Source organism: Lithobates pipiens, unplaced genomic scaffold (assembly GCF_037356315.1).
Source record: "Lithobates pipiens isolate NorthernLeopardFrog02 unplaced genomic scaffold, aLitPip1_a1.2 Scaffold_19, whole genome shotgun sequence".
Taxonomy (NCBI): Eukaryota; Metazoa; Chordata; class Amphibia; order Anura; family Ranidae; genus Lithobates; species Lithobates pipiens.
In genome coordinates, this window is record NW_027507764.1 from 366,789,934 (window position 1) to 366,934,112 (window position 144,179).

The 144,179-nt window shown below is 41.4% G+C and overlaps 1 protein-coding gene across 9 annotated transcripts; it reads right to left on the reverse strand.

Moving 5' to 3' along the window:
• Positions 1-15,080: 15,080 nt before the first annotated feature.
• On the reverse strand, positions 15,081-112,168 carry LOC143996942 (uncharacterized). Of its 9 annotated transcripts, XR_013277623.1 has the most exons (11): positions 109,645-112,168; positions 109,126-109,244; positions 90,193-90,242; positions 83,785-83,913; positions 65,445-65,588; positions 60,239-60,506; positions 43,039-43,095; positions 37,374-37,443; positions 31,801-31,892; positions 20,821-20,960; positions 15,081-18,157 (listed from the first exon to the last, which is right to left on the reverse strand). XR_013277623.1 is itself a non-coding variant. In XM_077492266.1 (4 exons), exons 1-4 carry the CDS (start codon positions 109,740-109,742, stop codon positions 69,829-69,831), a joined length of 312 nt encoding a protein of 103 aa, XP_077348392.1. In that variant the 5' UTR covers positions 109,743-112,167; the 3' UTR covers positions 69,721-69,828. The 9 variants fall into 9 exon arrangements, 1 of the variants encoding a protein (XP_077348392.1); XR_013277620.1 differs by lacking the exons at positions 65,445-65,588; positions 109,126-109,244 and having other exon boundaries at positions 15,081-15,763; positions 17,981-18,157; positions 109,645-112,060; XR_013277619.1 differs by lacking the exons at positions 65,445-65,588; positions 109,126-109,244 and having other exon boundaries at positions 15,081-15,763; positions 109,645-112,060.
• Between the last annotated feature and the right edge of the window lie 32,011 nt (positions 112,169-144,179).

Genomic DNA, 144,179 nt, shown 5'->3' on the forward strand with positions numbered 1-144,179 from the left:
GTAAGTAATCAGCCAGTGTATGGGGTGTGGACATCCATACCAAATCAGCAACATCTGCTTGAAATATATGTGGTTGGGTTGAAAAACTATAATATGACTGAATCTATCCATGATAAATCTGTAGTGTACAAACAGAGGTAGTAGCCATAGCAACAGCTGCAGGGACCATCCTTGGATGTGATTCAAGAATACATGTTTTCTCTCGTTGTCACGTGAAGATATATTTGTTATTCAGAAGAGGCATTTATATTCACCAATTACATGTGTCAAAGTTACTTTCTACCCTCTATTACAATTAGGACTATAAATCCTCCTAAACTAGCCCATGACGCTCAATGGAATCTACAAACAGAACTGGTTTACAGTGATTTCAACTTAATCACACATGTCTGTCCTCCAGATCCCATCCATCACTATTTTAGGCAATTGTTAGCCTAATCTGTGACAATACCTGGAACACCAGCAAACACAGGCGTGCCCACAGGGCATGCAGGGTGTGCCTGGGCACATTAACATTATCGCTCTCTCTCTCTGTGCAGGCGGGGAGATGGGAAAGATCTCCCTCTTACCGGCTCTGCCATATGAGAAGTGCTTATATATACTTCTCTTTCACTGTGTCGGCAGGGAGATCAATGTGCCGGGGCCATATACAGTACTTTGAAAAAATATTCATACCCCTTGAAATTTTCCACATTTTGTCATGATACAACAAATACATAAATGTATTTATTGGGATTTTATGTGATAGACCAACACAAAGTGGGACATAATTGTGAAGTGGAAGAAAAATTATAAATGGTTTTCCAATATATTTCACCTCCTTTATCCTGATACTCCTAACTAAAATCTAGTGGACCCAATTGCCTTCAGAAGTTACCTAATTAGTAAATAGAGTCCACCTGTGTGTAATGACATAGTTAAAAAGGAATGTTCTGTGAGTAGATTTAACAGAATTTTAGATATAAAGAAAACACTTTGTTTACTTTTTATGTTTTTGCAAAATGTGCATCCAAATATCAAAAGTATATAAGATGTTAACTAAAAATCTAATTCTACTTAAAGTAGTATTGCAGCTTCAGCGAGTGTGAAGAAAGTGTGTTTGGTGGGTTTGGCGGGTGGCGTTATTTTTTTATTTTTTGGTAGGTACACGATACTCATTCACATTATTCACTTTTTAAAGGGGACTTCCAAATTCATTCACTCAAGCTACTCCCCGCACCCCTACAACCTCCGGGGCAGGGTTGTGGGGAAGAGACCCTTGTCCTCATCAACATGAAGATAAGGTGTTTTGCCAAGGGGTCCTCCCTGGCAAAATCCCCTTCCATGTTGAAGGCATGTGGTCTGGTATGGTTCAGGAAGGGGGGGCACTAGCTTGCCCCCCCCTTTCCAGGCCTGCTGGGCTTCGTGCTTGGATAAGGGTCTGGTATGGATTTTCAGGGGACCCCATGCATTTGTTTTTTGGGTTGGTGTTCCCTTCTAAATCCATACTGGACCCAAAGGCTGCAAATACTGTAGCTGCTGACTTTTAACCACTTAAGCCCCTGGAGGATTTTCCCCCTTCCCAACCAGGCCATTTTTTGCGATACGGCACTTTAACTGACATTTGCGCGGTCGTGCAACGTGGTACCCAAAGAATGTCCTTTTTTTACCCACAAATAGAGCTTTCTTTTAGTGGTATGTATCTACAAAATAGGGGATAGATTTATGGCATTTTTATTATGACAGTATGACATGTTGGAAGCAGTGAGCAGGGGCACCATAGTGTTTAAAATCTTTTAAAAATCAAAAAGATGTCTTGAAATTACTCACAACCTTTATTGTTTATATAACAACTTTATTAGATTCTAGGTGAATATAGTATAGCAGTAATTCAACTGGAAGGCACAGGCAAACATACATTTGTAAAGTATGAGTTGCAGAATATAAAGCTTGATTGCAGTAAATGAAAATGTATATTCCTCAGTGCCAATATAACATTTTCCCACAATAGTAAATAATTGTAAAAATTAACAAGAAAATCCACAGCTTTCAGCATCCCTGCTCATTCCCAGACTGAGTTTTCAGGAACATGAGAAAGGCAAGAGTAGTTGAAATGTTTGCTTTTTTGCTACTTTGGGAGTGCTTATTTCAACTCCTGTCCTCAGGACCCACTAACAGGCAAGATTTTAAATATTACCTTGGGGAGATGCAGACTAGAATACAGGTACTCCTCACTTACCGACCAGGTTCCGTTCCAATGACCAGTTTAAGGCTTGTTTTTGTTTTTTTACTGCAATCACTGAGTAGAAAATTATATCACCTGTGATGTATTTCAGTTATCTTGCAAACCTGACTTGTTGGGTTCTGAGGACAGGAGTTGAGAACCACTGGCGTATTTGCTTATAAGGAACTTTCTGTATTACTTCTGTAGCACTACCCCCCGTAGGAGTTGCGGAAGTCAGAATTCCTCCCTGCTACACAGCCAGTCACACAGCATTTCCTTCTTTCATCTACATACAGAAAGCAGTCATTTGGCTTGTTTTTGTTGTTTTATTAGGGGATAATAACTTGGAATGGGGTAAGGGATTATGGGATGCCCAAATTAAAAATATCAGACAAACAGAACTAGAGACAACTTCCTCCTTCCTATTTATAGATTCCTCTTCTTCCTTCTGCACAAACGTGGTTCCCTATTTAAACAGCTTCTGCTTGATCACTCCTGGAGGAACTAATTGTCTCTTGTAAGCTTAGCTACAGCCCATTACAGGCTAGGAACTCACAGTCTCTTTGTGAAGTAGCACTTGTAGAGTGAACAGCATCTCACACCACCTTCTGCTTCTCCATGGACACTGATCCCAGTTCTTCTGCACAGCTGGCTGCTTTCTCCTCCCAGTCCTCCTGACTGACATACACATGGACACTCCCCAGGACAAGGTTGGATGAAGACTTGACATACCACTGTCTTCAAGAGATACCTGCTACAGCTGGCAGTCTCTCCCCTTGTCTGTCCCTGCACCATGCTGATCTACTCACTCTGTCTTGCCTTGCTCCTGCTGCCTCTCTGGTTAGGGTCCCTCCAACTGCCTCATGTGGTGGGACACATGGACTGGAACTTCTGTTTGACCTTGCTGTGTGACATGTGCTCATACAAAAGGAATAAAACAAATAGTGCTCTCCTTACGATGTAAAACAATTTAATTAGGGATTGATTAATCATAAAATTTTTTGATCGATCAAATTTTTTTTGATCGATCAAAATTCTTTTGACTGGTACTCGCCTCTCTACTGACTTCCCGGGTCTTCAGGGAGTTCACCGGACTCCTCCCCCCTTCCCCAAGTGCCTCCATCTGCTAACGAAGGGAAGGGGGGAGGAGTCTGGTGACGTTGAAGTTTCTGATTGAACGTAACGTGTACGGGGGAGGAGCTACACATGATGCCCCCCGCTGCTGCCCTATGGAACGAATACGATTGTCGGCTTTACATGTTGTGTTTTTATCATCCTTTATGTGAGTAGTTTGTGTTTGAACACAAAAATATAATCTTATTCTTAAGCGGTGAGCACTTTGATCTTTTTTTTCTACCCACGACCTGAGATTGTGAGAGAAGTTTATGGTCCGTGTTAACCCTTTTGATACCCGCATGCATGACCACCTGTTTGCACAGGGGTCCATGCCATAAGGTGAGAGTGATTCGTTAGACCGGAGGTGGAGGGATTGTCACGCTACTGTGGAAAAAAAAAATTACTTACGTCAGTGCTACAGTTTGAATTTAAAACTTGGTGTGAACTGTGAAGTTAAGTGGTGATTATATATAGTGTATACCACATTTACCATTGACTTATGCAGAGTTGCAATGCAAGGAGATCAGCTAAAAGTAGTTGGATCTGTATGTGCGTTATAATTAATCCAAATTAGTCGATTAATCGATTAAAAAAAATATCGATTAATCAAACACAAAATTTTTGATCAGTAACATCCCTAAATTTAATAAAATCTAAACTGGGACACTCGCAAACAAATGCACTCTCAGTGCCATGTTCTGGGCATATTATATATGTAAACTGCCTTTTCATTGTAGGGTCTCCACATCGCCCAGTGGTGACATCAAATATACTGACTTGACTCCTTTCCTATACGTGTTACACATCTCAAGGCTTCCTCAGTAGGACCAGGGCAGGCCAGAACAACCTCCTTATATGGCTGGCTGGGAAGGGGTTAAACATCCAAGTCGATTAAAGGGTTAACTGCATACCTAGCCAGTGTTTGTGTACTGTATGTGCTGCCTTTACTAGGGGAAGAGATGGATTATATTACCTGCTTTCCAGGCACACAGAATCCATCCCTTCCCTCCTGTCAGAATGGCAGATCCCTGTTCTGTGTTGTTTGCCCATGATCGGCGGGTGCCGGAAGGATATCAGGTGTCCGGCTCCCGCAGATCGGCTTCTGCTGTGAATAATTACAACAGATCCATGCTGCTGGCAGTGTGTGCACGCCCCCTGCAGGCGGAAATGCAGAATCATGTATACAGTATATATGTGATCCTGTGCAGAGCTGCCACCCTGTAGCAACAAAGCTGCTATGGGGCAGTAAGCAAGTGGCTAAGCTATTGTTTATTTGGCTTCTGTATATTTGGTTAATATACTGCCGTCTTGTGGTTATTTTGGGTATTGCACCAACCTTTTCTGTGTTCCCTCCTATTTTTGTGATGTATTTCCTCTTCCTTCACACTGTCTTGTTGGGATAAAGATGGGCACTTATGTCTAGGCCTCAGATTACCATGTTTTGACCTGCAAATAAACTTTTTTTTTTCAATTATCTGTCACATCGTGTTGTCTGCTGTACCTGTGGCATTCAATAAAGATCTTGGTGGATATGAAAAGCTATTTGATAAAGACTGTCCGCGTTGATTGTATCTGCTTATACAGGCCAGACATAGAGGTCTCAGCAAGGGATAAGTCACTAATACAACAGTTGCAGTCAGAATACTGTCTTATGCTGCGTACACACGATCAAATTATCTGGCGGACCTGTGTGTGGGCTCCGGCTGACTTTTTCTTCCCAAAAGTCCGGCAGACATAGAAAGAAGTTTTGACTCAAAATTGTCCGCTGGACTGCCCGTCTGTGTGCTAGTCCGCCAGACGTTTGAAATGAACAGACTTGCCCCCACACGGGGAAAAGTCTGTTCATTTTGAACGTGGCTCCAGGTAGATGGAACTAGCGCAGGAAGTGAATGTTGCCGCCTCCATCGGCGAGATTGACACCTCGCTAGCCCCGTCACCTGGTATGGATTTTAAGGGGAAGCCCTACGCCAAAAAAACGGAGTGGGGGTCCCCCCAGAGTGCATTCCAGACCCTTATCCGAGCACACAGCCCAGTTAGTCAAGAAAGGGGGTGGGGACGAGCGAGCGACCCCTCCCTGAGCCGTACCAGGCCATGTGCCCTCAACATGGGGGGTGCTTTGGGGGAGCAGGGCCCCCCCACCCCAAAGCACCTTGTCCCCATGTTGATGAGGACAAGGGCCACTTCCAGACAACCCTGGCTGTTGATTGTCGGGGTCTGCGGGCGGGGGGCTTATCAGAATCCCATGTGACATCACCCGGTGACCCTGCCTCGTGTCCCTATATAAGTCGCTGCACAACGTGTCCCTGCCATTACGGCCAGAGAGAGCATTGTGTCAACATCAGAAGAAGGAAGAAAAAGAAGCAGAAGGCAGGGGCAGCGGCGGCGACAGAAGACCGGGCCAACGCTAGTAAAAGAGCTGGAAGAAGAAAGCAAAGGCCCGTCAAGAAGAACCGAAAAGCGGGACAAGACCCCCGAAGTCAGAAGAAGATGTCGGCGGTGACGAAGGAGAAAGCCGGGCTCATCCGATGTAAAAGAGCTAGCAAAAGAGCAGAAGATAGTGGAGGAGTCCGGCGAGAAGACCCCCGAAGACGGAAGAAGAGAAGACCACCAGAGCTGTCTAATAAAGTATTTTAAAAAACTGTGTTGTGTTTTTTCTGTACACTTTTTTTTCACCAGGTGAATGGGTAGGGGTATAAACCCCCCGCCCGCAGACCCCGACAACCAACGACCAGGGTTGTTGGGAAGAGGCCCTTGTCCTCATCAACATGGGGACAAGGTGCTTTGGGGTGGGGGGCCGCAGGGCCCCCCTTCTCCAAAGCACTCCCCATGTTGAGGGCACGCGGCCTGGTACTGGCTCAGGAGGGGGGGGGCGCTCGCTCGTTCCCACCCCCTTTCCTGATCGGCCGGGCTGCGTGCTTGTAAAAGGGTCTGCTATGGACTTTGGATGGGACCCCCACGCAGTTTTTCCGGCATAGGGCTTCCCCTTTAAATCCATACCAGGTGACGGGGCTTACAAGGTGTCAATCTCGCCGATGGAGGTGGCGACATTGACTTCCTGCGCTAGTCCCTAAAGTCCGACTCCTGCCATAGTCCGGTGGGTATTTCCGCCGGACCTAGGCTGCCGGAAAAAAGTCTGGTCCTGTGTGGGCAGGTCCGCTCGTTCGGAAAGTCCAGTGGACCTCCGCTGCACAGTGAGGCAGGTCTTCCGCCGGATAGTGCGATCGTGTGTACGCGGCATAACTGTTTCTGTTTTATCTGTCCTATGTGAATCTTGTTGTCTGTTACTGCTTCTCTGGCTGCTCCGTTTCCTGTAGCCCTCTTTGTTTTTTTTTTTTAATACTCAGACACCATTCCTGGGCAGGAGGAAAGAAAGGTGAATATATGTTGCTGGGAAGGATGAAGTTGAGTGATTCTTAGCCCACGTACACACGGTCGGAGATTTTGGCAACCAAATCCGTCGGATTTTGCCCGTCGGATTTAGTTTGACGGATTGTGTCCGAAACTGTTGCATACACACGGTCGGGCCAAGTTGGTGAAAAGTCCGATCTTTCAGAACATGATGACGTAATTTCGTTACGATGGGACTACATTCAGGTTAGTAGCCAATAGCTTTGATTTAGGAATTTGATCTGAGCATGCGTGGCACTTGGTCCGATGAAAATGCTCTACACATGATCGGATTAAGTCCGTCCGGCCCAGTTGGTCGGGAAATATTTCCAACATGTTGGAAAATTGGGTCGGACGGAGATTCGGACAGAATCAGTCCGATGTATACCACACACAGTTGGATTATCCGACGACATGGTCCGATAGGACACATACCAACGGATTCTCCGACCGTGTGTACAAGGCTTAACAGTTGTCTGATCTTGACACTGATTACTCTTACTTTTACACGTACTACTTCAACACCAAGGCTGGCCATACATGGGTCAAATTTCTAAATAATTTTCTTTAGAAAATCTTAACTAAGAATTTTTGAGCAAATTTCACACAATTTTGTGAATTTGGGCTGCCATCAAATTTAAGAGATCGGTCACTTTGGACATTTTTTGAAAAACAAACAATTTTCTAATCAATGATGAGAGAATTGTGCAAGAAATATAATTGAAAAAGAAATGCGCATGAAAATTTCCAGAAACAAAAGAAGATTCCCAGCCATGAAAATTATTTTCTGTAGCAACATGAGGTGAAATTGAAGGCCTGTGGTTGGTCGAATTTAAAAATCAATGGCACCATCGGATCATAAAACGCACAAAATGTTTGATTTCCGAAAGAAAATTTGTTCGGAATTTGACCCAAGAATTACAGCCAATAAACTTTTTCAGAATTAGATTAGAAAGTGATGCTTCTTCCTAAGAACATTGTTTTCTAATATAAAAAAAAAAAACTTTTTTAGGCTCATTGTAATTTAGATTAGACGTTTTCTGTAGTGCTGATAAAAGGTGTAGTACAAAAAAAAAATAAGACCTTGAAAAAAATAAACATCATAAATTTAGCCAGCATTACTATACATTTATTTCTCTTTAAAACAACTATAATTATCGCTGAACAAAATCCACATCTGTCACAGAGAAACATGGCACAATGTAGCCTTTTTGTTTTTTCTTTTTTTAGTCTAATGATGCTGGCTACATATAAATGTATTGGCAAAGAAGCTTTACTTTTCCATGAGTGTTCACATTTGCCAGTGCATCTGGCTGGTTTTCTACCACTACCCATCAATCTTGTTTGAATGCAGACATATGCAACAAGTTTATGTAAAAAAAGAAAGCTTTATTAAGGCTGAATTTTTGACTCCTGGAGCACAATGTACTCTATTAAATATACATATCATGTTTAATGTATTAAGATGCCAGAATTCATAATAAGACCAAAAAGTAATGAAACTTTAATGCTACATTTCCAATAAGTATATAATACTGTTAAATAATATAAAAACTGTCTTAAGGCGTACACGCTTTCATATACTAAAATGGCTACAATTGCCTTTATGTACTGCACTGTGTGTGACTTCTTGTTTGTTTTTTTCAACTAAAGTGCCAGTTCATTTTTAAAGGAAAAGATTTTATATAAGTATTATGATTTCAAAACCAATCCACCAGCAATAAGGATTAATAAGGAGTTAAAGAGATTTAACTATATATATATATATATATATAAAAAAAAAGTTTGCACTTGTTAGATTGCTTTAACTATGTTCAAATAGTATAAATACGGTGTAACAATAGTATTATTACAGTGTATTTATGAACAAAGCCTGTATGTCATGCAGACTGTGTTCCTGCAGCACATGCAATGACAGATAACTCCTACAATTTCTGATATAGAAATAGTACAAGGTACAAGGTCCAGAACGGGTTGAAGGTCCCCAACAGATGGGAACAAAAGCAAAGGTGAAGCAACAGCAAGCCTGAGCAGAGGACTATTTAAAAACAAATAACTGAATGGTTAACTTATATGAATTCTGAACCTGAGCTCCACGATGATATACAAATGGAAACCAAACAAATGGACAAAAAATGATTGCTCCTTTGGAGTCGGTAGAGTTTGGGGAATGTATAGTTCTGTGCGTTTTATATAGGTCAGTGAAATTTTGTTTTTTAATCTGCGTCGTCATTTACCTACCACTGATTGCTTCATAATTAAGAAGCATATTTATAGAAGGGGGCATCAAGAGAACACCGAAGTAGAAATAATCAAATCTGAACAAGTAAATACTTCTTCTCGTTGGTCTAAAACCCTAATTTGACAGATAAACAAAACATTCCTTCATACCAATCACTTCTGAAAAAGAAAAAAAAACATAGCTACCAGAATGATGAAAATGAACTGTCACTGGTGAATTTTCGCCATATTCGCTAAACTAAGGAAAAATTAGATTGTAAAGTGAAAAGCCTATTTACTATTCAACCCCTGCGTCATTATTTGTTTTTACTGAATATAAACTTGTTTAGCAAAAAAAAGGATTTTGCAATCCTGATCGAGATATACAACAGTAACAGTAATAGGTTGTTTATTACATTGTACAAATAGTACCTATTTTTTGTTTAATTATGGTATATTTATTTATGTGACCCATTGTGAATGTGCACAAGCTGTGTCTTTATTCAAACACCTGCAAGTACTTGTTATGTATGACTCGTTTCTATGGAAGTTTTTTATTACTAGAGCTTCTTTTCTAAGGTCTTTTGACCTTCATAATACATTTTTTTAATTGCTTACATTTTGTTTGAGACTTATAACATGTGTGGAGTCTCATTTTCTGGTGTAAAAAAATGACATATTCATTTTGTGCTGGTTTATAAGTGTTTATGAATACATCTAATCACTAGAATGTCACAATCACCGTAAAGCTTGTTTTAGTGTTTGTGTTTCACTTAAATTATTGTTAATTCTGAGTTCTAATATATGTTAAATGCTAGAATATAAAGAAATGTAAATATTATAATATAAAGAAACAATAGCTCTAAGGCCAATGTTAAGGGTAGCACCCCTCTGGACATCCTATATAAGTGAACTCTTTAGACTCCGGGGCTGATTTACCATGACTAATGAAAAAAAAAACAAAAAAAACAGAAGAAATTGGAACAATTATCCAGAGCAGTTTTCTTTCGTTATAAATTTGGGTATGAAGTGAACTGCAGTCAGCTTGGGGTCTAATTTAGTCTAGAGGTATAAAAATGGGAATAATTACCTAATTTACCACTCTCACAGGCTTCCTCCCCTCCCTACTCTATTCATGTCCCATCCCACAAAGCTACTACTCTCCTATGGTCATGCAGCCACTCCTTTGCCAATGTAATCATAGATGTCAAAAGCCTTTTAGGGCTGAAGCAGGAGTAGGAGCAGGGAACAGCTCTTGAGGCTACTGGAGGATGGTGAATAAAGCAAATATGCTTCCCTGCTATATAAGACCCATTATACCCTTAGTAGCTAGGGGCATGGGGGGGAGACACTAAATGTGAGCTTTAGATCAGAAAGGTGTTCATTGTAAGCATACAGGAACAGAATTGTACAACACAATAATACATTTCCAGGACATACAATATGCAAATATACAAATATACAAATTACAGCATATCATGTATGGGAAAGTTGAAAAAGCATCAACACTAAATATACAACAGCCAAAAGATCCAAGGCAGAAATTCAGTTCAATTCTGCCTTGGCAGGAAAAGCCTATCATATGGGTAATATGTACTCACTCATGCCCCCCCCCACCAATCAGCTTAAACTGGCTTAAACCTGACTGACTAGAAAAGTCTTGAGTAGTCTTGAGTAACTTAATATATTCATATTCAAAGCATATCACCTGTAGGCTTGGTAAGTGGGTACGTTTCCAGATTTCCAGTGAACTCGGATTTATCTATGCGCCTGAAACAATATCCATGCTATAGCTTCCTCTGAGAATGTCTGCAATTGCAGACTATCTAGGATGCCCAAGATGCACTGTTTAAGATCAGGCTGGAAGGACACCTAAAATATGGAATTAAACAGGCAAATGACCTCCCACCAGTACGGGGGTGTGGGGGGGGCAAGGGAGAGGTGTTTATGAGAGAGAGGGGTGTGTGAGAGAGGGGTTGAGAGAGAGAGGGGGAGAGAGAGGGGGGAATGAGAGATAGAGAAAGAGAGAGAGAGGGGGAGATAGAGAGAGGGGGAGAGAGAAAGAGGGGGAATGAGAGAGAGAGAGAGAGGGAAGGAAGGGAGGAAGAGAGGAAGGAGTGAAAGAGGGGGTGAGAGAGGGGGGGTTTTAATATGCCTGCTACTCACAATCATGGCCCCAGGCTGGTCTCCCCTGGGCTCAGGCAGCCAGGATCTACAGCTGTTGTGTCTACATTTAAATCTGCCACCTTTTTTAAAAGCCCTTTCTTAGCAGCGTGTGCAAGTCAGGGGGTGGAGTGTTGGGCGGGGCAGACTTAGCAGGAATAGGATGGAAGGCGGAGCAGATTCAGCCTCCTCCTGTTTGTACACACTGTACTGGGCACTGGTGCACAGTGCACCTTTCCCCCTTCCGGTTGGCAAGGGAGATGATACAGTGGATCCAGTACTGAAGATAAATACAATAGATTACTTGGGGTGGGTATAGTGGGGTACAGTCTCCCTTCCCTCATGCCCATGTGCCCCCACATTTCTGTACACAGGAGGATGCACTGGATGGCTCTAGTGCAAAGGGTGATTAGCATGTGCCCAGGCACACCTGGCACCCCCCCATGCGCCTATGCACAAGCCTCTAATTCACATTAAGGGAGCAATCATGAACAGTTGGCAATGCTTACACCCCTGGCTACTGCCTTTCCAGCTAAAGGCTGGTTTCACATGGGCTGTCCCATAGCACCATCTCCATGGAGCGGCAGATGTCAGCGGACATGTGTCCACTGACACCTGCTGGCATCCGATACTGTTCGCCAAAAAAAGATGGATGGGGATCCCCATCCACCCGGCAGATCAGATCAGATGGAAACGGACAGGTGGGCCACTTGCATCTGACAGCCCCATAGAGAACAGCGGGGCTGTTCCACTGCTGAGCAGGTGCATGTGCATTACGGAGACCACCTGTGTCAAACCAGCAAAAGGGGAGTGGTTGAAAGGCAGTAAAAATGTGGCTCAACCACATGGTGTATCTGCCCCCTAACCAATATTGTAAATGAGCCCTAAAACATCTTCAGAAAGCAAGTGTTGGTTACAGACATATCCTTTCAATTTGCTAGATAACTGCCGAATCCTAATTTCTTGTTTAAAAGGGAACTTGCTGGCAGAAATATGTAGGTTGTCATTACTGACCCTCATATGAAAACTATAGTGGCCTGGATTTAATACTTTTTCTGATCTTTGTGCTTTATGAGCTCAAAACCAATATATTCCAAGTGAAGTGGCAGCAAAGTCAGAAATCCTTGTCTCCATACTATTCCTTGGTCAGCAACTCAGAAGTATTAAGTTAGAGACTTAGTATGTCAGCCAGGCATCTAGCATTCTTTGGAGGGAAGTAAACAACTTACATATTTCTTTCATTACAATTTTTATTTTTTATATATAATTCTGTTTCATTACACATTTACTGTATGAATACAGCCAGGACTACAAAATCTTAGTCAAAAGATAATTTAAAGGGTAGACTTTTTTTGCACAATGTCCAAATCTCCTCTACTCTGCCTTAGCAGTCATTTTCCCACAGCATGCCACACCATTATTGTATGCATTGCCTACCCACTGTCATATGCATTTTGCTTCTGCAGATTTCTAACCATAGTTGTTGCATGCATCAGGATGATGTATAAATACTAGAGTAGAGTAGAGTATAATTGCAGTACCCATCTGCACCTTGATGGATGGACAGATGAACTATTTTTCTCAATGAAGGTTTTATCACCCTGGCTGGTACATTGATAGTGCAATGGGAATTTTACAGATATTGAATAGTATGGTTTCTGGTGGTCAGTTCCAAAGGTGAAAGATTAATTTTAGAAACATCATTGGTATGGCAAGCTATTTTTATAGTATTATAGTACTGTTGAGAATGGGTTTGTGTATTTTCTTTTCTTTTTTCTGTTTTCCTTGTTAAGAGGTTTGTGTATTTTCTACAAATAAATGCCTATGTAGTTTTAAGTAAACCAATACTCGAGTGTTGTTTAGTTTGTGCTATAAGGTGCATTAAAGGAAATGTCTTCAAAGCACTACTATGCACCATTAAATAAAAGTTGTCAAGGGCTTTGGAAGAGAAAACCTGCCCCTTCTCCACCCATCAAACAGCACTTGGTGTGTTAGTTATCTATCACTGAGTTCAAGCATTGTTTCAAAGGGTAACTTCCTCCTGGCACAGAATCAGCAGATAAGTAGAAATGTCTATGATAGAAGAGATACACACAGTTTTTTCTTTTGAAAAAGCCCACACTCTTTAGCAAACAGACTTCACTTCCACATTAAGGGCTTTTGGCAAACTGATTAAAGCTTTTCAAATGCTTGATAAATATCTGCTCTGGGCTAGATCTTACATGCTATGATTGAAAATACCAATGTGTACCGAATCTAAAAATTATCTTCCAATTTAGGAATGCTCAATACTGAGGGAACTACCCATGCTGTAAATGTCAGTGAAACTGTGACCCCAAACCATCACGCAGCCAGTACAACCCAGAAAAATTCAGGCAGGCTATAGATGGTGCAAATTTCTTTCCTACAACCATGGATTGCAGGAAAGCAATCAGACAATGCTGACAGGGGAATCCCTCCTGCCAAGACCTTGTATTCTACCAGTGGGGAGGGGGGAAGCCACCCCTGGCGGAAGCAGCTATAACAGCCGCTAGCGATAATCACAAGTAAATCTGGCAGGCTGATTGTACCCAAGTTGATGGATTGATCAACTTGGTACATTCAGCCTGCCTATACATGGTTTGAATCTCAGCCGGTACCCGGTCTATGGCCAGCTTTAGTTATGCCAATTAATGGTATTGTTGGCTATACAATAAGCCAGCTTTAACATTTAACTTGCTGAAGCCTGCTAATTATTTCTTTACTAACAGGGTCTTTCATAGTTTCATAGTTAGCAAGGTTGAATAAAGACACCAGTCCATCCAGTTCAACCTGAGTGAGTGTCTACAATTGTCCCTATCCCTGTACATTGCACACTCACATCGGTCCCTACCCTCAAGAAGCCCACAATCCAAGGTCCCCATTCTTATACTAGGGTCAATTTTGGACAGAAGCCAATTAACCTACCTGCATGTCTTTGGAGTGTGAGAGGAAACCGGAGTACCCAGAGGAAACCCCCGCAGGCACAGGGAGAACACGCAAACTCCAGGCAGGTAGTGTCGTGGTTGGGATTTGAACCAGCGACCCTTCTTACTGCTAGGTGAGAGTGCTAACCACTACACCACTGTGCTGCCTTAAAGTGGTGGTAGTTAGGAGTCTGTCACCTGTGTTTGTAATGTTATTGAAACTGGTACAAAGGCTTGCCTAAATTAGGCACAGGTACTGCTAAAAGAAACTACTACCAGAAGAGTGGCGTTTAGACTTGAATTCCCTGCATGTTATTTAAGGCAGTGGTTCCAAATTAACCATTCAATCATCCAACTTACTCTTAAATTATGAGAGTATGGAAGTTAAGATTCATCAAAGTGAAAGACTAAACCAGGAAGAAAAGCAATCTGTTAATTTTAGTACAAAACATTGATAAAGGAATATATTATCAACCTTCAGAAAAATGGAAAACTGCTTGGGCAGCGTGGCTTGTCCTTTTTGGATTTTGACAATTCGTTTTTTTTCACCAGGGATGGCTATAATTTATGTTGTTTGATGCAATTGTTTTCTGGCAAACCTATCGACTGGGTGAAGAGAACAATGAAGGGCTTTGGGGTCCTGAATGCCCTTGAAGCTGTTCTCAGGTGATTCCTGAAACAGGTTGAAGGGGTATGGGATGATCCCCAACACTTGGCCTAGGTACCCCTATAAAGTCTTTATACCCCCAATAAAAATCTACTTAAAAACCTACTCAAATGTATTAAAGTCCATATCTTTTGCAAATACTTATATTTATAAAAACTTGCTGTAAAGCCACAGTTAGACATATCTGGGAACCTTCTGTGTAAATATATATATATATATATATATATATATATATATATATATACATATATATATATATTTTTTTTATCAACCTCCTCACACCTCTGCTCTATTATTATTTATATTACTATATGCATTATTATGGTAGTGGATAGAGAAATCTTGCTGGTGATATTCCTGTTAAAAGGAAACAAAGAAGAATAATAAGAAAATTTATTTGTACATCTCTACAAGAATTTTTTACAGCATAAATAATACATGACTTATTTTGCTTTCACAGTATTAATTTAAACAAACTACACAAGCAAATGGAATAAATGCTAACTACACAGTCCTCAACTATGATTTACAAAAACCTACAGTAATAATTAAGTAATACTAATGTACTAAGCTGTTATCACATAGCACATAATGTGATATCAGACATTCACAAGGAATGAATTCATTATAAATATCATGCAATAAATTGCTTCTCTTTGAAAAATGTTTGTTACACACACAGAAAAAAATGTGTCAGCTATGAATGCAATGATCTCATTCTCTCTGTCTAGCACACTTTCAATAGTCTCAATCAAATTAATTCTGCAGGCAGCTGATAACAAATGCTACAGCAATAGAAGAGATATATGTGCAGAAATCAAAAGGAAATGAGGCAGTGCACACACAATATGAGAAATAAATGTTTAGCTACTGAATACCTTTTTTTCTTTATTATTTAAAGGTGATGAATTCAAAACAGCAACAAACTGAATACAACATTAGCAGTTCAGCACGGTGCTTATTTTTTGCTATATAACAGGGCTTAAAAATGTCCCAGCCACTTGATACATTTACAGCAATTGTACCAGTTGCCACAATATCCAGGACATCTGCTTAGTTGACCTATGAAATTAGAAAACATATATTAAAAAATATAAATTAGAAAATATTCCTTCTCCGCTCTAACCCCTGTACATAACCTTCACAAATATTATTCCTAGGAAGAGACAGTAGGATCAATGAATGCTGTCAAAGTACCAACAACTTAAAAATTGTATGGATTATTTATTTAAACCACTGTTGCGGCAAGGGGATGTTTGGGATCTTTTAGTACTTGGGATTAATGGTCTGTGGATTAACAGAGGTGCAAGGAAAGAGGATCTTTATGATTACCAATATAATTCTTTAAGGTTCTTAAACGTTGACGAGGATTAGCAATGTAGTTGTGACAAATAGTCAACAGAAGCTTTCATCCAAAAGTTAATCATTACATACGCAGAGGACCATTCTGATTGTATAATATTGATATTTGGCCTGCATCGCTGTAAATCAAGTCACCTTTCTGATAATCTTTGCTTGCAATAGTGACCAGTGGTTAGAAATCACTGCTTGCTAAGTTAAAATAAATGTTAAAATATATCTAAAATTATAATTATTTTTTTTTTTGATAGAGTAGGCATGGTTAAAATTAACATTATCAGCCGGCGATCCCCTTTCTGCTAAAAGCAATCAGGGCGGCTAATTAGCTGCTGGACCATTTTTAGAAGCGGGAGGGATCGTTCTCCGTGTGGCTTTCCTGTTTCCCGGGCTCACCCATTTTCCCGGGGAGCCTGGGATCTGATCCATCGGTTAGGGCCCATTGCCATAGAAGCGATTAAGGACTGGAATGTCATTGATCATCTCTATGGTCTAGAAGACCAGAAGTGACAAACATTTTATCACTTCTGGTTAGGAAAAATGCAAGCAAGGACATTTTTTTTGTGGAAAGCATGAGATAATTATTATTTTTTTGATCTCATGCTTTCAAAGGTAGAGGTGAGGTAACACGGCAAATGTTTTAGCAAGCATGACATTTTAGGTATCTATTTACTCTGCAGTGTAAATCAATAACATTATATTTTAGATTTTACTAAAAAATTGGGTTACATATAGTGGTTTATTTACTGAAGGCAAATCCACTTTGCACTGAAAGTGCACTTGGAAGTGCAGTCGCTGTAGATCTGAGGGGGACATGCAAGGAAAATAAAAAACAGCATTTTAGCTTGCACATGATTGGATGATAAAATAGCAGAGCTTCCCCTCATTTCAGATCTACCTCTTAGCCCTTGTACACGCGGTCGGGCATTCCGACAACAAAATCTGTCGGATTTTGTCTGAAACTTGTGTTGCATACACACCCTCGGACAAAGTTGTCGGAAAATCCGATCGTTCAGAACGTGGTGACGTTATTTCGTTATGACGGGATTACGTTCAGGCTAGTAGCCAATAGCTTTGGTCTAGGAATTTGATCTGAGCATGCGTGGCACTTTGTCCGATCAGAATTCTCTACAAACGATAGGACAAAGTCCCATCGGTCCATGTTGTCTGTAAATTTTATAGCCCAGCTCTAAGATATTCCGACGGAAACAGTCCGATGGAGCCCACACAAGGTCAGATTATCCGACAACACGGTCCGATCAGACATTTCCCATCGGAATGTCCGACCGTGTGTACAAGGGCTTAGTCATTACAGTGACTGAACTTCCAAGTGCACTTGCAGTGCAAAGTGGATTTACCTTTCGTAAATAACCCCCATTGTGTTTTTTGCATTAAAATTCATTAAAGTGCATTCAAATTCATTAAAGTATATTATCTCAAAAAAAAGAAAATGGCGTTTGAAAAACTGCTGTGCAAATGCTGTGCTGCATAGACTATTGTAAAGACCACAATTTTATTCTCTAGGGCCTTTGCTAAATTAAATATAATATTTGGGGGGTTAAATTAATACAGATTTTTAAATGTAAACAAAAAGTGTCAGAATTGGCCTGGTCTTCAAGTGGTTTAAAAAAAAAAAAATTGGCTTTAAATATAAAAAATGTAAATATATATATATATTAAAAAAAACACATGTTAAATTGCCCATGTTAGGCCTGAAGATTATTTAAAATCCCCAAAACATTATACATTTTCTGAAAGCAAAGCCCCTGAAGAATAAAATAATGTTTTTTTATGTCACACAATATTAGTACGACATCTCTTAAAATGAATACAACCTGTCACAGTAAGAAAATTAGACATTTTAGTCATGCCAACATCATCAACAACATTTTTCATTAAAAATCCACATCATTTATTGTTCACCTTAAAATATTCTGTTACAAAATTGCTGGCTGGTACATATTTATGTAATATCCATATGCTTTACTAACATTTCATAACACAATTAGCGATAGAACTGTTACAACAAAAGCTTTCTAAATTCATATGTGGCCATATGCATTTCAAAATATTTTTTTCATCAGGGCTTGGGTGTAAGTTCTGTAAGGAAAAAAAAACAGATAATATACAGTTACCAATATCTCCACATGTCTGCTTATTCAATATTGTGAAAATTAAAACCACAATCCTAGGGGTACAACCACCATGAACAGTGGCCAGACATGCAGGGCCCCCTATAAGGACCCCAAAAGCATACAAAGATAGATGGGCAACTGTAATGGTAAAGAATATAAACAAACTATTATGCCTGTAGCTTCATGTATTTGCCCAAAACAAACAGCTAATATATATTCTCAATATAATTAGAGATGTTTAATGTGGTTCAACAGGCTGAACAATTTTTACCTTCATGCATTCTATGCATGAAGGTAAACATCTTCAGTGTGTAGCTGTCTAATCACGATCCAGTGATGTGCACAAGAGCCAAAGCTCTCCTGAGTCTCTCCCTGCTCATTGGCTGAGATGCAGCAGTGGGACGGGGCTAAGCCTCGCTCTCTGTGTTGATAAAAAACAGAGTGGGGCTGGGGAGTGAGCATGCTTGAATGCACCCATACCAGGTGACTTGCTATGGGGGCACTTGGGAGGAGGATCGGGCTGCTCTGCGCAAAACCATTGTGCATAGCAGGTAAGTATGACATTTTTGTTATTTAAACATTTTTTATTTGAGGCAAACTCCTAATATCCATTAGTAGGAGATTAAATACATTAACTGGCAGCATATGCAGTTGATATTCTTTTCTTTGTGCAACATCCCAAAACCACACAGTATGTACTACTGGAAATTTCACATGTTAAAATAAACTTGAATATATTAAATTTTTGAACTTTTATATTTCACCTAAAGAGGTCACCTCTGGCCATCCTATCCTTACAGGTGTTTGGGTTTTGTGAGTACCTGAGACCTTGCTTGTAAAGTTATATAGTTCCTTTTCTATCATGTTTGTCCTGTGGTTCATTATCTACATTCTCATTCTGAGTTAATTAACACCTCAACTAACTTGTAGTAAGGTCTTACTGTAATTGCTTTGCAGTAACCTTGAGAGTGATTCTCTGCTGGAGAAACAAGCCTAGTGAAAGTGTGGGTGGAGATCTAATTAAGATCCATTGAATGAATTCATTTTTACACAGGGATTTTTATTAAAACTGATATAAAAATCTAAGAATCAGATATAAAAAAATGAATTTTTTTCCTTCTTCTAGTACTTGTGTCCCTTTAACCGCTTAAGCCCCAGACCATTTGGCTGGCCAAAGACCAGACCACTTTTTGCGATTCGGCACTGTGCCACTTTAACTGACAATTGTGCGATCGTGCGATGTGGCTCCTAAACAAAATTGATGTCCTTTTTTTCCCACAAATAGAGCTTTCCTTTGGTGGTATTTGATCACCTCTGCATTCTTTTTGCGCTATAAACAAAAAAAGAGTGACAAGTTTGGAAAAAAAACGCATTATTTTAAATTTTTTGCTATAATAAATATCCCCCCAAAATATATAAAAAAACTTTTTTTTTCCTCAGTTTAGGCTGATATGTATTCTTCTACATATTTTTGGTACAAAAATAGGGGATAGTTTTATGGCATTTTTAATAATAATTTTTTTTTGCTAGTAATGGTGGAGATCGGTGATTTTTATCGTGACTGCGACATTATGGCGGACACGTCGGACAATTTTGACCCATTTTTGGGACCATTGGCATTAATACAGCGATCAGTGCAATTAAAATTGCATTGATTACTGTAAAAATGTCACTGGCAGTGAAGGGGTTAACACTAGGGGGCAGTGAAGGGGTTAATATGTATCCTATATGGGACTGTGCAGGGAAACTCTGTATGAACAGACGATCTGTCAGTTCACTGCTCAGAGAACTGGAAACTGTGTGTTTACACACACAGCTCCCGGGTCTCTGTGTGCCCCGATCGCTGGGGCCCAGAGGTGATTGTAACCGCCGAGCACTCGCATCGGCTCGGGGAACGAGTGGGGGACGCGTGCCTTTGGTGGTGGACAAGCGCCCCCCAGTGGCTGTTTCTGCTACTGATGTAGCATAACGGCGATTCGCGCAGCCGAGTCATGCTGCCGCAGTACAACTCCGCCGGCTGGTCTGCTAGCGGTTAAACCAAAGGTAAACTTTTCCACAATCTATAACATATATGTTATATGAATAACAAAGGGTATTTCCAAGTGTAAAATTTTTACTGAATTAGCTAAATGTTGTCCTGATTATGAAAAACATTAGATGTGGCAAAAAAATTGTGCAGCATTTTAATGGCATATTTATAATTATTGTGTGCAATGTCTGCTTTCTCTCCTCCTTGGTTTTGTAAAACGGCACATGATATGATTAATCAAGATTATTTTAGGTACTATATAGCACATTACCTACATTATATAGTAAATGCAGGGCTGTATTTAGTTATCATGCTACCTTAGGCATATCAATCTTTTGTAAAAACCCCACCTCACCTCTACAAACCCCAATTCAAGCCACAATTCAAGAGAAAGGCAAAGATGGGTTTACATTGCTTGGAACTATAACAAAACTTTTGACTCCTAATAATATTCTTTTGTCCTCAGTCATTCTCTTGATGAACCTAAAGTTCAGCTCCAGGAATAAAGCAAAAATTACTTGTGCAGCGAGGCTCCCCCACACTGCAAGTGTTAAATGCTTTTTACATATAGGGGTAGAGAAATAGGCTGTGATACTTACTCTATTCTGCGGTTTAGAAGGCTCTCTTCATCTGTGTGACCGATCCCCCACAACCTTCTCTCTAAGGTGTTCTGGCCTGTGATTGCACTATTACCTTACAGTGATTTGTGTTGGATGACACTGAGGGAAGGTCCACAGTTCTAAACATCAGGAAGAAAAGGAGTAACTTAGCCTTTGAAATTGGAAATATAAGTAACAAATCTTCTTCCTCTACCTTCCTAGAGCAGCCTTTTTCAACCAGGGTGCCTTGAGGTTTCTTCAGGGGTGCCTTGGCAAAATGCCTAAAAATTGCCCCAACATTGTATAAAATTGTGGATAGATGCATGTGGGTAAATTAAACCTGCCTTTTAGTTACACAAAGCCACAGGTTTTCATTGTACATGATTACAACCTTCTAGCGCCCAACATTCTAATGGCCAATGACATCATCAGTTGAGAAGGAGGATGTCAGTTGCCTGCGTATCATCCTTGTTTGACCCTCCCTCTTTGGCAAGTGATGGAGAAAAACTGAGGGAGATGAGAAACACTGGAATACTAGTCAGTAGGGATGGGGCGTACACCCTTCAGTTTGGTTATACCAGAACACCTCGAACAGGCAAAAAGTTCTAGCGAACTTGCAAACCCTATTAAAGTCTACAAGACACGAACATGAAAAATCAAAAGTCCTAATTTTAAAGGCTTATATGCAAGTTATTGCCTTAAAAAGTGTATGGGGATGTGGGTACTATCCTGGGGGGACATGGATCAATACATTAAAAAGTTTTTGAAATGATAATTTTTAAAGGAGCAGTGATTTTAATTATGCTTAAAGTGAAACAATAAAAATGATATTGTGCCTGGGGGGTCCCCTTAGTCTGCCTGTAAAGTGGCATCTGTGCGATGTGTAGAACAAGTCACAGCAATAATTACATTTCTAAAGGAAAAAAATTAATTCAAACTTGCTTGTGGCTGTACTGTATTGCTAGCTCCCAGCAATATAGATGAAAAGAAAAAAAAAACAAAAAAAAAAAACGCAGTGGCCCCCCCTCCCCCCCAAGTCCATACCAGGCACTTCAGGTCTAGTATGGATTTTAAGGGGAACTCCATGCCAAAATTAAAAAAAAAATAGGCATGGAGTCCCCCCAAAATCCATACCAGACCCTTATCCAAGCATGTAGCCTGGCAGGTCAGGATAGGGGGGCGAGTAATCACCCCCCTCCTGAACAGTACCAGGCTACATGGGGGGTGGGCGCTTTGGGGCTCTGCGCCCCTTACCCCAAAGTACCTTGTCCCCATGTTGATGGGGACAAGGGCCTCTTATCGACAACCCTAGGCTGTGGTTTTTTTTTTGTTTTTTTTTGTTTTTTCTTTATTTATATCCAATTTTTTTTTTCATAACAAAATAAATACATGTATGAAAAGGAGAGGGAACATATTCATACATATACAATATATACAACACCAGAAGAAAAAAAGATTATTAGTTTAAACCTACTCCATTGTAAACTTAAAATACCTCTCTACTCTCCCCCTCACACCCCCCCCCCCTGCCCACCCCGCCCTTCCCTTGTAGAATCGCTAGTGGGTTACCTCTTAGTGACCGTATTTCTAACCGGGTAATATTTTCTTCTGAAGTTTATTGTGTAATTTCCTCCACATATCTCCAAGACAATTTAAATTCTTCCCACGATGCCCATTTATTTGGGCCTCCCTCTTCTGCTAATAAGTCAACATCCCCTTCGTTAAAATTTTCTATTTTTTGTATTTCATTTATACGGAAAATCCAGTCCGATATTTTAGGGCTCTCATTTTCTCTCCATTTTTTTGGGATTAAATTTTTGGCGGTGTCTAACAGGATTGGAATTAATGAGGTTTTATATTGCTTTATGGGTTCATCTGTCCCATGGAATAGGACAATCCACGGATCTTCTCTTATTTCCTTTTTTGTTACAACTTTAATTATCTCTAAGATTTTTCTCCAGTAAGTTTTAATAATGGGGCAGTCCCACCAAATGTGGGCCATAGTCCCAGTTTTTTTACACCCACGCCAGCAATCCGCAGATTGCTCTAGTCCCATTTTGGCCATTTTATCGGGTGTCGCATACCACCTTGCAAGGCACTTGTAGTTCGTTTCTATCAATTTATTATCTACTATCCCCAAGTGAATTAGTTTAAAAATCTTATTACGAGTTTGTGTGCTACATTGTGACCCCAGCTCTAATTCCCACTTTTGGAAGTATGGTGGGTCCTCCAATTCGTCCCCCTCAGAAAGAATCTTATATAAAAGCGTAATTTTTTTTTTTGATTTTTCTCTCAGACATAGACGCTCCAGGGGTCTCAGTTCCTCTTCACTACGGATTGGCTGAGGTAAATTTGAAATGAAGTGGCTAAGTTGGAGGAACCGCCACCCGTCCATTTTCATGAGGTCTGTGTCCAGACTAAGTGCTTGGAGTGAGGCTATTTTACCATTAACTAATATATCTTTTAATTGTGCGGTGTCTTTCCTAATCCAATTACCCCCCACCTCCTGTTTGCCCGGAGTGAAAAAATCATTATCTTTGAGAAAAATCAAAGGTGAATTGTACCCCCACTTGTTTTGTGAATGTGTTCGGTCCCAAATCTTTAAGGCTAAACGTGTTATCTCGTGAGCGTGAGGTCCAATGGACCTAAACTGTGGAGGGTTCCATATCGTGCGACCTAAAAGTGCTTGACTCATTGTGTTCTCTACACTCACCCACCTCTTTTTATTTGCCTCTTTCGCCCATTCAACTACTCGAGACAGAACCACTGCATTGTAGTATCTTTTTAGATCCGGGACAGACAGTCCCCCTTGCCTTTTTCCCCTGCATAACACCCCCATGGCAATTCTCGGTTTTTTATGTTGCCAAATATACTTCGAAATTAAATTTTTAATTAATCTAAAATAAGCCGAAGAGAGCGGAATGGGAAGCATTTGAAACTTGTATATAATCTTCGGGATTAGTATCATTTTAACTGCATTGATACGCCCTAACCAAGAGAGGGAGCATGTTGAAATTTTTTTTATTTCTCTTTTGATTTCATCGAGTAAGGGGATATAATTCTTCGTGAATATTTTCCTAATGGTGTTCGACAGATAGATTCCCAAGTATTTGATCTCCTTGCGCCATGGGAAACGGAATTCTGTCCGAAGGTTCTCCTCTTCCTGGGTACTGATGTTAACATTCATAACTTCGGACTTGCTGAGGTTTATTTTCAAATTCGATTTTTTGCCGAATTTTTCCAACACTCTCAGCAAGTTCGGAATCGTGATCCTAGGTTTAGTAATGAAAAATAACACGTCATCCGCATAAGCGGCTAATTTATGTTCATCCCCTCCCAACTTGATCCCCGTTATATCCTGATTTTTTCGGATATAGGTCAATAACGGCTCCAGAGATAATGCAAATAGGAGTGGAGACAGTGGGCACCCCTGTCTGGTGCCGTTACTCATTTGAAATTGAGAGGAGGATTCTCCATTAATTTTGACAGAGGCCTGCGGGTGGTTATAGAGGACCTGGATCCATTGGATCATTCTCGGGCCTATACCCATAACTTCCAACGTTTCTATCATAAGTCCCCAGTCTACCCTGTCAAATGCTTTTTCTGCATCTATAGACAGGAATAGAGCTGGGGACCCACTATTTTTTAGGGCCTGGAGGAGGAGTAAAGCCCTCACCCCATTGTCCCTTCCTTCTCTCTCGGGAATAAATCCGACCTGATCTGGGTGCACTAGATCACTCATCTTGTTCTTCAGCCTGGCTGCCAGTATTTTGGCGAATAATTTTGTGTCCGCATTCAATAATGCTATTGGCCTATAGCTTGAGCAAAGTAAGTGATCCTTCCCTTCCTTCGGAATTACCGTAATTGAGGCCCGTAAAGCTTCAGTGTTCATGTCGTATTGTGTACCGAGCCCGTTCATATAATGACATAGTCTTGGGACTAAGATTTCCTTAAATTTTTTATAGTAAATAATCGTGAACCCGTCAGGCCCAGGACTTTTGCCCAATTCCGTCTCCTTTAATGCTCTAAAGATTTCCTCCTCAGTGATAGGTCTATCTATACTGTTTCTTTCACTCTCATGTAATTGGGGTAAGTTAGTATCATGCAAAAATTCTTTAGTGATTTCCTTATCCCCTTTACCACACCTCCCTTTTTGGCCAACATTATATAGGGCACTGTAGTATTGTCTAAATACCTCCGCGATTTCCTTAGTGGTATGAACCATCTTCCCGTTCTTATCCTGGATTTTATCGATAAAATTGATCTCCCTCCTCCCTTTTAGTTGTCTCGCTAAGTATTTGCCAGTTTTATTTTTCCCATAGTGTCTCTCTCTAATTCTCCCTTCAAGTGACCTCCTTGCTTCCTGATCCAAAAGGTCTTTAAGTTCCTCCCTTTTATTAAACAAAAGGTGAAGAAGTTCCGGCTGTTGGACCTTTTGTTTTTTGTGCTCTTGTTCTAATCTATGGACTTCTTTAATCAGGTACTCCCTTCTCTGAATTTTAGCTTTTTTTTTATTTGTGCCAATGGAGATGAGGATACCCCTAAATATATGCTTTATGTCCTTCCCATAGGGAGGCACCCGAGATATCCCCTGTATCGTTCGTCGAGAAGTAGAATTCTAATTCTTTCCGGATTATCTCGATGGTATCGTTGTCCTGAACAAGATTTTCATTTAATCGCCAAGTAAAGGGTTGTCTGTATAGCCCTGGTATCCTCAACTTCATTGTCACAGGAGAGTGATCAGAGAGGGAGGCTATTCCTATCCCTGTCTCTATGACGTCCTCTAACAGCCTGTGGTCCACCAATATGTAATCCAATCTGGAGTACGTCCCGTGCACTGGGGAATAGAAAGAGAAATCCTTCGTTTTCTCATGTTGTGTCCGCCAAGCGTCCACCATTTGATGTTGTTTCAGGCGATGTTTCAATATTTTCAGGGTCCTCTCATTCGTCCCCCTTGCGCGGGACGTACTGTCCATGGCGGAATCCATACAAAAATTAAAATCCCCTGCTAGGATTACATCACCAGATTTAAATTCTGCTAATCTTCGCAGGATCCGTTTCATATATCCTAAGGGATTATTATTTGGACAATATACGTTAGCAAGAGTAAACACCCTGTTTCCTAGCTCACCCTTAAGGAACAGGTATCGGCCCTCAGGGTCAGTCAATCTATCGGTCAGAGTAAATCGTGTATGTTTCTCGAATCCAATTGCCACCCCCTTAGCCCTCCTAATTGGGGAGTCACCATAGAACCAGGTCGGGAAGCTGTCTGAATATAACTTAACATTCGAATCCAGGGAGAGATGGGTCTCCTGCAAGAATACTACTTCAGCTCTGCATTGATGTAATTCCATTAAGAGTTTGTATCTTTTGTTTAGGGCGTTTAATCCTCTTACATTGTAGGATATAAAATTTACCTCAGTCATCCTGTACTGACTACTGGCATACTTAATCTATATTTATTTATCCAACCCAAGATTTTCATGACTCTTTCGGTCCCCCACACTACAAGGCGATTCTCCTCCCTCTCCTCCCCCCGCCCCCCCCCCCATCCCTTCACCCACCCCCCTCCCCCACCCCTGTCCCCCCCCCATCCCTTCCCCCACCCCCCTCCCCCACCCCTGGCCCTGTCCTGGCCTATACTTGACAATGGGTAGCACTGCCCCCCTCTGCAAGTAATACCTTCCAGGGTGTGGCTCCAACTGCGGGCTTCCACTTCAACCCCCCCTGTCCCCCCACCCCTAGGGGGAGAGATACTCTGTCTCCAGACAGGGAGTGGTGGAGCCCGGATCCGCCTCACCTATCCATCTTCCCTTCCAACCCAACCCCGCACCCCTCCCCCGGGTCCCCCCCCCCGCCCCCACCCCAAAAAAAACCCACTCAGAGTAAGAAAAGAAAACAAAAACGACCTGAAACAGACAGAGAAACCAAAGGGCCCGCGCGATAAGCGCTGAAAACCCCCTCTTCCCCTCCTAATAAGCCCATTAATTTTCACGAGAGTCTCGGGGGAGCTTAAGGGGTGGAATTCCCAAGTTATTACAAAAGACCTCGATTTCTTCTAGGAACTTTAACTTGAAAGTCCTTCCCTCTTTCTGAACAATCAGAGCTGTCGGAAAACCCCAGCTGTATCTTATATTGGCACTTCTCAGTTGTCCCAGTAAGGGTTTGAGTTGTCTTCTCCGAGCTAAGGTCCCTGCGGAAAGATCTGCAAAAATTTGTAGGGTTGTCCCTTCATATTGTAATGAGGGCAATCCTCTTAGTTTACTCCAAATCTTGGTTTTGTCCTCGTAGAGATGAAATTTTACGATCACGTCTCGGGGTACCTCTACCCTCAGTCCTGGAGGTTTCCTTACTCTATGTACACGATCTATTTTTAATTCTTCACCTTCCACTCTTCCTAGTAAAGGGTTAAATAGCTTCGTCATCTTTGCACCGAGGTCTTCTCCTTGTTGTTCAGGTAAAGCTCTAATCCTCAGGTTCTGTCGTCTGCTCTGGTTTTCCTGTTCCTCCAGTCTGTATAAAATGTCCCTGTGAGCCTCTTGCATTTTTCTAGACAGCGCTTTTAAGTCTAGTAATTCCTGAGCCTGTTTGCCCATTAGATCCTCCGTTTCTTCAATTCTCCTTAACAGGTGACCCATATCCGCCCTAACGGTTAGGATCTCTGACTTAATTAAATTTTCCAGTTTCAAAAACATTTCTTGTATTTCGCCTTTGGTAGGTATTTGGGAGATATCTGTCTGTTCTCTATTTTTACCATCCAGGTCTGACTCTGTTTCTTCACCAGAGGAGTCGCCTTGGATCCCAGTTGCTTTTCCAGCCTCCTTCCTCCTCTCTCGCTTGCCCGCTTGTTTTTTATCCAGGCCTGGACTTTTTTGGCTTGTCTCTTTAAGATATTTCTGGATCGAGCTTGTATTTAGGCTCTCTTTAGGGGCTTTAGAGTCATTGACTTTTGGGTTTCTACCCTTCATGTTGTCCCTCTTTGGCTTTCTCCTCCCCAGAGTTCCCTTTCGCTTGGAGAAACCTTAGAAAAAGGCTGTGGGATTGCAAATAGCAAGCAAAAGACCGGGGTGCAGGTAATAGTAAAACTAAAATAGTCAAGTCCTTTCCTCTGCGCTAGCTATTGGCCTGTCTATGAGACAGCGGGCTCTTCCCAGGAAATCAGTCCATGAAGCTCTCGGGTCACGGTAAGCAAAGGGGAGATCTACTGCGCCCCTACTTAGGCAAGAGTATAGACCAAGGTATCTCCTTTAACTGTCCATATCTTTGAGCGGTAGAGGCCAAAAGGAGAACCAAAGAGGAGGACAATGCCAAAACGGGCCACAAGGGGTCCCCTATTCTCCCTTTACACACAGGTGTATTCTCCCCCAAAAAAATAAGATTGAAAGTGTAATTTTCTAGTTCTGGGGGATTACCAGATGCTATATTTGGGGTCTTTGGTCCCTCCTGCGATAGGGGAATCCTCTTGCGACTCTCAGACTTAGTCGTCCCCGGTTTCTCCACTCACTCAAAGCGGGGGCATATGGTCTTGCCCATGACTGCCTTACAAGCAGACATGGGTCCTTAAACTGGGCTACCTTTAATTTAAATCAACTCGAGCCGGAGCAGCAAAAAAAAAAAAAAAATGCCCCACCAATCAAAATTGTATCAGAGATCAATACTGAACTTTTCCAGGCTTAAATTACATGTAAAAATTGCTATATATCATCAGTGTCCTGGGCAGTACTTTTCAGGGCATAGAGTAGCATGTGAATCTTAATATGTGTATTCAAAGTGCTGCTATTCAATAAGTTGCATTTGAATCCATCAGTTTGCTCCTTAGTTGCTCCTGCTCAGTACTTAACTGGAAGATATGTAACAGTCCAGGAAAAAAAAAGCAAAGCAGTTTGGAAGGGTCTGACCTGTTAGTAGTCTTCTACGTGTATTGGATCTTCAGCTCACAGGGACTGTTCTCCCTCAGCAGCATCTGGTGGAAGAGTATGGGGGGGGGGGGGTAGAGCCGAGGGCTCTGCTCGCTCCAGCGCGGTCCTCCGTGCCGTCTACCGGTGTCCCTCCGGTTCACGCTGTGAGTGCTCTCTGGTCCGGGCAAGCGGGCGTTCGAGTGCGGGTGCTGGGGCCGGAGCGGGAATCATTTAGGAGCGCCGCGCTCTCTCCCTGCGCTTAGCTCCGGATGGTGCGGCGAATCCTCCTCCATCCCGTCGCGTGGAAGCCGCCGCTAGGCCCCTCCCCTCTCACGTACGCCGCATGACGTAGGCTGTGGTTGTCGGGGTCTGTGGGCAGGGGGCTTATCGGAATCTGACAGAGACAGTTTTTGACAATTCCGTTATTAAAAAAAGATCCTGCCCCCCTCTGACATCAAATGACGTCACACATTGGGGTGTGTCACTCGGTTACGTCACCGGGTGGCCCCGCCTTTGCCTATATAACAGCTGTCAAAGCGAATAGACAGAAGTCGCCGGGAGGCCTCTCATGGGGGCAGAGCTTTTTTTACTTATTTCCATTTTCAGGTCTGTCAGGTGGCAAGATTGACGATTGATGTACTTTCCGGGACACTTTTAAAAAAAAATGTAATAGAGGAATTGCTGAAAACGATGTCTTGTGGTTTTAAATTTTTGACACTTTTTTGGGGGGAGGGGGTCTGCTCCAGATTCCAATAAGCCCCCTACCCACAGACCCTGACAACCACCTGCCAGGGTTGTCGGGAAGAGGCCCTTGTCTCCATGTTGAGGGCAAGCAGCCTGGTATGGTTCAGGAGGGGAGCTCGCTCATCTCCTCCCTTTCCTGGCCTGCCAGGCTGCATGCTCGGAAAAGGGTCTGGTATGGATTTTGGGGGGCCCACACCATTTTCTTTTTACTTTTTTGGAATGGAGTTCCCCTTCAAATCTATACTAGACCCAAAGGGCCTGGTATGAATTTTGAGGGGACCCCATGCTGTTTAAAAAAAAAAAAAAAAAATCTGTCATAGGGTTCCCCTTAACCACTTCAATACACTGTACTACACTGACTGCACTATATACTTTGCAATGTATTATATATACTACACCTATGTCACTATATACTCTCCACTGTATTATATATACTACACTATACACTCTGAACTGTATTATATATATTACACTGACTGCACTATATACTCTGAACTGTAATATATATATATATATATATATATATATATATATATATATTACACTGACTGCATTATATACGCACTCTGCCTTTGGCCAACCATGGCTCTCACAGCACATTGTAATCTGATTTTCCAAAGCATACAGGTCAGTGCACTCTCGATCTCGCAGTGCATTATGCGCGGGCGAACTTCCCACGAGTGCCCAGTATGTTTGTTTGTTCTACGAACACCCGGCCCATCAGGGGTTCAGCTCGAACATTGGGCGCATCCCTACTAGTTAGTACCAGTTTGCAAAAGTGCGTTTGCTTTGGAAGAATAAATCACCTTTAATAGTGGGTGTCCTATGTGTATTGATGTTGCTGCATTATGTAAAACTATCAGAATAGTTTTTACATTTTAGAATGGGGTGCCTCAAGACTGCCCACAATTTTGGAAGGTACCTTGAGATTGCCCATCATTTTAAAGGGTGCCTTGACTGAAAAAAGGTTGAGCAACACTGTGCTAGAGTTAACAAGCATTTAATCCTTGCAGTCCCAATGCAAAGGCTTTTTGTTTTCATCCTGGACTTGGGCTTTAATAGTATTATCCCGAGGTGACAAGATATGAATATATTTTGACAGGTTTAACTGCCTTCTCTAATTTTGCTGCCCTTGGCACTGGCCTTCCAGTGCCTTAGAGCAAATGCATTCCTGATTACAACAGCACTGTTATTAAGAAGTTTCGAGTGGCGATAGAGATAACAATGTTTGTCAGGGATAATATAATAATGGAGATAAATCATCTCATAAAAAAAAAAAAAAGATAAAAGATGTGAATATTAGGGTGAATTATTACACAGCATCATATGTAGTATAAAATGATAAAAAGTCACACTGTATTTCTTTGACTTTTACAAAAGTCACCCTCAATAATTTAAATAAGAGATTCCCAACAAATAAATAAATAAATAAATTGCCATGAGCCCTGATGCTGATTATGGTCCAGGCCCCCAAATGCATCCTCCAATCAGCACAACACCTGCATCACCCTCCACCTGAATTTCCCCTACAACTCCTCTTCTTCCCAGCAAGTGGGGTAACAAAAATCCATGAAGGCCAACATGAAAAGAAATGAGTCAAGAGAGAAATATATGGGCTGTCATTTCTGACTTCCTACTTAAAACTTGTTGTTTGCCTGACTGTCATGTCAATTTTGCTGATGCCAGTACTTTTTGGGTCACTGACTTAGGACAAGTATGCAGCAAGTAAAGTCAGAGCATGAAACATGTATATTTGTTCACAGTCAGAGTTTTTGAAATTACTGAGGCCAGAGGACCAGCATGATCTAATTTTTTTAGAAAGTAGACAGCAGTGACAGTCCACACATTTTCCTCCACTTTCTATCTCTTTCTCTCATCAATGGGTCCTATGCCACTGAGCTGACATAACTATAGAGGTACATATGTATTTTATGGTGTCTGTTTGCATTAAAATACAAGTATTACAAAACTTGACACCTTAACCGACAAGGCAGCACATTTATCACAGGCCTGAAAACAACATTGTAATTTTTAAATGAATGTATTAAAGTGTGATTTATATCCATATGACTGTTTATCATTCTGTAAAGGCAGCAATGTTACCATAACTTCATAGCTAACAATATGACCTCATCTAATGCACATTTACAGAGTCATGACATTTGCAAATCCTAGTGTTGTAATAGCATTACCGGTAACGTTATTTACTTACAGTTATCAATCTAGCACATAATACCTTCTATCTGACAATTTATTTAAGGGATGCACTCACACTGATGGTTTTCTATGCAGCTGTGCTATTCAGTTACAATAAAGTCCCCCAAGGCTTCTTCCTTACCATCAATAAAGCTGATCATGTCCATACAGACTTTCACCAGTCACCTTCTCTGTTTCATCAGTGAATTTTTATTCCTCCATTATTTATTTGAACTGAAACAAAATATTACAGTTGAATAAGAACATTACTGTATCACATATTATTTTAAACTTTAAAAGAGACTCAGGACACTTAAAGCCTATTTTGAAAAGGCCTAAAAAATGTTATCCACAGCAGCCAATCAAACTTTAAATAAGGTTTAAACAAGGATTCTGACTGGTTAACCACTTGCCGACCGCCGCACGCCGATGTACGTCATCAGAATGGCACGGGCAGGCATAAGCACATACATGTACGTCCTTTGCCTCCCGCGGGTCGGGGGCCCGATCGGGCCCCCGCCCGGTGCCTGCGGCGGTCGGTTTTCGTTCGGGAGCGATCCCGGACGAGGGGACGGCCATTCATTCATGGCCACCCCCTCGCGATCGCTCCCGACGAATGGAAATCCCCGGTGACATCACTTCCTCTCCTGTAATGTAAACACAGGAGAGGAAGTGATGTATTCTCTCCTCCGTGTCGGTATTTTTCGTTCCGACACGGAGGAGAGCGGATCAGTGAGTTGCACCAACACATCCCACACACAGTAGAACATGCCAGGCACACTCACACCCCCCCTTTACCCCCCGATCACCCCCCCAATTACCCCTGCCCCCCAGTCACAGTGACACCAATGTCATTTTTTTTTTTTTTTTTTTGCATTGGTGTCATTTGTGACTGTAATAACTGTTAGGGCAGTTAGGGTTAGCCCCCTTTAGTTCTAATGTACCCCCCTAACCCCCCCAATAAAGGTTTAACCCCGTGATCACCCCCCGTCGCCAGTGTCACTAAGGCTGGGTTCACATTGCAGCGGTTTATGAGAACGAATGTGATTCGCACCGCACTGCAGTGCAAATCACATCCGATCTCTGTGCGATTCGAGTTCAGCCATTCGCCGCACCCGCCGCACCCGCCACACCCGCCGCACCCGCCGCAAATTCGCACGGGACCCTTTTTTTGGCCCGCAGCAGAATCGGATCGCATGGGTGTTCACACCATGCGATCCGAGTTTGCAGATCGCACTGCGATATGCGAACTGATCTGGGGGTGTCAGTAACATTTCACTGACACTCCCAGCAGTTCGCATAGGGCAGTGTGAACTGCCGCCGGGAGGCATGCGATGCGGGAACCCGCCGCGGATTCGCGGCGTTTCCGCATCGCTCCAGTGTGAACCCAGCCTAATAAGCGATCATTTTTCTGATCGCCGTATTAGTGTCACAGGTGACGCTAGTTAGGCAGGTAGGTATTTAGGTTCGCCGCAGCTTTTTATAGCGCTAGGGACCCCCATATACTACCGCATAAAGCCCCCTGATTGCCCCCTAGTTAACCCTTTCACCAGTGATCACCATATAACTGTTACAGGTGACGCTGGTTGGTTAGTTATTTTTTTATAGTTTCAGGGCACCCGCCATTTATTACCTAATAAAGGTTTAACCCCCTGATCACCCGGCAGGTGTCATTTGTGACTAATAACTGTTAGGGCAGTTAGGGTTAGCCCCCTTTAGTTCTAAGGTACCCCCCTAACCCCCCCAATAAAGGTTTAACCCCGTGATCACCCCCCGTCGCCAGTGTCACTAAGGCTGGGTTCACATTGCAGCGGTTTATGAGAACGGATGTGATTCGCACCGCACTGCAGTGCAAATCACATCCGATCTCTGTGCGATTCGAGTTCAGCTATACAGATAGTATGGCTGAATTCGTGTCGCACCCGCCGCAAACTCGCATACCGCATAAAGCCCCCTGATTGCCCCCTAGTTAACCCTTTCACCAGTGATCACCATATAACTGTTACAGGTGACGCTGGTTGGTTAGTTATTTTTTTATAGTTTCAGGGCACCCGCCATTTATTACCTAGTCTCACTAGTGTACCCCTAAATTTAGGGGTGTCTACTTTCTAAAATGGGGTCATTTGGGGGGGGGGGGTTTGTGCCATCTTGGCATTTTATGGCCTTCAAAACTGTAACGCCCTTAGAAAGCCTGAAGGCGGTGCTTGGTTTTTGGGGCCCCGTACGCGGCTAGGCTCCCAAAAAGTCCCACATATGTGGTATCCCCGTACTCAGGAGAAGCAGCAGAATTTATTTTGGGGTGTCATTTCACATATGCCCATGGCATGCGTGAGCAATATATCATTTAGTGACAACTTTGTGAAAAAAAAAAAAAGTTTGTAATTTTCCCGCAACTTGTGGCAAAATATAAAATATTCCATGGACTCAACATGCCTCTCAGCAAATAGCTTGGGGTGTCTACTTTCTAAAATGGGGTCATTTGTGGGGGTTTTGTGCCATCTTGGCATTTTATGGCCTTCAAAACTGTAATAGGTAGTGAGAAGTGAACTCAAAAAATTACGCCCTTAGAAAGCCTGAAGGCGGTGCTTGGTTTTCGGGGCCCCGTACGCGGCTAGGCTCCCAAAAAGTCCCACATATGTGGTATCCCCGTACTCAGGAGAAGCAGCAGAATTTATTTTGGGGTGTCATTTCACATATGCCCATGGCATGCATGAGCAATATATCATTTAGTGACAACTTTGTGAAAAAAAAAAAAAAAAAAAAAAAGTTTGTAATTTTCCCGCAACTTGTGGCAAAATATAAAATATTCCATGGACTCAACATGCCTCTCAGCAAATAGCTTGGGGTGTCTACTTTCTAAAATGGGGTCATTTGTGGGGGTTTTGTGCCATCTTGGCATTTTATGGCCTTCAAAACTGTAATAGGTAGTGAGGCGTGAAATCAAAAATTGACGCCCTTAGAAAGCCTGAAGGCGGTGCTTGGTTTTCGGGGCCCTGTACGCGGCTAGGCTCCCAAAAAGTCCCACATATGTGGTATCCCCGTACTCAGGAGAAGCAGCAGAATTTATTTTGGGGTGTCATTTCACATACGCCCATAGCATGTGTGAGCAATATATCATTTAGTGACAACTTTGTGTAAAAAAAAAAAAAAAATTTTTTTTTTGTCATTATTCAATCGCTTGAGGCAAAAAAATAAAATATTCAATGGGCTCAACATGCCTCTTATCAATTTCCTTAGGGGGTCTACTTTCCAAAATGGGGTCATTTGGGGGGGTTTTGTACTGCCCTGTCATTTTAGCACCTCAAGAAATGAGATAGGCAGTCGTAAACTAAAAGCTGCGTAAATTCCAGAAAACGTACCTTAGTTTGTAGATGTGACAACTTTTGCGCAAACCAATAAATATACAATTATTGACTTTTTTTTTACCAAAGACATGTGGCTGAATACATTTTGGCCTAAATGTATGACTAAAATTGAGTTTATTGGATTTTTCTAATAACAAAAAGTAGAAAATATCATTTTTTTTCAAAATTTGCGGTCTTTTTACGTTTATATCGCAAAAAATAAAAATCGCAGAGGCAATCAAATACCATCAAAAGAAAGCTCTATTTGTGGGAAGAAAAGGACGCAAATTTTGTTTGGGTACAACATTGCATGACCGCGCAATTACCAGTTAAAGCAGCGCAGTGCCAAAGTGTAAAAAGACCTCTGGTCATTTACCAGCAAAATGGTCCGGTCTGAAAGTGGTTAATATTGGCAATAGGAAAAGGTTCTTCTCATAGCAGCCATACATTTACTTCTGATGCAGCATTTACACGTAATAAGTCAACACTCCCATCCTGTGCTGGGAGTGATAAGTGAATCTGGAATATTCCTATGCTGGGATTCCCATGGTGATTTGTAATTATGGCGAAGAGCATTTCAGCATTGAAATGTTTTCTCGCTATGACAAATGGCTCTAGAGGTAAGATAGTACTAAAGAGAAAGATCTGTAGGGTGGAGCATCTTTCTATTTTGACACAACTTTCTTTCTAGCACTTGTAAACCCTAAGCCCTTGTACACACGGTCGGACATTCCGACAACCAAATCCGTCGGATTTTATCCGATGGATTTTGTCCAACGGATTTTGTCTGAAACTGTTGCATACACACAGTCGGACAAAGTTGTCAGAAAATCCGATCGTACTTAACGTGTAAACGTTATTTTGTTAGGACAGGACTACGTTCAGGCTAGTAGCCAATAGCTTTGGTCTAGGAATTTGATCTGAGCATGCGTGGCACTTTGTCCAATCGGAATTCTTTACACATGATCGGACAAAGTCTGATCAGATCATGTTGTCAGAAAATGTTATAGCCCAGCTGGAAAACTTGGTCCGTCGGATACTCCGACAGAAACAGTCTGATGGAGCCCACACACTGTCGGATTATCAGACAACACGGTCCTATCGGACATTGTCCATCGGAAAGTCCGGCTGTATGTACAAGGGCTTAATGGAGAATGTTAATGGGCCAACTGAATAAGGCAAAGCAGTAATCTTTTATTCTACTGGCAGTTCAGTAAAAAGTGAATTCTAGTTGCTATGGATTACTGTGCTGTTTGCAAGTGACCCTTGATATTCTTTTTACTATTCCATCTAACAGTACCTGTATATAGACACATTTGTAAGCTCGTATTACTCCACCTATGTTACAGCTTTTTAAATATGAATCTCTATAGCGTATCACTATCCCTCTTTCCTTATTGGCTAGAATTTTTTTTTTTTTATTGATTAACAGCTCACTGGTGTAGCATAACATGTTGAGCTGTCTGCCATTAGAAAAACATTTCAGACAATTGGGAAAGGAGGGATGTAATCCCTGTATATAACATATGAAAAATGTATCTGGTGTTTGCCAACATCCCTGAAATGACTAAGAAAAGGAAACCCTTATATATGGGACTTTCAACGGCAATAAGGAATGTGAATGAAACATTTTTTGTTAAATTTTGCCTTGAGACATACGTTATTTTTCTACTCGATATTGCCATTGAAAGTCCCATATATAAGGGTTTTCACAGTTGCAATCTAGGTATTGCAAGAGAGAGCTGGGATATAAGAAAGGACAGTAAAGATCTTAGAACAACCTCTATGCTTTGCCAGGTACCCCCCATAAACAGTGTCTTCCACCCCGCCCCAACTTTAATATGGATGCAATATTTATTGTAAAAAAGTCTAAATGGCCCATTTAACTTAATTACATTTGTGGTCATGTGACACACCAGGTTTTCTAGATCACAAAGTGCCCCCAAAGTGCACTTCGTCATTTTAAAGAAGAATTTAATCCATGTGCATTTAGCCACCTGAATGCGAAGAGGGCTTACTATATAATATAAAGTAGTAGTTATTCAGAGGGGCCTCTGTGTGGTGTCCTCCGTTTCTGGGAATTTTCTAATACCCAAGATATTTAGCTAAAGTAATTCAATTTATGCTGACTGTTATGTTTCCATTGAGTTAAAAGCAAATATGGATCTTCCTATTAGATTTTCACCCTCTCCAAACTCCCTCTGACCTCTTAAAAAAAAATTCTTTGTACTACATCATAATTTCCACAGTCCAGGACTCTGAGTGCCTTCTTCCGTCCATCAGTGCCTACTATCCACATATCATAGTTAGATTTTCATTCATTCATTCATTCATTCATTCATGCATATGGAAATTCTGGAAAATTGCTTACCAGAACATTCTTTCTTGTCATCAAGTCAGCTAATTTCATTTGAAAGCCCCTAAAATGCCATCCAGAACTGCTATTTGAATGAAATAACAGATGTTTTAAACAGGTCTCATTACAATATGTACAATTTTTCCAAGCAAAAAAACACATTCACAGTAAGAATTTCATTCATTTAAGAACAATTTTCCATCCTGCTTCTCTAAATTTTCTCATCACTACTGTTGAAATTAAACATAAATTTTACCCCATTAACTATTAGGAAACCAAACAAATGTTCCAAAATTGGACATTTTGAAATGATATTCTACTGGTGTATGACCAACTGAATTCCATTGAAGGAGAATTCTTTAACTCTCCATGACATTATTCTCTGGGCTTTTTCATACAATCTGAATGCCTTTGTACACATTATAATTGGAGTCACGCCTCCGCACATTTTAGCATGTCAAGGGTTTAAAGTGCACCACATTTGTAAAGTTTTTTCTTTTTTTGTTCTGGATAGAGTAGAGTAGGTTAGCTCATCATGTTTGTTTTTGTCTCTGTCTGTGCCTCTGCTGGAAACACACACTTTCTGTTTGTCCGAAATACCTTTTTTACCAGGACTGACAGAAAAATCCAAAATTGTATTATTCACTGGAAAAGGAATATAGGGGAATGCGTCCAATGGGGACACCTGATTAGGTGACAACTGTCTGACAGGTTTCTTTGGGGAAAAGTTTTACAGCTTCCTGTTGTGATTTGACACAGAAAGTGAGGAAAGATTTCCCCAAATTGACACAGTAAAAAAGTGTGGATCACTTGTAACCTAATGTCTTGATCCAAACAAAACCCCTTATGGGGAGGTTGTAATTGTGGTTTAGAATTTGCTGTAGGACTATTCCCTGATTGTGGACCCTGGAGGTTGAAACTGGAGTTGGACTTTAAGAATTATAACTCTTTTTTAATAAAGTTGTTAGTGCATTTCAATTCCATAGTACCACCTCCCAGATAGCAAGCAATTGAGCTGCAAGCTTGAAAATGACTTGTTAAGCTATTGCTAGACTTGCCAGGCTTCACAAGTTTGTTGCACAATTGCAGCAAGTTCACATTGTATGACTCCAGATCAACTTTTTTGCAAACATTCTGCAAGTCTGCTGCAAGTTCAATACTTTCAATACTTCAATGTGTTCAGTACTTTTTCCCTGTGTCATTCTATTTTATTACACATAACTTAATTCCTGAACGTATTTGTTTTGGTTTCTTTGTATGTATGGATTGTATGGGTTGTTACTGACACGTGGCGAAAATTTTATGTCCATAGCACCTTTAGAATTATATTTGCCTAGAAAAATTGTGACATGTCCAATACTTATTTTACCTGTATATATATATATATATATATATATATATATATATATATATATATACTGTATATATACACACACACACACATTTAATATATGTTATTGAGTTATATACAGTACCTAACATTTCAATTCACCTGCATTCAGAATTAAATTATTAAGTAAACGATTGGCGCCAACAAGTTCTTCACAAGCATGACCTTTGCAATCATTATCCACTTTACTCATTCATTGCAAGCTGGGTGTAAAATGAGAGGTAGAACTCAAACATTAGCACTACATTATTTTTTGTTAAAGGTGCTATATACCTGAACAGCTTAAAGAGGAGGTCCGGCCATTTTTTTTGTTTGTTTTTTAAATCAGCAACTACAAACACTGTAGCTGCTGACTTTTAATAAGGACACTTACCTGTCCAGTGAGCTTGTGATGTCACCCCCCCAGGCCGATCCGTCCATCGGATCGGGTGCTGGCACTGCCATCCTAACTAAGGGAAACAGGCAGTGGAGCCTTGCGGCTTCACTGCCCATTTCCTACTGCGCATGCGCGAGTCTCGCAGCACTTTGTGAATGGCCCTATTGTTTTCTGGGACACACACATGTCCCAGAAGGCAACAGGGCCGCTCGCCGAAGAGGAGGAACTGAAGAAACAGCACTGTGGAATAGGAAGGGGCAGGTTAGGAAGACTGCCTAGCGACAGGGGTTTCTGGTAAGTAATTTGTTATTTTTCCGTTTTTTTTTTTTTTTTTTTTATGGAATTTTCTCTTTTAGGGTGGCCCTCCGCTTTAAGCACGCTCTGCCACGTTAAGTTGTATCTTTTCAGATCATGTTAAAACATTTATAGAACTTACTCTTCGGAACAATGTAGGTCAACATGATCTGTGTGACTTCTGGCAACCCATTTTTTCTTCTATTGTGTAAACAGAGAATTATAAACACTGACACAGTAATTGCCTAAAATTAATGCAGTTCTGTATGCTTCACCCAAAAAATGAATACAATAGACCATGATATTGCAAACAGTATTTTTCTGACATTGTGCACTGGGAGCAACAGGAGCTTTAATCCTAATAGAGTGTCTGCAATGTGAAAGTTAAGTAGCCAATGGGTTGCCTTAAATTTATTAGGCTGAAGCCGCGTACACACGGGCGGACTGTCTGGCCTACTTAGTCCGCCGAAACACATTTCAGCGGACAGTCCGCTCGTGTGTGGGCTTCAGCGGACTTTTTCAGCGTGCAGTCTGGCGGACTAAGTATTTCGGAATGTTGGAAATACGGTCCCCCCCAAGTCCACAACAGACCCTTGTCCGAGCACGCTACCCGGCCGGCCAGGAAAGGGGGGCGAGCGAGCGCCCCCCCCTCTTGAGCCGTACCAGGACGCGTGCCCTGAACATGGGGGGGTGCCTTGGGGAAGGGGGCGCCGCGTGCCCCCCCCACCCCAAAGCACCTTGTCCCCATGTTGATGAGGACAAGGGCCTCTTCCCGACAACCCTGGCCGTTGGTTGTCGGGGTCTGCGGGCGGGGGGCTTATCGGAATCCAGGAGCCCCCTTTAATAAGGGGGCCCCCGGATACCGGCCCCCCACCCTATGTGAATGAGTATGGGGTACAATGTACCCCTACCCATTCACCTGTGAAAAAAAGTACAAAAAAAACACAACACAGGGTTAAAATATTTTATTGCACAGCTCCGGGGGTCTTCCGTCTTCGGGGGTCTTCTCGCCGGACTCCTCCGCTATCTTCTTGTAGCTCTTTTGCTAGCGGAGGAGTCCGGCTTTCTTCCTCGCCGCCGGCCTCTTCTCCCGACTTCGGGGGTCTTGTCCCCCTCTTCGGTTCTTCTGCCGGGCCACCGCGCCTTCTTATAGCTCTTTTACAGGCGGTGGCCCGGTCTTCTGTCGCCGCCGTCGCCGCCGCCGCCTTCTGTTCTTCTTCTTCTTCTTCTTCTTCTCCAGGAGATGTTGCCTCGACGATCTCTCCGGCCGGAATGCCAGGGACGCACTGCGCGGCCACTTATATAGGGACAATGGGGCGGTGTCACATGGCTTTATGTCACATGGGTTGGTCACATGGGTTGATGTCACATGGGGACTATGACATCGTAAGGGGGCGGGGTCACCATGTGACCTACCCATGTGACATAAAGCCATGTGACACCGCCCCATTGTCCCTATATAAGTGGCAGCGGAGCGCGTCCCTGGCATTCCGGCCGGAGAGAGCGTCGAGGCAACATCTCCTGGAGAAGAAGAAGAAGAAGAAGAAGAAGAACGGAAGGCGGCGGCGACAGAAGACCGGGCCACCGCCTGTAAAAGAGCTATAAGAAGGCGTGGTGGCCCGGCAGAAGAACCGAAGACGGGGAAAAGACCCCCGAAGTCGGGAGAAGAGGCTGGCGGCGAGGAAGAAAGCCGGACTCCTCTGCTAGCAAAAGAGCTACAAGAAGATAGCGGAGGAGTCCGGCGAGAAGACCCCCGAAGACGGAAGACCCCCGGAGCTGTGCAATAAAATATTTTAACCCTGTGTTGTGTTATTTTTGTACTTTTTTTCACAGGTGAATGGGTAGGGGTACATTGTACCCCATACTCATTCACATAGGGTGGGGGGCCGGTATCCGGGGGCCCCCTTATTAAAGGGGGCTCCCGGATTCCGATAAGCCCCCCGCCCGCAGACCCCGACAACCAACGGCCAGGGTTGTCGGGAAGAGGCCCTTGTCCTCATCAACATGGGGACAAGGTGCTTTGGGGTGGGGGGGCCGCGCGGCCCCCCCTTCCCCAAGGCACCCCCCATGTTGAGGGCATGCGGCCTGGTACGGCTCAGGAGGGGGGGCGCTCGCTTGCCCCCATTTCCTGGCCGGCCGGGTAGCGTGCTCGGACAAGGGTCTGTTGTGGACTTGGGGGGGGCCCCCACGCCGATTTTTTTCGGCGTTGGGGTTCCCCTTTAAGTCCATACCAGGCGGCGGGGTCAGCGACGTCTCCTTCGCGGGCCCCGCCTACCTGGAGACGCGCTCGAAATGAGCGGACTTTCCTCCGCGTGTGTGGGTGAGTCCGTTCATTTCAAAAGTAGGGCGGATAGTATGGTGGACTTAGTCCTCTCAAAAAGTGCCGTGTGTGGGCAAGTCCGTTCATTCGAAAGTATGACGGACTGTCCGTCGGATTGTCTGACGGACTAAGTTGGCCAGACAGTCCGCCACGTGTGTACGCGGCTTTAATATTAAAGATAAACAAAGCAAACAATGTCTCCTCTCCTTTTGATGCATGAATCAGATGCTGAATACATTTTACTGGTGAACAAACACCCACACAAACACAACAAATCAGAAAGTCACTAAAATATATGCTTGGGAGTGGGGTCACAGGCTTCTTATTGATTTTTCAATGTTCTACACATTTTCTTCAGCTAAAATGTGATTAAAACAATGGGAGGTAACATGAAAATATTGCATTTGTGAGATATGTTTTGCCCAATTGCAAGTTTTGGCAAAACCTTGGACAGATATATTACATAGGGCTTTTTTAGATGAAAAGAAAAATTACACCGGAGCAATGATTAAAGTAAGAGCGGGTGATAACAGTGAGTGCAAAATCAGAATTTTGTGTGTTCACTTAAGCCAAAATTGCAATGCAGATTGATTATTATAACTCTTCCAAACAGCCTTCAGGTTCAAAAGCAACTCAGACAGCTAGATTCTGTGTTGTGTTACATTTGACTTGCTTTTGTGTTATTAAGATAAGATATGTTAAGATTAAGTAGATTTAAATTGCTTTGAGCTGCTTATTGACAGGAAGAAAATCCATCAAGATGCAGCAACATGCCTGTACATACAAGTCCTTATATTGACAGGATAATAGAAAAAAACTATAAGATGGTCCTTAATCTATCCTTACAGCTAACCGTCCTCTTAACTGAATCCTAAAAACTGTAGAAAACCATTACCCTCAACCCTCAATCCCCAAAAAGCAGGCCTTGGCATATAATCTTACATTTACCTCAGATATTTTACATTCTTAATCCCCATCCCAAATTTAAACATTGGTGTTAACCTCTGACCTTATCACTAACATAACCCCTTGAAATCTATACTAACCCTGTCATTGTCTAAACTGAGATCATCATTAAAATTACATAGTCCTTGCTCCTAAAAGAAAAAGCATCAAGATGGCAGGGTTAAAAATAAATGAAATAGATGATAAAATCTAGGGTGACAACTAAAGATGTGCAGGCATCTCTTGCATATTTTAACATTTCTATCTACAAGTCAGTCTTAAGAAAAATACAGGAAATTAAGTGCTTTGCTGAGTTTAACATGAAAATAACAGCTTTAAAAATAAACATTTTTACCTATCTCAGTTCTGGTAACCACCCCTGGATCTTCCCTAGCTCTAATGGTGAAGCAAACTGAAGGAAGATAAAACAAAAGTTGAACTTTTCTTTAGGAAACCAAACATTGTATACATTGTAAACATTGTATACTAAAAACAAATTCCAACTGTAAAGCCCATTAAAGGAATAATGATAGTGTGGAGCTGGGTTTGCTGTGTGCGGTGGCTGTGTCTCCGCTCGATTCATCACAGAGCCAGGCTGCGAGCGTTGCGACGCACGGGGACAGAACACGGTGCCAAATTAAAAAATTAAAACACACACTATACATACAGTACACTGTAATCTTACAGATTACAGTACTGTATCAAATAATTTTATATCCCTTTTGTCCCTAGTAGTTTCTCCAGTGCCCTGCATGCTGTTTTATATTATATATACTGTTCTTTCTGCCTGGAAACTGGAGATTGTCCATGACAACCAAAACCGTCCCTTTACATTAAAAGCAGTTTTAGACCAGCTAGAAAACAGCAATAATAAATTAGAATCACTCGCAGAATTGAATGATAGTGAATTGTGGGGAAATCCGTCATCAAACACTGAAAGTAATGACAGCGACAATTCTGCAACTGAGCAAATTTCAGTGTTTTTGATTTGATTACATTATTGAATAATTTTTATTATTATTTGTTATAAATATTTATAGTTATTTATTATATTATAATTTATGATTTTGTGTTTCAAACTTTATCATACCCAGGATGTCTACTAGACTCTTGTTTGGACAGATTTAAGTGAGATATTCCTAAGAATTACAGGCCTACAATATAAAACGCCAAATTTCCATGTAAAAGAATTGTACTGCTTTGAGCATCAAAAATCTGAAATAATCATACCGCTAGGGAGGTTAATAATGATTTATTATTTGCATAAAAGTGTACATACTCCAGGCTGAAAAGCACCAATATAATCCAACCTGCATTTTTATAGCACTGATCAATGTAATAAAATCACTGGTCCCCAAAAAGTGTAATTTGAGATCAGATTTGTCTGCTGCAATGTCAAAGTCCCGCTAAAAATTGCAGATCACCGCCATTACCAGTAAAAACAATAAAAAATAAATAAAAGTCAGTAAATCTAACCATAGTTGGTAGACGCAATAATTTTTCTGCAAACCAATCAATGTATGCCTATTGCGATTTTTTTTAACCAAAACTATGTAGAAGAATATATTGGCCTAAACTGATGAATAAATTTGTTTTTTTATATTTTTTTGCATATGTATTATAGCAGAAAGTAAAAAAAAATATTTTTTTTCAAAATTGCCACTCTTTTTTTGTTTATAGCGCAAAAGGTGATCAAATACCACCAAAAGAAAGCTCTATTTGCAAGAAAAAAAGGACATTAATTTTGCTTGGGGACAACGTTGCACGACCATTCAATTGTCAGTTAAAGCGACGCAGTGTCGTATCGCACAAAATGGCCTGGTCATTAAGAGGGCAAATCCTTCCAGGGCTGAAGTGGTTAATATATTCTTTTTTTTAACATTCAACTTTTATTGAAAAAATAAGGAAAGGTTGCACAATACACAAGACGCAGATACAACTGCATATGTTTGTTAGATACAGCTTAAGGTGTCACGACGAGTATTATAAACATATTATTATAAACATAATCTGCAAGCATTATAGGCTCATCAAAACCAATTTTAAAGAATTTGGTTTAATTGCTATCGTAGTAAGTAAATAGTATAAGGAACTTTGTTATGCTTAATCTGGATTTTTTCTTGTTGCTCTATGCTATCACTATTATGTAGTTAAGAAAAGTGTAGTAGGAAAAGTGTAAGTAGTATAATGTAGGTACGTTAATAGCTCTTAGTTGCATTTGATCGGTTAGGATCTCACATACAGATATAGAGGGTTATTTATGAAGGCAAATCCACTTGAAAGTGCACTGGCTATAAATCTGAGGGGTAGATCTGAAATGAGTGGAATCTCTGCTGATTTTATCATCTAATCATGTGCAAGCTAAAATGCATTTTTTTTATTTTCCTTGCATGTCCCCCTCGGATCTACAGCGTCTTTACTTCCAAGTGTACTTTCAGTGCACTTTCAAGTGATTTTCCTTTAGTAAATAACCCCCATAGTCTAGTATGATCTTGTTTTGTTAGGACATTATAAAGCTGGTGAGGTCATGGCATCCACAAAGGACTAGAAGTACTGAAAGCCAAACCAGGGCTTCCGTGTTTTGTGGAATCTCTCTACCATTCCTGAGTCTTATGCAAGGGTATCTTCTATATCACAGATGTCCTTGACCCTATTTAGCCAATCTGAGATGGATGGAACATGTGTTGTGATCCAGTGTAGGGGAATTAGTGATTTGGCCACATTTAGGAGGTGTTTAGTTAAAGAATGCTTGTATCTTTTAAATGAGAAGTTGTCACGGGCAATAAGCAGCAGGCCGCATTTAAGTTTAGTTTGCTCTCTGTGATTTTCCTGATCAGTTCCCTAACTCCATCCCAGTAGACCGAAATTGAAGGGCAACTCCACCAAACATAGGTCATTGTACCTATTTCTTTCTGACATCTCCAGCAGGAGTCTCGTTTTTGTGGATCCGGTCTATGCAGCTTATCCAGAGTGTAGTACCTCTGTGTTAGTAACTTGTAATTGTTTCTTGCATTTTTGTGCTTATGGAACATTTATGTGCTAATATGCAGGCCTACCGCCATTGTTTGTCTGTAATTTCCTCCTGTAATTTCCTCCTGTAATTCCTCCGACCACTTCCTCCTGTGTCCGTCTGCCTCGGCCATCTCAGGGTACTATATCCATGAATAAGCAATTGAAGTGGCCCTCGCAAGTGGCATAAACCCATGGCAAACCGACTCTAAGTCAGTTAGGGGTCTGTGGAATTCCTGTCCAAGTAACTTTGTAGTTGGAGGTAGGACCAGTGGCGCATATGGGGCAGGTTATTTTCTAGCCAGAGAGTGTTCCATTCTTTGATTTTACCTCCTGAGTAACAGTTGCCCGCCAGTAGTGGGCTGTCTTGTTGTGTTGGTTGAAAGAGTGTGTTCTGTGTACTATGGGGTGTCATCGTAGGCTTACTGGGAAAATGGACCAAGGAATACAGGGTGAGTATTTTAGCGGTATCGGGTTCATGTCTGCTTCTAGTGAGATCCAATCTTTCATGTGGCCATGGCAATGCCAGTCAATTACCCTCGCCAGGTGTGAAGCTTGGTAGTAATTTTTAAAGTCTGGAAGGCCTATTCCGCCTAGTTCCTTGGGTTTAGTTAGCCACTTTAATCTAATTCTAGGTTTCTGCTGGTTCCATAAGAACTTTAAGCCCGTGATTGCAGAGTTCAATTTAATCAATCTAATAAAAGGTTACAAGGATTAAATGAATAGAATGGGTGACAAAGGGCATTCCTGTCTAGTACCATTCTTTATGTGTACCTTTTCAGACAGTATGCTGTTAATTTTTAGTTTTGCTAAGGGATTTTGGTATAATAATGTGGGCCTATCCCCACGTGTCTGCACACTGCCATCATGAAATCCCAAGCAACAAGATCGAAGACTTTCTCTGTAGAAAGGAGAAAGCCCTCGATGTTCCGCGTCTTTGTTGCATGAATTAATAGTAAGGCTTTAGTCACATTTTGCTTCTCTGCCAGGCATGAAGCCTACTTGTTTCAGCCCTATTAGTTCCAGGAGGAGTGGGACTAATCGTAGGGTGAGAATCTTTGAGAATAATTTAATGTCCAGGTTTAACAGGGAAATGGGACAGTAACTGGTACAATCCGTGGGGTCGTTACGTGGTCGTTACGTGGCTTTGGTAGCACTGTAATGTGTGCTGACAGAAAGTCTGGGGTTAGATCTCTAGGATTGGACATGGAATTCATAGCTGCAATGAGGTCTGTGAGGATGTTCATGAAGGTTTTATAATAGATGGAGCAATATCCATCTGGTCCTGGGCTCTTCTCCGACTTCAGCTGTTTGATAGCTTGCCTGACTTCTGTAGTCGAAATTGGCGTTTCTAGCAATGAGATGTCTTGTAGGGTCGGAAGTCCACTTTTATTTAGGTAGTTTTGAATAATTTGTGTCCTATCTCCCTCCATGTCTTGTTGTCTGTGTTGTGGTGGTAGGTTGTATAATTTTAAGTAATACTCATGGAAGTATGCAGCTATCGGCTCAGACGCTACATCAATTTTGCCTTCCTCTCTTTTGAGTCCAGAAATATTATTGGTGTGGGTTTGTTCTTTCAAAGCCCTGGTTAAGAATCTGCCCGTTTTGTTCCCTGACTCATAATAGTTTTTTTTAGAAAAATAGCATTCGTTTGGCTTTAGCCTTAAGTATATGCTGTCATTTCTTTCTAGCGTCTAGTAATTTTTTTGCTGATTGCACTGAGAGTGACTGTTTATGGAGGGATTCTAGTATACTAATTTGTGTTGTCAAGCTTCGGATTTTATCTTCCCTTTCCTTTTAGCATTTAGTGCCTATCCTAATCAGTTCCCCTCTGATTGTGCATTGATGTGCCTCCCAGACTATTAGTGGGTCTGCGCCTGGTGGGTTGTTATGTTTGAAAAATTCCGTCAGGGCCAAAGTGATTGTGGGAAAGAGCGTAGGGTCCGTCAGTAGTCAGGTGTTAAGTCTCCATGTCGGTTGCTTATGTGGGGAATTCTTTATGTCTAATGTTATGGAGATGGGTGAGTGGTCCAAGAATGATTGGATGCCTATATGTGCTTCTACTAAAGCTGGGATATCTCTTTGTGCAATAAACAGGTAGTCTAAGCATGCATATCCAGAGTGTGAAGTGGAAAAATGTGTAAAATCCTTTTCCTCGGGATGATGGAAGTGCTATGTGTCTATGAGTTGCAGAGATTGCAACAGGCATATGATTTATTTTTAGAATCCTATATGTGATACAGGACTTTTCGTTGGAAGTGTCAGTCAATGGGTTAAGCGTTGAAATCCCCTCCCATTATCAAGCAGACTTGCTGACAAAACATTACATTAACCCTGTTGGGGAAGCAGACATTCACCAGGGTCACTGTCATACCCACGAGTGTCCCCTTCAGGAATAGAAATCCCCCCCCCCCCCCCGGGTCACTTAGTTGCTCTGTCAGTTCAAATGGTGCCTCTCTACTCAGCAGTATTGAGACTTTTGGACTTGGAGTCATTGTTAATAGCGTGGAAGGCCTTAGTGAAGTAAGAATTTGTAAGTCTTGGTATATGGTGCGTCCTAAAGTGTGTTTCCTGAAGGAACACAAAGTGAGGCCTACCCTTTTTAAGCTCCCTCAGAAGGGTCGAGTGCCATTCAGGTCTGTTTAGGCCTCTGGCATTATGGGAAATCACAAAGGGGCTGTGCACCAGAGAGGAATAGGCCATCTGGAGGATTCGAGGATGTGTTCCGTGGAGCTATATGTAAAACAAAGCTGATAACCGTAGATCAGTAACTGTACCAATATTAAAAATTAAACTCACAATATTTTCTACTTTACACTGTTGTGAGAGTAGAGATTATTAGTAATCCTCCTCCCGAGGTAATAAACATCCACCCCCGAAGGAGATAATCACTGAGTTTTGTTAGGATGCCCTGTATCCATACAGTGGAGTACTGGGCAACTTTGAGGGAAAGAAGGGAGGCTACAGATGACAGGGTGGCAACTTGCCTCCGACTACTGTTAGAAGAGGTCTTAACAATTAAACCTGAGTGGGTAACCGAACTGTTGCACACACAGCAGTAAGGGCAACAACTGGTTATTTCTAACTGTTAAATATACTACCATAGTAGGTAACATAAACCTAAACAGCCACGTTTTGATCTTTTTGATTGCCTTTTATCTGGGGTGGAAAACTGTGATCTACGGGGGTTCCTTTCTGGGGGTGTCAGTAGGAAATCAGAATACCATTCCGCATTGAATATGTTGTTGAGCATTATGCGAAACTGAGAGGGCATGGAAATCGCTATGTATATTTCAGCTCCCTCTTCCTTAGCTTCTCCAGCAGGGGGTGAAATGCTTGCCGGTTCTTGAGGGTAATCCGGGATAGATCTTAAAATAACATTATGGTTTCCCCATTGAATATAATGTGGTCATTCCTCCATGCTTTACGCATGATTTTCTCCTTGAGGAAAAAGCTTTGCAAGCACCATATTATGTCTCTCAGTGGTCCTGTTTCAGGCCCCCTAGGCTGCAAGGCCTTGTGGTCTCTCACAAAGTCAATGACCATGTCCTCCTGTCTGTCTAGCAAGCTGTTAAAGACCCGCTGTAGTGCTGGGATAATCTGACTCGTTTCCACTGTTTCTGGGATCCCCCTCACTCTTATGTTGTATCTTCTGCCCCTGTTGTTCAAATCCTCAAGGTGCCTATTAATTTCTATGAAATGTTGAGATTGGGTGACAGAAATTTTTTCCAGTCTATGTATGGCCTTGTCTCTATGCTTCCCTGCAGCCTCTGCAGACGATATTTTCCTCCGTCAGTACCAGCAAGTTGTTTTTTAAGTCAGTGATCGCTGCAGAGACAGTAGACTTAATATTCGCAGTGATAGACATAACTGAGTAGGGGAGGGGGTATTCTGTTCTGGTTTTGCCCCTACCTGAGTCCTCTGGAGCTGACTGCGAATCTTCGCTGTACTCCCTCCTCCTCGTGGTACGTCAGCGCCATCTTTGGTCCAGACACACTGCTATGGGTTTATTTTTAAAAATATCTGTGATGTTCCGTGCTAGGCAAGTTGTTGACTCACAGTGTGGACAAGAGTGCGGGTTGGAGTATAGTCCTTTCCCCGGCATCAGAGGGCTGTTGGTCAAATGTTAGGCCGAAAACGGCTGGGTGTGCAGAGGAGCTCCCTCAGTGCCATCCTCGTTGCGCACCAAGCCACGTCCTCCAGTTAATATATTTTGACTATATGGCTCTGAGATATTGTATGTACTTGTAATCTGGCTGAACATGTTATCCTTTACATTGACAAAACAATATGTCAACACATCAAATTCATTGTTTGAAGAATTCTATGAAGTAAATAGTTCACTTTGTTTTATACTTTTTAAGCATGAAAAAAGTAATTTTCAAACAATCTCAAGAAAGTATAACTGACAAACCAAAAACAAATTAAAAGATAAAAGTGTTGAACAGTGAACATCTGTCATTACTGTTCAAAGAAAGAAGTTCATGTGGCTTCAAATAAGATAACCAACCAAAACAAGGCCACATTTAATCATAGGAGTACAGTTTTTGCATTTACATTTTATACTGTCTGTAGTCTTATTCAGACCTTTAGTGGCTTAAATCATCTTGCCATCTGTTTCATGACATTCATGTCACAGTCAATTAAGATCCCCTATTTTCAAGCTGTCTTCATTGTTTAATGTGCAACTTCTATCTAGTTACTTTGCAAGCACCACACGGGAGAAGCTTGCTATCCCTGCTGGAGACCAGCACATATGAGACAGAAGAGAATAATGACAGCGAGCTTTGCTAAGAGTTCTAGCATGACAAACGCACGCAGTTACTGATTCCAATTATGAAAGTGGATGGAGAAAAAAGGTGCTGCCTTTGGGAGGCTCCTGTCAAATTGACAAGCTAAAGAAGTCACTCATCTCTCTTTAGCAGTGTTAACACTGCTTGAAAGTCTATTTCTAAGGAAACAATATGTTCTAACAAGCATTTCTCGGCTGTGGAAGATGTAATGTGTACATTCTGGCTATTCATGTTAGTATAAAATTTACTAATGGAAAAAAAATGACCGGGAAAGGCAACAAATATGTCTGTTACATGTATTGTTAGCAATGACAGATCTTGATTTTTAACATGTAGACATTTTAATAATAGCCTTTACCAGAGTCTTTTTTAACAAAGGTCAGGCCTAAGGTGAGTAGAGAATGTGAAATGTGTATATGATATTTACTGTGCATAGATATTGGATTACTACTATTGTAAAAATACGGTACCAGCTTCTGATTGTATTAAAGAATTGGACCAGACATCAAAGCAAAGGCAAATACTAACAATACACAGTATATATATATATATATATATTTTTTTTTTTTTGCTGCCTGTCTGTGCAGGAGCAAAGCAGGCCAATGGATCTCAGATAAGCCAGCAATATCTAAGAGAAAAAGAGAGAACAGCGCAATCCCTAATATTTAAATTAGGATATGAGCCACCCCAAAAAGATGTGCTTCTTATGGCTTTAAAAATTCAAAAACCAAATCTAATAACTAAATGTGACATGAAATAATACCTACAACTTGTAAAGTAAACATATATAGTGACCCTCGTTTACCATAAACCCTGAAATAAGTAATGCTGGGTCTGTGGTACCAAGAATTCAAAAAAGAAAACATGTGAAGTTGAGTCCAAAAAGACTATACATTGTGAAAAAGTGAAACAATATAAATGTGACAAATATTATAAAGTCCTTTTATGAGTCCAACTGAAAACACCACGTGTTGAATGAAGATGATCCAATCCAAAAACCCTTAAGGATTAACGTGAACCGAAACCAGGTATACCTCCACCAAACAGATAGCCCTAGCCCCTTACCAGATGCCCCAGTAAGGAGCGCTTTCTCACAAATTAGGTCAGAAGATAGGTCAATCTTGAACCATCCCAATGGAACTTTCTATCGTAAACCAGGTTAAGGGATACGCCAGCCTTGAACCATCCAAACCAGGGGAAAACACTTTATGGAGCAGGACTCATATGTATTTCATTGGAGAATCAAAAAGGTCCGCCATAAAAAGGAAAAGATACTCCAAATAGTGTAAAAACGTTTAATAAAAATATAAAAATAAAAGGAAATACACTTACAAACATAAGGAAACACAGGGCATATCATCAAAATGGGCAAGCGTCGGCCGATCGCGAACTCCAAACGATATCCCTTCCGGTACCAGTTCAATTGGGGCAAAAAAGCGTGTCACACCACCCAACGCGTTTCGTGAAAGAGTCACGTCGTCTGGGGCAATATCTAAGCCCTTGTACACACGGTCGGAGATTCCGACGGAATGTGTCCTATTGGACCGTTTTGTCGGATATTCCGACTGTGTGTGGTCTCCATCGGACTGTTTCCGTCGGAATATCCGACGGACCAACTTTTCCAACTTGCCGGTAAAATTTTCCGACAAAATCCTCCGATCCTACATACTTCGATCATGTGTAGCCTACTCCGACAGACAAAGTGCCACGCATGCTCAGATCAAATTCCTAGACCAAAGCTATTGGCTACTAGCCTGAACGTAGTCCCGTCGTAACGAAATAACGTCATCACGTTATGTACAATTGGATTTTCCGACAACTTTGTCCGTTCGTGTGTATGCAACAGTTTCGGACAAAATCCGTTGGACGAAATCCAACGGATTTGGTTGTCAGAATGTCCGACCGTGTGTACAAGGGCTTAGAACACCTAAATCTGGTCTCCAGGAAGATATAAAAGCACACATGAATTGCAGCTCTCTATTCATTATTGCACTATTAAAGCTGATGTTCAGTTAAAAATTGTATTGTAGATAACAGGGACATAATTTACCTCTAATGAAGTGTATCCCATGTGCTGCTGGCTGCTTACCATCCTATCTTCCATCCACTGATACCGGATACTTCCACAGCGGTGATCTTCTGATGCTGCAAGAGTTAAGATCAGCACTTGTGACTGTGCAGCATTGGCACTGCCCACGTTCCCCTACCTCCTCCCTCACCAATTCACAAGAACTCATAGTATGCTTTACTAAAATGCAAAGTGTTCTGTGAATGGAGGAGGAGAAGATAAATACAGGAATCCACTTCCTCCAATCACAGAGCACTTTTCATTTTGGGAACATATACTACCAGTTCTTGGGTGGGCAAGAGAAGGGAAAGGGGAGGTGGTTAAGTGGCACTGATGGTTCAAATATGGTAACCCCTGCAGTGCTGGAAGATCACCACTGTGGAAAATATCCTGCATCAGAGTAGGGAAGATTTCTACAGTAGGCAGCAGACAACAGGGTCGTGTATTTCACCATTTGCCTGGAGTTCCGCTTCATTTCTGCTTCTGTCAAAATGTACCCATGATAAGGAAATTCCACATATGCACAGAGACACCTGCATTGGTCTTCCATGAAGGGAATTACACCATTTCTATTTTGCAAAGACCCAGCCAGGCTGGAAAAACCCCCAGAACTAGTGGGTTTGAGAGGAGTTTTTGAGCTACGATCTAAGGCTGATAAACGTGTCAAAACATGGCTAACCGTAATTTTTAGTGTTTTTGATCCCATAGCTTGTGGGTTTTTTTCCACTAAAAACACTAACACTAAAAAACGCAGCAAAGCGCTTTAAGAAAAAACGTGGAAAAAACACAGAATAACACAGTTTTTAATGTGGCAATGCTACTGGCTATGTTATAACATTGAGTGTGCACGATGCCTACAAGTCAAATTTACATTCCTATACTAGTTGCATTTTAAAAAACATTTAATGATTATGTACTGAGCACTAGACAAAATTATTATTATTATTATTATTTTTTTTTATCTTCCTAAAGTGTAGATGTAATTCTTATGTCCCTGTAAAGCAAGTCAAAAGCAGACTGGATCGGAGATAGTTTTTATAACTGAGATTGGCCAATTTATTGCTTAAGCAAGTTAAGGAAATCTATAAATGGGCAGATGTCTCATCAGCAACAATAGACAATGAGAGATCTGTCTATCCTCAGAACCGCCATCGTGATTTGGTGAATAAATATGAAAAGGGAAGGACCGGCAGTTGTAGCGTACCCTTTTTCTACTTGGAAAATGTTTATCTACAGTAACGAGGCCACAAGTTTATCATTGCATCAAGAGAAGCCCAAAATGATGCAATCTTTACTCAATTATCAAGTTTGGATTTTAATGTATATGACCAGTCTTAGCCCTTGTACACACGGTCGGAGAATCCGTCAGAATGTGTCCTATCGGACCGTGTTGTCGTATAATCCGACTGTGTGTGGTATGCATCGGACTGATTCCGTCTGACCCAATTTTCCAACATGTTGGAAATATTTTCCAACCAACTGGTCCGATCAGACATACTCCGATCATGTGTAGAGAATTCAGATCGAACCAAGTGCCACGTATGCTCAGATTAAATTCCTAGACCAAAGCTATTGGCTACTAGCCTGAACGTAGTCCCATCGTAACGAAATAACGTCATCATGTTCTGAATGATCGAATTTTCCGACAACTTGGTCCGACTGTGTGTATGCAACAGTTTCGGACACAATCCGTCGGACACAATCCGTCGGACAAAATTCGACAGATTTGGTTGGCAGAATGTCCGACAGTGTGTACAGGGGCTTAGGCATCCCATAGATGAGTAATTTTATTTTGTTCAACCAGTGGGCTGAACGAAAAAAAAAAAAATGAATTGATTTCCACATCTACACATTCGATATGGATAGGGGAATCCTCCCTGCTGAGCTAGTACATTCTGACAGCAGGGAGACATCTCAGCCATCAGAATACACTGATCAGTGCTGCCAGTTATAGTTCACATAGTCGGCTATTATCAGTAGATTGACTTCTGTACAACCATCCTGCTCATACATGGATCGAAAGTCAGCTGCTCCCTGCTGAACCATCCACATTTCTATCCATGTACGGTTTTATGTATATACTAATATAGCAGTTGATGTCAACCAGCAACTGTTTTAAAACAAAGGTATCAGCAAGCTTTACCTGCACTGAATATTTAGTGTATGTCACATCACAGCTTAATAAAAAATGTATGTAAAAACAATTTTAAAAAATTAACGCATTTTTAAAGATACATATCTAACTCCAAAAGTTTTCATATAAAATATATATTTCTAAAATATATAAAATATATAAAGATATCAAATATATCAAATATATAAAAATAGATATTTTTCTAAAATGCATCTCAAATGGTCTAAGAATATGCTTTATCTGTTCATATTCCTAAAGCACACTTTTTATACTATTGTCCTGGGGTCTGCAAACTGTATTTATAATCACAGTAAAAAGAAAAGTCACTCTGCAGGTTCTTTTTTTTGAATACCTACATAATTTAGTGCACACACCTCTTATATCGAGAGGTGGATTTGCTTAGTGTTACTTGACAAGCTGATCCTCTCTCGATAAACCAGTGCACTAATTAGTGGGTCTCACTGTTACATAACAAGGCTTGGCACTGAGGAAACTCACTGTGGGCCAGCTTAACACTGCATATATTAAAGGGTCCAATTTATTTTATTTTTTTTATAGAAGGATGATAGTGTTACAAATACTGTTTCTTTTCTCAGTCCATACATATATTTCTGTTGGTGCAGGGCTAAGAATTAAATCAAAACCTGCCCTGAACTTTACTAAATATTACTGCTGGCATCAGAGATAGTGCTATCCTGTCAGGCATCTGCTGTATGTCAAACCTCTAGTGTTACCGAAGACCCCTTGATGGTGGTGGTGATATTAATGCTACTACTGTATATTAAAGTTTCACTGCACCTCAAGGAAAGTCCCACATCAGCAGCAGGTTCATGATTAATAAGCTGAAATGTCCTTTGTTATACCTTTTAGAAGAACTCGTGATGAATTTATTTATTACAGATACTTATATACCGATGTCAATTTACGTAGAGCTTTACATACAGTATATATTGAACATTCACATCAGTCCCTGCCCTCAAAGAGCTTATAATCTAAGTTATTTGAGACAAAATCTATCTGTTTGCACTCTCAGTCTAGTCTACCTATTTAATTTCTTATTAAAGCTTTTGGCAAAAAATATACCTGCCTACCTGGGGTAGGAACACCTTTCCTCCATTGATGAATTTATCAAGGAATCACCTTAAAAAGTGTTATCTGTCAAACGACATGCATAGAAAATGCTTCTTACAAGGTTCAGCAGACAAGGCTACAATATAGATAAGGGACATTCTATAGCGCAGGGATCTCCAAACTACGGCCCTCCAGCTGTTGCGGATTTACATGTCCCATGAGGCATTGTAAAACTCTGACATTCACAGATATGACTGGACATAATGGGAATTGTAGTTCTTGAACAACTGGAGGGCCAAGTGTAGAGACCCCTGCTCTATTGCATCAACATAAAACAAATAAGACTGATGCCGCGTACACACGGTCGGAAATTCCGGCCAGAAAAAGACCGATGAGAGCTTTTCATCGGAAAATGAGACCGTGTGTATGCTCCATCGGAATTTAGCTGTCCGAATTTTCGACGGAAAAACTTTCTATCGGTAATTCCGATCGTGTGTATGCAATTCCGATACTCCATAATATCACGTATGCTCAGATTCAACTATGAGACAGAAGCTATTGGCTACTGGCTATTGAACTTCCTTTTTCTAGTTCCGTCGTACGTGTTGTACGTCACCGTGTTCTAAACTATCGGAATTTGGTGTGTCCGTGTGTAGGCAAGACAGCTTGAGCGGAATTCCGTCGGGAAAACCATCAGAGCTTCTTCCGACGAGAATTCCGATTGTGTGTACGCGGCATGAGGGTATCAGTTGCAAGAGAGTAGGGTCACCAAAGACAGGTTTCTCATTACCAATTTGTCTGCCAAATAGACATGGCTGCAGGGCTGGCCATTCAAGGAAAAGGAGGCCCCTAAAATGGATTCAAGACATCTATCAACAGAATCCTTATCAGAAGGAACATCCTCAATGGGAACCCTAGGATGTTTACTGAGAAGTGAAATGGCAGGTTTCACTACTGTAATTTTTTTTTAATGCTGAAGAGACATGCTTTGTGTCTTCTGCATTAAACGTATTTATCGGCCTGTCCGCCCCGTACAGTGAACTCTGCACACTGTGAGCTGCTCCATGCCTCTTATCAGTTTGGTTGCCCTTCTCTGGACTTTCTCCAGTACCCTAATATCCTTTTTGTGAACTGGTGATCAAAACCGAACTGCAGATTCCAGATGAGGTCTTACTAATTCTTTGTACAGAGGCAAAATAATATCTCTCTCTCTGGAGTCCATACCTCTCTTAATACAATAGAATAGAAGCAAGTAGATCCTTATACTGTAGTTCCTGAGGTACAATTTCTTCAGCTGCAATGAGAACATTGAGCAGCACAATAGTGGCCTTACCAGATCTCACTCCATATCTCCTATGACTTGTAGTAGGAGGTAGCAGAACCTTAAATGACTTCAAACTGCACATATATAGCTATGAGGCTAAAGAAGAGGCATGGGTAGGCACAATCACAGGTTTGAAAGGGGACTTACCTAACATTTGCCTAAAAGGTACATTTTTCAGGGTACTGCTTAGGGACAGTTAAAAATTCTAGATAAGATATATAGTATAAGATGGCAAATTTTCACTTTTCGAGTTTTTATCCACTTTAACATATTTAAAAGTATTTAAGGCTTGCCATATCATCACATGTTTGCTTTATTATTTAGGATCACATTGCAGGCTCACGATGACAGAGGCTTATAAATTACTTAAAAAAAAAAAAAAAAATGTATGCCTTTAGGCTGAAGAAGAGTTTTCAAACTATACCTGCCCTTTTTTAATTTTTTTACACTTTTAAAGGATAAATTCACCTTTTTTTTATAAATTCCAGCTCTCCTATGTACCAATATACCATTAATGTATCTGTTACAGAAAAATAAAAGCTCTCTTTGATTTTTAGAAGAAGGCCTTATCTTAGCCCTTGCTGTATTTCTTAGAAAGCTTTAGAGGCTTCCTGGTATATAGATTTAGGACAGAGAAACCAGCAAGTCACAGGAAGGAGTTTTCCAGCTGACCTCATTATCATCACCCATCATCTATGTTTGCACAACATCCCCGGAATGCCTCCATGTGTGAATTTGCCTGGCTTGTCAATGTAGGTTGTAGCAGCTTCTATGTTTGCTATGTCCGCATACTAAACTCTCTGGGGCCCCGGGTTGGACACCCCTGATGTAGTGCAAGGGCCAGCATGATTGGATACAGAATGATTGGCTAGATGGTGTGTCCTCCTATTATATAGTTTTGCTAAATCTAAAGGAGATTGTACAATCAGATTGTATAGTCTATGACCACCGTTATACACCTAAAATTAACTAGTTGCACTTACAGTGCCATTAATTGTTAATGGCACAGCAAACACATATTTTGCCACATGAAAACATGGGTGACAAATGCAGCAAAACGCACAGTAAAAAATGTGCATCTCCCACTATGCTAAAATGTCCCATGTGTAGGGCAGCCCATTGAACTCAATGGGCTGCCCTATGTGTGTCTCTGGAAAAACAAGCCAAAAAGCGTGCTGTCCCACTATGCTAGATGTGAATGGGGCCTGAAATTGTTGTTTTTCCACAAGAATAATGAGACTCCATTCACATCTGCATGTTTCCAAACGCATGGCAAACCGCAGAGAAAATGCTCACTTTGCTGTGCGTTTCAGAAAGTACACCAGGCTCCACTCTAAAAGAAACAATTCTGGAGCTTATTTGGGGTGATAGTTGAGCATAGAGTAGCACAGTCAAGTGAATGGGTGGGATGTGTGACAAGTGGAAATGTTTCAAAAGGCCCCCCAAAAAAACATGTGCGGGAACATGAGTTCCCACTATGTGAAGATGTGAATGGAGCCTGACAGCTGAGTGCCTCCATCCACTCCCTTCTATGTCCCTGTATAAAGCTGGCTATACGCTATGCAATCAGATTATACAATCTCTGTACAATTTCCTTTAGGTTTACTAGAACTCTGGAACAACAGGACCCACCAGAACAATTTATCAATTTCTATCAAATCAGGCAGGTACTTGCACCACATAGCTGATGGGAGATTTAAAGGAGATTGTACAATCAGACTGTAATCTGTATGGTCACCTTAAGGGAAGAAGTAGGTGGTGGTGGTATTGTAATGAGGGAGGTATGGTCCAGATTGGTAATACATGCCCTATGAAAACCTCTTCTGTGATGCAAAAACACCGAGAATGATAGGAGCTGACGTACAGGAAGTGATGCAACCAGAAAAAATGTTTTAAAATTAAGACAGAAACATGAAATGTCAAACCTTTTTGGGTAAGGTAAGTGAGAAATAAGAACATTGGGATTACTGGGCTACAAATTATATTACAAAATTATTTTATTTATTATGAAAAGTGAAATTCAGCCTGCAAAAGGTGAACTTAGCCTTTAAACCAGCAGACAGAAAATAAATGCTCTTGCACAATTATTGTAAAAGTAGTATGAGAGAAGCAAAGTGGGAGGTAATTCAGTAAGTGCATAATACAATACAAAATTTCCTGGCACTCAGCCCTACTAGGCAGATGAAGATTTCTCATCTGAATACACCAGACGCAACAATCACAATATATGCAGCTAAGTTTGTTGCATTTGGTATATGCACATGACAAGTTTACAGATTTTGCCTCTCATGGACCCCAGGCGCTACTCCCCACTGGTTCTGAATGCTCCCCACCACCTAACGTATGCCAGCAGATCTTTTCCCTACTGTATAAAGGGCACAACAAGTGGCCAATATAGGATGTCAAAGCAGATGATCACTTTTTTCAATCCCTAAAACATGTAATTCACACAGAACTGTCTACCATTGCAGCATCCACTGGATATTTGGGGTAACTTGTCAAATGTATACCAAATTGGTAGGGGGGTTGATAAATTAAGTGATTCTGTGTAGATGCTGCCTCGGGGGGAACATTTAGAGTCACAAAATGGGCAGAGGGAGATTGACTTACTAAAGATGTAGAGACTATTCACCCAGCAATGTGAATACTCACCAAGCGAATAACATGAAAGTGTGATCTTTCTATTTATTTTCTCTTGCACGTAACTGGGCATTCTAAATAAGCATGGCTTCACTATATTTACTTTACTATACCTCTTTTGCCATTTACTGTGTACAATGGAAAAAAAATAGAATAAAGCTTTTAATTTCCCATAAGCTTTATGAAGCATAATATTTACAAGGTATCTCTAGATGACCCAGTGTCAAAAATATGAAGTTTGTCCATGCAAGTCAAGTAAAAAATATCTTAGTTTTATACTAATTCTCTGGGTAATTTACTATAGGTATCTGGGACTTACTTTGGGCAAAGCTGCATTTGTATACAGGCCACCTACCTAAAGCAGTATCCTACAGTGTCATTATTTCAGGGGTCAGTAGAATCTCTCTTGTTTGGTTATATTGTTATCAAAACTATTTTTGAAACATAACGCTGGGCTATTTATTTTTAAAATCCCCTCCAGGTAGTGGTAAAAACACATCTCTGACTGTTATTCACCTTTAGTCTGGTGCTGTCCCCACAGTATCTCTTCATCATCACAAGTTGTTTTCAGTCTTTTGGGTTCAACCTGTAAGACTGTGAATGTAGCACATCATGTTCCTTCTCCCTGAACACAACACAATGCATTTCCATGGTCTTGATGCTGAAAATAGTGTTGATATCATCACGTCAGTGGTGATCTCTGCATCATCCAGAACCACCCACCACTAAAAGACGGACAAGGAAGAAGAGGTCCCAACAAGCCATGTGATCATCCAGAAGACATCTATAAAACGATAAGTAAAAACAAAAGCAAAGTAAAAAAGAGGAGCATAGTCCATTTGACTTTTCAGCTGTTTCATCAATGCCTGTTTAAAGGTTCAGTTTTATGTACAATATCTGTATTATTGTTACTTGCTATTAAGCCAAGTGAGGTTTATGCTTCATGTCATTAATATATTTAGGCTAAATATGCCTACAGAGTTGCCTGATGTGTCACCAAGTTGGAGTATAGGGCAGAAAATCAGCAATGTGCAGGAAAGAATATAACCACATGGGGAACTACAATTTTTTGAACTTTGTTTTCAACTGTTTCAGATTTTTTTTTTTTTTTACAATATAAATGTTTTTGTAACTAATGCATGGTGCAGCCTTGACAAATGATTTCCAGGCAACAACTAAGGCAGTGATGGTGAACCTTGGCACCCCTGATGTTTTGGAACTACATTTCCCCTGATGCTCAAGGACTCTGCAGTGTGGTTGAGCATTATGGGAAATGTAGTTCCAAAACATCTGGAGTGCCAAGGTTCGCCATCACTGAACTAAGGCCTCTTTCACAAGGATTGTCCATTCAGGTCCGCCTGTCAGTTTTTTAGGCGGACCTGAACGGATGCCCCATAGACCTCTATGGAGCGTTCAATGTCAGCGGTGACATGTCCGCTAACATCCAACCCCCTCCGATCCGAAAAAGCGCGACAGAGAAAAACCAAGTTTTCCATCTGTCTGAGACTCTACAGTCCGCCCTCATCTGATCACCCATAGTGGAGAGCGGCGCTCTGACAGGTCTGTCCCTGCACAGTGTGCAGAGAGGGACCTGTCATTTTCCTGCTCAGCGGGGATCGACGGAGCGATCCCCAGCTAAGCAGAGTGGGCTCTTTACACAGACACGTCTGTGTGAAGGAGCCCTAAGGGTTTAAAAAAAAAAAAGTTGTTTCCCATGCATGCTGTATCTAGTTGCACTTTCAGAAAGAGCCAACTATTCCTCTAAAAAGAAAGTGGTAGTGAGGGGGCTACATATCTGCTTTGACCCAGCCACAATTTAAAAAAATTTTTTTATTGTTTTTTTAAAGAAAATAATGTACAGATACAGACCCTCTGGGCATACCCCAGCTCATAAAAACAACAAGAAAACACATTAAAAAGAAAGTAATAATAACAGTAACTAAATAAAACTTTAAAATCCCAAAGGCTTGCTGCTTAAATAACAAGAAGTGGAGGTGCTCAATCATGCCTTATCGTTGTGCGTGTTGGGGGTAAAAAAAAACAATCAGCAGCACCATCAACTTTTACTCATCTCTACTGTGCTAATACCCTTTGGTGTATAGGCAACTTGATTGATTAGGTAGGCACTTTCACAACTTTGCCATACCTACAAGAACATGTGTACCTGAAATCCACCTATAAAGAACTAGTTAAGGTATATCAGTCGCAGGATCATTTAAATAGAAACTTGTCACCACATGGTGGCACTGCGGACATCACAAGGGATAAACTATGCCACGTCCTATTAGATAGTTAAAACCATAAGAGAATCAGGAAGAATAGACTTTATAAGCATATTTAAAAGAAAGATTTACCATTTTTTTTCATGAAAACATAATAAAGACATGGACACATTAAAAACCAAGTAACTTTGTAAAAGTGACTAAAATAACATGTTTCACTGGCCAACCAGTGGCCCACTGTCCAAATTAACACAATGGACTACACTGATAAGCCACGAGAAAACCTGAATTGATCGGTACCACATCGAGCTGATACATATGATAAACTGGAAGAGTTAAACCCTACAACAATGAATCAGGGGTTAATAAAATCAGTACAACAAATGTCGATTCTGCTTTTCAAGGGTTCAGAAAACTTGCTCAACTAGCTTAAGGAAACACTTCTTCTGGAGCTAGTTAAATAAGAGTATCATATATATTGTACTTCATTGAGGCAGAAAATATAACTGGACAGGAGCTTCAAGGGGATCACCACGTCAAAAAGGGCAGACATGGAGGTGCATAAATAGGAGACAGACTGCAGGGTGTATATTGGTAGTAAATGATGTGAGTACCTCACACAGTCAGTGATTTCAGGTAAATGATCCCTCACAGTTTCTGATACATTGTTCTAAAAATTTGCCATTAACTTAGAAGGCATCCACATTAGATGACTAATTTGAAAGGGGTAGTGTCAAAAGCATTGAGAGTACAATAAGAAAATTTCAAAGAAAAATTGTTATAAAGACACTCCAGCAGATTCCAGCAAAGCAGGAAGGACAAATCATCATCTGACACTGTGCAGCATATCCCCAATCAGCATCTCCTCCTGGGTGCCCGAGAGATTAAAGCATCCTGCGTATAATAGTACTTGTGGATAATTTTTAACTGGATTAAACGCTCTATAGAGGATATAAGGTAAGAGAAGGTAAGCTCCTGACCCAGCCACTTTTGAGTGCAAACTTTACCTTAAAGTGGTTGTAAGCCCTTACATATACCCATAGAAGTGAACAGTGTCAGATGATACACAGAGATTAAAAAAAAAATCCTCCTGCATAGGTTTTACTTGTTTATCTGCAGTCTTCTCCTCTCTACACCCTTTTCAGATTGTGTTAAAAATCTTTCTTCATCTGTCAGCAACACAGAGGAGGGGATGGAGAGGCTGTAGCTGTAGTTACAATGTGTGAGAGCTGATTGGAGGAAAGGAACACACCCCCTTCCACACAGCAGAACTCCCAACCCAACCCCCCCGACACAAATAAACTTCTCAGAAGTGACTCATACTGATAACAGAGGAACAAAGCACCAAATAGAAACAACAGTCACAACTTTAGAGAGAGATGAGTAAGCACTACAGATATATGCTTTGTTGAAATTCCATGAATGAGGTTTACAACCACATTAAAGGTGGAGGGAGGTGGGAGGAAGTAAGTACCTAGGGCAAAATTATCAGTTTAGGATAGTTAGCTGGGGAGGGTCTGGGAATTTATATAATTAATTAACTTGTTTGTTAAGCTGTTTAGTCCTAAAAAAAACTGTGTTTTTACAACAGTAGGTAAGAAGATAAAAGAAAACATGTGGAGTCAAAAGCCACACCTGCTGGCTAGGTATGAGATTGCAAAATACTCATACAATATATTATATGAATCACTCTCATCGCAAATGTTTTTTTAAATTTGTATTTTAAACATTTTTAAATGTGTGATCCTAAAAAAAATGACAGAATTTTTTTTTTTTTTTTTTTATACAAACATTATAAATTCACTTTAAAATATTTTTTTACTAGAAATTTGCCTGAAAGGTTTACATATAATACAGTTATACTGCATATTAATATACTGATTTACCATTCATATATTGTTTATCATATTTTGACATTAGAGACCAATTAGGTAAACATGTCATATTAATTAATCACATTCAACAGTAGAGCATGTCATCTTTGCCAAATCATATTTTTTTTTAGTTAAAAGCACCTGTTTCTTACCATGAATTAAACAAATACTGCTTGTGAGTTGCCTAGCCTAGACTAAAGATCACATTGAACCAGAAGCATAATGGATGGTTCATGCTTTTAGAGGCTTTTTCGGATAAGACAGGCTAAAGCCTTGTACACACAGTCGGAGAATCCGTCGTAATGCGTCTTATCGGACCGTGTCGTCAGATAATCCGACTGTGTGTGGTATGCATCGGACTGATTCCGTCCGAATCTCCGTCGGACCCAATTTTCCAACATGTTGGAAATATTTCCCCGACCAACTGGTTTGATCGGACATACTCCGATCATGTGTAGCGAATTTTGATCGGACCAAGTGCCACGCATGCTCAGATCAAATTCCTACATCAAAGCTAGGACCTACTAGCCTGAATGTAGTCCCATCGTAACGAAATTACGTCATCACGTTCTGAAAGATTGGACTTTTCGACAACTTAGTTCGATGGATTTGGTTGGCAGAATCTCCGACCGTGTGTACAGGGGCTTAGTCTGGTAGAGTTAAGCGAGAACCATCAGGAAACATTGCCTGCATATTTTATAATGGGTAAATATGGCTGTCCTCAGGTACATATAGAATTATGTACAACTATAAACTGAATATGTAGACATTGTGTGGACATACTGTATAGAGGAGAAACTTTATTATGTATCATTAAAATTCTGTTACACAACATTAAAAATGACTTTAAAAAATAGGGGGTTCACAACATGCAAAGATTCCAATTACAGTTCACATGTGGACTTGCTGCGTCTTCAGGAGCACATGTGACAGAATCAGTACACTGAAACCCACCTCTAATCTTTAATAGAGTAATATATGCCAGTAGGGTAAACTGGGATGTTTAGCATGTGTATGTTGCCCATAGAGGTGCAAATGTGTAAGCCAAGGTGAAGCCACTGCCTCTCAGGTGGGAAATGCAGGTACATTCAGTAAGCAGCCAATGGTCTTGTACACATAATATTGAATGGAGAACCACCCACACCCAATGTGAGTAAGTCACCATAAAGACAGCATGGTAATCAAAGTAGTCAAGGCACATATATATCAAAGAGGTGGTATTTTAGAAACAAACTCCGTTCACATGAATCCAGCCTGCAGGCTGGATTCATATGAATGGAGTTTGTTTCTAAGATACTTATCAAGAGCCTTCTCTTTGGAATATTACTGGCTGCTATTATTTTATTAAAGATCAGGAGTGGGTTCCAGTGTACTGATTCAGTCAAACGTCTCCTGGAGAAGGCCTCCTGAAACATGTTGAATCCACATGTGAACTGTAATCAGAATCTTTACATACTGCAAATTCCTATGCAATTTTTAATGTTGTGTAATAGATTTTTTAATGGTATATAGTAAAGTTGTTTTATGGTACTGTTTCTCTTCTATATGTCCACACAAAATCCATGACTACATATTCTTTTAATAGTTGTTAATAGTTGTACATGATTTGCTAGGATGTGGACATACCTGTATAGCAGATACAGTCTGGGCTTCTCCTCCGCAATACATATTAAATTATCGGCTGATTCAAATTGTCTAATGTCAGTAACAGAGTTACTTTACAATACTGTGAGGGGATTTGTGGGTGCCCGGCATGCTATGTAGTATTACCTGCAAAGAACGCAAAATCTGCATTGGTAAATTAAATAATCTGAAACAAGCATAACAGAGAATAATTGCAGAGACTATAAGAGCTTTGGCAAAATTGTTTTAACAGGTGTTCCTCAGAATATTATACATATTACTTCCCAACAACTACTGTATACTGTACATACTGTATGTACAAATATTTTCATACAAGCATCTGTATTCTTCTCTAAAAATAATTAATATAGAGCTGCATTATTTTGCATCTTATATATCTGTCTGTAGTGAAGCTTTAATGATATAAAATATAAAAACATTAATGCCCTCTTTTTGAAAATGTGACATCCTTGGCTATTTTGTGCTGACCCCCCTAGCTCTAATACTTTCTGTGTTACTGACCCAAAACAAGTATGCAAATCGATAAAGTCAGAGGTTCCTTGCTGTTTACTTGTTTTAAAACCAGTAAATCAAATTACTGAAGCAAGGGGTCATCATGACAGCCAGGCAACTAGAATAATCAGAAGAAGACATGGCAGCCTCTCATGATAGGTTTACTTTAAGTATTATATTATGTCAGTTTCTCCTAAAGTAATTTGCTTTCCTAATCATTCAACTTCTGAATTTGTTAATTTAGCTAGATTCATTCATTTATTTTTCAGAACAAAGTCATGTTTCAGCTTAACTGACCCATGAAAGTAATGTAATGCTTTAAGTCTGAGCTGTTATGCATTTGCATATTCTCGGCTATTTTAAATAAGCAATATTCATGAGCTCTCTGGTGTATTAATTAATTCCAATCTACTATTTTGTGATTACACAGTCTAATAAATGGCAATACTTCAGAGCAGACCTTTTTAAATTAACACAAAAATGGCAGTAACATGCAGTGTATGTCCAGCTAAAACTTTTTTTTCTTCTTAGTTTTGAAAAAAAGGTTAAAACCCTTGTCCAGTTATGACTACTATTTAGGGCCTTGTTATAGAGATTACCCCAAACTTTCTGTCCTCCTGAAAATGTTTTTTCCCAAAAGGAAACAAAGTAAACTCTCCGACAGCAACTCAGTCAGAAAAAAATTCCCTTTAGTAGAGTAGGTGAAGGCCAGTACCCCTGTTGGATTTTTCTGTGGGCCCGAAGCTTTCTGTGTTGCGAGTTGACAAGCAGCCTTGTTTTCAAAGCCTGCTGCTAAGTGGATGAAGCACTGAGGCCGGGTGAGTTCAGGTCTGTTGTTAAGTAAAACGAATTCTTCCCTTTTCCAATCTACTTTTGAACCTGCACTGTTTGTAAAAATTCTGCCTGATCATACTGGCTATAACACCCTAGAAGCCCCAAACTGCTAATTTGTTTTCCTTAGTATCTTGCAGCGCTAATGGTCATGCAGAAGGCCCAATATCAGGTGAGATCGGCTGGCTCAATAGAAATATTCGGCCCGTGTGTACGGCAACCGATCAGACAGAAGCCAGCCATTTGGCCAGCTTCTGTTGAAGGGGCATGACCAAAAAAGCTCTGCCGATCGGCACCTAATTAGCACCCTCAGCCAATGGCACACATTAAAAGGCACACTGAGCTTCATTCAATGACTTTGCCTAGGCTGATATGATGTCAATTGTCAGCTGCATTAGTGCTTTAATATGGTGCCTTAGCGCAACATATGTTAACACACAAAATTCTACAAGTTGACTTATGGGGTAAAGCATCGCACTGGCCGGGACAAGGCTAAAGAGGCTCTAAGAGCCGCACTTACACATTAGCATATGTGCACTTAGCTGGAAATAATATATATGACTTTTCAAGGGTGAATCATGTTTTGAACTTGTGCTAGGAGAAGCAGAACAGTGGGAAGATTTGCAGTAATTTGCATCTAGCTTTGTGCTTCTTAATACTTTATGCTAAAGGCCTATTAATACAAGCAACAACGTGTAAAGTGCAGTAATCTGCTGAAACCAACCAGCAATCATTGCCCTCACTACCCCAAACGAATGAATGATAAAATCTGATTAACTCTTGAGGATTAGTGCAACAGCATCATTTCTCTTTAAATATCCAAAGAAATAGGCATGTATATGTAAAATCCACCGCCATGCAAAATGACTTTAGACCTCATCTGGGTAATTTTGGTGACAGCAGTACAGGCCAGTCCCCTAGCTTGTGTACCTTTAAATGTATTCAATGAAGCACCATATGCACATATCAAAACACAATAAATAGGTAATTTAGGTAATCAGCAATGAATAATTGAGTCAAAATGACTTGTAATTATATAAAGGCCTTTTTGTTTCATATCAATAACGTCTAAAGATGAAACCCTAAGTGCTTTATGTTGTAAGCAGAGGCACAGTGCACAGTTCTAGAAATCTATTTACTGACAATCAGTCCATTACCAGGCTAAAACACTAAAAGCATTTACAGTCAGCTTAGTGACTGCACCATGCTGACATGTGAGGGCCTGAGGGGCTGTACCAGCAGTACTCTATAGAAGTTACGATGTTTCTGACCACACAGATACATTTGTGCTTCAAAATATATGTTTTGACTTGTGAAGCATAAAACAGAAGTGCAAGGATTAATTTTGTTCTAATACTGGAGCCACTTCTGATCTAGGCTTAATCAAACATGAATCTTTTTCATATTTTGTAGGAAAAGTTAAATGTTTCAGGACCAATGACAGCTAATAAAAAATTGCTTTCTCCTACAGAAATACACAAACCTTATATTTGGTTGGATGTTTTACTATGCATTATGCTTTATAAACACAGCAAAAACCTTGGACTAAAGCAAATACACTGTTCATACTTGTTCATACCCAAGACTTTTTTTCTCAGAGAATAGGTGCAGGTACTCCAACCTTTCAAGATCCCCTTGTTTGCTCCCCCTACCCACCTCCAAGTGCCTTCCCTTATTTGTACCCCCTATTCCACTCCCAGTACCACCCTGTTTAGATTAGACAGAACCAAGTATTATTTTGTGGAGCTAAGTCATTTGTATGGAATGTGTTAATGATGACAAGAAAAGCAGTAAAATAGTAAAATAGATCCCCTGCAGGCAGCAACAATTTACCCCCCCCCCCCCGCAACAATAGATCCACACAAGCAATATCACACCACCCACAACAATATACCACCCCCCAGCAACAATAGGTCTCCCAGCAGCCAACATCAATAGAACCCCCAGCAGCCAGCAACAGTAGGCACCCCCCTCAACAGAAGATTCCTCTCAGCAAACATTGTCTGCCCAGCAACAATAGGTCCTCCACCAGCAACAATAGACCCCCTTTGCAGAAATAGATACCTCCAGTAACAACAGATTCTCCAACAGCCAACATCAAAAGACACTCCAGCATGCCCTAGCACCCCTTGCCGTTAGAGTGCTGGAGGTGCTTTAAATGCATTCCCCCGCATTCCTGCTCAAAAAAGCCCTGTTCATACCAATGCATTACACTGCAGTAACATGTGAACATGCCCAGTATGCTGCATTTTGTTTTAAATTTACTAAAGTCTAATCACACACACCAGGAGGTAGTGGGGAAATCCTACATTATTCTCACCTAAGCAACAAAGCAGGAAGTTCCTGGATGAAGCACAGAAAAGGTAAGGAACTTTTCTAAAAAAATGGAAGCATTCTCCAATAATGGAAGAGGGATGAGGGGGAAGACAGGAGCAAAAAGTCATTTTAATGGGTGAAGGTCAGCTTTAATTATTTCTATGAGACAAATGTTCGAATATTTCATATCTGTAACTTGGACAACTCAAATCCACTCCCCTATACATTTAAAACTTCTAAAGTAAAGGGATTAATGCATTGAATTGCCGGTACTAAGATGCAAAACAGATCAGGAAGATTCACAAAGCTGTAAATCTTAAGAACATACAATTCCAGTGCTTGAGACATTCGTGGTGTCTAGAGTTCTAGAGTCAATGAAACAGCTTTGCTTGCTGAACTATTTATTTAAAGTTACCGCATGGCAGCGGTCTACAGCACGGGGGTTGAGGACCCCTGCAGTAGAGTACAAAGTAGAACCAGGGAGGCCTGATAAACTAAGGGAATCCAGAATGAGTTAGGGCTTAGTAGCATCATAGTATTACATATAGGATGGGTTCACAAGTTTTTTTGTTTTTTTTTTGAGGGGGGGGGGGGGTCAAGAAATGATTTTCAATACCTTTGAAGAGGTAAAGGTCACTTTTGGTGAAAGGGCTGAAATCTATCAGCAGGCTGCAATCCAGTGATTGAGGATCAATGGTCCAGATGGCCTTTTGTTTTTATGGTTATTTTACTCTATGTTGCAAAGATAGGAGGTGTAAAATTCTGTAATAGATTAAACAGAGTAGATTAAGAAATTAATAGCATATCTTTCCAATGATCTAATTTTTCTTTGGATAAGTAATTGTTTTTGGAAACCAAACAGTTTAATTTAATATTTTTATTTCAAAAAGCATTTTTTTAATGTTTTATAAAGACATTTAGTGCAAAGTTGGGTCAAAACAAAAAAAAAAATAGTTGTCATTTTGTTTTGCTGAAAAGGATTTGTCCTAGTCTGTTCATGAATCGTTTAACTGTCCTCAATCAGCTTTCCTCTGTTTCTATGCTCTTGCCTGGAGGCTGGCTTAAGTGCCTGTTTGCTTTTTATTAAATATGCTTTGACAGCTGGGGGAAGATTCTTTTTTAGAATACTCTATCACAGCAAGGCAGACTGAACTGTATGATGGATGGTTGCAGTGGGGATTGTTCATAAATGTTTAAATTTATTTCAGGAAAATCTTGGGGGATGTTTTTGGTAGAAAATCTTTAAATCATAGCAATGTGGGTCTTTTTTTGATCTGTGCTTGTCTAAAGCGTAAGCATTTCATAGCAGAATTGTCATACACTAGATAAAAATGCTATGGGGCCATACCTTTCAGTAATGATCAAGATAAGGAAAATAACACATGATCACTAATTACATTATAATTACATTATATACTAGCTCCTAACTACTCTAACTACTCAGGTTCACACTTTTGTACAGTAGATGATTTACACTAATGAGCTAGAACTCTTATCATATCATGTTTCCTACAAGTATGTAAGGTACAACAGAGCACTGGAGCCAAATAAAAATGAAAATGGTTAGACTTAAGACCAGATCAGAAAATTGTACAAAAAATACAGATTTCAAGTCGATCGTGCGATAATCTGAATACACAGCTTTCGTCTGAAATTTTACGAAGGCACAAACACAAAAATGTTTCTCTTATGATACCAGATTGTATGATTTTCGTTTTAATCAGTACAGTTTTCATCCGAAAATACAATACAATATATTACATCACTTCCAAATTTTTATTCTGTTGTACGAAAATTTTCGTACGTTAGTAACCTATTTGTTTTGAATATGGAGACTAGCATGCAAAAAAAAGGGCAACCATTCGTCTGATAATCTCATCGTGTGTACTAGGCTTTACACTCTATGGCTTGCAAAAAACACATTGAGGTTTCCCCATGGGTTTTTTTTTAGCAGCAAAAGTAAGTCAAAAAGAGAGATTTTTCATAAAAATTGATTTTATTGACAAAAAACTTTGGACATGGATTAAGTCTTTTTGACTTACTTTTGCTGCTAAAAAACCCCATGGGGAAACCTCAATGTGTTTTTTGCAAGATTTGTTTCAGGGTGTGCAGCCTTATCAGACTCTTGATAGGTGTCATGCTATGCTATAGTTTACACTCCATGGCTTCCTAACTCCCAACACACTGATAGATATGCTAATTTTATCTATATGCCTGTCTATGAAGTCTAAAAAGCCCATTTGAAGCCAAATAGATTGTATATTTCTAGGTTTGCTGTTTCTGATGTAAAGATAATTCTGCAACGTGATAGATATTGACTCAGTCAGTTAAGATTCTGCTTAATTTACATATCTTTCCATGCATGGTCATCTTTAATTTTTTTCTACAGAAGTCAGAATCTCTAAGGCCCCTTTCACACTGGGGCGGTGCGGGTGTCGGCGTTAAAGCAGCACTATTTTTAGCGCCACCTTACCGTTTTAGCGGCGGTATGCGGCTGCTAGCGGGGAGGTTTTAACCCCCGCTAACGGCCAAAAAAGGGTTAAAACCGCCTGCAAAGCGCCACTGCAGAGGCGCTTTGCCATCGGTATAGCCACGCTGCCCCATTGATTTCAATGGGTAGGAACGGTTTAGGAGAGGTGAATACACCGCTCCTTCACTACTCCAAAGATGCAGCTAGCAGGACTTTTTTCACCATCCTGCTAGCGCACCGCTCCAGTGTGAAAGGCCTCCGGCTTTCACACTGGAGTGAAAGGGGCCAGATTTTTTCAGGCGCTATACAGGCGCTATTTTTATCGCTGTAGCGCCTGATAAACGCCCCAGTGTGAAAGGGGCCTTACTATTGCAATATTCACTGATATACTGGGTTTCAGATTAATGGTGATATTGAAACTTTATTACACACTAGACACATCTTTGTGGTCAAAGATGTTTTTTAGAATTAAAGAATGAAGAACCATGGTGTTGATAACCAAATAATTTTTTCTGCAACCTATAATCAGCATTTCATAATTGGCTTTATGCACTTTTTATTTTATGTTAGATTAGTACATGGTTTTTAACAATATAAATAGTTTCATTCCCCAGTGGAGCTTACAATCTATCAACCATCACACAGCCAACCATACCTTCTATGGCCAATTAAAGCAATTTATCTATCAGTAGTTTTTAGGTGTGTAAAGTGAATGTATAAAGTGGACATGCAATCAATATGCATGAATTTAGGGTGCCCCCTTTAAGCTCACAGAAAGTTAATCTATAAATACTGTCCAGAAATGTGCTGTGTGCCAGATTTTGAGTTGAGATATACTCTGCAACTAGGACCCATATTTCAAAGAAGATAAAAATTATGATCCTAGAAAAAATGCTGAACCAATGTGTACAGATTCCACATGCTCATCATTCCTATGGTTTTGTATAGATGATGTAACTTTGTCTGTGCACATCTAAGGGAGTAAAAAAAAATGAATCAAACAATATTTGCACCTACATTGATTTAATTTGACAATACTGATGTTTTGCATCTAATGCCCCGAATACACGATCGGACATTCTGACAACAAAATCGTGGATTTTTGTCCGAAGCTTGATGGCTCAAACTTGTCTTGCATACACATGATTGCAGAAATGAAGGCCAACAATTACCGAACGTGAGAACACGTTGACATACAACAGGTACAACAAGCATATAAAAAGGAAGTTCAATAGCCAGTGCACCACCCTTTGGGTGTCCTCTGCTAATCTCATGTTTTATCTTGTGTTAATAGAAATTTGGTTTCTGCTTTTCAGTTTGTGCTTGTGGGTTTGTATCTGTTCTTCAGTGTGTGTTGTCAGTTCGTTCCTGTCTTTCAGTGCGTTTTATTTATAGTTTGCTTCTGTTTTTCAGTGCGTTCTTGTCCGCTCATTTCTGATTTTCAGCTTGTTCTTCTCAGGTCCTTTCTGATTTTCAGTGCGTTCTGTTAGTTTGCTCTGAACAGCCGTCTGCTTTAGTCGGAGAGCTTGTACCGTTGTTGGGCTTGGTGTTGGAGTTCTTGTTTTGACCCAAGTCCAGTCCATGAACAGGGGGAGGAGGAGTTCATAGACTAAGAATTGGTTACTTAACCACTTAATAACCGCCCTATAGCCGAATGACGGCTACAGGGCGGTTTCTTAACTCTGGGAGGCCGTCATATGACGTCCTCCCAGAATTCCGCTCTCGCGTGCCCCCTGGGGCGCGCACTCGAGAGCATCCGTGACCGCTGGGTCCACAGGACCGGCGCATCACGGTTACCACGTGATCGCTCCGTCAAATGACGGAGTGATCACTTGTAAACAAACCGGCGTCATGTTAAGACGCCGGTTCCTCCCTCCCCCTCTCTGTACCGATCGGAACAGCGGAGGGGGAAGAGATCAGTGTCAGCAGCGATGTGGGCTGCATCTGCAGTGCCCACATCGCTGCTCACTGAAAATTAACCCCTCAATTCCCTGCAAATACTCTGCAATACCCTGCCATTACTCTGCATTACTCTGCAATACCCTGCAATACTCTGCAATACCCTGCATTACTCTGAAATACCCTGCAATACTCTGTAATACCCTGCAATACTCTGCATTACTCTGCAATACCCTGCAATACTCTGCATTACTCTGCAATACTCTGCAATACTCTGCATTACTCTGCATTACTCTACAATACTCTGCATTACTCTGCATTACACTGCATTACACTGCAATACTTTGCATTACTCTGCAATACCCTGCAATACTCTGCAACACTCTGCAACACTCTGCAATACCCTGCAACGCTCTGCAATACCCTGCAACGCTCTGCAACACCCACCAATACCCTGCAACACTCTGCAATGCTCTGCAACACCCACCAATACCCTGCTACACTCTGAAATGCTCTGCAACGCCCGCCAATACCGTGCAACACTCTGCAATGCTCTGCAACACTCTGCAATGCTCTGCAACACCCACCAATACCCTGCAACACTCTGCAATGCTCTGCAACGCCTGCCAATACCGTGCAACACTCTGCAACACCCTCCAATATCCTGCAATGCTCTGCAACGCAATACTCTGCAATGCCATACTCTGAGATACCCAGCCATACTCTGAGATACCCAGCCATAGTCGGTGATACCCTGCAATACCCAGCCATAGACACCCCCCCCCCCCCTCCCGCCGCCCTCCGGTGCTTCTACCGACTCGCCAATATGATCAAATCCAGAATTTTTTTTTTCAGGCTTCCCAGCTTAGAGATGAGATGCGGGGTCTTATTGACCCCATATCTCACTGTAAAGAGGACCTGTCATGCCATATTCCTATTACAAGGGTTTACATTCCTTGTAATAGGAATAAAAGTGATAAAAAAATGTCAAACTAAAGTAAAATGAACAATACATTTTTTTTTTTAAAGCGCCCCTGTCCCTATGTGCTCGCATGCAGAAGCGAACGCATACGTAAGTCCCGCCCACATATGAAAACGGTGTTCAAACCACACATGTGAGGTATCGCTGCGAACGTTAGAGCGAGAGCAATAATTCTAGCCCTAGACCTCCTCTGTAACAAAACATATAACCAGTAAAAAACAGTAAAAAATTAATTAAATCGTCGCCTATGGGGATTTTTAAGTAGCGACGTTTGGCGCCATTCCACGAGCCTGTGCAATTTTGAAGAGTGACATGTTAGGTATCGATTTACTCAGCGTAACTTCATCTTTCACATTATGCAAAAATTGGGCTAAGGTTACTGTGTTTTTTTTTTTTTTAAGCACAAAACATTTTTTTTCCAAAAAAAGCATTCGAAAAATTGCTGCGCAAATACCGTGCGAGATAAAAAGTTGCAACGACCACCATTGTATTCTCCAGGGTGTTTGCTAAAAAAACATATATAATGTTTTGGATTTCGATGTAATTTTCTAGCAAATAAATTATGATTTTTACATGTAGGAGAGAAATGTCAGAATTGTCCTGGGTGCTCCAGAACGCCTGATGGCGCTCCATGCATGTTGGGCCTCTGTATGTGGCCACACTGTGTAAAAGTCTCACACATGTGGTATCACCGTACTAGGGAGTAATAGCAGAATGTGTTGTGGGGTGTAATTTGTGGTATGCATATGCTGTGTGAGAAATAAACTGATAATATGACAATTTTGTGAAAAAAAAAAAAAAGTAAAAAAAATCTTGATTTTGCAAAGAATTGTGGGAAAATATGACAAATTCAAAAAACTCATCATGCCTCTTACTAAATACCTTGGAATGTCTTCTTTCCAAAAAGGGGTCATTTGGGGGGTATTTGTACTTTTCTGGCATGTTAGGGTCTCAAGAATTGAAATAGGCCGTCAGTACTTCAGGTGTGATCAATTTTCAGATATTGGCACCATAGCTTGTGGACTCTTGTGAACTTTCACAAAGACCAAATAATATCCACCAATTTGTATTTATTTTTACCAAAGATATGTAGTGGTATAAATTTTGGCCAAAATTTCTGAAGAAAAAATCTGCAAAATTTTATAACAGAAATGAAGAAAAATTCATTTTTTTACAGAATTTTCTGTATTTTTTTCTTTTATAGCACAAAAAATAAAAAACCCAGCGGTGATTAAATACCACCAAAAGAAAGCTCTATTTGTGTGAAAAAAAGGACAAAATTTCATATAGGTCCAGTGTTGCATGACTGAGTAATTGTCATTCAAAATGTGAGAGCACCGAAAGCGGAAAATTGGTCTGGTTATTAAGGGTGTTTAAGTGCCCAGTGGTCAAGTGGTTAATCATGACCAATTATCTCACATGCCTTTGCTGCGGGAGCCCCAGGAGAATAATCCTTATGATTTCAGGAATTATCTCCGAATGACGGACCCCGTTTTTCACTGTGTGTTGGCTTTGCTTACCCCTTATATTACGAAGCAGGACACTTGCATGTGGCAAGCCATCACTCCTGAGCAAAGGCTTGTCGACGCCTTGTGGTACTTGATGACGGGATATTAAGTTTACAGCTGGGATCTCCCCGCAGGCTCTGAGAATCATTATTCCAGAGACCTGTTTTGCCATAATTCAGATCCTGCAGATGGACTATATTAAGGTATGTTTTATCCTTTAACCGGTTCCCGACCAGCGCACGCCGATGTACATCGGCAGAATGGCACGGGCAGGCAAATGGGCGTACCTGTCCCTTTAATTTTGTCGCCCTGCCATCGCGAGCGCACCGCCAGCAGCACACTCGCGCGCTGGTCGGGACCCCCATGAGTCCGGTCGCGGGTCCCGCGGACTTGATCGCCGCGAGCATACCCGCGATAATTTCACGGGGCGGCTGAACTGAGAGATGCCGTTGTAAACAGCATCTCCCCGTTCTGCCTAGCAACTAGTGACGCTGATCTCTGCTCCATGTGATTGGAGCAGAGATCAGTGTTCACTAATCTAAAGCCCAGCCCCCAACAGTTAGTAACACACCCCTAGGAACACTTAACCCCTACACTGCCACCCACTGTTTAAACCCTTCACTGCCAGTGTCATTTACACAGGAATCACTGCATTTATTTAGCAGTGATTGCTGTATAAATGACAATGGTCCCAAAAATGTGTCAAAAATGTCTGATGTGTCCGCCATAATGTCGCAGTTACAATAAAAATCGCTGATTGCCGCCATTACTAGTAAAAAAAAATTATTAATAAAAATGTCATAAAACTATCCCCTATTTTGTACACGCTATCATTTTTGCGCAAACCAATCAATAATCGCTTATTGCGATTTTTTTTACCAAAAATATGTAGAAGAATATGTATCGGCCTAAACTGAGGGAAAAAAATTTTTTTTATATATTTTTGGGGGATATTTATTATAACAAAAAGTAAAAAATAATGCGTTTTTTTCAAAATTGTCACTCTATTTTTGTTTATAGGGCAAAAAATAAAAACCGCAGGGGTGATCAAATACCACCAGAAGAAAGCTCTATTTGTGGGAAAAAAAGGATGTCAATTTTGTTTGGGAGCCATGTCGCATGACCGCGCAATTGTTAGTTAAAGCAACGCAGTGCCGAATCGCAAAAAAGTGGTCTAGTCTTTGGCCAGCAAAATGGTCCGGGGCTGAAGTGGTTAACATCACAATTTATGTATTTAATGTTTGCTAATGTATTGTATTTCCTTCATCATTCCATAATTACTATGATTTTAATATATTGCAAATGTCCTATTTGTCCTCATGGATGCTGTAAGCTTTCAATGCTTCTTTTTTGTCCTTCGTGCATATTTGCCTTCAGCATGCTATCCTGGGCCCATACACACCTAGCCCACTTAACAATTTATTTTGTCAGCTCCATTGTAGTGCTTACCCTAAATACCTTCTAAAATGTGTACACATGTTATTGTTGTCCTTAAATTCAGGCAGAGTGTAAGAGTCTTTTTTTTGGTGGCCCAAACTCATTTGGAACCCTCCCTCCCGCCCAACCGCTAAGTCAACCAATATCAATACTCTATCTGCTGACTTTGCCAAACCCATACACACTATACCTACCTCTTTTGTGTTCATATTTATGGATGTATTCACCAAAGCATTCACCAAAGTAGTGCAAGTGCCTGCCTGAATACTTTCAATTGGTACTGTTTAAAAGTTTTGTTCTCCTATTATCTTGATAGGTAATTGCAGAATGTAAAAATGTGCTTCAATTTGGACAGTGTGTATTCATATTTTTGACACTTACCTGCCCAGTGGGCTACCAATAGTGTAAGTAAGGAGGGGCTGGCCAAAGTAACACACATTATTTATGCATTCAGCACTCAATGAAGTGGAGAGGGTTACCTGTCCAAAACATCCCTCCCCACCCTAAAATGTTAGGAATCTGATAAGTGGACCTTATACTTTTGTCTTTAAATACTCGTTTCTTATCGTACATCATCTACAGAGCCATAGTAGTTACTAAGTGGGCTATAGGCCACCTTCAGGTGATGGGCACTGGCACACCCTAAGACAAAAAGTGCACTCGCTATATAACCCCTCCCACTACTAGGGGTACCTTTTTGCCAGTGTCTAAGGCAGGGGTGCCCAACCAGTGGCCTGGGGGTCACATGTGGCCCGCGGAGCCCTCTGATGTGGCCCGCGACCTCCTTCTGTGGGATGGCAGATTGGCAAGCCCAGATCATGGGTTGCAGACCCGTCATCCCAGAGCATTTGTGTTAATGAAGCCGGCAAAGCAAGCAACTGTGGAGCAGAGCTGTATAAGCTGGTGCTTCCTGTATAGCACCGTATCTTGCCACAGGCGGAGTGATACCAAATGCACTCTGCCGGGGACAGCAACAGCAGGCAATACCTGAATGGAAGACTGTTAATAAGGCTGGGTTCACACTGCTGCGGGGGGAGATCCGGATGTGATTCGCACCGCAAATCACATCCGATCTCCGTAGCGATGCGAGTTCAGCCATACAGATAGTATGGCTGAATTCGCATCGTTCCCGCAGCAAACTCGCACGGGACCCTTTTTTTGGTCCGCAACAGAATCGGATCGCATGGGGGTTCACACCATGCGATCCGATTCCTGTGCGAGTCGGCAGATCGCACTGCGACTCGCACAGGAATCTGGGGGTGTCATTAACATATCATTGACACTCCCAGCCATCCGCATAGGGCAGTGTGAACTGCCGGCGGGAGGTGTGCGATGCGGGAAAACGCCGCGGATTCGCGGCGTTCCCGCATCGCAGCAGTGTGAACCCGGCCTAAAGGTCAATTTATTACTAAAATTGCAGTGTATATATGGGCATATCTGCACAGTGGTTACTGGGCTGCTTTCAAACTGATCCGCAGGTGCAGTGCACCTTCAAGTTACCTGAGGCATAGACTTCTGTTATTACCTGCGGGTTTGGTGAGCTTTCAGAAAGCGCATCACACCTGCAGGATATAATAGAAGTCTATGGAAAAGTGTAGCTAACCCGCAGGAAAGACACGGGTACACTGCGCTGCATTAGTGTGAAAGGCCCCTTTCACACAATTGGTCCACCTCAATCAAACCCTCCATTCACCTCTATGAAATGGCAGATGTAAACAGATTTGTGTCCTTTTACACCCGCCTACCTTCAATCAATCCCCTTCCATCAGGGTGGATCGGAGGACCCATAGAGTAGAGTGGACTGTGTCCGTGTCCACGCTGCAGGGACCTGTCATCCACCTGCTCTGCTCACTGTGGCCCGCGATCGGTTATCAAGTCACTTAAGTGGCCCTCACTCTTCAAAAGGTTGGGCACCCCTGGTTTAAGGTGCTGGTCACGAGTTAAGATGTGCTGTTCTGAGCTCCACTGGAGCAATCCTTGCTGGGGCTAGCTATGCAGCCAGATCAATTCAACGTGTCTTTTAGGCTGAATTGAATGGTACCTGGGCCACGTGTCCGAAGAAACAAGGTTTTGATCCAGTACTTTTGGTATTAAGGTCATAAAGTTTTACTGGTGGTGGTGCTATTACAGGACCAGGATTGTGGGTTTCCCTGAGGATCCCTGGCTCCTGAAGGTTTGTTAACGGAACCCACCGTGAAGGGTGAAGATTGGGTCTGTTGGTTTTTACCACAAAAACCCTGCGGCGGGAAAGGTAAGTGGAGTTTTCTAAGACTTTTTTGAATTTTCCTATGAAGTGTCTCCTTTAATTAGTAAATGTTGTCAGGCCTATGTGTCACCACTGGGGGCTGTATGGAGCACGAACCTTCTCATGCTTCCTCAAGAGAACACTCTGGGTCTGGACCAGCAGGCTTCTTTTTCTCTCCAGCCAGCAGCAGACGTACGGTAAGTCTGGGGGGTTTTCTCTTCTCTAGCCACCCCCACCTGGGCTGATTCTCCCCCTCTTCATGAGTAAGAGCTCTCTCCTTGCTATGATTCTTCCCCTTACATGTTGGTCCTGTAGGATCAGTGGGGGAAAACTATTTTTAAAAAGAGAGAGGGAGAGAGGGTGACAGAAGTGGGCAGAGCTTAGCGCAGTGTTGGCATCCTCCAACATCCAGCGCAGGTATGTGGTTTTTAAAGCACCATTATGACTGCTGTAAGCTGGTGGAGGGGCTTGAAAGAGGTTGGTGTCACAAGCATTATTTTTGACACATTTACTATTGCATCAGGCTGATCATTAATAGCAGCACCAGTGTCTGACTATTGCTCAAGAAAATGGATGTGATTTCTTCTGGTAGTACCTCTGCTTTGTGCATCGGGCTATGTTCAGAAGGGGAGGTTGAAACACACCCAAAAAAGGAGCTAAAAGGGTCCTCCTCAAGCTCTGGAAAACCTACTCTACAAATTGCAATCCTACCCTGAGAGGGGATGGCTGGTCAGAGTGAGCATCGGGGCCATAAAATCTTTACTGTTTTCAACACTGCAGCCCCTGTTCATTTTACTCTTTTTTTCCTCAGCCATGGTATATTTAAAAAAATATAAATAAATAAATGTTATACTTATGTTGGCCAAGAATGTTTGTGTCTAATCTGCTTGCAATGTTATGTGGAAAAGTATTTTTTTTTCTTGTTTGGCTCCACAGTTTCCTTCCAACCCACAGGAATGGCAGACTGTGGTCTCCCAGTTCGCCCAGCAGTGGGACTTTCCCAACTGTGGTGGTGCGATAGATGTCCGCATCATCCAACCCCCCAACTTGGGGTTGACTACTTTAACTACAAGGGGTATAGTAGTATTGTGTTGTTGGCAGTAGTGTCAGCGACTTACGAGTTTCTGTATGTGGGGAAGAATGGCCATATGTCGGTTGGTGGAGTCATCGCCCAGACAAAATTCTACAGGCATCTCCAGACTGGCAGCTTGGGCTTGCCACCTCCAACAGACAATGTGCGGGCCTCCCATTTGTGTTTGTGGCAAATGAGGCATTTGCACTGGGGGAACCATCTGATGTGGCCGTTCCCAATGAGGACCCTCAACCCGGACCAGAGGGTTTTTAACTACCCACTGGCCAGAGCCAGAAGAGTGGTGGAAAATGCCTTTGGCATAATGGCCAGCTGGTTCCGGCTATTCTTAACATCAATAAATATGGCCGAATACAAACTTAACCATATTATTCTGTGCTGCTGCATTTTGCACAATTTTATTAGAAGAAATGCAGCCAACTATCTGGCCTCAGTTGCGATTGAGGCCGGCTCACCGGAGGAAAGCATGATGGCTCTTGAAGCTGGCCGTCCTGGCTTGCCCCCCCCCAAAGTGCCCGTGAAGTACGGCAAAGATATCTAGAGTATTTCGTGGGTAGAGGGGCAATTGATAAGCCAGATAATCAGTAATCTGTTTTTAGGTGAAAAATTAAACTCATATTTCATTTGATTTACTGCTTGTATCTCTTATCTGTCTCCTAGGTTCTCCAATGCCCTTTTATTTTTGGTCATTTTCTTCAATAGTGCAAACGTAACTTATTTGATACATGAGGTGACAATCTCTTCTTCAGCTAACTATTATGTTCTGTTGTGCTATGGGTCTTCTACACAAACACAATGTTTTTGTTGTTAATGTATGTAATGCATTAATGATAAAAATAATCATCCCTTTAAACTCTGTGAATTAATTGCTTGTAATCCCTAAAATTGCCTGATTTTGGCAAATTTAAAAGCACAGTGGGGGTTATTTACTAAAGGCAAATACACTTTGCACTACAAGTGCACTGCAAAGTGGATTTGCCTTTAGTAAATATCCCCATTGTCCCTGTAACTACATTAACTTACTAAATACCGTAAAATGTTATTGAGCATTTAAAGAAGAAGCCACACATTGTTGAGTATAAAACATTTTACCCCAAGCACATTCACATGTGCGTTATAAAAGGGTTTTTAAATAAACCAACATCTTTGGTTTATAACATGTATGTTTGACAGTAGATATAGCCTTTTTGTGGCTAAACAGGAATGTTTAAAAACATAACATCCACATCCCCAACTCAGGAACTTAAAAAGTTCAACTTTGATAAAGTGAAAACCATATGAGACATTAGTATGTCAAAACTTTGTTGATTTTTCCTTCATCAGGTGGGGTGATCTCACCCCTGTAAAATCCAAATTTTGAAGATGCACACAAATTTGGACTCAAAATGTGGATTTCCATCATGATCCCATGCCTAAAATGTGTGTCTTTTCCCTACATCTATTTTGATAAAAGCACAAAACACAGTGTGTCAACATGTGCTATCTGCCATCATGGGATATCAAACTACGTGTTGTGTGATTAAGAAGAAGAGCAACAATATTTGGGACTTTAAATGAGGTAGTAGGGGCCGTTCAGATCCCCTCCTCCATCCCGGGTTCAATATTTAGAAAAAAAGGGGGAGCAACAGGCGGGACTTTGTGTGAGGCACACGGAGGCAGAGAAATAAATTTAGGTAAAAAACAGGTTTTAATGAATTCGAGTAGTCATATATTTACATATTATTGCACATAATCATACATTCATATTTTCAATTTCATCAAAATATACATTCCAACAAGGACTTAATAGTAAATACATGAGAAAATTCACATTCAGTAAGCACCAGTTATATATAGGTATGTGACACACTGAAGTGTCACTTAGGAAAAGTTCATGGATAAAGTGTACATATGGGTTTCTTCATATTGTATATTTGTCCACTTTCTTCCATACCATCCCAAATATGGTTGTTCTCTCTATTCATAGGTTACCATCAGGGTCTTCCTCCTGACGAGTGACAAAAAGGTCACGAAACGCGTAGAGCTGTCAACTTCCGCGTTGTGTACACAATTTTTAACAAAGAATGGATGTTCCTTTTTGATTTCTTTCTTTTTTTGTTTTTATTTTTTCCTAAGTGACACTTCAGTGTGTCACATACCCATATATAACTGGTGCTAACTGAATGTGAATTTTCTCATGTATTTACTATTAAGTCCTTGTTGGAGTGTATATTTTGATGAAATTGAAAATATTAATGTATGGTTATGTGCAATAATATGTAAATATATGACTATTCAAATTTATTAAAACCCGTTTTTTACCTAAATTTATTTCTCTGCCTCCGTGTGCCTCATACAAAGTCCCGCCCGTTGATCCCCCTTTTTTTCTAAATACGTGTTTTGTGGGTGCAACCCCTTCCTTGCAACTAAAGTAGATGAAAGGAAGGGGTTTCACCCCCGAAACACGTCCATTGATCTCCCATGATCTGAGCTAGCACAGGTTGACACACTGGGCCTTATTTCAGAAAGGACAATTCACTTTGCCCTACAAGTGCACTTGCATTGCACTTGTAGTGCAAAGCGGTTTGGTTCTTTTCAAATAAGCCACAGTGTGTCAACATGTGCTAGATCCTATCATGGGGATCAATGGATGTGTTTCAGGGGTGCAACCCCCTCATCTCATCTACTTTAGTTGCGAGGAAAAGGTTGCACCCACAAAACATGTACATTGATATCCCATGATGGCAGATAGCACATGTTGACACACTGTGTGCATCTTCAAAATTTGGCTTTACAATTACGTTAACATTTTTAGAAAAAGATAAACAATAACAATAATTTTTTTGTTTTTTGTTTTTTAGATTGATGATCAATGATGTTGGTCAGTCTTTTTTCAACATCATTGATGTTTTCCTTGACCTTCTCTAAATCCCTATTGCACACCATTATTTTGCTAATAAGTATTTGTGCACTTGCACTGTTGAACTGAGTTTCTTCTTCCACAACAGCCACATCACCAAAAAAAAACAAAAACACACCATGCATTATAAATATGCAGGCATTCATCTATTACCTGAAGCTGTGGTCTCAACCACTTCCTGAACCTCAGAATCCACATCCTCAGGTTGTGTGGTGAGTTCTTCCCCCTCTTCATTAGGTGTGGGGTTCATGGTGTCCTCATATGTCCCGATTCTTTTCTCCCCTATGTGAATACAAAAAAGGTATACTTAGCAGACAAATATTTGAGGCGAGAAATAGGAATATGAAACATTGCTTGGACATGTCATCCAATTGCCTGTTTTGGCAGAGTTCCAAGCTGACGACATGATTTTTTTCCCTTTATAAAGCTAGAATACTTACCTGTTTTTTTCAAGTTTCACACATGACCTCTAGTATCCACTGGAGCACCTACGTTGGACATCATAAAAAGGTTGTTCTAGTGTCCCACCCTGCGTCCGGATGTGTAAACAGCTGCTGAGTGTCCTCTCCTTACATTGAAAGTTTGCATTTTATTATAGTTACAAGCACATCTAAACAACAATGTACTAAACTTCTTTTAATACAAATAGTCATGAACAAATGTAGTTAGCCTGCATCTGCCAAAAACATTGTATTAGTGGTCGAATGGACGATCTTTACTACGAACGATTACTGTGCCCACAAACCTCAAACTTGCCATTTTAAACTGTACAACAGTAAAGAAAAGCACATGTATCAGAACTAAAATAATAATAATAATAATAGGAACACACAACAAAAACTAACTTTTTTGCAGCACTTTCCTGATCCTTCTATCACACACCTAATACATCCTTCCAATCCATACTGATTGTGCTCCCTCAATTTCAGGTCTTTCCTCAATTGCTCCTTGGATCATCGTACCCCAAAATTCCTGGGCAGACTTCTCACAACGTTAGTCATGATCTTGGCCTTTCTCACATTTGGGTTTTGGTATGGTCCATACTTCCCATCATGGTCTGCCCTCTTCAAGATGTCCACCATCTCCACCATCTCTACAAAGGACATATTTGAAGCCTCCTCCTGGATCTGGAACTGCCTTGCTCTGGGCTTTCGTCGTCATTGCTGCTCTCTGCATGCACCTGCTGTGTCTCTACCTTGTGCTCTCCCACTGCCCCGAAAGAGAAGAGGTGGGGAATACACTAGAAAGAAGGACAGGAGCAGAGGAAGAAGATGTAGAGGAGCCCAGCCTGAGCCAGGTATAACATTGTTCGGCATATTTCTTGTCAAAAATTTAATGATGTTAACTAGATGTTAATGATCACTCATTTCTAATTTAACAAAGTGGTTTACATATCAGTAGACAGTAGTGACCAAAAATGATTGGGACAAGAATGAAAAATGCTGGGGTCAGAATGATAGTCTTTTCTATTTGTTAACATTCAATTTGCAACAGTCATGAGCTACAAATTGTGTGTGATTGATGACCAGAAAACTGTTATGCTCCCTATTCAATTTCAAATTTTTGTTTTTGATAAATACTTTGGCTATGTGTTTTACTTCAAAAAGGACAGTTTGTTTGTGAGTGGGCAGGTACATTTCAAAAATACAACGTCAAATTAACAAGGGACACCAACATAGTTGTATCTCTTTTTAAAAAATACAAGATAATAATGGTGTTGTGGTAACTTGACACACAAAATGACAAAAATATTATTGAGATCTGTCGAAAATAAAATTATTGGAGATCACTAGAAAAAAAAATTATATTATTCTGGAGATCACGAGAAAAAAAAACGGATTATTCATGAGATCACGATAAATAATAAAAAATCAGTTTGTCAGAACTCTGTGAATATCAGCAGCAACACACAAATTCATTATTCTAGCATTATAAAGAAGAGAATGTGCTGCATTGAGAAATTTTCAAAATTTGCCGCATGATGAATGTGCTATCTCCATTACGAACGCTAGTTTTACAAGACCGAGTGCTTCCGGCTCGTATTTGATTCCGAGCATGCGGGAACCTTTGTGCACGGACTTGTGTAAACACAATCGGAATTTCCGACAACAACGTTTTGTGGGCAGAAAATTTGAGAACCTGCTATCAAACATTTGTGGGCGGAAAATCCGACAGCAAATATCCGAGAACAAGCTCACATTGAACATTTCCCGTCGGAAAATCCGACTGTGTGTACGCAGCATAATACTTTGTGTGGAAAAAATATTTATGGTATTTATTTGCCTCTAGCTGCCAAACCCATATTCACAAAGTCTAACTGCTGCCTGCAGATGGAAGAGAAAACATTAGCACCAATAATGCATTTGATTAGTAGATATCACTTCTCTACTCCTGGATGAGCTATGCTGTCAATATGCATGAAACTATATTGGTGAGGATGTAGACAGATAGTTTCTTGTGCCATTTAGTCTACTGGATTTGTGTATAAAATTCACAGATTTTATTAACGTTCATATGACATTATTCTTATTTATCCCCAAACAATACTTGGCTAAATTTTACTATTTTTTTATTTGTTTTACAAAAATCACAATTTTACATGTGACAGTTGCTGTTGCCCTTATTGGGCTATTAATAAATTGTGTGTGATTTTTATTCATGTAGCATATTTTAGTACTAAAAAGGACACACATAGGATAGCTGCTCTTTCCTAATCAGGCTTGATGTATACATTTCCTACTTCTTTCCCATATATTAATGGCAGATATCCCAAGTCTCCTACGGGGTGCGGGAGTCTCTCGCATGGCTCCCTGACACCCGCAAGTGCCGCATGATATCCTGGCTGTCAGCTGCAGCAGCCTGAGCGGCCCCCTCCTCCCAGCAAGGGGAGGCAGTGGTGTTGCTATGGGGGTGCGGCCAGCACCTTGGTGACACCAAGGCAACAGATAAGGTAGTGGATCCCCTTGCAGCACCGCCGGCTTTTTCCTTCCGGTTGCTCTGCAGAGGGATTGATTATACAGTACTTCCAAAGCAGGTGTGGCACAAGACTTCCTATGTGTCCCAGACTGTTACTCTGCCCTCCTATCATAACCCTCCAGCTCCCTGGTTCCTCAATCACTAAGCACTCCACCCTCCACCACTCCAGCTCAGAGAGTTAGGAAGCCGGGACAGCAAATGGGAGGTAAGCAGCAGCTGTGCAGTGGGAGCTGGCGCTGGATTCAAATAGAGGGAGGAGTGAGTCCAGGAGTGAGTGAGAGAGAGCAGATGAGTGTGAGGACAGCATTCATTACTGTTATACACTGCAATGTCTTCTCTGGCAGCACTGTGTTCCTGGCTGGCTCTCTGTGTGCTTCCACACAAAGCATGGTCACCATGCAGGCAGCCCCTGAGTCGTGTACACACATGGTGGGAGCATGGAAGCTCTAGAGGAGTGCTGATGCCTGGGAGGGAGGTGAAATAATTTGATGGGAAATCCTGACTGGTCAATTATTCTTCCAGGTGACCTTGACTGGGCAGAACGGCACTGATCAAAGGGGAGTACAGATTTCAAGTGATTTCTCCATTTCTCTATATGTATCCAGATCACACTGACCCTCCTTGATGTCTGTTGGCAGGTTGGCTGAGCCCATTTGCTTTGTTTCAACTTCCCTGATTTAAGAGGAAATGCTTCAGACTTCTATTGGGGGTGGGGGGACGTCACCTCCCTGAAATGAGTTTTTGCGAGTTGGGATGTCTGTAATGGTAATTAGCCATATATAGTGATGTCAACACCTCATCATGTAAAGCACACCAGAAATCATAGCTCAATCTACCAATGTATACATCTATTATCTATGTTTTAGAGAAAGCTTAGTCTAGCCACCACTAGGGAGTACAATGCTCTTGGGTAAATAAGCAACCTTAATGTCAAATGGGAGCACACCACAGTAGGTTGTAGTCCATGATGAATTAAACTTTATGACCCAGATAATAACAGTATGCAATAATATTTCCTTTCTACCGTAGGCTACTTGAACAAGAGGACGGATTTGTTCAGCTCTAATCATAATTCTTAGCCATAATGATTTTCAAAAAAGAGGGCTAAAAAAACAATAACATAGCGTAAAATATTAATTGTTTTGGCAAAAACATGTTTTAGCTCACTGAATTTACCTTAAAGTGATTGTAAGCGTCACAGAAAGTGTAGAGAATGCATTAAGGTAAAAAAAATTCAACCCATGCAACCACTTAAAGGGCACTTAAAGACTATGCACAGTAAGCTCAGTTATTCTTAAATAACCGTATCCTGTTTTTTTTTTATTACCCCACTTTAAAAGTGATAAGTGTAATACACTGAATAACCAATGCAGGTATAGTAAGTATTAGTCTTGTTATTCGTGTTTCATTCGTCATAAGATAGCTTTAGCATTTTTATTTTGCAAAAACTAGAATGGCTGTTGCTAGGATACTTGTTCGGAACCCTGACTTGTACAAACTATTTGTAGTTCATTCACTGTCAAGCAGAGCTTTATGGGGCACTGTCAGTATGATTGACAGCCACTGTCCCCTATCCACACTTGATCACCTGATCACAAGATGATGTTTACCAAACAAAGTCAACTTGTTGATGTGCTATTGTACTCTGCAAATTGCCTGAACCCCCTTCTCACGATTATGGGTGTCACACATGGGACATCACTTTACTGTATCTTTGAAAAATAACAACACAGAGGATGCCTGGTAGAGTTTGAGAGGTTATGAGCGCCATGGATGGACACCTCCGGGGTCAGTCCGCATAAACTTGTACAGATGCTGTTATGCCCCAGAATCTCACCTGCTGGGTTACAGTGGTGTTAAGTTCAAGGGTGTATATGCTAATGTTTATTAGTATGCTTTTTACATGTTTATATGTGGATATCCATGTACATGTAATGTGCCTATGTACTTTCAAATACTATGCCTTTTTTCCTCTCTGTTGATGGCATATATTCTGCTGTTGTTGACAACAATTTCATGATGTTAGATTGTACCTGTTTATCTACACTTCAATAAAGTACCTGTTACATAAAAAAAAAAAAAAAAAAAAAACATCTGTCCCTTGCCAGCTTTAAGACAGAGAACTGAATGATTAAAGACCGCTGATCACTCAGTTCTCAGGCTTCAGTCAGCAGAGAGCCGGTGACTATCAGTCACTGGTTCTCTGCTCTGCCCCTCGAGTGCTCACTGGGGTGCTAAGCTGTGGAGGGGGTGCCAGCTGCTGGTCCAGGCATCTGGATGGATCCCGACCATATGGTCATGATATTTTCAGAGCTTGCAACGGCTCTGTGGCATCAGCCAACAGTGGGATTTAGCCTGCTGTCAGCTGCAAATGGTTCACAGGAATGCAGAATAAACTGCACTCCTGTGAACCCCAGAAGTATAGCCAAAATAGCTTTGGCTATACTTCTCCTTTAAAGGAAAGTTTGTAAACACTTGCTGCCTGTCATATTTTAGCAGGTCCCCTTTGCTCACTGCAGCTTCAGCTGTGGGAAGAAGATAGATCTTTAAGTCACCAGTAAAATATTATCTTAAAATTATCTTAAAATTTGTAGCTTACATACATGCTTATCGACCAACTCTAAAATATAAAAACGTACACATATTTGGTGTCTGTACTTAGGATAAATAGGAGAACATTATTATGTTTTAAATAATAATATAGATACAAAAAAGTTTATTGAGAGTATACCAAAACTTAAAAAAATTGGTTTGGTCACAAGAGTTTTGAATCTGTGGGACTTGAAAGTCTGCAACAAAGAGAAGACTGTTTTGCTAAACTGTATGAGTTATTTTATTGTTAAATATCAAAATTATTTTTTTTTCATAACATTTTTTAATAAATAAATATTACATAGGTGTGCAATAGTTATTTTATCATATGAATCGCATTAAATGCAATTCAAACATGTCTTCTTTCACACAAATCTAGCCAAAGTGGACTAAACTTCGTCACTGCTATGCATATTTCAACTTTTAGACAAAAGTCAACAACTAAGCCTTCACCTCTATCTCTAACCTCTCAACCTAATTGTTGACACGACTATCAGAGGAATGGCCATAGTTGTCTCACTTGCATCACAGATCCAAATCAGATATTAGTTGATCTATGACCCCTTCACTTAGGTTACAGTGTGAATTTCAAATAAAATAGGTAAAGATGAAAAGGGGAGCAGATATACATCTGTCATAAATAACATGAAACACTAAATTAAGAGTAAATAATTGGGATTCTTGCCTAAGCACATTTATGAGTAGTCCTCTTTATGGCCCAAGAGGGAATGAAAGCTTGGAAACATTTTCACTGGATACCTAGTACAGGTGAGGCACTTAAGGCAGAATGCCCATATAGATCACTACAAAAAGGCCATGTGATGTATGAAAATATAGACATATTACCTCAGCAGACATAATTCCATGAGGATCAACGCTGCTACTGTTACTAGTCATTTTGTGAAAATCTCTGTATAGCTGCAGCTAGCCATCACTGAAACTCTGCAAATGGTGTAAAATGAAAAAATTATGAATCAATGAATAAAGTCTTACCTAGACTCTCTGCATTAGCCATTTGAGATGATTCCTGTCTCTGTGCGCACCTAAAAAAAAAAAAAAAAAAAAAATACAGATTATCATTAAAACAAATCATTAATAAAACAAATTATTGAAACATTTAGCAAATAAAAGTCTGCTATTCACTGTGTAAGTAGCATTACACACTTGTATGTGTCAGCATTGCATTTTAAAACATAAGGTACAACATAACTGAACACAGTGGACGTAATTTATAAATCTCTTTGAACAAAGAAAGAGATCAGTAGGGACTATTATACTTATTTACGTGCTTTTGTAACCACCTTGAAAATAATATAGCATTATTGACTAATGACTTATAATATTATAAGTTTTGTTTAGGATAAATGCATATAAATATGTTTAGTGGTGGATATTTGCAGAAGTTGCAATCTTATTCTGGCTTTACTGAGCTGGGTGTGTGTTCAGAACTTTCACTCTAAAGCCTCGTACACAAGCTCGGATTTTCGGATGAGCAAACGTCTGTTTTTTGTGGCATGCTAGTCTCATGTTGAAAGTGAAGAGGTTAATCACAATATGAAAATTTTAGAACAACAGAATATAATGTCAGAAGTGACCAAATGTGTTGAATAGTTTTGTATGTATTCTTTCGTTTCTGATCATGCGTAGTCTTGCTCTTACGATTTCTTTTGTACGAAAACCGCACTAATGAAACGAAAATTGGACGTTGAGTTTACATTTTTGTCGGATGTGAAGTTAACGTCTGATTTTTTGTTTCATTAGTACGGTGCACATCCAGCATTTGTCTGACAAAAAAAGCGAGATCGGCTGTGGAAAGCACTGTACTAATGATCCGAAAATCGACAGACAGCTCATCGTACTAATTTTTCCATCCAATTTTCGTATCGTATGTAGGGGCCTGAAGGCTCCATTCACACTTGTACAATTCCAAAGTTGTGCAACTGTGGTGCAAGTTTGAAGCAAGTTTGACACAACATTGTCGTAACTTTAGATGGGTGCGACTTTGGATTTGACCAATGATAATGGACAACTGTTGCATGTAAAACATTCAGGTATGACTTTCATGAGATTTTTGAGGGTTAACATTGAAGTCTATGGGAGTTATTTACAAAAGGCAAATCCACTTTGCACTACAAGTGCATACTACAAATGCAAAGTACACTTGAAAGTGCACTTGGAAGTGCAGTCATTATAAATCTTGTATAATAATAATAATAATAATAATAATAATAATAAATCTGAGGGGTAGATCTGAAATGAGGGAAAGCTCTGCTGATTTTATCATCCAATCATGTGCAAGCCAGAATGCTGTTTTTTTATTTTCCTTGCATGTCCCCCTCGGATCTACAGCAACTGCACTTCGAAGTGTACTTCCAATGCAATTTCAAGTGAACTTTGCACTTACAGTTTGCACTTGTAGTGCGAAGTGGATTTGCCTTTCATAAATAACCCCCAATGTCCCTTAACCACTTAAGCCGCAGACCAATTTGCAGCCAAAGGACCAGGCCCCTTTTTGCGACTCGACACTGCGTTGCTTTAACTGACAGTTGCGCGGTCGTGCGACATGTCTCCCAAACAAACATGGCGTCCTTTTTTCCCACAAATAGAGATTTCTTTTGGTGGTATTTTATCACCTCTGCAGTTTTTATTTTTTGCGATATAAACAAAAATAGAGCGACAATTTCGAAAAAAATTCAATATTTTTTACTTTTTGCAATAATAAATATCCCCAAAAAATATATAAAAAAACATATTTTTTCCTCAGTTTAGGCCGATATGTATTCTTCTACATATTTTTGGTAAAAAAAACGCAATTAGCAATTACTGATTGCTTTGCGCAAAAGTTATAGCGTTTACAAAATAGGGGATATTTTTATAGCATTTTTATTATTTTTTTTTACTAGTAATGACGGCGATCAGCGATTTTTATTCTGACTGCTACATTATGGTGGACACATCGGAATCTTGATAAGGACAAGGCACTCTAGTCCATCTAGCCAAAAGTGCTAGTGGACCTCTCTCCTTGTGGCTGGCCGACCACTGAGTACTAAGGTGGGGACTCGCCCAAACAGAGACCCCTAGGCAGGGAAGGAACCTATGGTCCACACATGTAGCTATTTTTCATCTAGCTGGTGAAATAGTTTCAGGTGTGCTTATCGTTAAACATTCTCCCTGGAAATGATAAAGACTGGTGCAGACAGATTTTACAAACGTGTCTCATGTGAGTCCTAAAAGTGGCACAGCATGTACTAGATATATGTACACTTGTAGCAAAATCTGTCTGCTCCAGGGTCTCACTCTGTATGCCAAAAGATAGTGGGTGCTGACAGCATGCAAATATGCAGCCACTTAGCGGGTGGGCCTTGGCACCGAGCAGTCGCATATTTATGTGCAAAAAAAGCTGTGCCGAGAGTGTGCACCCAGCTGCTAACAGAAAGCTCCCGATCGCTGTTTGTGATCAGGGCGGTCACATGATCATAAACCCCTCCTTGCCTCCTGGTATCCTATACCCCTCAAGGGACTGGAAGGCGTCGGTGCCAAGGGGTTAAAGGTAAAATTATATGATAACATGTTCAAGTATATGACAGAAATTATCCACAAGGAGCACTCTTACCTAATATTTATCATTTATGATTCCATAAGTTTGACCATGGACAGATTTGATAAGATCCTTGTCTTTACTAAGGATGAGCCGAACACCCCCCGGTTCGGTTCGAACCACAACCTTTCTAACAGACCGAAAATTCGTACGAACTTTAGAACCCCATTAAAGTCTATGGGACTTGAACGTTCAAATTCAAAAGTGCTAATTTTAAAGGCTAATATGCAAGATATTGTCCTAAAAAGGATTTGGGGACCTGGCTTCTGCCCCAGGGGACATGGATCAATGCAAATGTTTTTTTTTTAAAACAGACATTTTTTCGGGAGCATTGATTTTAATGACGATTAAAGTGAAAAAAAAAGTGAAATATTCCTTTAAATATCATGCCTGGGGGGTGTCTATAGTATACCTGTGAAGTGCCATGTGTTTCCCATGTTTAGAACAGTCCCTGCACAAAATGACATTTAACGGAAAAAAAAAACTGCTTGCGGTTTTAATGTAATGTCTGGTTCCGTCAATACAGATGAAAATCATTGAGAAAAATGGCATGGGTAGCCCCCCCTGCTCATTACCAGCCCCTTTGGGTCTGTATGGACATTAAGGGGAACCCGGTACCCAAATTAAAAAAAGGAAAGGCATGGGGCCCCCAGGCCCTATATACTCAGAACAGCAGTATAAAAGCGGTGCATACAAGACAGTAACTGTGTAGGTTTGTTGTGTGAAGTAGAATCTGTTTGTAATTTTGAACTGGTACATTTTTAAAGTGTAGCTCCAGTCAAAAAATCTATTTTAATCTATTTTTAAGCTTTTTGGAAAACATAAGTAAGGGTTATCACCCCTGTATAATTGTTTTGTCCGTCCGTCTTTTATCATCACACTTCCTGTTGTCTTCTTTCGTTTGCAAGTAGGAGACATTTATAAGTTGTATATATGAAAGTAGGGGCCTGCCCTATATGCTCTGAAGAAATTTGGCCCTAAGGTGTTGGTGTTGCCACAAGTTAACACTGTAATCCCTCAAAGTGACTCTTGGTGGGCGCTGGAGCACACTGCTGTGAACTATTATATCAAGAATTGTAATTACATGTCATTGTTGAACAGTGGTAGAAAAATTGGGCCTTTGGTGGTTGTGGTGGTGGTGGTGCTTGTGCCACAACACTGTAAGTCCTCACAGTTACTCTCGGTGGGAGCTGGAACGGGCCCTGCTGTGAAATATTATATCAAGAATTGTAATTACATGCACCTGTTAAACAGGAGCTGACAAATTGGGCCTTAGGCACTGGTGCTGGTGCCACGACACTGCAACCTCTCCCAGCTACTCTAGTTGGAGTGCAGGAATGAGCCCTGCTGCAAAGCATTCCATCAAAAATTTTAATTACATGTCTCTGTTAAACAGGGACTGAAAATTTTGGCCTTAGGCACCGGTGCTGGTGCCACGACACTGCAATCTCTCCCAGATACTCTAGTTGGAGTGCAGGAATGAGCCCTGCTGCCAAGCATTGCATCAAAAATTGTAATTACATACTCCTATTAAACAGGGGCTGAAAAATTGGGCCTTAGGCACTGGTGCCAGTGCCATGACACTGCAACCTCTCCCAGATACTCTAATTGGACTGCAGGAATGAGCCCTGCTGCAAAGCATTGCATCAAAAATTGTAATTACATGCCCCTGTTAAACAGGGGCTGAAAAATTGGGCCTTAGGCACTGGTGCTGGTGCCACGACACTACAACCTCTCCCAGATACTCTAGTTGGAGTGCAGGAATGAGCCCTGCTGCAAAGTATTGCATCAAAAATTGTAATTACACGCCCCTGTTAAACAGGGGCTGAAAAATTGGGCCTTAGCCACTGGTGGCGGCACCCAGAACCAAAAAAGTTCTTCCAAGCTATCAGCAGGATCATTGAGGAGGAAGAGGATAGTCAGTCAACATAACAGGACAGTCACTCAGCATCAGCATAGGCAGTCTTGAAGGGATGTGACATTTCAAAAAAAATTATTCGGTTACATCAGCTTCAGGTTCTTGGTAGCTGGTGGTGATCCAAGACTCATTTATCTTTATGAAGGTCAGTCGATCAACTGAGTCGGTGGACAGTCGCACCCTGTGATTGGTTATAAAGCCTCCAGCAGCACTAAATGTGCGTTCCTGGCTTTAGCTGGCGTGGCGTCAACCACCTCTTGGCCTGCCTTTGCAGAGCTGACAAAATATCTGCCCCGGTGTGGCTCCTGTCCCCCAAACACACCAGCGCAAGCATGGCATCTTTTTGCCTGCGTACTTGTGTAGCCCTTTGAACGCCTATGGAGCACCGCTGGTTCCGAGGACAAAGCACAGGAAGAGGCCATGGAAGAAGAAGAAGAGGAGGGGGTGGAGGAGAGAGGTGTGTCAGAACCAGTAGTAGCATTTTGGAGGCGTAATGGCAGAACAACCTCCAACACTACTGCACCTTGTCCTGCTTCCTTCCCAGCTGCCAGAAGAGTGACCCAATGGGCCGTGAAAGCTAGGTAACGTCCCTGCCCATGCCTGCTGGACCATGAGTCAGCGGTAATATGCACTTTACCGCTGACTGCCCTGTCCAGCGAGGCATGGACATTGCCTTCCAAATGGTGGTAGAGAGCCGGAATCGCCTTCTGTGAGAAAAAGTGGCATTTGGGGACCTGCCACTGAGGAACCGCACATTGCACAAACTCATGGAAGGGGGTCGAGCCTACCAACTGAAAAGGCAGCAGTTGAAATGCTAGCAATTTAGCCCAGTTAGCATTCAAACGCTGAGCATGTGGATGGCTTGCCAAGGAGCTGCATGGCAGGTCAACATATGTCTGGTCAAGCATGTGGTGCCCAAGCGGCTGATACGCTTGAGACATATGTTGCAAATAGCAGCAGTGCGATCTGATGCTATCGTCTCAAAAAAGGCCCACACCAAAGAACTTTTGGAATAACGCGCAGAGGCAGTGCTCTGCACAGGCGGAGCTCTGCAGTGTGATTCAGTCGGTGTGCTGCCCTTAAGCTTGCCCCCGGAGGGCATCCTGCCTCATTGGAGATGTGCCTCCTCCTCCTCCTCTCTCCTATCAGGCACCCACGTGGAGTCAGTGACCTCATCATCCCCTCCCTCTTCATCACTGGAGCAAAAATGGCAGTATGCTGCAGCTGGTGAAACATGACTGCCAGATTGCTGTCCTTCTTGAGCATCCCCTCTCTCTGCGCTCACGCTACTGCCTTCCTCTAGCTGGGTATCATCATCAGAGCCTTCCAAACACTGGGCACCCTCCTGGAGCATGTACCCAACACTGTGCTCAAACAGTTCGGGGGACTCCTCAGGAGGACATGGTGGGTCTAGGGAAGGAGTGACTGGTGACATTGAGACGAGCGAAGAGGACGCGTTGGCAGCTGCTTTGCCAGTACCCTGAACCTGGGTGAGAGAGGATGAGGAGGGCTTGGTCATCCACTCTACCAAGTCTTTGGCATGATGTGGCTCAACACGTCCAGCTGCCAAAAATAAGGACAAGCGTGTCCCATGGCCACGTGCTGATGACAATGCACCGCATCCACGACCAGCACTGTTGCCTCTAGACACAGAGCTTGCTTGCCCTCTTTTATTGGCTCGTGACTGTCTGCCTCTCCTTGTTGGCCTTCCAGACATACTAATGGCCTGCAGGGAGATGGGAAAAACAGAAATGGGGGTAGCTTTAGGTGCACACTGAGCAGATGACACAGCACACCAACTGTAATTACTGCAGCTGCCTGCCTGTGGTATAGGATCTGAAGAACACCAGCAATTGGGGTAGCTTTGGGTGTATGCTGTGCAGGAAGCACAATACACCCACTGTAACTGCTGCAGATGCCTGTGTTACAGAAACAGAACAACAGCAGCAATAAGGGGTAGCTTTAGGTGTATACTGTGCAGGAGGCACAATATACCCACTGTACCCGCTGAAGATGCCTGTGTTACAGAAACAGAACAACACCAGCAGTAAGGGGTAGCTTCAGGTGTATACTGTGCAGGAGGCACAATACACCCACTGTAACTTCTTCAGATGCCTGTGTTGCAGAAACAGAACAACACCGGCAATAAGGGGTAGCTTCAGGTGTATACTGTGCAGGAGGCACATTACACCCACTGTAACTGTTGCAGATGCCTGTGTTACAGAAACAGAACAACACCAGCAATAAGGGGTAGCTTCAGGTGTATACTGTGCAGGAGGCACAATACACCCACTGTAACTGCGCTAGGTTAACAAGCAAAGATGACACTGTCCCTGCCTATCCTGCTCTCTCCCTGCACGCCAACACACTACACAAGACCACCACGCTGGTGGCCTTATATAGTGTGGAGCGTGTACTAAATCCCCCTGAGCTATAATTGGCCACAGGCATCCTGCCTGTGGCCAATTATGGCTCTCCTCGCTGTCGGCACTGTGCGGGGTCACAGTGTATGCTTGGCCAATCATCAGCCAGCAATGCACTGTGATGGCTCAGTGCATTGTGGGTCGTGAGTGCCACATGAATATGGTGCGAATGGCCCACAAAGTTCTGGATTCATCGAGCAGGCGAACAGCTGGTGTTCGAGTTGAACAGCCGGTGTTCGAGTCGAACATGTGTTTGACTCAAACACCAAGCTCATCCCTGGTCTTTACTATATGTTTTTGGATTACAGATACTACAATGTCTTTTTAAGAAGTTGTCTGTGGTCTGGCTAAGTTAAGGCGACTGAGATGGTGTATTAAGGTGCAAGTGGTAAGATTTGGATAGATATGTGGTGACAGAATGAGAAGTCCGAGTTCAGGATTACATCTAGCACCCTGGCATGAGGGGAGGGATTGATAATAGTGCTATTGATCTTGATTGAAATGTCAAGGGTAGCGGTAGGGGCATGGAGTGGAGGAAAGGTAACTTGGTGGTGTCATTGGTTAAGAAGTGTGTATTTAGGAAATGTTACAGGGGTGAGGGTGGAAAGATTTGGACAGTAATTGGATGACGGGCTGAAACAACTTTGTCAATCAAAGTCAGTAAGCCAATGAGGAGAGAGAGGGGACACACAGAGCAACGGCTTGGCTGGGGCACCCCCATAGCAAGCTGCTGATATATCAGTAGGTACTAAATTAGTGATGCACAAACTTAATGACCAGAACTGTTAGTTTCTAGTAGAAAGTGTGGGTCAAGAGATTGTATAGGAGCCCAAGACAGAAAATGCAGCACCACTGAGATTATACTTTTTTCAAATACAGATTTATTATAATGTGCACAGCACTGATCAATTACTGTTCTAGGTTTTATATCCATCTGGGCATATTTAACATGGAGTATGTTTGCGTAAATCAATTTCCCCACAATTTCAAATCACTGTTCTGTCTAAATCAACTTTGCGTATGTTTAAATGACTTTTGTAGGGTATATTACTGTAAAGTGTCTCTGTGTATTAATTGACATTAATAGTTCTGTTTTCGCTGTAAAGGCATTTGAAATATTTTTAAGCTACCTGTATAGATAAATTAGCAAATAGGTATACATACTTTTGTTATCAGCACTGAAAGCCAGGCAGTGGTGGTTTATGGCACAGGGTTCCAGCCACGGGGGAACTTTTATCAATTCTATTGCACAACAATGCAATGCTGAACAGGAACTGTGAGGCAGGAATATGGGACGGAAATTTCGACGTAAAAGGTCCGATCGGATTATATTGTCGGAAAATCCGTTCGTGTGTGGGCTCTATCAGACTTTTTCCTGCAGAAATTCAGATGGAAAAAATTTGAGAGCAGGATCTCAAATTTGCAGACAAAAAAATCCGATCTGACTTTTTCCGATTGTTTGTAGAGAATTCCGATCGGACAAAGTGCCACGCATGCTCAGATCAAATTACGAGACCAAAGCTATTGGCTACTAGCCTCAACGTAGTCCCGTCGTAAGGAACGAACGTCATCACGTTCCAAACTATCTGATTTTCCGACAACTTTGTCCGACTGTGTGTATGCAACACCAGTTTAAGACAAAATCCATCAGAAAAAAACAGACGGATTTTGTTGTCGGAATGTCCGACCGTGTGTACAAGGCATAAGGTTGCACCTTATATTCAACGACTCCCTCTGCTCCTCTTATGGTGAACCTGTCCTCAGATCATGCACACTAAAGTCTTTACACAACCCTCAATCATCACTGTACCTTTAAGTATTGTAAAGAAATTAATCTTCAATCAAAGTTTACAACCCAGACATTGTGGCTTTTTGTACAAGAACAGAATCTTGGCAGGCTTCCAGCTTTCTAATCAAGCAGATGTTTCTAAGCTTTTTTTTTTACAGCTGCTGTTAAGGGCACCTGATGCTTTCTTTAACCACCTCTGAATGCCCCTCCAAGTTAGCCAATGTGTCCATGCACACGTAAACATTCAGAGGCATTTGGAGGCATAAGCGTTTAAGGGCAGTAGAAAAAAACGACAGCCTGTGCGTCCAGGAGCAGAGGCTGTTGAGCTGTAAAAAAGGAAAGACGCCCAAAAATGCAGGTAAACGCTGATAAACGCTGTAACAAGCGTTTAGTCATGTTTAGTGTTTTTAGGCGTTTTTACATTATAGGGAGTGTTTTACTGAAAAAACGCCCAAAAACGCTAGTGCCAAAAAACGCCCATAAACGCTATTTAAAAATGTGGCTAACAGCGCGTTTTTTTGGGCAGTTTATTTCTTTATTTATTTCAACATTTTATCATATACAAAGAGAGAAAAAAATGAAAAAAACAACTTTGCCCCCCCCCCCCAGCAGAGCAAGGTATATCTTTACAAAAACAAATATCTTGCTTTACACATTTCCCTTTCTTCCCTTCCAAACACCCACCTCCCCCTTCCCCCCACCCCTCTTTAGAGAAAAGAAAAACCCCTTTCCCCCTTACTCCTACAACCTAAACAACTCGCTATATTTCCTGGTTGATTTGAATATTTCCCACCTTTCCCACCTCTTATAAAAACCCCGGCTTCCTCCTCCCTCCTCACCAGCCCTAAGCCCTTCCTTTCTATATATTACATCTATTTTATCTAACCATTCTCTTATTTTGGGGCTATCTACTTCCTTACATTTTTTCAGGATCAAACTCTTTGCAGAATTGATCAAATGGATTATCAAAGAGTTGCTATATTCTTTTAATGGGATGTCTACCGTATGGAATAGACATACCCAGGGGTCTTTGGGTATCTGGATACCAGTTATCTCCTTTATAAATACTTAGTATTTCCTTCCAATAAGTTTTGATCTTTGGGCAATTCCACCAAATATGGGCCATGGTCCCTATTTGCTTGCATCCCCTCCAGTATTCCATAGTTTGCCCTGTTTGGTATTTCGCTTCTATGTCCGCTAACGAGGCACTGTTTGCTAACTAGGCACTTATAATTCATTTCAATCATTCTGATGTTTACCGAGGATTCATGTACCAATTTTAATATTTTCCCCACCTCTTGATTCTCTCCATGTTGTCCTATTTCCCGCTACCAACTTTTTATATATGCCGGTACCTCCAGCCCATTTTCTTCCACAAGGTTTTTATAGATCCGTGAGATCCCCCCAGCCTCACATAGATGATCCAAAGCCATCAATTCTTCCCCTCCTCTTAACGGCTGTGGTAGGGCTGAAACAAAATGCCTGAGCTGGAGGTACCGCCATTCATTCATCTCAAACAAATCTTTTTTCATCTTTAATTCTTGCAGTGAACAAATTTTCCCCCTGTATAAAATGTGTCTCAATTGGACATTTTCTTTTTTTATCCAATTCCCTCCCATTTTACTTGCACCCGGTGTAAAGTAATTATTCTCTTTTAAGACTATTAGTGGGGAGTTATATTTTCATTTATTGTGTTTGTGCACCCCATCCCAAACCCTAATTGCATTTCTTGTCAATATAAGTGTATTTCCCCCTAGTGATCTGTGTTGTGGTGGTGTCCAAATGTTCCTCCCAAAATTTGTGTCCGCTATATTGTGCTCTATCATAACCCATCTTTTCTCACTCTTCGACTTTGTCCATTCTACCACCGTGTTAAAATCACTGCTTCTTAATACTTTTTGAAGTCTGGTATCTTGTACACACGGTCGGAGATTTCGACAACCAAATCCGTCGGATTTTGTCCGACGGATTTTGTCCGAAACTGTTGTATACACACGGTCGGACGAAGTTGTCGGAAAATACGATCGTTCAGAACGTGATGACGTTATTTCGTTATGACGGGAATACGTTCAGGCTAGTAGCCAATAGCTTTGATGTAGGAATTTGATCTGAGCATGCGTGGCACTTTGTCCAATCGGAATTCTCTACACATGATCAGAGTATGTCTGATCGGAGCATTTTGTCGGAAAATATTTCCAGCAAGTTGGAAAATTTGGTCCGACGGATATTCAGACGGAAACAGTCCGATGCAGACCACACACAGTCGAAATATCCGACAAAACGCTCTAATCGGACACATTCCATCGGAATCTCCGATCGTGTGTACAAGTGCTTACCGTATATACTCGAGTATAAGCCGAGATTTTCAGCCTCTTTTTTGAGGCTGAAAGTGCCCCCCTCGGCTTATACTCGAGTCATCGCTGTCTGCCCGCTCGATCAGCGTGTCGAGCAGACAGACAGCGGCCATTCTATTCAAAAGCCGCGCCTCCGGCTCCGCCTTCGCCTGTGATAGGCGGAACACTGAATTTCCCAGCAGCCTGTGTTCCGCCTATCACGGACATCGTATCATCCTCGTACTACGGACGAGGATGATACGACGTCTGTGATAGGCGGAACACAGGCTGCTGGGAAATTCAGTGTTCCGCCTATCACAGGCGAAGGCGGCGGCGCAGCTTTTGAACTTTACAATGGCCGCCGACGAAGAGGGCACGGGACGGAGGCAAGGGAAGGCACGGCACGGGACGGGACGGGACGGGACGGCGGCGGCAAGGCACGGCACGACACGGGACGGATGCAAGGAGGCAAGTCACGGCACGGGACGGAGGCAAGGAGGCAAGGCACGGGACGGAGGCTCGGGACAAAGGTAGGCTGGACACACACACACACACACACACACACACACACACACACACACACACACACACACACACACGGATGGAGACACACACAGGGATGGATGGATGGATGGATGGAGACACACACACACACAGGGATGGATGGATGGATGGATGGAGACACACACACACAGGGATGGATAGATGGATGGATGGATGGAGACACACACACACAGGGATGGATGGATGGATGGATGGACACACACACACACAGGGATGGATGGACGGACACACAGGGATGGACGGACACACAGGGATGGACGGACACACAGGGATGGACGGACACACACACAGGGATGGACAGGCATGTCTCACCCTCGGCTTATACATGAGTCAATAAGTTTGCCAGTTTTTTTGGGGGTAAATTGGGGGCCTCGGCTTATATTCGGGTCGGCCTATACTCGAGTATATACGGTAGTCCTCCCTGAACTTTCTCCATTTGAAGGGTCCCTAGGGCTATTCTGAGTTTCTTATTTTGCCGAATTAATTTAGTAATTAAGGTTTTAATAACTCTAAAATAAGCCGTCGGAATGTAGATGGGAAGCATCTGGAATTTGTACAATATTTTACGCAAAATAAAAAAAATGTAAATGCGTTTATATGACCTATCCAGGACAAGGGTCATGTTACTATTCTCCTTATTTGCCACTAATATTTTAATTCCTCCAGCAATGGAATAAAATTTGCCTGGTAGATTTTCCCCAAGGATGGTGTTTTAACGCTGCTTTTTCCTGGCAGCAGTACTGGTGTTTTTTAAAAATCCTGTGTGCATGAGGCCTTAGGCCTCATGCACACTGCAGCTGTCAAATACCCATTTTACAAGCATATTTTTTTTCTGCTCCTAAACATACAGCTAATGTTATGCACATATAGGCTTTTAGAGGAGTTTAGAGGCAAAGGCATCTTGGGATAGAAATCTGAAGATAATTGCATTCAGGAGAGGAATGTTTTGGCAGAAAAAACAACCAAGCCACCTAAATTCATGTAAACGTCTCTAAATGCATCTAAATGCTTAGTGCAATTAGCACTTGAGTGTTTATTCATTTAAATGGCTGGAATAAATTAACATTCTGCCCAATGAAATGAATAAACACTCAATAAACATTGAGTTTTAATAATAAAATTTTAATAATAAAATAAACACTTTGAAAACATTTGGCTTTAGGTGCATTTTTAATGCTGCTTTTCTCCTGTAAGGAGAAAAGTGTTCAGAAGACCCTAGTGTGCATGAGCTCTAAAAAAAGCGATTGAAACCTGACTCTGGAGCCAATGTTGTGATCTTTAAGGACCTTTGAGAATGAATAACTTCACAATAAAAGAAGCCTAAGAGGCCGGATATGGCTTGTTTTACAGCTGAACTCCAGGAATTCAGCTGTTTTTTAAAAAGTACAGGCATACTATGAGTAAAGTCCAATGAGGTGCATGCCACCTAGTGGACTTATCTCTTGAATTTACATCTGCCAGATTTATGAAGAAGGTATAGTACTGGAGGCTCTGTTGCTGGACCTTCTGATCTCAGCTCCTTCAGTTTCAGAGTTGATGCAGCTTCAATGCACACCCCTTCCCTCCTCCTGCCCAATCACAGAAGCTTTTGTGTGATGTCAATCCATTCACAAAATACAAATGCTTCTGTGAATGGGCAGTATAGGGGGGAGGAGCGGGCAGAGTTGCTGTGTGGGCTTCTCTGTTCTCAGAGCCCTGAGTGTCTCCTCCAGGAGAACCATAAACCTGTCAGATGTAAATAGTACAGAAAAGTGCAGGAGGTGACATGCACTACTTTGGAATTAACTCATAGCATGCCCAAACTATTATTATTAGTGGCCGATTGATTGGAATTCAGCTTTAAAGAATATGTGTAGTCTATAATCTGGACACAGGTGCATTTTAAGTAAAACTTTAACAGAATGCAACCTGTCCCTGACCACTTTTTAACTGTACATTCCTTTTTTCTCACCTTAACATATGTTTTATCTAGATTTACATGCAGACCAAGCTGTCTTGTGTTGTGCTGAGTTTTATTTAATTTCTTAATTTTCCAAAAATATGATGACAATAAATGACAACTTCAAAAAAACTTGCCATGCTTCTTACTTAATAACTTGGACTGTCTAATCTCCAAAAAGGGGTCTTTTGGGGGGGTACTGTCCTGGCATTTTAGGAGCTTAAGAAATTAGATAGGCCATCGGTACATGAGGATTGATCAATTTCCAAATATATATAGCATAGTTTTTAGACTCTATAACTCACACAGACCAAATAATATATACTTTGTTGGGTTATTTTTTACCAAAGACATGTAACAGACTACGCTTTAGCCTAAATTTATGAAGAGAAATTATTTGTTTGCAAAATTTAATAACAGAAACTAAGGAAAAGAATGTTTATTTTTATTTTTTTATTTCAGTACTTTTTCATGTATATCGCAAGAAAAAAAAAACCCAGTGGTGATTACTGTAATTACCACTAAAAGAAAGCACTATTTGTGTGAAACAAATAAATATTGCATGACTAATGGCCGTTACACATGATCTGAAAATCAGATGAAAAATAACGCTTTAGATGCGATCGTCCAATAATCAGATTTTTAGTACATAGCTTTCGAGAGCTGATCACGACAAGTCATCTGATATTATTCAATCGGACAAGCACAAAAATCTTCTGGACGTCAAGTGGTTAACTTTCCTCTTAACAAGTGACTCTGAAAATGAGGCCTTAAAAACCTTTTCCCCACTCTAAATCTAAAGGCTTGTTCTTGCCATAATGCATGGAATACTGTATTAAAACCATACTTTACTACAACTATATTAAACCCATGCTGCATCCCAATACACATTTACAGTAAAAATATAAATTCTAAAAAATCATACAATGAGGTACAACAAAGGGCCTATTCAAAATGAAGAAACATTATGATGACATGTATAGTATAGTTTATACAGCCCTGGTAGTATAGGGCAGTGATGTCGAACCTTGGCACCCCAGATGTTTTGGAACTATTTCCCATGATGCTCAACTACACTGCAGAGTGCGTGAGCATTATAGCAAATGTAGTTCCAAAACATCTGGGGTGCCAAGGTTAACATCACTGGTATAGGGACTGACTATAGTGCAGGACTCTAATATGTGTAATGGTTATGGCAGGCCCCAAGGGAAAAAATAATAGCTTGAAACTTTTCACATGGATTGATATTATTCTTTTTGCTGCTGATTTCTTACTCAATTTAATAAAAAAAGTTATTTTATGTATTTGTAAGCCCTAAATTTAGATTACATTTTTTTTCGAATTGACTGTTTTTAACCCCTGCATGACAAAAGAGGATTTGATGCAGTACCAAGCAATTTCCAAAGGTGTGTGCTACTTTCTGTGGAAAAACATGAATGTAGGTAATAAATCAGGGCTCTTAGTTACATTTTTTTAAATGCAGTCTATGGATTAGGTAGACATGGGTGGAATAGTTGTTCTTTGAAAAGAGTTACGTTTTAAGTATAAGGACTAACTAGATTAAGAGATAAGGTTTAGGGATAAGCCAGGCTGTATTTACCATCAGATATTTGTGGGCTAGTGTCTAGGGCTGAAGGGGAATGCCTAGTAAACAAGGGTCAAATGTCGGGGAAACATCAGCCGGTTTAATAAAAAAACGGCCAACATTAATTTGGCCAACTTCTGTCGGATTAGCATGCTGTAAAGCCAGCAGTCGATCGTCTCTTGATCACCAATGGCTGAGAGCCTGGATCAGAATGTGTCAGAACACAACAGCTCAGCGGGGAAGATTGCTGTACTAACTAGTGTGTACTAGGCTTTAAAGGGACTAGCACCAAACCTCAAAATGTATAAATTCTTCTTTTTTGTCACCCTCGGGACATTTATGTCTAAATTCATTAAGAGAACTGTCAAGGAAAGAGATCCAGAGGATATTGAAAAGTGTTAAATTGACACTAAACTCACATTTTTCTATACAAATAAATGCAATATGTTTAAATATAAGTAGAATATATCTTCTATCTCCCTCTTCCTTTGTTTAATCTCTCAAAATGTAATCTTATTTTGCTGTTCTCAGACCTCATTTTTAAGGGTGGCTAAATTCGTTCTCCATGTCCCGATTGTGTGGGTAAACATAGCCACTCCTTCTTATTAGCACTGACATGAGACATGCACTAAGAGGAGGAGTGTTGTGGGACATTTTAGGGGGAGTAGTGTGGGAGTGTTATTTGGAATGTGTGTAATGGCTTGCTGAGAACTATAGGAATTGTAGTACGCATAGTGACCAGAAATAATGGACACTGCTGGCTCTATACTAGCCGTGTTGAGGTGCATCAGTGGAGGATCAGGAGCTCACTCAGGACATTATCAGGACATTATAAGAAGTCTGAAAACAGTGGTAAGAGCTTTTTCTGTTAAAAAATAAATAAAAAGTTAAGCCATAGTATACTTGATATTTTGGAAAGATTATTGTAAAAAATATAGTTTAGTGTCACTTTTTGGTGCTTGGCATTAACTATGTTTCAAAAACACTGCTCCACCCAGCTTATTCTACCCATCTGCTATGAACCTAGGCTGTCAGAGATGCACCCCCTTAGCATGCATAACCTGAGTTCTTAAGAAAATAATGCATATAATGCTGCTCAGATGTCACAATGGCACATTTTATGCAGTAGGAGAAGTCTACCAACAGCAGCAGATGCAGCAGGAGGTGCCTACCAACACTGAAGAGGAAGAACTAAGACCGTGCTTGTCATGTGACTGACTAAAAGACACTTAGATTTAGGATATGTATGGTTGAAATTGTAATAAATTGAATGCAGTGGGAATTTGGAAATGGGGGAGTGGCTGGGATTGGCCTTTAAATAGCTCTGGATAAATGAAATTGTTTGATGTTCTCCAAGGGGCAAAGTAAAAAAAAGGGGCATGATCATTCCGGTCTGCCTAGTGTCTAAATACAGCCATAGTGATAGGCCCAGGTTAAAAGTTAGGCTTAAGGATTAAGGTTTCCTTTTTTTTGGGTGAACAACCACAGATAATTGCACCCAACTAAAATACCAATTTTATTTTGCCAAAAAGTAACGTAACGCCAATATAGCCTTGTGTTGAAAAAGCAATACCATACATATGCATATGATAAATGCATGGCTGACTACCCTGTCAGTTACCAACCTTGAAGTGATACAAACACATGCATTTCCTATAGAGCGCATATAAAGAAATAAATAGTATCAATGTTTTCTGTGCATTCCTTGGATATTGCTTATACGGTAGGTCTAGCATTCTTGGGATTAAATGGGTAAATGTGAACATAGTTCTTTGTAAAAATAAGTAAACAGCAAGCAGTTTCAGTAAACCGTAAATCAAACTGTCATATTACAAACACATTGCATTAATAAAAGATAGTTAGAGCAGTTAAAAAATACATAATAGTAGAGTTTGATGCAGTTTATAAATGTAATGATATGAATGTCGGTTTAAAAATTATTTTGATGAAAGAATTGCATCTTTTAGAACTATTTGTGCTAACAGGTGGTTCGCTTAATATTATGCTTAATTGTTTTCATTGAAAATAAATTATTGGCCATGGTCGAAAATCGAATATTGTCAACCAAACCGATCTATTTCTTTATTGTGATGATGTTTTTTAGCTCATTTATCATTATGTTTATGGGCAGCCTGACATTTTATTCAATTCTAATGCTGGGCCTGTGATATAATATTTAAAACACGCAGCTAGGCGGACAATTTCAATGTAAAGTTTGTGATGAGAACTTTATGCAGCAAGTATGATGCGCTACCTAGCGGTAGTCCGATACCAAGCTCTAGAGGAACAGTCTGGTTTATTGCATGATGTCTAGAAGCCTTTCCCATTCCTTTAAACAACTTTATATAGTTCTCCAGCAAATTTAAACGTGCCATGCATGCGTGAAACACCAGATATTAGCAACATTAGCAGTTATTAGCATTAACACCTGTCTGTAGTATAACACTAGTATTATGAATAACTTAGTCTACTAAGCATTCAATAATAAGCATATGTTGTAAATAACCAGAGATCAATATTTGGTGAATATTTGTTCTGTTTGTAATGTGTTATATTAAAATTTTCAAAAACTAAATCTGATTAAAAAAATAATAATATTTGGTGACTGATGCCTGTGCATGTTAACTATATTAACTTGGCATCCTATCAACGTCATGCCCTTCCTTTCTGTGTGACAGTTTCACAGTAATTACATATAAAAAGTGCTCTTCCCCTAAAGGACACAACTGTCTTTACCCAGAATAACCCAAGGCTTACATGATATTTCTATCTGAAATGTGCATTTTTGCAGTGAGTTTAATCCATCCATTTTTCATGGCTAGATGGAATGTAAGCACTGGGGGGGGGAGCAAGGTTGTGAACAATTGCCAGACAACAAAAATATAAGAGCTATGTACTAGACTGGAAGAATAATCCATCGGAGAATATATCTAAGATATGTTGCTCATTCTCACAAAAAAGCTGTATACATTCACAAAACCTTCATCTTTATTAAAATGACTGTTTATGGTCCTCTTTGTACCTAAAATGTAATTGTTATGGGTAACCTCTGTGCTAAAAGCTAGGTGGAATGTATTCATGTGCTGAAAGAAAGATGGCTAAGTCACCGTTTATGCTACATGAACCTGAAAACACACAACATTATGAATATAGCCCATGGGAAGGAGAGCAGTCTGACTGTATCAAAATGAATGACTGTCTGAGTGTGACATTTTCCAGGGGGATCAAAGGAAATGCAAGGCATATCTAGGTCAACATGAAAAACACTGCTATTCCCGCATCAAGTTACTATTTGAATCTTAACCACACTACAGCATTTTTCTATATGATTTCATGACCTCGTTGGTATATTTTCACCCTACTCTACAGCTTGAAAATGCATATACCCCTGGAAGTTGACAAACTAATAACAATTTTTTGCATTACTGATCTGGAGATGGCACTCAATGCAAAGAAATCTTAGACATTCTAATGTTATGTGTCAAAACTCATGTTCGTTTAACCCTCTCTCTGCCTGCAGGAAACTAAATTTACTGCACTGATTTAATTTTCCAATTAATACAAAAGCCAGAAAGCTTTTAGAATTCACTTATTTTATGTAGATTTTTTTTCCTTTTCTAGACTTTAACTATACATTTATTATAAAAATTGGAATTATGATTCAAAGATAAAAGAGGTATTAAAGGGAATTAACAAAAACCCAATAACGAACAAATAGTACACATTTTACCAAGGTAATTTATATTATATAATAACATAACTATAACCGCAGATTACCTTCGTTAATAAAACCTTACGAGCTTCATAACTTTTTGTTGTAAGTATGTATGGTTAATGTCTGAACCATCTTCAGGTAAAACATGCTGATGAAAGATTAAATATGAAAGTGACGCCTTCTGTTAAAAAACAAAAAATATGAAAGTGACGCATTTTTCTATATGTGATGAAGATATGTTTTGTACACAGTAAATTTGAACATGTTTTAATGGATTTTAAGAATATCTCATAAGTTATTCAATTTAAGAGGATACTATTAAAGAAAATAGTCTACGGTAGTATTTAGTTCCCAATTCTGAAGATTTTTAGGAACAAAGTGGTATATATCATAATAAAATAACATATTTAATGAGGCTGCAGGCTTAAAAGTATGCATAATCATGGCTGTCATGTATTAATATGCAAATAGGACTCAAAAGTGCATGTCATGTATCATTTAGGCTGACCCCCCTCCCTTCCCATTGAATGCTATAACATTTTCTTACAGCGCAGTCCTGTTATTCTTGTTTGGATACTTACGTGGTCAGATTTTCTGCTGTTCCAAAAGCTGCGTGCCTGGCTACTTTGAGCAAGAAGTACATTAAAGTTGTGGAAAAGTATAGCTTGACAGGCTTCATATGTATCTTTTCTGCAGCAGGTGCTCAGATCCTGCACGACTGAGACCACTCACTGAAAGTTACTCCACAAAGAAGCAAAAAAAAAAGGGCGCAGATCACATTGTACAGAAAATTTAGGCATACACACACACACACACACACACAGCTTACAGTGGCCATTGTGTGGGCTGGCATAATCAAATTGGCATTCACCTGTACAGCACTGTAATGACAGCAAAGTGTGAAGCAACATGACGATAGAATGCCAAACGCTAATTGGGAAAAAAAAAAACAGTGAGTGAAAACAAAGGTAGGCAGTATCAGATCTATTTTACGTTGTGCACAAACGAGAATTGTTATTAGTTTTAAGCATTTAACATTAGATTATAGCAAGACATGGATCCATGGTTGCCAGACTTTGTGTCGCAGTAGCCATTCAAGTAAGATCGTCATTCGTTGAAAATTAGGCAAATTAGAAATCATTTGCTGGCATTCTATTGTCGCTATTGTAATCACAGTAATTTTCCTCGGTAAAGCTGCTTCATGATGAAGGGGAATTCTCACCGGATAATTGTGAAAGATATCGAAAGATTCAGGATTCAGCATCTGGTTTCGAAAGCACTTCAGATTCAAATTGCCATTTTACTATATCCTGAAAATTTATTAGTGATTCAGATCATGTCGCTTTAAATGGAAAGGTGAAAGCAGGGTAATTTCAATCTATGAATTATTCAGCTTCAGACTGGAGGAACCCATGAACTGAGTCTCTGACAGTGTCTCTTCCACAGCCTCCATTACGCTTGTCATTTTTATTTCTTTATCTACGATCTCTTTCTAAGCTACTGAGCTTGTCCCTAAGGGCTCAGCTTCAACAAACCAAGTATTTCAAATTGGCAATAACCTAAAATGTGCTGCGGTCTCCATAGGTTGTATTTTTTTTCCCCAAATCATTAAAAAAAAACAAAAAAAAACACACACACACATCCATGACGATATCTGTTAGGTTCTTCGATTAGATGAATTAGAAACAAAAGGAAGAAATGAAGGAAAAGGAGGAGGCATCATATCGGAGAAGAGTTATGCTCCTGTAACAACCCTGAAGATAAAGTGATGCTTTGTGCTTCCTCCTTTGTTGTCAGCGTGCAAGGCTTCCTAGCTGCATAGCATCACGCAAAACAACTGTTAAAGCAGGCTGACTTAGTGTCCTGGTTTCCAGCAGGAGCAAATGAGGACTGCATTTCAGACAGACTAATCCACACGAATGTGCACTTAGACCAGGCACAACTCAATGCTGCAAAGAGAGAAAATGCAATCAGGCATGAGCAGCAGCAGGTAGACAAAGATCCAAAAGCAAAATAATAAAACAAGAAGAAAAAGTATTGTGTTTCAATCAGGAAAGCTCCATCAAACAGGCATTGCAATCCTAGATATTCTCCACATGATGGCTGGTTGTGTCACTGCTAGACAGCTCCTGCCCTGTATCCAGACAAGGATTGGGATTGATTTAGGTCAGCAAGTCTGGACACTCTTCCTTTTTTTTTTAACCATTTTTCCTCATCATGTGAAAAATAAATAGCATCCTACTGTCTTTCCAGCATTATAGGTAGATCCGGACGTATAGGAAAGCTTCATCTGTAGAATGGCTGGAAAGGCCCCAGACAGAGACACCAGTAAGCATCGGATCCTTTGTCTTAGGGATCCTACTCCTTGCAGGTATACTAGCGTGGCACAGAAAACTATCATGCAAGGTGAGAAAGCAGATGTTTCTTCATTCTTCGGAAGCATTTTGGAATCCAGACTCTGAACAAGGCTGGGAAACGTAGCAAGTTCGATGCCAGCGTCTATGAACAAGCCACTTCCTTGCTCTTATCCAAAAACACAGCAATCCTTTTTGTATCCGAAACAGACAGAAGGGTAACTCCCCGGACCGAAAAAAATATAATGGCGTTCCGTATCCCGTCCTGTGCGTCTGTATTGCCGCACTGCGACCAGAAAACTGCAGTAGAAAGAGCTCTTGCAGTTGTGGAAATGTAGAAAGCAGCAGCTCTGTGACACAGCAGTCAGCTGACTTGTAGTGTTATCATTCAATGTCCTCTATCCAAAAAAAGGCCAATTTTTCGGAGAAAAAAAGAAGCACTGCGGAGAGGACCTGGCGATCCAAATTTGAAAATAACATTGTAAGAGCAGGTCTGGCTGGTCTGTTGGCACACCTGAAAGTCACTTCTAGTGCAACGCGTGCAGTTTTGCTCCCAGGAACTCTGGCCACACGAAGCTAGCTGACTGTCTGAAATCTCAGACATGCTGACGTAAGATTAGGCATCTTCCTTTTTTTTTTTTTTTTTTGGGTAACAAAAAAGCTTTTGTTGCTGCACGATGATAACTGTGAAACTGTTTATTTAACTGAATATGCAAGACTGGCTTCAGTTTACTGTTTCAGTCAAAAGCAAAATCAACATATGATGATGAGTTAATGTACACACATAGATAAACACGAAACATGCCCCTGTGTCTTGTTTTAAATGTTCAACGCCTTGAATCGTGACACGCAATAAGGATTTGCTTGGTAGTGTTAGTTTCCCAGGCTGTTTACACATCATCTGTACATTATTTTAACATGCACAACATCCTAAAAAAATAAATTCACTTACAAATTGGTGACGGAGCTGTATAAATAATTTACACCGATTTAATGGAACGGCAAGCTTACGATTGTTATAAAAGCATCCTGCCCTTTCATCGTGTAAGTGCCTTTGGTTGGTAGTAAATGTATAGGGCTGAAAATTTATATAGTTTAAGAGCCAGACGTGCTCATCTGAAACCAAGGCTGAACCTGAAAGGGTCGCCAGGCTCTGTCTGGAACTCAACTTCTATTTCACATCACATTTTAACTGTGTTTGTTTTGTTAATTGGGAGAGTTTCCCTTATTTTTTGCTGTCTTCACTGCTGTCTGTGATTTGCTGCTGCCTCCGGCAGACCTTATATGCTGCTCAATCACATTATCCTCAGTTAACATGTCTTGTGCTGCGTTAATCTAAATATAATGATCAGTGATGTTGTCCAATTCAGCTTATGTATGAATGACTATGGAGTCTCATATTTATATATATATTTATGGTTATGTTCCTAAGTATGTAGTAAAGGTATGCCAATTTCTGACAGATTCATGTGAAATAGGTTTATTTCAGGCACAAATAATTCAAATAAAGAGAACAGATGACTGGGTTTTATGTTTATATTATTCCTATACTTTAGTAGGCCAACTCCATCAAAAAATTATTTATATATATTTTCTTTTTGGGTGGAGACGGGTAAGTTCATAAATTTGAAAAGCTATTTGCCTCCAAACCCTTCCATAGATATCCTTTCCTATCTGATTGCCTTGCCAGTGAATTTTCAATTGAATGTATCTAGACCAGATGACTGATGACTGGGATGTACGTTTATATTATTCCTATACTTTAGTAGGCCAAATCCATCAAAAAATAATAATTTAATTTTGGGTGGAGACAGGTAAGCTCATAAATTTGAAAAGCTAATCTTTCATTTAAAAGTTTTTATTGAGGCCAACTGACAGGGCAAAATAGACCAACAAAATAATATATAATAGTACAAAGGTCAATGGGATAGAGAGTACCGCAACAGCAATATAGCAATCCTTATGCATCATGTAATGGAACAATGGTTGTTAAAATAGCTCCAGTACCCCTATGTAATAATTAGTACAAAAACAACAACAAATGAGGACCTTGTTAGTGCCATTGGTCGGGTGCACCCATAACATTTTTCCCAACATGACGAAGAAGCTCTTCGACACGGAGAGTAGAAGGGAGAAAGGATAGATTAGAAAGAGAGAACAAGATCAATAGAAATAATAGGAGGAGGGAATAGAGTGAGGGGAGAAGGGAGAGGGGGGAAAAAAATAGGAGGGGGGGAGGCTGGTAATATATGCAGGTGGATAAGGAATCGTGGGTCATGCCAGGGTCACATTCACTCCATCGAGGGGGCCACAAAGGTGTTATAGTCTTGAGAGAACCGAAACTCGTGCCAGTAATGCCAGGTTTTATTGAATTCTTCTTCCTTTCTATGTAGTACGGCCGTCAGTTGTTCCATCAGGTTTGAAAAGCTATTCTAACTTACTCTATGCCCAGAACTCATAACAGTGCAAACTTGGGCACAACAAAAATATACCTTCTCCTGCCCAATCACATTTATTCTATCAGACCAACCGCTAGTCACAGGGTGGAGGAAATTGGGATGGTGCAGCTGTGTACTGAAAAATAATTGATCCCTATGCTAGGGCCCCATGAATGGGGAACCAGTGGGAACAAACCGCGTCCCAATTATCCTCATCCCACAGCACATCCCCTGTTTAACAAAATGGGCAAATAATGTACCATAATATACGGTACTTCATTTGGCCAAGAGGTCTCTGAGAGCAAGATAGAGGGAAAGAAAGATAGATCTTCTTATGTTCTACAATGAATAAATTAGTTACTTCTCAGTATCTTAAACTGTTATCGAGGTACTGCTAGAGAAAGTGCAGGAGGAAGTGTGGATAATTGATGAATCACAATGTGTTTCCTCCTGCACTTTCCTCTAAGTTTTTATCAGACATAACATCTGCACAATTGGGAAAGCATATCATACCAGTTAGGATATAGTCAAGATAGCCTTAGAGTTGGACCCAACAGTGGAGTCATCGGCATGTGATTAAGTAACACGATAAAATTCATCCTGCAATGATAATTCAAGTAACCACTTGGTAACTGAATAAGGCCCCTTTTCCCACTTGTGCGACTTAGGATCCGACTTGTGAGACCCAAAGTTGCAGGACATGTGAAATGCCATGTATCTCTATGAGAGCCATTCCAATTGACACTATTGAAGTTGCTGTAACTTCAGAAAAGGTTCCTGCACTAATTTGATCCGACTTTGACACAACTTTAATGCTAAAGTATGTAAAAGTCTTATCAAAGTTGGATTTCAAAGTTGCACTGAAAATCGTGCAACCTTTGAGTCATCTAGTGTGAAAGAAGCCTAAAAGAATATTACAAAAGAAAACATGTTTCTGAGATAGATAGACACAAGATCCATGCAGTACAAGTCATGCCAAAAACAGAACAAATTGGACTGAGATAGAGTTGCATCTGTAGGGCATGTATGTGTGAGAAGGTTATCCAAAAAGTGTGAAATGTTAAAAAACTGTGAGATATAATGAAAAATATTCAGAATGAGATAGACCTGGCCTTTCATATTCCAACTACATGTAAGTGATGAATAGGGATTAGGAGAATGAATTTTCAGAGCACTAACTATGAACTCACAATGCTACAATTGAGCTTTTCCCATACCCACTCAAAATAACAAAATATTTTAATGTCTTAGTATGTGCAGTTATCCTTTTAAAAACAGAACCCCCCCCCCCCCAACTAACAAGGGGGGCTAAAACAGGGTACCAGGTCTCACAGGTCTCATTACTGATATTGGATATTCAAGACCACCAAACTTCCCCTTACAGCTTTTATAGAGCTCAAACTTTTTTTTTCAGTTTTGGGTAGTAGTAAAACATTAGACCAATAGTCATTTTTTATTGCTGCCTGTGTCTTGGGAAATTCACCCTCTGTGTTTGGAGACCATTGTCACTGGTAGAAGTGGTTGAAAATCCAATATTTTGAGTTGTCATGAGAAAAATAATAGTCATAAAATCTTCCAATGAAGATATGTTGCAGTGTAAACCTTCTAAGAAGACATATCCACCACTCTAGAGAAATTTGCCCCCCTTCCTGTGTGTATGGACCCGGAAGTGAAGGAAAATATTTCCAGCGGGATACAGTCATAAAAAAAAACTCAATAGAGGTTTTTAATGTTCCCTACTCTATGCAACAAAAGTTTGGGCTTTAGATATACTTTGAATTATTTTCAAAAAAATCTGAGAATTTAGGGTTGAATACTCACTTCCACTTTGCATCCAAATATGGCAGTTATTACCAAAACAGAAACACAGAGTAAGGCAAACGTGTAGTGTATTTTTTGCAAATAATGAGGGTCCCAATGAATGTCCTCTAAAACCACATTTGCAGTTAGGCAGAATTAAAATGAACACTTACACAACCTGACAAGGACCTGCTCCTATTTTGCATCTCAGATGGTTATTTCCATTTCCTCTGCAACAACTGACTTTGAAATTGCTTCAAGATACCCAAAGACATATTGTTTCCAAAAGTAATAAACCTACTGTATATGCTTTTTTTTCAAATTGTTTTTTATTCATTTTTCATAGTACAACAGTTCAAAAACACACAAAACATTTCCAACAAGTAACCCCACCCAAATACACCTACGGAAAAAAAAACATTTCCACATTTACGCTTACCAGTCTGCGCTTTAATCTTTACTCAAGACACTTCATCTTATTATAAAAAGATAAAGTGCCCCCCAGGAAGAGTACACAGGGGACTTTTAAGGCAACTGGATAAAGAAATTGAAGAATATCAAGATATATATAGAGATAAATAACAAAATTTATTACGGTAGTATTAAAAACGATTAGGTGCATACATCACCATGTAGAACATAATATTAGAAACAAAAACAATACAGTTGACATAGTTGAAATTGTTGGTCTCTTTTGTATTTCGCCCAATGTATTTCTTTTTTTTTTTTTTTGATCAAAACGGATTTTATTAACACACAGAATCATACACAGGTCATCACATAAATCACAAAAAGAAATACATAGTCAAACAACTCACACAGAAAAACATCTGTTACATAACATGGTCACATATCCCAGGAGGTAGTGAATATCCCATTAATCAATCATGATACCACAAAAATAGGGCAAAATCTTAACTAAGCAACCGTCCCATAACCAGCTCCAGGGGCGACAGCCCGGGGGTATCAAGCCATGGTCCCCACAATCTCTCAAAGCGTCCCGCCCGGCCTCGGTGTTGGTAAATATACTTTTCCATACTCAATACATTTCCCATCTGAGTTATCCATTCCTTCAGCCTCGGAGGGTCACTCGCTCTCCAGTGTTGAAGTATGAGTTTGCGCGCCTGAAAAAGGGCTCTCCCCAGGGCCTCCCTAACCGGCGTCCCCAATGAGGGATCGTCCAGCACACCCAAAAGGCACACCTTCGGATCCTGTGGAATCCGCACCTGGAAGGCCCCGTTAAGAGTTGCAATGACCCCCGACCAATATAAGTGTAGTTTGGGACAACGCCAAAGTAGATGTATGAGGTCCCCCCTATCCCTGGCACATCTGGTGCAGAGGTCACCCTCCCCAATCCCCATCCTATACAGTCTAGCTGGTGTTCGGTGCACCCTCATAATAATATATAGTTGCGATAAGCGCTGTGCCGTGTTCAGTGAGCAGCCTTGTATTGCCTGTAAGGCTTCTGCCCATTGGTCCTCCTCAAACACTCCCACATCCCTCTCCCAGGAGGCAATCACCCTGGCGGGGAAACCCGGCATAGATGCATTCAGTAACATATTATAAGAACTGGAATATAAAACCTTTAAAACTGGTAACTTCAGTCACAAACCGAAAAATTGGGGTAGGAGATTGCCTCCAGGGATTGTTTCCAGCTTGAGCCTTAACAGCGTGGCTCAATTGCAAATAATAATAGTACATACCCTGAGGGACGCCATATCTTTCCCTTAATTCTGCAAAAGAGAGCAGTGTTCCCCCAGAAAAAATTTGAGACATAAGAGTCACTCCACAGCGCCTCCAACGTTCAGCACAAGTCAAATCGACCATCTCCCCATAGTACCGATTATGCCATATCGGGCTATACTCCGTAAAGCCCTCCACATTCTGCAGTTGACGTGTTTTATTCCATATTTTTGAATTAGGGCAAACGTTGGAAAGAGTCTATTAGACTTGGCGAACGAAAGAGTCTCCAAACCCGCCACCACTCCATCCGACCCCGTGCCATGGCTCAGAAGGGCAGCGGCTGGGTTCTCCACCCCCTCCCCCCCCTCCCGGCCATTCACCACGGAGCGGGCAATATGCTGCAATTGCGCCGCTATGTAATACAGCCATGGGTTGGGCAGAGCCAGCCCCCCCGCCTCCTTCGGCTTCTGAAGCTGCTCCAAACGTATCCTAGGAGGTTTGTTAAGCCAGATAAATGATCTGAATAAGGAGTTAATAATTCTAAATAATTTAAGCGGGATCACCATGGGAGTATTATGTAAGATATACAGTAATTGTGGCATAAAAATCATTTTAATAAGATTCACCCTGCCCACCAGTGACATCTTCAATTTAGCCCACACTTTCGCTTTATCTCTGATCCTGCCCAGCAACGGGGAAAGGTTCAGTGATAAATAATCACAAGGTCGCGGGGTGACCCATATCCCCAAGTATTTAAATTTATCAGCGACTGGAATATCATACCGCGTAGGAACCCGAGGGGAGGGAGCATCCAGCAACATAAGATGTGATTTGGTCCAATTAATCACCAGACCCGAAAAAGACCCGAAGTGCCGAACCACTCTCATAGCCTCAACCAGAGAACCTGAAGTATCCCCTAGGAACAACATAGCGTCATCTGCATAGAGCATCAGTTTTTCATGTAACTGCCCATATTTAAAACCCGTTATCAAGGGGTTGCTTCTCACCAGAACAGCCATAGGCTCTATGGCAAGAGCAAACAGCAGAGGTGACAGAGGGCACCCCTGCCTGGTTCCCCTAAATAAAGGAAAAGGAGTTGACACCCTCCCCGCCTCTCTAATGACCGCCGATGGGGAATTATACAGTAGCTGTACCCAGGATAAAAAGCCAGGTCCAAACCCAAACCGCTCGAGAGTTGCCCACAGATATCCCCATTCAATGCTATCGAAAGCCTTATGGGCGTCGAGCGACAGCAATGCCCTGTCCCCCATATTGTCCGCCCGGGACTGCACATTAAGAAACAGACGACGAAGGTTAATTGCCGTAGACCGCTCAGGTATAAAGCCCGATTGGTCCGGGTGAATGAGGGAGGCGATCACCGTGTTCAATCTCCGAGCCAGCACTTTAGCAAGGATCTTGATATCATTCTGTAGCAACGGTATCGGCCTATACGAACCGGGGTCAAGCGGATCTTTCCCTGGCTTAAGAAGCAGCACAATACTGGCTCTTCTCATGGACTCCGGAAGGCAGCGGGATTCCCTGGCCAAATTCAGGGTACGAAGCAGTTGAGGCAGTAGTACTTCCCCAAACTGTTTATACACCTCTATTGGGATACCGTCATCCCCCGGGGCTTTAGAGTTAGGGAACGAGTTGGCAGCCAACAACATCTCCTCTAGTGTAATAGGCTCCTCAAGAAACTCCACTTGGGAATCCGCCAAACTCGGTAGCTCTATCCCCCGTAGAAATTCCCGAACTTCAGCCAGATTACGTGTCGACTTGGACTCATAGAGTTCCGAGTAGAAACCTACCAACTCGTTCATCACCAAATCCGGAGTGTTAACCAGCCTGCCCAACCTGCCACGTACAGCCCCAATAGATGGGGAGGACCGTTGAGAGTGCACCAACGTCGCCAGCAGCTTGCCCGTCTGTTCCCCCTCCTCAAAAAAAGCCAGCCTATTAAAAAATCTCTTTTGGGTCGCCTTGGAGGCATCCATTCTATTAATAGCATCCTGTGCAGCTACCCAGGCCTCCCGGGTAGTCCCTCCCGAACCAGCAATATATTCCGCCTCCAGTCGTCTAACCAACTGGTCCGCTTGATCCCTCTGGGCAGACGTAGCACTTTTAATGGCGTTGACCTCGGTTATGAACAGCCCCCGTAGGAAGGCTTTGAAAGCATCCCAAACAACGTTGGTGTCTACAAATGCCTCATGTCTCTGCCAGTAGGCTTCTATATCCGCTTCAAGAGTGTTAGTGGGAGAAAGAAGATGTAACCAAAAAGCATTAAGTTTCCATGGGGCCCTCTGCAAAGTAGAAGCCGGGTTGACCGTTATGTGCACTAACAAGGGGGAATGATCAGAGATACTTCTAGTCAAATACTGCACTTTTTCCACATGTTGGAACGCTGCATCCGAGCACAGACACATGTCAATCCTAGACAAAGAAAAATGCGTCTTGGAAAAGCATGAGAATTGCCGCTCGGTAGGGTTCCTGAGCCTCCACGGGTCCAACCAGCCCACCTCCCCCAGGAATCTAGCCAAGGACGTGGAATGCACACCCCCACCCCCCGGAGGGGGGGGGGGTGTCTATCCAAGCCAAGGTCTAGGACACCATTAAGATCACCCACCAACACCATAGGGGTCCCCGGGTTAGCTAGCAAAAAAGTCAATAGGGCACGGAGAACCGGGGGACTAAACGGAGGGGGCACATAAACCGCAGCAAGAATGAATTGTAAACGTGACACTCTACACATCAAAAATACATATTTCCCCTCTTGATCAACCTCCAATGCCATCAGCTGAAAATCGAGGGCACGATGCACCAGCACACTCACCCCCCTGGAGTAGGAGGTGTGTGTGGAGTGATGCGCCCAGCCCACCCATGCAAACCCCAGGCACGACACCGTTCCCGGGGTCAGGTGGGTCTCCTGCAACACACAGATACCCGGCATATGTTTTCTGATGGCCGTGGATACCATAGTACGTTTCAGGGGATCCCCAAGGCCCCTCACATTCCAGGACAATATAGGAATAGCTGTCATCCTGGCACATCAGTTAAATGGACTATACAGAATAATTCTTCCATAAATACAGTATACTGCATTCGGCATACCCAGCTCCCACACCTCCCAAAACCACCCACACCTCCATGGAAGGAATACCACAATATACAGTCCCGAAGAAGTGCATAAACCAGGCAGCATCCCCAATGACAAACCCCATCCAGGCCCCCCCTCCCCCCCCCAGGGACCATGTGGCAGTCTGTCTGCTGGGCTTGACCCGGTGCATTCCTCTGTGTGATTCTTCCGCAATAATATAATGATGACCCCTCGCCCCCCTCAGGAGCGAGAATAATGCTAGAAAGAAAAAAAACAAACTGGAAAAACAACAAAAAAAGTCTAAGGGTATAAACATAACCCCTCACCGGTCCATGTTGCAACAGGCATACCACGGCCGGTGGTTTCGTATCAAAAGTGCGCTCCTGCAACGAAGGCACCTTCTTCAATAACATCAATAGCGCTTCCACGTGTTCATTTCTGTATAAACTGCTCCCGGCCGATCATGTTACCGGCCCCTAATCAGCCAATAATTGCAAAAGTCCTCAGTCAGAATAATCACTGATTTGTAATCCAGAAAAATGTCCAGCACAGGCCATAGCCAGAAATTCCACAGGATCAATCCACCCCCTCCTCGTTCGCTCCATCCTGACGAAAAAGATGCTCATTCACCTCAAGCCACGCAGAGGCCTCTGTAGCGGACTCAAAAAATTGAGCCTGCCCTCCTGCAATCACACGGAGCTTGGCGGGATACAGCATGGCGTACTTGGCGCCTAATCGTTGCAGCCTCCTTTTCACATCCCCAAATTTCGCTCTGCGCCTCTGAACTTCCGCTGAAAAATCAGGGTAAAAAGAGACCCTTGCCCCGTTGTATTGAACACCCCTCTTCTCCCTGGCCAAACGCAGTATGATTTCCTTGTCCTTGTAATGAAGTAACTTGGCCAGCATGGTGCGGGGGGGATTGCCCGGAGGTAAGGGCCTAGGAGGGACCCGATGAGCCCTTTCGATGGAATAAAAAGGGGAAAACGCCTCACGGCCAAAAACTTCCACCAACCAGTTCTCCACAAATTCGGTAGGATCCCTACCCTCCGTTTTTTCTGGTAATCCAACAATGCGGATATTACTCCTTCTCAAGCGGTTCTCAATGTCCTCATGCTTAAGCTCATTAGCATTCGCGGCCCTGGCCGTGATCTGTAATTCCCTGACCATGGGCACCATTCTATCTTCCACTTCACTGATCCGGCCCTCCACCGCCGTTGTGCGCTCCCTCACTTTCTGCATGTCATGTCTGATCAGCCCAACCTCCTCTTTCAGGCTTCCAAAGTGTTCCTGCAGAGTCTGTACCGTTGCTGTGCATTTCTGCACCGCTCGCAAAATTTCGGCCAGCGTGGGTTGTTCCACAGTGTCTTCCTCCTCCAACACCTCCATCTCAGGGGTATAGTGCTCCCCCTCAGCCTGCTGGGCCCGCTCAGAGGGTTCCCCCGTTTGTTGTGCCCGAAAAACAGCGGGGGTGGCATCCAGCTCTACATCTTCCCGGGGCCTCTCCGCCCCCTTCAACTTCTGGGCATAATAAAGGATATCTTTCCCCTGGGCTTTAGGGGTCTTAGGGAGCGCCTTACCCTTCTCTTTGCTGTCCCCTCGTGCGCGCTGTGATGACGCGGCGCCATCTTGGATATTCAGCACAGGGCCTTCGTCTCCCCTCGGCGGCTTGCGGGCCGGCATGGCAGCTCCGGAGCCGGCAACTGAGCCAGATGATGCCCGCAGGATTCCCCGAGGCGGTGGAACGGTTCCTCGCCCGGTACGAGCCCCGGTTCGGCCGGGAGAAGGATCGTATTCAGGATGAACTCAGGGAGCTCTGTGAGACACGTCCGCTCACATGCCGCTCTTGGCCACGCCCCCGCCCAATGTATTTCAGGATTTCAGTGTTAATCCCTTCATCAGGGAAATTTCTTTCAGGAGAAATTAAGACAAATGACAATCTATAATAGAGCTTAATGAGAGTTTGAGTATAAGAAAAGAATAACTATGGGCAGGGAATAATCATTGTGGGAGATGGAACAAGGATCACTCACCAATCAACCAGATACTATACTTTCACACTGCCAATATTTGAGTGTGTGTATGCAAGTGTAATGTACACCGATATATGGAGCTCATACATGTGGGTCGGTGGTGAAGTAATCAACTGTGGTATCCCGAACAACTAGATCAAAAACGTTATGGATATGGTATTTGGACCTGTGTAAATCTCAGAGAATGTTTTAAAGCTTGAAAGGGTCAAAATTGACAATCAGCTTACTAGTGGCCCAAGGTGGCTAGAGCAGGACAGACACAATGTATTGAGATATCCAAAAATTCTGAAAGGATATAATATATGTGCACATATGTCAAAATGTTTGATTTAGCATATATATTTTTTCTTGAAATCTTTTAAACAATTGTTTAAACAAGTCCCTATCGCTAAAAGCAATCCATCAGTTGTGCTGGTGGTGGTATATGTGCTATATAAGCACATATACAGTATCTCACAAAAGTAAGTACACCCCTCACATTTTTGTAAATATTTTATTATATCTTTTCATATTACAACACTGAAGAAATTACACTTTGCTATAATGTAAAGTAGTGAGTGTACAGCTTGTATAACAGTGTAAATTTGCTGTCCCTTCAAAATAACTCAACATACAGCCATTAATGTCTAAACTGCTGGCAACAAAAGTGAGTATACCCCTATGTGAAAATGTCCAAATTGGGACCAAAGTGTCAATATTTTCTGTGGCCAACATTATTTTCCATCACTGCCTTAAAACTTTTGGGCATGGAGTTCACCAGTGCTTCACGGGTTGCCACTGGAGTCCTCTTTCACTCCTCCATGAGGACATCACCAGGCTGGTGGATGCTACAGATCTTCAGCTCCTCCACCTTCTGTTTGAAGATGCCTCACAGATGCTCAATAGGGTTTAGAACTGCAGACATGCTTGGACAGTCCAGCACCTTTACCCTCAGCTTCTTTAGCAAGGCAGTGATCATCTTTGACATGTGTTTGGGGTAGTTATCATGTTGGAATTCTGCCCTGTGGCCCAGTCTCTGAAGGGAGGGGATCATGCGCTGCTTCAATATGTTACAGTACATGTTGGCATTTATGGTTCCCTCAATGAACTGTAGCTCTCCAGTGCCAACAGCACTCCTGCAGCCCCAGACTATGACACTCCCACCACCATGCTTGACTGTAGGCAAGACACACTTGTCTTTGTACTCCTTACCTGGTTGCCACCACACGCTTGACACCATCTGAACCAAATACGTTTATCTTGGTCTCATCAGGCCACAGGAAATGGTTCCAGTAATCCATGTCCTTAGTCTGCTTGTCTTCAGCAAACTGTTTTCGGGCTTTCCTGTGCATCATCTTTAGATGAGGCTTTCGTCTGGGATGACAGCCATGCAGACCAACTTGATGCAGTGTGTGGGGTATGGTCTGGGCACTGACAGGCTGACCCCCCCCCCCCCCCCCCTTCAACCTCTGCAGCAATGCTGGCAGCAGTAATACATCTATTTCCCAATGACAACCTCTGGATATGACACTGAGCATGTGCACTCAATTTCTTTGGCCGACCATGGTAAGTCCTGTTCTGAGTGGAACCTGTCCTGTTAAACCACTGTTTGGTCTTGTCCTCCATGCTGCAGCTAAGTTTCAGGGTCTTGGTAATCTTATTATAGCCTAGGCCATCTTTATGTAGAGCAACAATTCTTTTTTATTTCAGATCCTCTGAGAATTCTTTGGCATGAGGTGCCATGTTGAACTTAAGAGTGGGAGTGATAACACCAAATTTAACACACCTGCTCCCCATTCACACCTGAGACCTTGTAACACTAACAAGTCACATGACAACGGGGAGAGAAAATTGCTAGCTGGACCCAATTTGGACAATTTGGACATTTTCACTTAGGGGTGTATTCACTTTTGTTGCCAACAGTTTAGACAATAATGACTGTGTGTTGAGTTATTTTGAGGGGACAGCAAATTTACACTGTTATACAAGCTGTACACTCACCACTTTACATTTTAGCGTAATGTTATTTCTTCAGTGTTGTCACATGAAAATATATAATAAAATATTTACAAAAATGTGAGGGGTGTACTCACTTTTGTCAGATACTGTATATACACATACACACAGTGCTTCTATCTCAGTTTGAACACCCATGCAGGATAACAATATGTACAGTATATCCATATCAGAAAATGTTTTTGTTTTTGTTTTTTTGCCATTTGTTTCTTTGTTTGTTTTTTTTTCTTATTGCCATCATGCCATAATAATGTACCATTGATGTATTAAGGTATAATGCTCTAGTATTAGTCTGTTAGAATTTATTTGAATATTAGATCGTGGATTTATAATGTAATTAAATACTTTATATAATGAAAACCAGAGCAGTGTGGTAAAAAGTTTTGTTAACATGGACAGCAGCAGATCAATAATGCTCATTATTATTATTATTATTATTATACAGGATTTATATAGCGCCAACAATATAAAAAGGAAACAATACAGTTATATAACCATAAAAAACAAGAGGATGCTTACAATCTTATAATCTTACAGAGCTTAGAATCTAGTAGGGTGGGGCAGGTGGTACAAGAATTTGTAACTATGGGGAATGGGCTGATGGAGGTGATAAAAGATTAGTTGGAGACGTGATCTTCCTGAAGTGTTCCTGACGTGTTCTTTCCTATAGAGATGAGTTTTCAGGGATCGCCTGAAGGTAGCAAGAGTAGGGGATAGCCGGACTGGTGGAGGTAGTGAGTTCCAGAGAATGGAAGAGGCTCTGGAGAAATCCTGGAGACGAGCATGGGAGAGGAGATGAGAGAGCTCGAGAGCAGGAGGTTTTGAGAAGAGCAGAGAGGACGATTTGTATGATATTTGGAGACAAGTTTGTTGATGTAGCTCGGGCAGAGTTGTGAATGACTTTGTATGTTGTGGTTAGTAATGTGCTGGATGTATTAACCACTTGACCATTGGGCACTTAACCACTACAATACAGGGCACTTTCGCCCCCTTCCTTCCCAGCCCAATTTTCAGCTTTCATCGCTCTAGTGCTTTCAGTGACAATTGCGCGGTCATGCTACACTGTACCCAAATGAAATTTTTATCATTTTGTTTGCACAAATAGAGATTTATTTTGGTGGTATTTAATCATGACTCCATTTTTTTTTTTTTGCGATATAAGCGCAAAAAAAGCGGAAATTTGGGAAAAAAACAATATTTTCTTTTTTCTATTTTAAAAGAAATCCAATAAAATCAAATTTTGTCATAAATTTAAGCCAAAATGTATTCTGCTATATGTTTTTGGTAAAAAAAATTCCGTTAAGTGTATAATAATTGGTTTGTGTGATCACGGACATATGTACGCAAATGATCATGTACATATGTGTACAGATAATCATTGGGACATGTGATCTTAGTGGGACATATGTGGGGGACATGTTTTTATTATTAGGGACATGTGTTTTTATTATTTGGGGACATGTATGTTTTGGGGACATGTGTGTTTTGGGGACATACGTGGGGACATTGTGTTTATACTGTGTGGTGTGTTGTGTGTTTACACTAGACTGGTGATCAGTGAGTAAAAAGCTGTAAAAAACAGCTCATACTCACTGATCATCAGCCGGCTGCAGCGATCTGCTCTCCTCTCCTCAGCGATGACTTCTGTGTGAGGAGAGGAGGAGCCGATTGCCTAGCAACCGGCTGTTTGTTTACATCACATGACGGCCGTGATTGGACACGGCCATCATGTGATCAGGAGGGCCAATCACAGAGCCCTCCTGCCGATCTGAGATGTGCCGTGTCCTGGTGACACGAGCACATCGGGATCGCGCCACTGCGTGGGCACGCGTGCGCACGCGTACGCACGATCCCGCTCCTTCTGAAGGACGTTCCTGAACGTCCTATCAGAAGTAGACAGCTCCCACCCGGCCGTATATGTGCATTGGCCGGGTGGGAAGTGGTTAAACACCCTTAAAGCGGGTTCCACCCTAAAGTGGAACCTCCGCTGATCGGATCCCTCCCCCCCTCCGGTGTCACAATTGGCACCTTTCAGGGGGGAGGGGGGTGGAGATACCTGTCAAAAACAGGTATTTACACCCACTTCTGGGCATAGACTCCCAGCGTGAATTCCTATTGCGCTGCGTGACTCGCGCATGCACAGTAGGGAACCAGGAAGTGAAGCCGATTCGCTTCACTTCCTGATTCCCTCACCTAGAATGGTGGCGGCAGCAGCCGAGGGCCGAGCGATCGATCGGCCTCGGCTGCCGGCATCGCTGGAACCCGGGACAGGTGAGTGTCCATTTATTAAAAGTCAGCAGCTGTAGTATTTATAGCTGCTGGCTTTTAATATTTTTTTTGGTGGAATCCCTCTTTAATAACCAGACCAATATTCAGCTTTCGGTGCTCTCACATTTTGAATGACAATTACTCAGTCATGCAACACTGGACCTATATGAAATTTTTGTCATTTTTTTCACACAAATAGAGCTTTCTTTTGGTGGTATTTAATCACCGCTCGGTTTTTTATTTTTTGTGCTATAAAAGAAAAAATACTGAAAATTCTGTAAAAAAATGTATTTTTCGTTGTTTCTGTTATAAAATTTAGCAGATTAGTAATTTTTTCTTCATAAATTTTGGCCAAAATTTATACTACTACATATCTTTGGTAAAAATAAGTACAAATTGGTGGATATTATTTGGTCTTTGTGAAAGTATAGAGTCCACAAGCTATGGTGCCAATATCTGAAAATTGATCACACCTGAAGTACTGATGGCCTATTTCAATTCTTGAGACCCTAACATGCCAGAAAAGAACAAATACCCCCCAAATGACCCCTTTTTGGAAAGAAGACATTCCAATGTATTTAGTAAGAGGCATGATGCGTTTTTTGAAGTTGTCATTTTTTCCCACAATTCTTTGAAAAATCAAGATTTTTTTAACTTTTTTTTTTTCACAAAATTGTCATATTATCAGTTTTTTTCTCACACACAGCATATGCATACCACAAATTACACCCCAAAACACATTCTGCTATTACTCCCGAGTACGGCGATACCACATGTGTGAGACTTTTACACAGCGTGGCCACATACAGAGGCTCAACATGCAGGGATCGCCATCAGGCGTTCTGGAGCACCCAGGACAATTCTGACATTGTCTCCTACATGTACAGTGCCTTGCAAAAGTATTCGGCCCCCTTGAACTTTTCCACCTTTTGCCACATTTCAGGCTTCAAACGTAAAGATATAAAAATTGTATTTATTGTGAAGAATCACCAACAAGTGGGACACAATTGGGAAGTGGAACGAAATCTATTGGATTTTTGAAACTTTTTTAACTAATAAAAAAAAGAAAAGTGGGGAGTGCAAAATTATTCGGCCCCCTTGCGTTAATACTTTGTAGAGCCACCTTTTGCTGCGATTACAGCTGCAAGTCGCTTGGGGTATGTCTCTATCAGTTTTGCACATCGAGAGACTGAAATTCTTGCCCATTCTTCCTTGCAAAACAGCTCGAGCTCAGTGAGGTTGGATGGAGAGCATTTGTGAACAGCAGTTTTCAGCTCTTTCCACAGATTCTCGATTGGATTCAGGTCTGGACTTTGACTTGGCCATTCTAACACCTGGATACGTTTATTTGTGAACCATTCCTTTGTAGATTTTGCTGTATGTTTGGGATCATTGTCTTGTTGGAAGATAAATCTCCGTCCCAGTTTCAGGTCTTTTGCAGACTCCATCAGGTTTTCATCCAGAATGGTCCTGTATTTGGCTGCATCCATCTTCCCCTCAATTTTAACCATCTTCCCTGTCCCTGCTGAAGAAAAGCAGGCCCAAACCATGATGCTGCCACCACCATGTTTGACAGTGGGGATGGTGTGTTGAGGGTGATGAGCTGTGTTGCTTTTACGCCAAACATATCGTTTTGCATTGTGGGCAAAAAGTTCGATTTTGGTTTCATCTGACCAGAGCACCTTCTTCCACATGTTTGGTGTGTCTCCCAGGTGGCTTGTGGCAAACTTTAGACAAGACTTTTTATGGATATCTTTGAGAAATGGCTTTCTTCTTGCCACTCTTCCATAAAGGCCAGATTTGTGCAGTGTACGACTGATTGTTGTCCTATGGACAGACTCTCCCACCTCAGCTGTAGTTCTCTGCAGTTTATCCAGAGTGATCATGGGCCTCTTGGCTGCATCTCTGATTAGTCTTCTCCTTGTCTGAGCTTAAAGTTTAGAGGGACGGCCAGGTCTTGGTAGATTTGCAGTGGTCTGATACTCCTTCCATTTCAAAATGATCGCTTGCACAGTGCTTCTTGGGATGTTTAAAGCTTGGGAAATCTTTTTGTATCCAAATCCGGCTTTAAACTTCTCCACAACAGTATTACGGACCTGCCTGGTGTGTTCCTTGGTCTTCATGATGCTCTCTGCGCTTTCAACAGAACCCTGAGACTATCACAGAGCAGGTGCATTTATACAGAGACTTGATTACACACAGGTGGATTCTATTTATCACCATCAGTCATTTAGGACAACATTGGATCATTCAGAGATCCTCGCTGAACTTCTGGAGTGAGTTTGCTGCACTGGAAGTAAAGGGGCCGAATAATTTTGCACGCACCACTTTTCAGTTTTTTATTTGCTAAAAAGTTTAAATTATCCCATAGATTTCGTTCCACTTCACAATTGTGTCCCACTTGTTGGTGATTCTTCACAAAAAATAAAATTTTTATATCTTTATGTTTGAAGCCTGAAATGTGGCAAAAGGTTGAAAAGTTCAAGGGGGCCGAATACTTTCGCAAGGCACTGTAAAAATCATCATTTATTTGCTAGAAAATTACATAGAATCCCAAAACATTATATATGCTTTTTTAGCAAACACCCTGGAGAATACAATGGTGGTCGTTGCAACTTTTTATCTCGCACGGTATTTGCGCAGCAATTTTTGGAATGCTTTTTTTTTAAAAAAAAACAGTTTTGTGCTTAAAAAAAAAAAAAAACACAGTAAAATTAGCACAAATTTTGCATAATGTGAAAGATGAAGTTACGCTGAGTAAATAGATACCTAACATGTCACTCTTCAAAATTGCACACGCTCGTGGAATGGCGCCAAACGTTGCTACTTAGAAATCCCCATAGGCGACACTTTAATTTTTTTTTTTACTGGTTATATGTTTTAAGTTACAGAGGAGGTCTAGGGCTAGAATTATTGCTCTCGCTCTAACGTTCGCAGCGATACCTCACATGTGTGGTTTGAGCACCGTTTTCATATGTGGGCGGGACTTACGTATGCGTTCGCTTCTGCATGCGAGCACATGGGGACAGGGGCACTTTAAAAAAAAAAAATGTTATTGTTCATTTTACTTTACTTTATTTTAGTTTGACATTTTTTTCCCCAAAAATAAATTTTTTGATCGCTTTTATTCCTATTACAAGGAATGTAAACATCCCTTGTAATAGGAATATGGCATGACAGGTCCTCTTTACAGTGAGATAAGACCCTACATCTCACCTCTAGGCTGGAAAGCCTGAAATAAAAAAAATAAAAAAGATTCTGGCTTTGATCGTATTGGCGAGTCGGTAGAAGCACCGGAGGGCGGCGGGGGAGGATGTCTATGGCTGGGTATTGCAGGGTATCACCGAGTATGGCAATTTATGGCAGGGTATTGCAGAGTATTGGCAGGGTATTGCAGAGCATTGGCTGGAATTTTACTGCAGAGTATTGGCGGGTACTGCAGAGTATTGGAGGGTAGTGCAGAGTATTAGCTGGTATTGCAGAGTATTAGCTGGTATTGCAGAGTATTGGCGGGTATTGCAGAGTATTGGAGGGTGTTGCAGAGTATTTGCAGAGTATTTGCTGGTACTGCAGAGTATTGCAGGGTATTGCAGAGTAATGGCAGGGAATTGAGGGGTTAAATTTCGGTGAGCAGCGATGTGGGCACTGCAGATGCAGCCCACAGCGCTGCTGACACCGATCTCTTCCCCCTCCGCTGTACCAATCGTTACAGAAAGGGGGAGGGAGGAACCGGCGTCATAACATGACGCCAGTTTGTTTACAAGTGATCACTCCGTCATTTGACGGAGCGATCACGTGGTAAACGCCCGCGATGAGCGGCCATTTACCATGATCTGTGATGTGCCGGGTCCACAGGTCACGGATGCTCTCGAGTGCGCGCATGAGCGGAATTCTGGGAGGACGTCATATGACGGCCTCCCAGAGTTAAACAACGTCCCTGTAGCCGTCATTCGGCTATGGGCCGGTTGTTAAGTGGTTAATAGAAAGCTGAATATTATTAAGAGGGCATGTCTAGCATTTGTCAGCATAACACCCACCCATATCATTGCATGTACTGAGTTTGTATCTACCTGTTGTCGAAATCTGGTTCACATCGAGGAGTCCTTGCTGACAGCGGCATTGAGATCATTTGAGAAAGACTCATTATATAGTAGGACGCTAGCGCCTGCGCACTGGAAGCAACACCGCTGTCAGACATGAGAAACATTGGCGTCTACGTGGTGAGACCAGTACCAGGACCCAGGAATTGCCTATGAGTATGGGTTAAGGGGTAGAGTAGAAAAGATTGGGATTTAAAAGTATAGAAGAGCCTGATTGTCATAAAGTGATCCATAGCTGCCCAAATCACTTCTATAAATGGTCAAGTGTCCAACTTATAATTTTCTAAAACTATCTAGCAGTTTATGCTGTTTAGAGCTCTGAACTGAATGCTTGACAGGTCAATGTGGCCTTCACAAATTCAGCCAATTATTTTGCCAGCGAGACTCTGCAAGGCTCTCCATCTTCCCATATTGGTCACTTCTCTCATTATTTAAAAAGCAAGGCATCCATAGCCACTTGCCAATATCTTCACAACTGATTTTTAACTATGTGTGACCTACTGGCATTTCAGTTTCAGGCAATTTTGTTCAATCATCTTATCAGTTGCACTCCAGAACTGATGATTGGCCGTAACAACTGTCAAGTAGGTAGTGCATTACACTAAAGGTATTAACTTATGTCCAGATCTTGACTTTATTGACACTGACAGACATGAGTGAATTAGATAATCTTGATTAAGCAAATAGAGTATTTAGCTTACTCATCATTTTACTATAAGCATGCAACAGTAAGGCTATTGTATTCATGAAGATTTTTATTTTCTGTAACTATAAGTGAAAAAGTGTCATTTGTGTGCATGCTTATAATTGTACATTTATCATCAGACGTTAGTGCACCTTTACAAAAGAGACCTGTAATAAGTATTTACTCACCTCAAACTGGTTTCAGTTCTTAATGTGATGGAAATCTAAAATATATTGATTGTTTAGACTTACTGACTGTACTGAGGAATACTGATTAATCAGCTTACTCCAACACACAATAAAATATAGTGGCAAAAGGACAAAAAGTGCAACTTCTGGTTTACTTCTTCATACAACTCATATTATGACAGGGCTAAGTCCCGAGCTACTAGCCAAGGCTCAAGGGTTACTCGCCACTAGTTGCCCCACCCAACCCCTACCCTGCCCACCCCTAATTCCACCCCTAAACATAAAATGATCTCATGAAATGACACTTAAATATTTTATAGAGAACTAAGTTATAAAAATAAATATTAACAACAACTTTATCAGTATTAATCTCAGTGCCTAAAATGCCTAATTGCACCGCTCAGCGATTAGGAAAAATGAAGCCCCCCCCCAAAATATATATATATATATATAAATATATATATAATGTATATGATGTATATGACACAAGTCTATGTACATAAAAAGCAGCCACTAAATAAAACAGAAATATACACGTAAGTAAAAAAAAGTCCTTAGTCCATATAGACAAAGTTCCAATACTGAAAAAAAGCAGCGCTCCAATTGAATATATTAAGTATGACCAGCATTCACATGTAAAGACATATGAGAAATCTGTAGTTGAGTGATAGGTGATGAGACAGTTTAATTGATAGGTGAAGGATTCTACTTAATGATTGATAGGCATATAGCATCCACTAGCAGTCCAAATACACTCCCCTAGGTGTTCACACTCCCCTAGGGGTCCTGTTATCTCAAACAGCTCATCGCCTGGTTTAGTCATGTAAAAAAAAAGGCTCCACATAGTGTGATACAGTTTTAACATTTTATTCAAGATAACCACCCCCTTAAAACCACACTTAAAACCACACTTGCACAACATAAATTGTAAAAGGCATTTGGTTGAATAATCAAACTGTGTGTTATCATCAATCTGTATGGAATGCCGTCTGCCATCCACTGCGTTGAAAGTATCTGGCTGTTCCTTCCTGGTAGTGACACGAACACGTCACTTCCAGTCGCTGTAAGGTCATGCTCTACTTTATCAGTGCATATTAGTGCAGCCTCACCTGTGCTCAACAATGCAGCCTACCTGTATACATCAATGCTGCTTCACCTGTGCCCAACAATGCAGTCTGCCCATGCCCAACAATGCAGCCTACCTGTATACATCAATACTGCTTCAGCTGTGCCCAACAATGCAGTCTACACGTGCCCAAAAATGCAGTCTACCTGTTCCCAATAATGTCGCCTGCCTGTGCCCAACAATGCAGCCTACCTGTGCCCAACAATGCTGCCTACCTGTGCCCAACAATGCCACCTCACCTTTGTCCATCAATGCAGCCTACCTGTGTCCATCAATGCAGCCTCACCTGTGTCCATCAATGCAGCCTACCTGTGTCCATCAGTTCAGCCCGTCTGTGTCCATCGATGCAGCCTACCTGTGTCCACCCATGCAGCCTGCCTGTGACCATCATGCCCGTGTCCATCAATGCAGTCTACCTGTGTCCATCATGCAGTCTGCTTGTGTCCATCATGCAGCCTGCCTGTGTACATCAATGCAGCCTGCCTGTGAACATCAATGCAGTCTACCTGTGTCCATCATGCAGCCTACCTGTGTCCATCAACCTAAACCAATTCATACATGGAGCTCCCCTCCAGTGACTGTGTATTTTGTGAGTTTCAAGTTTAGTTCTGTGATCAAAAAAGCCCTGAAGTCATTGGGAGTGTGACTGTCAGCCCTAACCCCATGGGAAGCAGGAAGTAGGCCTTTCATACAGATCAATTTTAATAAGGGTGCTACACATCTTTTAGTTTAGTACAGGCGCCATCATCACTTAGAGCGTCCTTGTAAGTGTTATATATCCTCTGCTAGACTTGTAGCAGTAAAAGCAGAATGGTATGCAGAATGATACACTTCAACACGTATGAATATACTGTAGCTGCTATGTAAGCCACAACTATTCCTGCAGGAAAGAGGTGAATCTGTTGCCTAATCCTATTCTCATGCCAGTATGAGCAGATACTGTAAATTAAATCTAATAGTTGAAATTATGTCAAAAATCCTGCCAGTGAACATGGACCAATCTATCAATAAAAACAGTCTATAGGGTAGCCACCGCAATGTGTGTTTGAGGTAAATGCCCAGGTGCTTATCCATAAACAAATCCATACAAATCCAAAATAGGTATAGGTATAGATATATATATCTATATATGTATCATATGTAATACGCTTGTGTATTTAACAGATTTCATGGGGGTTACTGAGAAACTCATGGTCTGAAAATGTCAGTTATCTGGCTTTCTGGCTTCAGAACTTGCTGAACCACTGAGGCAGAACATGCAGACGGTCAAAAAAGTAGGAACTTTTGGGGTTCTTACTGTTTTTTGGTCCGTAACTTAAAAAAAAATCAAGTGGTCAACATGAAAGCAATACTTTTTTAGAATGAAAAGTAAGCAATGGCAGCTTACCGTATATACTCGAGTATAGGCCGACCCGAATATAAGCCGAGGCCCCCAATTTACCCCCAAAAAAACTGGCAAACTTATTGACTCGTGTATAAGCCGAGGGTGAGACATGCCTGTCCATCCCTGTGTGTGTGTCCGTCCATCCCTGTGTGTCCGTCCATCCCTGTGTGTCCGTCCATCCCTGTGTGTCCGTCCATCCATCCCTGTGTGTGTGTGTGTGTCCATCCATCCATCCATCCCTGTGTGTGTGTGTGTCCATCCATCCATCCATCCCTGTGTGTGTGTGTGTCCATCCATCCATCCATCCCTGTGTGTGTGTGTGTCCATCCATCCATCCATCCCTGTGTGTGTGTGTGTCCATCCATCCATCCATCCCTGTGTGTGTGTGTGTGTCCATCCATCCCTGTGTGTGTGTGTCTCCATCCATCCATCCATCCCTGTGTGTGTGTGTCTCCATCCATCCATCCCTGTGTGTGTGTGTCTCCATCCATCCATCCATCCATCCCTGTGTGTGTGTGTCCATGTGTGTGTGTGTGTGTGTGTGTGTGTGTGTGTGTGTGTGTGTGTGTGTGTGTGTGTGTCCAGCCTACCTGTGTCCCGAGCCCGTGCCTTGCCTCCTTGCCTCCGTCCCGTGCCTTGCCTCCTTGCCTCCGTCCCGTGCCGTGCCTTGCCTCCGTCCCGTGTCGTGCCTTGCCTCCGTCCCGTCCCGTGTCGTGCCGTGCCTTGCCTCCGTCCCGTGCCTTGCCAGGATCGCCGCTCTTCGTCGGCGCCTCGGCGGCCATTCTATCCTTCAAACGCCGCGCCTCCGCCTCCGCCTTCGCCTGTGATAGGCGGAACACTGAATTTCCCAGCAGCCTGTGTTCCGCCTATCACGGACATCGTCTCATCCTCGTCCGTAGTACGAGGATGAGACGATGTCCGTGATAGGCGGAACACAGGCTGCTGGGAAATTCAGTGTTCCGCCTATCACAGGCGAAGGCGGAGGCGCGGCGTTTGAAGGATAGAATGTCCGCTGTCTGTCTGCTCGACACGCTGATCGAGCAGGCAGACAGCGATGACTCGAGTATAAGCCGAGGGGGGCACTTTCAGCCTCAAAAAAGAGGCTGAAAATCTCGGCTTATACTCGAGTATATACGGTAATATTTCTCTTTGTAAAGGTTTCATATACATTTTTCATCCACATATTGTAAATTTGTGAAGACAAATAAGAACCGTAGATTACCGAGAAGCTATTGCCCATAAATGTCTTGGAGATCCGGGCAATTTATATGGCTCTCATAAGGTGGTCTTCCAGACTACGGGGTCACCCTGTTCGGGTTCAGACCGACAATGCCACAGCAGTGGCCTATATTAATCACCAGGGCAGTACCAGGAGTCTGGTAGCGCAAAAAGAGCTATAAGAAGGCGCGGTGGCCCGGCAGAAGAACCGAAGAGGGGGACAAGACCCCCGAAGTCGGAAGAAGAGGCCACGGCGAGGAAGAAAGCCGGCTCCTCCGCTAGCAAAAGAGCTAGAAGAAGATAGCGGAGGAGTCCGGCGAGAAGACCCCCGAAGACGGAAGACCCCCGGAGCTGTGCAATAAACTATTTTATCTTGTGTGTTGTGGTTTTTTTGTACTTTATTTTACAGGTGAATGGGTAGGGGTACATTGTACCCCAGACTCATTCACATAGGGTGGGGGGCCGGTATCCGGGGGCCCCCTTATTAAAGGGGGCTCCCGGATTCCGATAAGCCCCCTGCCCGCAGACCCCGACAACCAACGGCCAGGGTTGTCGGGAAGAGGCCCTTGTCCTCATCAACATGGGGACAAGGTGCTTTGGGGTGGGGGGGGCCGCGCGGCCCCCCTTCCCCAAGGCACCCTCCATGTTGAGGGCATGCGGCCTGGTATGGCTCGGAGGGGGGGGGGGCGCGCGCTCGCTCGTCCCCCCCTTTCCTGGCCGGCCGGGTAGCGTGCTCGGGACAAGGGTCTGATGTGGACCGGGGGGGACCCCCACGCCGATTTTTTTCAGCGTTGGGGTTCCCCTTTAAGTCCATACCAGGTGGCGGGGCCAGCGACGTCTCCTTCACGGGCCCCGCCTACCTGGAGACGCGCTCGAAATGAGCGGACTTTCCTCCGCGTGTGTGGGCGAGTCCATTCATTTCAAAAGTAGGGCGGATAGTACGGCGGACTTAGTACGCCGTATTAGTCCGATGAAAAAGTGCCGTGTGTGGGCAAGTAGCCCATTCGGAAAGTCCGACGGACAGTCTGGCGGGAAGTCCGCCAGACAAAGTCCGCAGGATAGTCGGCTACATGTGTACGCGGCATAAGGCTGCAACTTGGTCATCAGTCCACACATTCACCAGATTCTATCAAGTGGATGTCAGAGGGCAAGAGGATATCGCCTTTGGGCGCAGTGTACTGCAGGCTGCAGTTTAGGTCCTCCGGCCCATGGCGGTCTATAATTATGATCTGTGTCTCCCTCCCCTCAATCTGAGCATTGCTTTGGGACATCCCACTATGTAATGAGCTCCTGTGTCCCGTGATGTATGATCAAGAAAATAGGATTTTTATATACAGCTTACCTGTAAAATCCTTTTCTTGAGAGTACATCACGGGACACAGAGCTCCCGCCCCTCTTGGGTTTTACGTGGTTTCCTATTGCTTTGCTACAAAACTGAGGTGCCTCCCATATGGGGAGGAATTCTCCTTAATTGGGGTTAACCAGTGTCCAATCACCAGAGGGGACTATGTAACCCAATATGTAATGAGCTCCTGTGTCCCGTGATGTACTCTCAAGAAAAGGATTTTACAGGTAAGCTGTATATAAAAATCCTATTTTTTGTACATATTTGTATGTTCCTGTTTTCAAATTTAAGGTCCAAGTTTTGCCGCTAATAAAAAGAAAGGCTCGAAATGTGTAGAGCATCTATGAATGTGCAATGCTATGTTAAAGATTTTTGGACATACAATAGATTGATGATCAAGCATGTATATGTGAGTATACTGTCATTGATGAGCGTATTAGAGTCTCCTGATATTTGTTCATCCTATGTTTTCTTTTATAGATTCTTTTAACTGGATTACAATAAAGATGTGTGATGTCCTTCTTCTTCCTCCTAAATGATGCAGAGAGCAGCACTATATAATGACATAATGAGTCCAGGGCAGATCTTTGATATTTTTACATTGCTAGAAGTACACTGTATATCTTTGTAACACAGTTTTTCACACAATATATATATATATATATATATATATATATATATACAGTGGTGTGAAAAAGTGTTTGCCCCCTTCCTCATTTCCTGTTCCTTTGCATGTTTGTCACACTTAAGGCCGCGTACACACGCGCGGACTGTTCGCCCAACTTTGTCCGTCCAACAGTTTCGGCAAACAGTCCGCTCAAACTTAGCATGGACGGACATGGCCACACACGACGGACGAACAGTTTGCTGAAACCGTGCGCGATGACGTGAACGGCACGTACGACGGGACGAAAAATACGACGTCCTATACACTGCATTATAGCTTTCGGCGTGAAAATCCTTTCTGAGCATGCGCGCAACTTTGTTTGACGAACAAGCCTACACATGAGCGGACTGTTCGCTGAAACAAGGTTTCAGCGGACAGTTTTTCGGAAATTCCGAAAAACCTTGTCCGTCAAACTGTCCGCTGAAACTGTCCGCTGAAAGCCCACACACGAGCGGACTGTCCGCCCAAACACTGTTCAGCGGACAAAGTTGGGCGAACAGTCCGCCCGTGTGTACGCGGCCTAAGTGTTTCGGAACATCAAACCAATTTAAACAATAGTCAAGGACAACACAAGTAAACACAAAATGCAATTTGTAAATGAAGGTGTTTATTATTAAAGGTGAAAAAAAATCCAAACCATCATGGCCCTGTGTGAAAAAGTGATTGCCCCCCTTGTTAAAACATACTATAACTGTGGTTGTCCACACCTGAGTTCAATTTCTCTAGCCACACCCAGGCCTGATTATTGCCACACCTGTTCACAATCAAGGCATCACTTAAATAGGAGCTGCTTGACACAGTAAGGTCCACCAGAAGATCCTTAAAAGCTACACATCATGCCGAGACCCAAAGAAATTCAGGAACAATTGAGAAAGAAAGTAATTGAGATCTATCAGTCTGGAAAGGGTTATAAAGCCATTTCCAAAGCTTTGGGAATCCAGCGAACCACAGTGAGAGCCATTATCCACAAATGGCGAAGACATGGAACAGTGGTGAACCTTCCCAGGAGTGGCCGGCCGCCCAAAATTACCCCAAGAGCGATGACTCATCCAAGAGGTCACAAAAGACCCCACAACAACGTCCAAGGAACTGCAGGCCTCACTTGCCTCAGTTAAGGTCAGCGTTCATGCCTCCACCATCAGGAAAAGACTGGGCAAAAATGGCCTGCATGGCAGAGTTCCAAGGAGAAAACCACTGCTGAGCAAAAAGAACATCAAAGCTCGTCTCAATTTCTCCACAACACATCTTGATGATCCCCAAGACTTTTGGGACAACATTCTGTGGACCGATGAGACAAAAGTGGAACTCTTTGGAAGGTGTGTGTCCAAGTATATCTGGCGTAGAAGGAACACTGCATTTCATAAAAAGAACATTATACCAACAGTAAAATATGGTGGTGGTAGTGTGATGGTCTGGGGCTGTTTTGCTGCTTCAGGACCTGGAAGACTTGCCGTGATAAAAGGAACTATGAATTCTGCTGTCTACCAAGAGATCCTGAAGGAGAATGTCCGACCATCTGTTCGTGTACTCAAGCTGAAACGAACTTGGGTTCTGCAGCAGGACAATGATCCTAAACACACCAGCAATTCCACCACCGAATGGCTGAAGAAAAACAAAATGAAGACTTTGGAGTGGCCTAGCCAAAGTCCTGACCTGAATCCTATTGAGATGTTGTGGTATGACCTTAAAAAGGCCGTTCATGCTCGAAAACCCTCTAATGTAACTGAATTAGGACAATTCTGCAAAGATGAGTGGGCCAAAATTCCTCCAGGACGCTGTAAAAGCCTCATTGCATGTTATCGCAAACGCTTGGTTGCAGTTGTTGCTGCTAAGGGTGGCCCAACCAGTTATTAGGTTTAGGGGGCAATCACTTTTTCACACAGGGCCATGATGGTTTGGATTTTTTTTTCACCTTTAATAATAAACACCTTCATTTACAAATTGCATTTTGTGTTTACTTGTGTTGTCCTTGACTATTGTTTAAATTGGTTTGATGTTCCGAAACACTTAAGTGTGACAAACATGCAAAGGAACAGGAAATGAGGAAGGGGGCAAACACTTTTTCACACCACTGTATATTCCAACAGTTCTTAGACTTAATGTCAGATTAAAAGGGATTACCCATTTAGAAGCAAAGTAATTTTAGACTTAAAGACATTCTGCAAGACTCCATAGTTTGGAAACTACAGGTAATTTTCTTATATTGCATTGAAGAGTAAGAGTGTACGTAGGAGCTGTTTGAAGGTAGACTGTGTCTTGGAAAAGCAATGGAATTGTGTGCATTAGGCTGTGCAAAAGATACCGTTATCTGATGTGAATGTCAATACATTCCCTTATAATATAGAATATCCAAGTAATAGTACAGTCAATTTCACAGGGCTTAAATTCTACAGTTTGCAATTGCAAGGAAAATACCCTGCTCTTAATGAACCAAGAAACAGGTCTAAAGTTTCATTTAACTGTGAGGTACAACAATAAGTCCTAACAGTGGGGAAATTAAAGTCCTCTCTTCTGACACTGACCAATGTAGAATAAAATAGACATGTCTTTGAGACTGAACAAAGGCCCATTAAAGGACCACAAAAATGTGCTTAGAAAACTGTAATGAAAATATTTTGCTTATTAATTGCTTTATTTTTTTAATTCACGTGTCTTTGTTAATAGTTTTCACTAAAAGAACACAGAGACCAAGCTATCCAGCAAAAACAATCTCCATAACTACCACGAACACCACTGCTTACGTTGTTGCTGTGGTAGACTTTGTATACAAAGGACTAAAACCACAAAAACAAAATTAATTGGTTTAATCACTCCTAACTTTTTTTTGGCTGGTGCTTCATATAAATTTGAAGAACAATTTAAATAAGGGCATGTGAACTACAAAATTCACAAAAGGAACTAGAAAATACCTCATAGGTCCTAGAAATTGACCACATGTTGTACCTTCCAGAATCTGATTTGTCTAGCAAAGTTGTTATAATCAGCAATTTTAGCACTGAGCTGCAGAAACAGGTGATAAAATGTAGACAAAAAAAGAGAAACCCCTTATGTAGCTCTCAGGAGCAGATATTTTTTTCATTTAGTAACAGTCTTTCCTATTTAGCCTCTGTTTGACCCTTTGTTATCCCTAACTAGAGCCAATTCAATCTTTCTTTCCCTATTCCTCTTAAGCAGGCCATAGATAGATCAAAATCCGGCCAGTTCCTCCTGAAAGGGCCAAATTGTGATTCATCTATGGGCAGGCTGGTTGTACTGATGTCGATCACCTGTCTAATTTTTGTTTGTGATCACTGCCGGCAGCTATTACCACCAGTAGTGATCATTGTATTCTGACAACTGGGAAACCTCCTGCTGTCAGAATACATTAACACAGGAATCAAGCAATTTTCTCTCCTTCAACCTCTGGTTGAAGGAAAAAAAATGACATTTCTATGGCCAGCCTATTTTTGTTTCATTAACCTCAACATTTTATATTGTTCTAAGAAAACATTTTTTTTTTGTGTTTTTGTTCATTCAATTTTTTATAGTGTTAAAAAATACATGCACTAAAAAAAATGTAAATAACCTTACCATGCTTTGTAACAAAAAATATTTTGTTTATATGATACACAGAATTGCAAAATAAAATTAGCACTTTTTATCTATAGCGACACTTGTTTTAAAATGATCATGAGGTTGATTTACTAAAGGCAAAAAGACTGTGCACTTTGCAAGTGCAGTTGAACTAATTTCCCCCAAGAGATTGGGGTGATAGACAAAGGTCTTAAATATGCACCCACCAAGAACCTGGACAAGTTCCAGACTTATATTGGCATTCAGAAATATGTGAGAAAGTTGAATATTAAAAAATATATTGCAGGCAACCCATTTAAACCCAGGCCCCCAGGATTAGGAGACAATGGAATTTTACATAACACACTGAGAAACAAATCTATTTTTAATCCCCCTGTGAAAGATAATAAATATATTGAGGTTTTTAAAAAAATGGTTTTAGAGGAAATTAAGGATCTTAAGATAAAGAAGAAGGAAGAACCAAGTTATATAAGAAGTGGCATTCGCAAACTCACAAAAAGGAAGGATCTTGTCATTTGATCAGTGAACAAGGGAGGCGGAATCATAACTCTCGAAGGAACAATACCACAACAGTATGAAGAATATGCTGGAAGAGGACACACATAAAGTAGACTACTGAGAAATCCCATGTTTAAGTGCAGAAACGCACTCCAACAAGTAGTACACCTAGGGTTAAAGAAAAATATACTTAATAAAAAAGAAGACAGATTTTTAATATCGTACTCCTGTCGTACACCAATCATATACTCACTTCCAAAAATACTTAAAGACAAGACAAATCCACCACCTAGGCCAATAGTGAATGGAATAGATTTGCTCACCTCTAGAATTGGTCAATATATAGATCAGGAATATGCAATTAGTGGATCTCCAGCTGTTGCAAAACTACAAGTCCCATCATGCCTCTGCCTCTGGGTGTCATGCTTGTGGCTGTCAGAGTCTTACTATGCCTCATGGGACTTGTAGTTCTGCAACATCTGGAGGTCCGCTAATTGCATATCCCTGATATAGACCATTATCTGCAACCAGCCATACAAAATACAAGGGCATATCTAAGGGACACAACACAGATGTTACAGATTATTGAGAACATCCCTAAAGAAGATGGACCCTGGATTATGGCCACTGTAGATGTATCATCCTTATACACCATAATACTCCACCATCAAGCTTGTGAATCTGCTAAATTGGGCCTGAGGACACATACTAAGCTACCCTGCATACAAAGTTTTTAATAAAATGTCTAGAACTAACAACAATTTTTGGTACAATAAGAAATACTACCACAAGCAGACTGGAGTTGCTATGGGAGCCAAATTTGTCCCTAGTGTGGCAGGCCTATTTATGGCCCAGTGGGAAGAGGAAAATGTTTTTTAAACCAGACCTGGTGAACTAATGATATACAAAAGATATATTGATGATATCTTTATCCTATGGAAAGGAGACTCAAATCAGCTGACCCTATTCTTTGAAAATCTAAACATAAATGATAGGAACATAAAATTGTCCTGGGACATCAGCAAGAAGAATTTATCATTTCTTGATCTGGAAATCACACAAGAAGATTCAAAATTAACATCACAAACGCACTTTAAAATGTGGATAGAAATAGAAATTGGCACTTTAACATCCCCAAAGGACAACTGAGACAGAATTGTACTACTCTAGACACTTTTCTGGATCAGGCAGAAAAGATGGAACACAGATTTACTAAGAAAGGATATGACAACTATTCATCAAAAAGAAGATAATGGAAGTGACAGAAATGAACCGTAACAAATTAATCAAAGAAAAGTCTAAACAGGAGTAAAAAAACTGCGGTAGCGCCTATTATTCTTGACTACAATTTACAACACAAGAAGATAGAAAGAATTAGCAAACGACATTGGCACATACTTCTGACAGATAAACAATTACAAGATGTACAGTATTACCAACTAACCCTAGATTCAGATACAAAAGAGTACCAACCATTCGAGACAAAGTAGTGAAAAATTTACTAGATCCACCAACAATAGGTCTCACTTTCTTTACTGGAAAGGGTTTCTATTCGCAAGTGATGCTTCGCGTGTACGAAAGCCAAACGTCCAAATGAAAAGAAATTTAATGTCACATCCAGGAGCACAGGGGATATCTATGAGATCAAAGACTTTATTTGCTGCAATACGGAAGGAGCTGTTTATGCCTTTGAGTGTAATTGTGGCTTACAATATATTGGGCACACCAAAAGACCCTTAAAGGTGCGCATCAAGAAGCATATTCAAAATATCAATAATGGATATGATAAACACAGCATATAAAAACACTTTCTTCTATGCCACAATAAAGACCCCACTGATTTAATTCTGGGGAATAGAACTGTATATCAAACATTGGCGGGGAGGTCTTAAGGTTAGGACCCTCAGCCAGCTAGAATCAAAATGGATCTTCACACTATACACTTTCTCGCCTCGAGGCCTGAATATTGAATTAGACCTCAACTGCTTTCTCAGTGATTTTTAAGGATTTTAAATATATTTTTAATGTTTTCATTATTCTTATCAGTATTTATTATCCTCTTTTTTATGATTGTGTTTCTCGGGGCACTATCCCATCTTATTTTATATGCCCGCAAAAACATACCCCCCTCTCTCCCTCTTTTTTAATGTATATATATTTTATATGTATATTTTTACATGTATTTTATATATATGCATCCATACATACTTCCCCTGGCATCTTTAGTAGTACAATGTCTGGAGTTTTAAATACACTTTTAAGTTATCATATGATTATTTTATATTATTATATACTATTGTTTTATCTATTGATTATATTGTTTGTTTTAATTGTTCATCAGTGTACACGTCAGCACTGATGTCTACCTTACCCGTACTCCGTTTTATAAGTATTAGTTTGCTGTCCAAACTATTTTTATATCTCTCACCCATGTTTAGCATCACCTGCCATTTTTACTTTTGACTATTTCCCTTTTAAACTATTCATTGTATGCATCGTTTTCGAATTATGCAAGCTGTACATACACTTCCTGGTTGGCAGTCGATTAATACTTTTTCAAATGGCTGCACATTATAGTACTAGATAACTAACAAAATGGCCACGCTTTTATAGTACAGAAGATCCCTCGGAAAATGGCCGCCATGCTATCTGTGTATTGAGCCACAGAAA

Coding starts and splice junctions, on each gene's coding strand:
- LOC143996942 (XM_077492266.1), bottom strand. CDS start 109,742: ATGAAGCCTGTCAAGCTATACTTTTCCACAACTTTAATGTACTTCTTG. Junction 90,243..109,644: donor ACAGCAGAAAATCTGACCAC/GTAAGTATCCAA, acceptor TTTTTTTTTTAG/GTGCGCACAGAGACAGGAAT. Junction 83,914..90,192: donor GGCTAATGCAGAGAGTCTAG/GTAAGACTTTAT, acceptor GTATTCACATAG/GGGAGAAAAGAATCGGGACA.